The sequence below is a fragment of the Melanotaenia boesemani genome, chromosome 11 (assembly GCF_017639745.1).
Source record: "Melanotaenia boesemani isolate fMelBoe1 chromosome 11, fMelBoe1.pri, whole genome shotgun sequence".
Taxonomy (NCBI): domain Eukaryota; kingdom Metazoa; phylum Chordata; class Actinopteri; order Atheriniformes; family Melanotaeniidae; genus Melanotaenia; species Melanotaenia boesemani.
Window position 1 is genome coordinate 23,063,229 of NC_055692.1, and position 129,924 is coordinate 23,193,152.

The 129,924-nt window shown below is 38.2% G+C and overlaps 9 protein-coding genes across 13 annotated transcripts; 5 read left to right on the forward strand and 4 right to left on the reverse strand.

Moving 5' to 3' along the window:
• Nucleotides 1–9,849: 9,849 nt before the first annotated feature.
• Nucleotides 9,850–38,337, reverse strand: cemip2 (cell migration inducing hyaluronidase 2). The gene is made up of 24 exons (XM_041999321.1): nt 38,015–38,337; nt 35,193–35,545; nt 34,912–35,052; nt 34,221–34,788; nt 31,139–31,308; nt 30,285–30,476; nt 27,680–27,846; nt 25,573–25,785; nt 21,970–22,175; nt 21,096–21,165; nt 20,310–20,438; nt 19,177–19,265; nt 17,955–18,086; nt 16,577–16,612; nt 16,135–16,290; nt 14,728–14,905; nt 13,213–13,428; nt 12,914–13,125; nt 12,559–12,741; nt 12,242–12,461; nt 12,041–12,142; nt 11,779–11,924; nt 11,552–11,658; nt 9,850–11,450 (listed from the first exon to the last, which is right to left on the reverse strand). The coding sequence occupies exons 2-24, from the start codon at nt 35,524–35,526 to the stop codon at nt 11,251–11,253; spliced, it is 4,167 nt and encodes a 1,388-aa protein (XP_041855255.1). The 5' UTR covers nt 35,527–35,545; nt 38,015–38,337; the 3' UTR covers nt 9,850–11,250.
• A 1,647-nt stretch (nt 38,338–39,984) lies between these two features.
• On the reverse strand, nt 39,985–55,580 carry abhd17b (abhydrolase domain containing 17B, depalmitoylase). Of its 3 annotated transcripts, none has more exons than XM_041999987.1 (4): nt 55,118–55,580; nt 52,790–53,266; nt 42,771–42,950; nt 39,985–42,401 (listed from the first exon to the last, which is right to left on the reverse strand). In XM_041999987.1, the coding sequence occupies exons 2-4, from the start codon at nt 53,254–53,256 to the stop codon at nt 42,182–42,184; spliced, it is 867 nt and encodes a 288-aa protein (XP_041855921.1). In that variant the 5' UTR covers nt 53,257–53,266; nt 55,118–55,580; the 3' UTR covers nt 39,985–42,181. The 3 variants fall into 3 exon arrangements, with proteins under 3 accessions (XP_041855921.1, XP_041855922.1, XP_041855920.1); XM_041999988.1 differs by having other exon boundaries at nt 55,040–55,580; XM_041999986.1 differs by lacking the exon at nt 55,118–55,580 and adding an exon at nt 54,256–55,016.
• A 350-nt stretch (nt 55,581–55,930) lies between these two features.
• c11h9orf85 (chromosome 11 C9orf85 homolog) lies at nt 55,931–58,812 on the forward strand. Its single transcript, XM_041998423.1, has 4 exons — nt 55,931–56,096; nt 56,460–56,566; nt 56,812–56,925; nt 58,478–58,812. The coding sequence occupies exons 1-4, from the start codon at nt 55,995–55,997 to the stop codon at nt 58,716–58,718; spliced, it is 564 nt and encodes a 187-aa protein (XP_041854357.1). The 5' UTR covers nt 55,931–55,994; the 3' UTR covers nt 58,719–58,812.
• A 1,417-nt stretch (nt 58,813–60,229) lies between these two features.
• gda (guanine deaminase) lies at nt 60,230–68,130 on the forward strand. The gene is made up of 14 exons (XM_041999868.1): nt 60,230–60,417; nt 61,195–61,283; nt 61,623–61,794; nt 61,975–62,062; nt 64,701–64,806; nt 65,324–65,351; nt 65,454–65,561; nt 65,737–65,844; nt 65,964–66,061; nt 66,325–66,392; nt 66,634–66,780; nt 67,322–67,440; nt 67,530–67,557; nt 67,649–68,130. Exons 1-14 carry the CDS (start codon nt 60,289–60,291, stop codon nt 67,723–67,725), a joined length of 1,365 nt encoding a protein of 454 aa, XP_041855802.1. The 5' UTR covers nt 60,230–60,288; the 3' UTR covers nt 67,726–68,130.
• A 5,771-nt stretch (nt 68,131–73,901) lies between these two features.
• Nucleotides 73,902–78,545, forward strand: si:ch211-214j8.12 (uncharacterized protein LOC100000539 homolog). 2 transcript variants are annotated; one of them, XM_041999811.1, is made up of 6 exons: nt 73,902–73,955; nt 74,587–74,873; nt 75,023–75,189; nt 75,641–76,854; nt 77,686–78,101; nt 78,148–78,545. In XM_041999811.1, the coding sequence occupies exons 2-5, from the start codon at nt 74,630–74,632 to the stop codon at nt 78,080–78,082; spliced, it is 2,022 nt and encodes a 673-aa protein (XP_041855745.1). In that variant the 5' UTR covers nt 73,902–73,955; nt 74,587–74,629; the 3' UTR covers nt 78,083–78,101; nt 78,148–78,545. The 2 variants fall into 2 exon arrangements, with proteins under 2 accessions (XP_041855745.1, XP_041855743.1); XM_041999809.1 differs by having other exon boundaries at nt 77,686–78,545.
• A 972-nt stretch (nt 78,546–79,517) lies between these two features.
• entpd4 (ectonucleoside triphosphate diphosphohydrolase 4) lies at nt 79,518–86,332 on the forward strand. Of its 2 annotated transcripts, none has more exons than XM_041999978.1 (13): nt 79,518–79,665; nt 80,020–80,133; nt 80,241–80,438; nt 80,511–80,716; nt 80,837–80,987; nt 81,075–81,178; nt 81,377–81,436; nt 82,467–82,621; nt 83,174–83,340; nt 83,450–83,774; nt 84,097–84,182; nt 84,269–84,430; nt 85,132–86,332. In XM_041999978.1, exons 2-13 carry the CDS (start codon nt 80,126–80,128, stop codon nt 85,364–85,366), a joined length of 1,857 nt encoding a protein of 618 aa, XP_041855912.1. In that variant the 5' UTR covers nt 79,518–79,665; nt 80,020–80,125; the 3' UTR covers nt 85,367–86,332. The 2 variants fall into 2 exon arrangements, with proteins under 2 accessions (XP_041855912.1, XP_041855913.1); XM_041999979.1 differs by having other exon boundaries at nt 82,467–82,597.
• Nucleotides 86,333–90,245: 3,913 nt separating this feature from the next.
• On the forward strand, nt 90,246–99,654 carry slc25a37 (solute carrier family 25 member 37). The gene is made up of 4 exons (XM_042000284.1): nt 90,246–90,562; nt 94,414–94,642; nt 94,984–95,040; nt 97,162–99,654. Exons 1-4 carry the CDS (start codon nt 90,368–90,370, stop codon nt 97,689–97,691), a joined length of 1,011 nt encoding a protein of 336 aa, XP_041856218.1. The 5' UTR covers nt 90,246–90,367; the 3' UTR covers nt 97,692–99,654.
• An 11,707-nt stretch (nt 99,655–111,361) lies between these two features.
• nkx3-1 (NK3 homeobox 1) lies at nt 111,362–112,568 on the reverse strand. Its single transcript, XM_041999873.1, has 2 exons — nt 112,310–112,568; nt 111,362–111,997 (listed from the first exon to the last, which is right to left on the reverse strand). Exons 1-2 carry the CDS (start codon nt 112,500–112,502, stop codon nt 111,600–111,602), a joined length of 591 nt encoding a protein of 196 aa, XP_041855807.1. The 5' UTR covers nt 112,503–112,568; the 3' UTR covers nt 111,362–111,599.
• A 7,970-nt stretch (nt 112,569–120,538) lies between these two features.
• On the reverse strand, nt 120,539–122,023 carry nkx2.7 (NK2 transcription factor related 7). Its single transcript, XM_041999555.1, has 2 exons — nt 121,768–122,023; nt 120,539–121,095 (listed from the first exon to the last, which is right to left on the reverse strand). The coding sequence occupies exons 1-2, from the start codon at nt 122,021–122,023 to the stop codon at nt 120,539–120,541; spliced, it is 813 nt and encodes a 270-aa protein (XP_041855489.1).
• Between the last annotated feature and the right edge of the window lie 7,901 nt (nt 122,024–129,924).

A 129,924-nucleotide genomic window follows, 5' to 3' on the forward strand; every position in this document is an offset into this window, starting at 1 on the left:
GATGTGATGCAGCAGGATAACAGGAAAACCTGCAGAGCAGTGGTTTCCAAGGACCAGAGCTGATGTCTCCTGCTGAAAAGGTGTTGACCACTTCGGATACAAGAATCAAGGCACCAACCCACCTGGATGCTTGTTTAGCTTTGGATAAATCAGGAACAAGCAGGATGGATGCTGAAGTGCCTCCACAGCATGTGGCAGCAGTGAAGCTGCCACATGCAGGATCTGGCTGAAAGCTGGCTGGTTGACAGTGTAGTTGTCAGCTAGCTAACTTTAGAACCATTTTCAGCAGAAATGAGGCCAGGGAGCTAAACATCACTGAGCAGTGTAAATGAGAATTTCATTACTACTGGAAAACCTACTTTCTTCTTGGAGAGTTATCAAGGCCAACCACAACCTAGTAAAATGACTCCTCAGCAGGATCAAACTTACAGTCACCCGCTGGCTGGAGACTTGCAGCCATGATGGCCATAGATGACTTACTCAAAAAGACTTGGGTCAGTTTTTGGTACAAATTTTTAACTTAAGGCCACGTCTCAACCACACCTCGCATCACCTCAGCACTATTTGTCTCATTCTCCGGACCACGACCTCCCTATCCCTGTCCTCATTGATCCTCCCTCTTCCATTATATTCTCCCTCCTTCCACATTCATTCATCCTTTCATTTTCTATCCTGTTTCTCACCCATCCATCCTTTTTCAACCCCCACCGATTCATTCAACCTTTCTCCCCCTATTAATTTGTCCTTCCTCTCCCTCCTTCATGTCCTCCTCTCACCTTCATTCTTCCATCATCATCTTCATTTTTCATTCTTTACCCCATCTTAACTTTTTCTTTACTTTGTCCCCATTCATATCATTAATTTGTTTCATGTTTTTAAATAGGGACCATCTGGGTGTTACTAAGTCGGCTTGGCTCATTGACATCCTGAGACGGAACCTCAGAGATTCTCCTCCTTTCACCCTTGAAACATTTGACACCCCAGAACCAACCGTAGCCAATCATAGCGTCATCTATACCTTTCACTGAACCAGGCATTGTCCTTGTGAATTAGGTGATAAGATTTCTTTGACACATGCTTTCTTAATTATGTTTGGTAGATTTTGGTGGAATGAAAAGTATCTTTCCTACCTTAATTTCTGTGCACAGTGGGGTCAGGACTCTTCTGGTGTGAGATTTTCTTGTCATTTTACTCTGGAAAAAAAGCAAAGGGGAAAATGTATGAAACTATCTGTTGTCCCTCAAAACATGAGCAAGAAATATGAGATTGCTTCAAAATCCCATCAGAAAGCGGCTCAGGGAGCTACCTCACATCAATCCAAATACTTGTATTTTCCTTGAAGGGGAGAAGACAGAAAAAAATGACTAAATACATTAAAATGTAACCTTTTTTTTTTGCAATGTGTGCATTTAAATTTGTGTAGGAGAAACACAAAATGAGAATTTTAATGAGAGAGAGCAGGTGTGAACGGCTGCAGCATTGTCACTCCTGCTTTCTTCACAAGATTTGGTCGTCAGTTTCTCTCAGCAAACCTCAGTCAGTCAGAGGGGAGCCAACTGCAACAGTTTCTGTTTAATACCCATCTGTATCTTCTTAGTTTATGTGATTTATTCAGCTGAGAGCACTGTACTCAGCCTGGCACAAAGCCACTCAACACAACTGAGCAAATCCATGAAGAAAATTTGTAATGTATTCAGGATCCTTTTTCTTTCCTTGAAACTAAACCCACTGGCTCATGTGATGAAAATTAGAAAACATAATTTCCAGTTTGCCTTCTTTTTTTCTTTTTTTCTAAATTAAAAAGAATCTTTTTCAGAATCTGCTGTAAAAAAAAAGAAAAAGTAAAAACATTTATTTCAAAAACAGTATGCAGGTGTCTGTGTTTACCCAACTGATCATTAGCTTGTGTCTTCTCTCATATCCGAACACTAATTATGTTTCCTCTCTGTGCGACAGAAAGGTTGGGGATGCATTTTTAAGCAGGGTGATGCCATCAATAATTCACATGCAGCATTCACTGACAATATGTGTGTGTTTCTGTTTGCCTGATTTTTTTAATTTGCCTTGTGTGTATAAGCACATTTACAGAAAATACACTGGTGGAAAATACACTGGCCAGAAGAGAAAGAAACTTAACAAATAAGCATTTCAGCCACAATATTGACTGGATGAGAAATCATTTATGAACATCCTTGAACGCAGGTGTGACAACAAGAATCAATAAACAAACCCAAAAAGGCACATGAGCCATGTTGTTTCTGCAGCTTTCTGCAATTCAGTTGGGAAAGTCTCAACAAGCTGTCAGGCTCTAACAGCAGATGAGCCAAAAGCAAACGCAGCCTCCTGTTGGGAAGTGTCACTAAAACTGTCCAAATTACAGCTGAAACTCCTACACATCTCCCAGGCTGTTTGATAACAGTGTAAATGACAGCCAGCAAGCCCATGATCCTCTCAATATGCTCACAAAATGATGCATTTGCAATTTTCGTGTGTTTTTACGTTTGTGTGGGTTTCAGTGAGTCACTCATGCTGACTTTCCATCTAAACCACTCTAACGAGGGACAGCTCATCTGTGTCTGAGGACAGATCAGCATGAGAAAAATCATCCAACACCTGAATCATGGAGAAAAGACCAAAGCGTGTGCGTGCTCACATAATACCCGGTTCCCACAGTAATGATGATTCTATGCTAATCCAGATCTAATCAAGTCGTGACCATATTTCCATCTATGTTGGAATTATAAAGGTAAAAGTCAAGTAAAAAGTAAGACAAAGGCTGAAGGGGTTGAAATGTGTAAAAAGAGAAAACTAAATATCACATACGACACATTGTCATTGGATTATATTGTTCTCACATAAATAAGCATATTTCTAGATTCATGCAAGTAAAAAGTTCACAGATGATCTGTTGTTTTGGGGGACAAAGAATACCCCAAAGGCTTATTGTGGACAAATGTCTAAATCCCAGTTTTACTAACAAGAAGTGCGCAATGAAGAATGATTTATACATGCAGAGCATATGGTTGCTTCAGTGTCCAACGACCAACAGATGGAGGGGTACAGCAAGAAAGAGAAAGAAGATAAACTATGATTTATTTACCACACTACCAGCCAAACACTTTTCAGCACTGAGCTGTTACTACGGATCATATAATGCAATTTTCATCATCACCCAATTAAAATTTATCACAACAGCAAACTTCAGCCAAATTCCCTCATTCCACCTTTTTTTTCTTTTTTTTTTTTTCTATCAAGTTGTGATTTTATCAAACTTCCCATGTTGCTTAAACTCAACACCATTCTCGGCCTTTTAATTTAATTTCTTATACTTATATAGCCCTAAATTCATCTCCAAGAGAGCATTCAAATTCGAAACAGTTGTTGTCTTACCACTCAGAGTTTCTGAAGCTCCTTTTCTGGATTGCTTCCTCCTGCCCTTTCTTCACTTTGAGTCTTGAACTTCTAAATTACCTTCTGACCGGAACAACCAGATGAGGAAGAGATCCAGATGAATGGAATAAAAGAGAAATGGCGGCTGTGATAAGATGGTTGGCTCTGGGAGTCAGAAGCCACAGGTGGGCAAGATGTCCCTCTGCTACTGGAGGCGTGTTGGAAGATAGGGCATGACGCAGCCCATGGATGTGTATGTGTGTGTCTGTGTGTGCGTATGAGAGACACTGTCAGTCTCTATTAAAACACACCTGCTGGTCCAATTAGAACTATGGGATGAGAATTTCAAGATCCAAGATCATCTTGTTACACTCCCAAAACCAGGCAAATATTTCCAAATACATTCACTGCACCTGTTACATACACCTAATGAACTTCCTTGACTGTGAAGTCAGAAAAAAAGATGATGATGAAGAGAAAGAGAAAGAGGCCCTTTTCTTGTGTTGCACTCTTTCTTTGGCAGCCACAATGATTGCAGAATTGTTGAAGTTGATGAAGCTCAAGCAGTCATATCCCTTTTCCTCCAATGATGCTGCTCGTCTGCTCTGTCTCATTGGTTATCAGTCTGTAGTTTGTTTCCTCTAATCAGCGATGCAGGAGAAGGAAAATCAGTGTGTCAGGAAACACCTTTTCTAGCAGGTCGGGTTTCTTTCTGGACCTGATGAGCTTCTGGTTGGTGCACGTCACCAACAAAAGCACCTGAGTCACATTTACTCTGGGGGACTGCTATGTGGGAGACTCAGTGTGTGTCACCACCAGTGGTCCAGACCCTTTGAGTCAGGTTGCTAGGTGAGGATGTCATTGTGCCCACCCCAAATCCCTTACACTACTAACTCACACACACTTAAAGGGAAGAGGGTTAATGATAATCAAGAAAAGTAAACAGCGGGTGGCTAACAAGTGCAAATTTAGTTCTGTGCTGTACTATGAATTAATTAAGAGATCACTAGGACGCCACAGCAACAGAGGGGAGGGGTTGCCCTGTGAGACAACAGTGAGGGGCCCCAGTTAAGCCAATGATCACTTTAGGGCCTTGAGATGCCTTTTTGTTGTCTGGAAACATAAGCATGACATAACATCTCTCTTGGTTCAGTGGTATCCATCTGTTCTCCTTTTATTTATCTAAATTATTTCACCTTATTTGTTTTTAGCCTATCCCTTTATCCCCTTGCCTCTACCTTTCACTTTGTCTCTTTTCTCATCATGGCCAGTCTGCATCAATGCAACTCTGACTTATAAGTCCAATTGTGGTCTGTCACATCAGGTTCAAACTAGTTCTGATCAGGACCTCATTCAATTCCGCACCGCTCCATCACAAAACCTTGCACACCTGCTGAATTTACACATACCCAAACATCACACACAAAAGATTCCTCAAGCTTTATGGTCTTGAATAAACAGATTGAGAGAAAAATGTGCTCTAACAAGATAAAGCTATTAAGAAAGGCTTAGCATTCCACACAACAGTTCCAGATAAGAGCGCACAATTAGTAATCAATTACCTAATGCAGAGTAACATTTAGTTTGCATGTACTATAAATCCTGCATACACAAATAAGAAGAGAGAGTAGTTGTGGAGAAAGAGCTGGATAAGTTGTAAAACTAACCTGATTTCTTTTCTTTTCATTGGTTGACATATTGATGAGGATTTTAACTTTGATGGAAAACAATGATTTTTTTAGTGACTGTTATAACAGTACAGGAAAAGCTAAGAAAAATACAAAGCACTTGAGAACACCGAGGACATTAATGATCAGATACCACCATTTCGTTTCCTTTTTCTTTTAAATATATCAAAACAAGTGCTATTGAACTTGTTGCATGCTGGGATTATGGAGCACTTGTTGACTATGATAATGTCTGGGTCACTGAGGGTGGAACATTTTTCTGCAGACTCCCTGATGGTTTCCTACAGAATTCTTAGGTAGTCAGTTCTAATGATATTCTTTACTTTGACAACTTAACCTGTCACACAAGCACTTAAAGAATTCCCATCGCCGTGCCCGACCCTGGGGATGGCATTCTTTGGCCCATGCATCCATGTGCAAACAACCCAATCTCCAACTCAGATCACAAAATAAATTACCTTTGTTCTTACTTAAGGAAAAACAAAAATGCAAGCTTCTAGTTTCCTGTGTTGGTGGAGTCCACTTTAGACAATCCCAATGGGGCACTGCCTCTTGAGTGTTTTGGAGTATCTGCTTTTAAGGAGTTGGCAACAGAACAGCTCAGATTAATCAAGATAACCTTGATGTGACGTTTGGACCTTGAGTGATATTTGGAAAAGATCATTTTAACAAGATCCTGAAAAAAAACTAAATTCAAACAGCTTGGCCTTTAGGGTAGTAATAGCTTGGCTTATCATTTAAAATATCAACAAAAAAGCTTAGGAGAGCTTGGCCTTAGGCAGTATCTGAGCTTCCAACAAGTACTAATCTATAACATCCCCTCAAAAAGTTCAGGAAATATCAAATTATGGTACTTGTCCAGCAACAGTCTAGAACTGAATGGAACTGAGAATCTGATGGAAAGAAAACCAACCACAGAAACCTAAAGATTGTTGGAGAATAAAAAGTGGTCTGCAGTCCCTGAAGAGAAATGTAAAACCCTGTATTTCTGTTATTGCAGATGAAAGACCTGAAATTGACACCTGAGAAGGGGTGTTGATAATTTAGGTTTTATATGTGTATTTCAATTGTTTGCATTATGCCCACAAAAGCTAACAGGCTAAACAGTAAGCATGTGTATCAGTGGAGCAATGTCATGTATCCATATTTGACCCTGGGGGGCTGGCAATAAGTTGGTTTTGTAGTAAGTGGGTGATCTATGGGTCATAGCTTAGAGCCAAAGACCTAATGTTTGAGTGGTCTTCCATAAACATTTTAATGACCATGTGAGAACAAATTTAGCCAATGAACAGCGGCTGCAAAACCTTTCAAAAACTCCTCTGCAATAACTTAAAACTGTAAGTCTGTTGAAAGAATCCTATTTAAGCCACAGGCTTCCACAATGTCCCTTCATAATGAAACAAAATTAAATCAAACATAAAAAAAAACAAAACTAAACAAATGAAGCTTTTTTTAATCTGTTACATACATCATCAAATCACCTGAGACCCACAGAGTGTAAGTTAGGCTTTAGAAGTCCCCTGCTGGGTTTTAGCTTTTCAACGTCACACAGCCCCAGATTTAATTCCCAACACATAGCCACGTATGAAATTAGTTAATGATTAAAGTACAGAATAAGCACTTCTGACAGTAAATAACTGCATCATAATCCTTTTTTTATTGAATTTCCGAGGGTGTGATTAGCCAGTATCGTGCTGTGTGGAAAGTGCACAACATATTCCTGAGTAATAGCTCTGACTAGTACAAGGCTGCTAAGTGTCATAGCCATACCTCTTCATCTGCAGGTAGATAAGGTTAATTCACTGTCTAATGGCCCAGGGAGCTGATGAACCATTTGATGTTAAAGGGTAATTGCCTATGTCTGAGTGGTGTTGTGTGTGTGTGGTGGAAGAACTATCATGCTCAGAAGCGTAGATATGCCACCATACTGCCAGAGAAGATTATGGACATCATTAAGATATTTTCTCTGTGACCTTAGAGGGACACATCCCATCTCTACACTGACAAATCAACAGTAGTTGTGGTCGATTTCTACATGGTTACAGAGACAACATGGCATATTCGGGGCCCTCCAGCAAACTTATAGATCATGCTACATCGCATAAGGCCCCTTAAAGCCACTTCTGTTTGTATAGCGGTGTATGAACCTGTCCTGACTTGTTACCGAGGCCGGACATACAATCAAAAGCTCCCACTGACCCCAGACCACATATCTTTGTGTGGCACTTTGCTGGAGTTACTGTGACATTAAGCAGACAGGAGATTTACATTACTCCTCAGGGCTGTCAGGATACAGGAGGAGGGGTTGTTATGGAAACAGACCCCTACATGGCTGTCAGACCTGTTTAATTATTCAGGACCACCATCACTGAACATCAGCAGGGCATCAACTGGAACCACTGAAAAGACTGAATGGTGAGATTGAGAAAATAAATAAAAAAAATCATATCATGAACCAAGTTTGGAAATCTGGCTAAACTCACCTTGAATATATTTTACTGTTTGGGAGATAAGTTCACTTCATGGATAATTTATTTCCATGCAAACGTGCACTCTAGCATCCAATAACCTAAAGCAGGCAGGAAGCAATTGTTTTAAAGTCAGCAGTCATGTCAGATTTTACTACAGGTGAATATCGATCAACATAGAACTTTAAGGTTTTATTACGTGCTGTACTGTTCGTGGTGTGCCTTTGCCAACAAATCTTAGATGCTCATGCTTTTCTCCTGTGATAGAAAGATCAGCTGGGTATCTGCATGTTTTTGCCAAACTTTAGAGCTAAAATAAAGCTGACGTTTATTTTAATAAATATAATGTGCAATAGCAATATGCAGAAGTTTCCAAGGAAGCTGAAAAACAGATTTATGGTTAACAGCCACAAACTAATTTGTAACTAGCTGTTGGAATAGCAGCAGCTAAACTTTCTAAAACCTTGCCCTCCGTTTCCTGTAGTTGGATTATATCACTGTTAAGCTTATATATTGATTATATAGTCTGTTATTGCATGTACATACAAGTGTATCTGCACACAAAAAATTATATGTAAGACTAATCTTGCTAAAATGGCCTGACTTGGCTAAAAATGGCTTTACGTGTTGGTATTATTAACTGTCAAGAATGAGTTTATGGAATCAGCTAGGTGGCGGGATGACGACAAACTCAAGATGGAAAAAACTGAAAGGGTTGCAAAGTTAAATCTAAAATATAACAAATCCAAACTGAACTAGGATATGACAACTGGGTAGAAAGGGAAGCCTGCCAGAAAGGCTATCACAACAAAATAATAACAGAAATTTTGACAGAGAACAAGCACAAACAAACATTTTCAGGTAAAGCAGCAGATTAAATGTGGTGACCTAATCAGAATAGGGAGCAGGTGGTTGAGACCAAGCAGGACTTGTAAAGGAAGAGTAGCTGGGAATATTACACAAAAAGAACAATGTAAAAAACATACACGGATATAATTAAGTTTGTTGAGAGATCATAAAAAATCCACTAGTAGCTGCTTAGTTTGGTTTTTTTTAAAAAGTAAAAGACTAAAGAAAAGGACAAAAAAAGTGTTACAGTTCAGAGTGTGTGTTGCCATAGTTATTACCCTTCTCATGAAAACAATATACAGTATAGTGCTAAAGGCTGCTGCCTACACAGGTCTCTGGCATATTTTTAGACTTGGCATTTGTCTAAATGTATTTGCAAGGTTCAAAAGCCTGGGTATTACATAATTAAAAACTTAGCTGCAAGGAATATTCAGTTCATCATAGCATCATAGGAACAAGATCAAAAGACACTAATATCAGCCCCCCCTTAGCCCTTATAATGCTTTTGTTATGATTGTAGCAGTCACAAGTCGGGTAGAAATATTCTCCGACCCTGAACTGATCATTTTATCTTAATGTTAAGGTTTAAATGTTTCCAAAGCAAACTAAAACACCAGTCTTTAGAGGCAGTGAGAAACAACTGGAAACAGACAGTCCAACTCCACCAGCCAGTGAGAATTTTTTCCCTTCCCATGGCAGATGTCTGGGTGTCAGAGAGCTCCTGTCATCATCATTTTGCCTGTAAACTGTACCACTCCAGCCTGTCCTCATTTACGAACTACCGAATGTGTGGGTGCACTCAGTGTTCGTGGTCAAATACACTCACTATCTGAGCCATGAGATGGGCTGTGCACTGACACTGTTGGGACTGCGCCATATTTCTTTACTCTGTACATTTTCATCTTTTTGTCACAGGTATACCCTGCTTTTCTGTGTATTTTAACTGTACACACACACAGATAGTTGACTATATTTAACATGTTGTAATGAATTCTATAATGTAGTTAAATTGTAGCTTTGTCCTCATATTATATTCCAGAGTGGGTGAAAAGAAAAAGATCAGAAAAATAGTGCATTCACTCAAAGTGGTTAAGGTGTTTACTGTAACTGAGGAATACATATACTGAACATAAAGTGTCTGTCTTTCCTAAAACGATGCACCATCCCTGTATCTTTGTTTCTGGTGCTAAACCAGATTCAGATGGTTCCAATGTTGAATATCTAAAAATAAATAACACATACACAGAAAAATTCAGGACATGGTTGACTAGTTTACTTTCCACCTATTTATTTCAGGAATGTCAAAACATGAAGAGCCCTTTGCACTTGAAAGAAGAGGCAATCCTTTCAACAGCTAATCTAGACAAAAAGATGCAATTTTATTAGAATACATAGTATTTATTTAACTGGCAATTTCATATCAAATTCAGAATTTTTCATGGTAAACGATTTTGTTTAGATCACAATTACTAATAACTGTGAAAAAGTACACACAGTAAATACAACACAGACTATCTGTTTTCCATTGGTTTACATCTTCAAAGTATCAACTAATCAGAAGGTAAGAGGTGGAAATATCACTAAATCTTCTGCTTTTGTTCCTTTTTAACAGTAGAGTGGTTAAAAGGCGACAAGCTTATTGTCATCCCTCCATCTCACATGAATTGTCTGTCATACCTACACAGTCATAAACAGATACTCAGTGCTCAGTGGGGGAGCCCTGCTCGCATCCATACACACATCAAAGATCATATAGTCTCAAAGTTAAGCTTTATATCTCTCAGCAGGTATACGATCTGTATGCATTTTCTGCACACTACTGCAGTTTGCATACATAAAAAGGCTTCTGGTTATTAAATCTCAACATACTGCGTTGGTAATAATGCACATAAACGGATAATAAATGAGGCAGACAACAGGTAAAACATTCAATTCTGTTTAAGAAAAAAAGGAAAAGTAAATTCTATTTGTGCTGCACATGTGGCCAGTCTGGAGGGACCGTCAGTATGAAAAGATAAATAATAATTGAAAGAAAAGATCCAGTAAGTCCATGTAGGAATCCATAAAAAAGGTGCTTAAAGTCTTTAGTTGTACAGCTGCACGATGATCAGAGGCTTTCCAAGAAAAGGTTTAGTTGTGACCGATGCTGAGCAGGAAAGAAAAACCTAAACGGTACTAACACATTTAATGGCATTTCTTCTGTTAGAAAAGCAAAAACAGCCTGATTAATCTAACTGCACATTATTCTAAATATCAGTACGAATATGGCTTATTTGGATTTGCTATTCTACGCACAAACACAGCCAACCCACTGGCTTTGATTACGTTTTTTTTCTTTTTTTTTTTTCTTTTGTGTACTACATAAATTTTTTGCCTTATTGCATTTGATTCTCAGATGTCAGTTTCATTTTCAGCTCTAATCAAATGTCTAATTTCAGAGAAAATGCAATTTATCTTCATAATTCCCTGCAGGTCTGTGTGTCTCTCAACCATTATGCTGTGTTTTCACAGTGAATTGTATTTATTCTCTTTTCATGTCCTGCATAATAAATAGTGATATTGGTAGAGCTGCTGTTCTTTAAAAAAAAACTTTAGCTGATAAGGCAAATTGCTGTAGCTCTAAAAAGAAAGTGCATTGACTTAATGGCCCAATGGCATACTAACACAAACACACACAAACAAAACACAAAAAATATTCATCCCACTCATAATAATACACCTTCTACCCATTAAAAATGGTACAAATCTCTGTCACAATTAATAAATTAAAGGTTCAGCAGTTCACATTCATCTGGCTGGGTGTTTGTGTATCTGTGCGCAAGAGTTGTTTTGGGTAGGCAAGTTGTTCACATTGGTTATTGAAGCCCTGTGGCTTTTTTCAAAAGCTCCAGGTCTTTGCGTGTTGGAGCTGCCGGTGGCAAACAACCATAACTCTCTAAACCCAAGGGCAAATAGCGCTCCTGCAGTCCCAGGATATCATCTGCCTGCCCGGCTTGTAGCAAAATCCACGGAGGGGGTGAAGAACCACCGAAGAACCCCCACAGAGCCAGACTCCCTGTAGTGAAAGGCAGGAATAAGAACGCGTGAGAAAAAAACAACTTTGAATAGAGTTACTTGAGAGGAAAAGACAGGAAAACTGCAGAGTATGTCACATACCTTTACTGTGCAGATCAGCAGTCTTGGCCACACCAAAGGAGACCAGATGTGGCGCTAGATCCACCAGGCCTTCTAGCTGACCTCGGGTTGCCATGAGCACTATCGACCTGGAAATATATGGCTTTGTATTTAAAGCAGGATTTTGCAAAAATGAAAGATTTCATACTTGTAACACAAATATAAAAGTATTGAATGTAAACACCACGATCAAACTTCTAGTGACTTACTGCTTTGAAATTTCAGCTTCTAGGTGCCGTTTCATTTTGGCATCCATTGTTGCAAATGAGGTTTTCTTGGTGACTTTTCCAGAACAGGCATCCACTGAGACCAGGAAAAACCCAGCCTGAGAGAAGGACATGGTCACCTCATTCACCTGGTGGGTGGCAGGAAATGATTAAGCTAACTAAACGAACACTGTTAAAAGCTTTACACTTGTAATCATATGAATAATAAAACATTTGGATGAGTTTTTCAGCCTAACATGCTTACAGTGATAAAGGAGATGTTATCTCCTCTTTGCTGCTCTTTAATGCTGAGAGACTTCACTTGTGTCTGGAGGTAGGAGGTCCATGGCTCATTGGAAATCACAAGCTGAGAGGGGGAAAAAAAACAAAACTCTCAATGATAAGCAGTGGTGGCTTGTGTTTTAAGTAAATAGGTGGTGGTCATCCTAAATGTTGTTCTTCAAACCTGTTGAGCCCCACAGTCTTTGCAGGGCTGTGTATTAAGAGCTGGCATTGGCACCACCGCTGTGGGAGTCTTGGAGTACTTGGGGTAGGCTTTAGCTGTACAGTTACACGTTTGTTTGGATAATGTTGTGGCCAAGACTTTCACCCTTTCGCAGCCTTTTATTGAACAATAGCTGTAACCGTCACGACCATGCCGGGCCCGAAGATAGAGCCACAACAAGCTGGAAATTATGGCAAAAGTGAAGCAGGTAGAGTAATAAACTTTACAAATTCATGCATTTGTGAGAACAATTAAAAACTGAGGATGTGTTTCCTCACCCAACAGTCTGGTCAAAAAAGTACTTCCTTTCCTCTGGTTTCTTCTCCAGCTGTGCAAGAGATGACACAGTGCCGTACTCTGTGATATTAGCAAAGGTGTTTTTCTGCCTATTGTTGATATCGGCCATGATCTGAAATGTTGTGTCTGATGGGTAACAGAGTCCCACCAGCACCCAGTCATCTCTGTGTGAGAGAAAGATGAGATGTTTGTCAGCTCAGAAGTTTCCCTGTGATCAAACTGACTGATGAACCTCATTTAATGTAGTGATGTTTGTAGGTGATATCACAGATATCCCACGACTTTATATATTTCTGGGTGCACACATAGCCACACATGATTATTATTTCTACTCACTTATCAAAGTTAATGAGAGAGAGGACAACCTCTCTGGGTGCAGGTCCATTCCAGTGCAGAGTATAGCTCTTGCTCATCATCAGGATAGGCTGATACTGCTGAGATGATGCCCCCTGGCTGTTAATCCCCCTCAGTACCAGTGGAGCACTAGGGTATTCATCTCTGCTGATGGACAAGCTGAGGTTCGGAGCTCCCCGTGTCTGGATGTATACCTGAACCAGAGGAGTATGACAAGATTAAGTTTCAGGGAGAGAAAAAAGACAGAGCAATAGTGTTGTATGCATCAAGATGTGCCGCACCTGAGAGTAGCGCCCACTGCAGGTCACTCCATTCCACTGGGGCAGTTGCACACAACCTGGATGTTGAATCAAGTAATTGTCTGCTCGGCCAGCATATGTGTCTCTGTAACCTGTTACTGACCCGTCCACATCATGAAATATGGAGTTCTTGTCACCGTCCAGGTCATTCTCCTCGAACCACTGTCCAGGACGACCAAAGAATGCTTGCAGAGCCACCTGAGAAGATCATTTGTGAGAGGTGTTGTAAATGCCTTCATTATCCCACTACTGTATGACATGCCAGTGTATTGTTGTAGGGTGTATTGGTGCAGCAGTAGTCCTAACTGACCAATAATTCCAGTAATAAGTGTAAGACATCTTGAAATAAACAAATATGAATTTCCCCAATATCTAAAAGGAATTACATTAGGAGACATCAGGAAAAGTTAGAAATGCTAATTTTAAACAATTGTAATTCTTACTTAATTCTAACTTAATTTTATACAGATTGCATGAACTCAAGATACTTCATGTTTTGGTCTCTCATTTGAATTGAATATGTAAATAAACCCTAATTTTGCCTTTCAGACCAGCAAAATGCAAAAAAAAAAACCCAGCTATTTAAGGCTAGAACTGAGGTCATTAAGGAAGAAAAAAAATTAGCAATCCCCAAATGAAATTATTCTTGTTATTATTGTTCCTCATATTAATAACAATATCAACAATAATAACATTATTATTATTATTATTATTGTTAATAATAATAACAATAATAATAATAATAACAACAACAACAATAATTCATTTCAAACAGGAGATAGTGATAATTAAAGTCAACTAAAGTCTGTTTTTTTAGTGCAATGATGAGCAGATGTCTAGGGTTTTTTGGTTTATTTTTTATTTTTTTTATTCTCTATTTGCAGTTTCCAGGTTGTTTCTGTGCAGCACAAAGCTAAGACATTACTTTGGGAAGTATCTATTGGGTGTTTAAAAGAGCGAACAAATGTATTGAAGGTGCGTAAAGAAACGTACTTCTGCAATATACCATGCCACCACATGAGGGCACCAGTGATTTACATTTGTTTCTCCAGAGACTACTGCCACAGGCCCAGGGTACATTACATACAAATTGTATAATAGAGAAGTACATTATGATACTTGCAGGGGGGAAGAACAATTTTAAGCTAGCAAAGAGGAGAAAGTTAATATTTGTGGCCCAAGTGGACGATACACTGGGTAAAAAAGGATAAAAACAGAAGAGTTAGTGCCACCTGGGATTACACTGAAAAAACCCCACTAGTTCCTGTAAACATGACTAAGCTACATTATGTCACGGACAAAATGGAATCAAACTTGTACACAATGTACAAGAAAACACTATGTGTGACACCCAGGCTGAGTTGCATGGCAACCCACAGTCAGTCTTAATATTACCACAATGTGTTGCATGCTACTTTGTATAAAACAAAAGTTACATAGAGCTGTTTAACATTCTTAGGGCATCTTGAAAGAAGTCAAACCCAGATGTTTACTCACAAATGGGTGAAAGCTGAGCTGGGACAGGTTGTTTTGTGGAGTTAGCTGCCACATGTTCTTCAAGCTGAATCCAACTGCACTAGTATTGCGCTCCGGTGTGGGGACGAATCCACGAAATGTACTCTGTGTAAGCCTCACTGGACCATCGTAGATTTGGAAACCTCGGATTGGAAATGTCCTAACATGAAGATGTAGAATGAATGGGTAATGATCAGCCAAGACAACCGGCAGCAATAAATTACTTTTTTTTTATGTTTTTAAAAATAAATGGAAAACTTCCATATAATCAAGTTAAAAATGAAACTGTTTCCAAATCCAAATGGTTTTAATAAAAATTAAGCTTGAGTTAATAATATCAATACTAATATAGATAAAACAAACATCAAGATAATTCTATTAGTAACTGGCTGTAGAGAAAAAACAATATATTAATATAATATTTTTCTAAACCTGTTGCTCTCAGAGGTATCTCTTTTTTGAGTTACAGTGCCATAAAGAGGATTACAAACATCTCATACGCTGTGCTTTCTAATTTAGTAAAACTGTTCCCTCTGGAGTAAAAATAACTTTCAGGACATTTAGTGGTAAACACCGTTACCCCAGACGAACCAACTAAGCCAGATGTCACCCTGTGGTCTGGAAGACTATAAAATGGTTGTAAAGTTGTTCTCAGTGGTCACAAACTGACACCTTTTAATAAAACAACAAAAAAAAAAGATATGTGCCATTTTATTGTTTGCATTTCTCTCCTCTTGTACACCAACATTTGTAATGCTGGAAAAGTAAAAGACAAACAGAGAGAGAGAGCTGACACGAGACCCTCAGAGGACATATAAGCCACACTGTAAGTCTGTTTACAGAGTGTGACTTGCTGTTATGACATGCAGAGCCTTGTAGACTGTTTGTAATGCGAGTGCAGCTAATAAAACTGACAGTGAGAAAACTATTTGACACATAATCTGGTCAAATCAAATATTGCTCTACTCTCTCTTAATGAGATTTTATTATTCTATCTAAAGATACAAAAAGGAACACAATGGTTTTATCCAGCTAAAACTTGGAACCAGAAACCAACTTGGTCTTTGAATACCTAACAAAATGCTACAAGAAGCATTTCCCTTCTAGGAAAACATCATAGATGACACCGCCACAGCTTTTTATAACCTAGATCTAAAATACCATGGAAACAAGATGAGACAGAGAGAACTTCTTTTCATAAGTTCATTCACAGTTTAAAACATCTGGAGAAGCCTCACTGGTCCGTCATTCCAACCTATCCAACTAGCCAACTCCCTTGCTTGCCCTCCTACAGTTTTTCCCTTCATATTATTCTGCGAAATCCATTACCTGCAATTCTTGAGACAAAAAAAAAAAAGACACTCCCATCTGCTCACACTTCACATTTACCTATTTCTAGGGAGGGTCCTCATCTTTCCATCAACCCCTCCGACTCCCCAGTATTTATTCTGCCCTCCGTTGGTTCCTCTGTTTTGGCTTTCACCCACAAACAAGGACTGTTTCACCTCCTGGCTGGCGCCTTCATCTTTAGGGTAGCTGCCATCACTGGAGAGCAAGAAAATAAGGCCATATAGAATGAAATTCAATTTAATTTAAACATGTAACACAATTAATGTTTTATTGGGGCTGACAGCAAGTAAAAGTAAAGAACAGTTTGCAACTTCAAAAAATGTAAAGTTTCTGTTCTATGCTCATTGGCTCTTCATCACAAATGGATTTTGGAAGCTCACCTTGTGGTAGCAGAAAAATAAATATGGCTGAAAAAAAGACAAAAAACCAAAACAAACCACTACTGGTTTAAAAAAAAGTGAATCTGAATCTGAATACATACCTGGCAAAAGACAGTCCCACTCCGTTATCTGCAAAGCTGCCAAAAATCAAATGCAAGTCTTATAAAAAGTCTGGCAATGAACACTATGACCTAAACATTTTTAATTTGAGAAACACCAAGTAGATTTTGCTTTTGTTCTAGCATTTAGCAAATAAATTTAAGACTTGTTACCAGTATAAAAAATAAAGTGGAACCCATGTTAATTCATTTAAAGCAACATAAATCACAAAATATTCAACTCAAATTGCAATTTTTTTTAAAGATGTGTGAAACAAGCCAATGATAAATTTAATGTTGAGACTAACGAATGAGGAAAAGAAAAGAATTATAAAGAGCAGATATGGTCATCATAACAATTTGTGGTGGGATTACATTAACAGACAGAGGCAGATAAACAGACAGACATATAGAAAGAATTCCTGGCCTTCTGGTCACTTAAAGGTCCCATATTATGCAAAATTCACTTTTTAATGGTTTTGGAACAGTCATACTGGTCCCCCCGCATGTGTAGGAGACCCGTAAGTGTGAAACTCTTTCAGGCGCTCTCTCTCCCCCCTGCTCCACCTCTAGGGAAGTAAGCGCTGAAATGAGCTTCTTTGAAAGCGTGTACGTTATGACGTCATAAGGGACAATAACCACTCCCCACAGAGCGATGGACCCGTCTACCGGCTCTCAAAGCCCGCCCTCTAAAAATCACCTAGCGCCCAGTGTTTTTCCCTCTTCGGCAACCCTCGTTAGCGGACATGGCTAAGTGACAGAAGCACTGTTCTGTTTGTGGCTGCATAAATGAACACGAAAACGTTTTTTTACTTCCATCCACTGAACCCACGAGGACTGAGTGGATTAATTTTATTTTTGGAGGAAATGTACCCAGAAAACTTCCAAAGGTTTTGCATGTCTGTGGCCAGCATTTCAAAGAGGACTGTTTCCACAACATGGGGGCATGGAAAGCAGGCTTCGCCAACCGTTTGAAGCTGAAGCCAGGTTCAATACCAACTGTCCGTGACACAGCTGGAGAGGTAAGAGCTGGCAGTTATTTTATCATTTCGGCCTTATTAGTCTGATAGCTTGAAAATATATTAACCTGTCAATCACCTCATGACGGGCGATGCGATGGGCGGAGCCAACAGCTGAGCTGCTCCACCAGGGTTCCGCCCACCATAAACGGCACATTTCTGAAGCTGCTAAAAAGAGGGAGGTGAAGAGAAGCCGCTGCACTCAAACTGAGGGTCGATTTGTCCATACCATGGCGGAAATATTTCATTTAGATATTAATGAATGGTCTCAGATTGGGAATAAAGTGTATAATATGGGACCTTTAAAGACAACAAGCTGGCTGCTCAGCTGACTGCAACAGAATCTCACTGAGCCGCCTCACCCCGAGTTCTGGATGATGATGTCTCCACCTCGTATCCACGCTCCCAAGTCATTGTTCTTGAAGGAAATCAGATTGTCGATGACTGCTGCCACCCGAGGAAGACTAGGGTCTGCATTCTGGTGTGGTCTGAATCTGAGAAAAAGCCCATTCATAATAGGATACATACTTCTACTGCTGCCCTTGTAACTGCTGATTATATATTAATTTCCTCCTTAAGTTTTATTTATCCGTACTACAGAGCCAAACCCATTTTCTACTCATTTCTTTACACATGTGGTCTTCATGTAGATCAGTAAGCAAAACAACAAGTAACACAGACACACTGATTATGTGATTTTACATGCAAGAGTCGATTCTTATTACCTCCCACACTGAGGCCTGAGAATAGCAAAGCAGGAAAGCACACAGCGTCATTAAAAGCAAAAAGGTTTGATCCACTGGTCAACCATCTGTCATAGTATTACATTTTAAATGTTGCATTTTGATTTGATGACTTGAATGCAATAAAATGATTTTTGCAGTCTTTACAAACAAACAGACCGAATCTTTTCTTTTTTTTGAGAGTAAAGGTGGCACTTGTGTTTGTTAGTGTTAAAAATAACTTGCCATGGACCACAGCTTGGCTCAGGGGAAAAAAATCTGACCTGAATTTGGAGATGGAATAAAGTTTATAAACCACATTCATTCTCTGAAACCTGTAAACATCTAATATCCTCATGCTGGAATTTGCAACAACCTCCTCATATATCAGGACACATTTTAACACTTAATACATTCCCTTCATACTTCTGCAGACATGTACACACTCAGAGTGCATGTTTGTGTGTGCAGCCAGTAGTCTCAGTGGACACAAGATTTTTTTCCATCTAGTTGAGGGCTGTATTTGGGTAGGGAGCTGCAGAGTGGAAACTATCTGTGAAGCCTTGTTTTCTCTGTCAACACAAACTTAACAGACCTTTCAGTAAAATGCAGCAACACACTATAAAGTCATCCACCTATCTATCCATGTCAATGGCCATGCCGCAGTACATATATGACAGGAAGCAATCAATAACCTTATTTGTGCACATTTATTAACACTGGCATTAAACAAATATATTAGTAAACCACATATACATCAATATTTACAAAGTGTAATTATATAACATGATGCATGTGATAACCTACCACAGACCATTTCAGAGTACAGTGCTATAGGCTGTTATTGCTCACATATACTCACCTGGCATTGTTATCCAAACAGAGGTATTCTCGGGGATCAGAAGCACTGGCGTTGGTAGTTTTCACTCCTTTATCAATAAATAGCCCTGCCTAGGAAGATAAATGCATGGTTACAATAACACATTAAGTTTTCCCTGAAACTATGGTTCAACTGTGATGATTTTTATTTGACTGACATAAACTTAGTCAGTATATTTTACAGAGCAGTACATGAAGCACTAATAAATTTAAACTGAATTACAGAGTTATGTAGCAAATATAGAATTAAGCTATAGAGGCTACGTGAATGTAATAGGAACAGATGTAAAAAGAATCTATGGGTAATCGATGACATATACTGTATGTATAGCTTTGCATATTTAGACTATGAACTAAACACTTAAAAAAAACTTAAAGGACAAATGTTATGTATCTGTGTGTGTCTTATGCATATGGAAATGTGTGCTGTGAGTTGGTATAGGCAAGGTTTAGTTTTTAACCTTGGGGCTCCTTCCTCTATGAGAGGCTGCTGCGGTCAGACTGGACAAAGAGCTCACAGTTCACCTGCCCAATTTCTGTCTTCACACAACAGAGCACCATTGTGGAAGCCATATATGCCTGTCTGTCTGTGTGTGTGTGCGTGTGTGTCTGCATGTCTATTTTTGGCAAGAACCAGGAGAGCACTGTTATAATTATTTCCATTTTTTTCTCCAAACAAATCATAACACTGCATTTCTCTTGTCTTCATGAAACATATAGACAGGGGATACTACACAGAGATCTGGGATAGCATGGTAAGCTATTTTGTGTGTGGGTGTTGTGAAATGCTCAAAGAATATTGATGTTTAATATGTTTAGTTCACTGAGTATGAATTTGTCTGTATTTCATGATTAGTTGCTGTTATAATTCTGCCGTGCATCACACCTCACTTTGTTTAGTTTCTAAGAGCAATGACTGTTTTATTTTGAAGTAGCAGGAAGTGACTGTCTTATAACGGAAGAAGAAAAAACGATTGAGTTAGACTAGATGTCGGTCAAGAATGGCGGGTTTGTTGTCCGTGTTGTTTGTTTGAAGTAAAAGTTTAAAGACATCTGCACTGCCTGATTTATGAAGCTCCAGCTACGCATGAGAGAGATTAGCAATGCTAATGATACCTTAAAGTTGGAGTGCACACGATTGTTGTAAAATATTCCAAGCGGAGTTAACTCTGCCTTGGTTTCTGGCACCAGCCCACGAGACTCCCCAGTGGAAGAGCTGTGGAACACAAACCATATGCCAGCATCCTGGAAAAGGAAGGAAGAGTTAAGAAATGGGGATTAAAAGTTTCTGCTCATAGGCAGGAATTTCATTATCTTTGATTATAAACAATCAGTGCATAGGTAGTTGTAGATAAAATATCACAATCGCTGTACAGGCAGGATGTCTCTTCTGTTGGTCAAGTCCCATAGGAAGTATAGACTACAGTAGATATAAGGGCCCAGGTTTGCAGGTCCTCAGTTATACAGAGACAACCCCCTCCAAAAAGAAAAAAAAAAAAAAAAATCACATCAAATACCCCCTTCTGATAAATATACTGCATAAACCCTGGCTGAGGACCACCACACTGTTTGTGCCAAAATGAAAAATGAAGGATCTTCTTTTTCTGTTTTCATATATTACGATCTCAATATGTTTGTCGACCTCTCTGTCAAACACTAAAGCCTGATAAGTCTCATTTTATTGGTGGATCACTTTGTTACAAGCAAGAAAATCTTTTCAATTTCCATCATGTAAAGTTCAAGAACAGTAAAGCCTACAGATTGCTTTCACTTAAACAACATTTAATATTTAACTATGGGCTTTTCTTTTTGGTGATTCACTTTCAAGTTTTTTTCTTCTTCTAAACCGTTTGCAAGAAGTTATTCTGAAACTGTTTTCTTACATAAATCTGACTTTACTACCTGCGAGCCTGCAGCTGCATTGCTGATGAGGTTGTTGTTGGGGTTGGCGATCCAGAATGTTGAGACTGCCCTGGAAAACACCCCCACCACACACGCACACACACACACAAAGACATAATAACATATACATAAAATTATAATAAAAGAAACATTAACTTGGCTTATGAAACACTGACTCGTAAGCAGAAAGAAAGAGATCAAATCATTTTATAATCTTTCTAAACTCTGTCAGTGATTCACATTCTCCAAAATCAACACTAGACAGGGGCAGCTCTGCCAAGACTCACAACACACACACGCACACACACACAAATTCCTACAGACAGACCTAGCTGCTTCCGCACAGAGGCACTTTTCTTGTACCTTTGACATTAAAAAAAAACATCCCATAGAGAGAGCTTGTTATTGCTTTGGATAAAATCATCCTGCCTTTATCTCCCTCACACAGCATTACTAAGTGCAGGATCTCTCTCACATAGATGTGTACCATCTGTTTTCTCTCAAGTCATGTCTGCACCATCTCACCGGGTTTCTCACAGGGGCTCATGAGTCAAAGATTTATTATGACACTGATATACTTTTAAAAGTGGAAAAAACAACATTTCCCTGCTTGAGTATCAAGTTGTGTGCTTAACAGTGCTTGACTAAAGCAGACGGTCTTATTAAAAGCAGACTTATTTTACAAGGATAAGAAGAATGAACTCTATCTCTTTGTTGATATAAATGACAGCTCATTAGATAGTAAAAGCCATTCACATTTTAGATAAAGCCTGAAAATAACGAAATATTCTTTGCAATGCAGCAGAAACTTTAAATAGTTTATTCTGTCTCTGCTTGCATCGTTAACTATGATCACACAGTTACAATGTCTTACTTGCACTCTGTACTTGGTGAGGGAGTGTAACCCTTGAAGACTTTGTCTTTTATGGTGGTGCACAGAGTGTCATTGCGATCAGTCGGCAACAAAGTCCCAGGTCGAGTCACCAGGCCAAGGTTGTGGTAGAAAGTGTTTCGCTGTTCAATTCCATCCTCAAGGAAAAAACAGTGGCCCAGAGTGTCATAACCTATAGTGTTCTTCACCTGGGTCAAAGAAAGAAGACAATCATTAAAAGCACATAATGCACAAAAAGACTACAGCTGAGTTTTGCGCAGGAAAGGGGAATAAATACGGCTCTATGTTCTCTTACAGCATCATTTCTAAGGAAAAAATATTTCTCACCCAAATACACAAAAGAACTTGGTAAATAAGAAAGTTAAGGAACATCTGTTCCTTCACTTTGGAAACCATAAACACCCTAAAAGGAAAACTTGGTACACTGTGAGAACAAAATGCGTCTGCTTCTCTAAACACTAAATATTTCTGAGCAACTTTTCAAACAAGAAACATTTTTTTAATTTTAACCATACTGAAACAATAAAGAGACAGAGGGTATGAAATAAAAATTACTTCCTTGATATCCAAAGGGAAATAATAATGTTGTTTTGTTTTTTATAATACATTTGAAATTATTAATTTAGGTTTTTGTCCTGGAGGGTGATGGCTGTAGGCAGGAATGACCTCCTGTGGTCATTCAGTCTGCTGTATTCTCATTGTGTTGTGTAGAGGGTGTTGAGAATCATGCGTCATGTTCAGCAACTAGTGCAGCATTCTTCGCTAGATAATCAGCTCCAGGAGCTTCACAGTTGTCTACCTTAGTAGATTGCACTTTTCACTACAGACTTATAGAAGATATGCAACAACTTGGTGAAGACATTGAAGGACCTTAACTTCCTCAAGAGGTAGTCTGCCCTGTCTTTTCTTGTAGACAGAGTCAATGTTGCATTTCCAGACTGCAGATTTCTAGACTGTTTCCAGTTGAACTCCCAGGTCTTTGTAATCCTCCATCACCTCCAACTCTTATTCCAAGATGTATATAGTGTTCGGTTACCCCTGTTCTTCCTAAAATCCACAGTCATCTCTTTGGTTTTGTTCATGTTCACGAAGAAGAAATTGTTTCCACACCATCTCACAAAGTGTGTTACTGCCCCAGGCCTAGCCATCTTTGTTTAGATATTCAGAGCTTTGTGTGTGGTTACAAACAGGGCTGATTGGTATGCATGAAATCTGCACGGTAACTTTTTTTTTTTTTTTACTTATCTTGCTTTTAATCATTTTAATGTAATTTATTATTTTATTGTCTTTCCCCACACTGAAATTTTATTTCTTGCGTTTTATCTGTTTTATTTCCATTATTATTGCTTTCTGCACCCTGCTGAAATGTTTTATATAAAGCCCTTTGAATTGTCTTGTACATAAAATGTGCTATACAAATAAATTTGCCTTGCCATGTGTATTTCCCCATCTGCAATTGGCTGTCTATTTGGTTCTCTGTTTGCGATTGGCTCGGTTGACGACTGTCCAGCCGATTCCAGTGTGATCTCCACTATTTAACTGCCCGCTGACATTCATTTAGTGCAGCTGTGGTAAACAAACCCAGTTTGGCAATTGTGGTTTTGGCTTAACTGTGCTTTGGTTATTGTAAATGTGATGCTTGTGCTTGTAGATTTTGGATTTGGTTGTCTCCTGACTTGTGTTTTCAGACTTTATGAACCACATTGCAATGCTTTCAATGTTTTATGTAAAGCAGTTTGAATTGTCTTGTACATGAAATGTACAAATAAACTTGCCTTGTTTTTCATCTTTGTTTTTTAATTGAGCTTTGCCAATTGACAATTTACTTTACCAAGAACTTTACCATTTCTGGTCTTAATGTTGCCACTCCCTTGTCCTTAGCTGAGTTGAGGTCGTAACACAGTAATTGTCCAGTTCTTTGTACTCGGCTTCTGACATATCCTCGCAACTGCAGAGTCATCTGAGTATTTTTTGCTGATGATAGGACTCAGACTTGTATTAAAAGTCTGAGGTGTTTATCTTGTCATAATTCCAGGTGGTTTTGGAGGTATCCACCTGTATTTTCTGGAACGTCTGACTAACAGTGCAGGATAAATTGTGTTAAAAGAACTGGATAAACTAAAATATCATGATCCTCAGAATACTAACTCATTTGTCCAGATGACAGTAAAACCAGAATAACACATATAAACTCTTTGGATGGACAATATGGACCAAAGCTCGCACCTCAAGATCCTGGTGCCGGTCCTCGTTTTTACAGTGACATCCACAGAATGACACCATCTGTACTGAAATGCCTCCACCTTCAGTTTTTTCGCTCACTTTGATGTCTAAATCTACTCTACATGTACAGACACGAGTGCCTGGGATTTGTTCCTGCATCTTTGTGTTGCTACAACACATAATAATGCATTCTTCTCATTCTCCTTGTGTCCTTGCTAGCACTTAAAGCTAATTCATTTTGTTGGCTAACAACCTTACATTTTTCATCAGAATGTTTGGAAGAAATGGTTTAAATTTCCTTAGATTTTCTCTCTGCCCTACTCCTGTCCAGAGTTATTTTTGTTTCTACTTCAACTCGTGGGATTTGGTGTGTTATTTTGCTCATTGATTTGGTTTTGGAAAGCTAAATCCTCAATAATGACCCCACCGGTGAACAACTTCTCCATTGCCGTGGATACTCATCATAACAGATAAATATAAGGAGAAATTCCTCTCAGAACAGAATCCACCCCAGAGAGAAAAAAAATCTTTAGATAATTAACGTAAAAATTGATTATCTTCCAAAAAAGGTAAAAAATGTATGAAGTTGACACAGTATGATCTGATACCAAATTGCTGACACCCAGTGGAACATTTTAGAATATGAAGTAATGAGGTAAAAAAAAAAAAAGTACACAATAAGTCAGTTGCATCAGGATAAACAGCAGGTTAATTTTCCTCTTTGAGGTTAATCGTGAGCCCTCATAACCCAGCTGACACATAGTGTGTATCTTTGTTCAAAACAAATTTAAGAATGAGATTCTGCATTTCAATTAGATTATTTACATGAAGAATAAGTAATAAAATAAATAAATGAAAAATACATACAGTCTATCATATAATAATAATAATAATAATAATAATAATAATACATTTTATTTGTTGGCGCCTTTCTTGACACTCAAGGTCACCTTACAGGATAAAACACAAGAGTAAAACAAATCAATAAATACATTCATAAATTAACGGATACATAAAACAATAATAAAAGCAGTGTGAAATATTACAGTGAGTATGCCAGTTTAAAACAGATGTGTTTTGAGTTTGGATGTTTTGAGTTTTGAGTATAGGCTGCATTCAGACACCTACTTTACTATTCACATACTAGAGTGCACATATGATCTTTTAGTCATATGGCTTCCTTACAAAAAACAAAACAAAACAAAAAAAACAAACAAACAAACAATGACAGAAGGTATCTGAGAAGCCAGATTAAAGACAAAAAAGAAGAAAACAAGCCACTGTTTTGACAGTCAGCATCACACTGGCTCAATACTAACAGCGCATCAATATGTGATTTTTTTACACAGACACTTTACTCACCAGAAGGCCGTTCGTTGCATGGATGGTGAGACAGCGGGAGAAGGAGTGGTGAATGGAAAGTCCGTCCACAAAAGTTGGTTCCCAGTAACCTCCCCTCTGGTCAACATCCCCACACATGTGAAAGTGGATAGGGTAGCGACCTTTTTCACCTTGTTGACCCATGTTCTTTAACTCCACATAGGATAGATGAACTGATGAGAAGTTACCAAAGATCTGTGTTGGAAGGGAGGGAGAAAGTCAGTTGGCTGACAGAAAAAAAAGAAATTAAAAGGTAGTTAATGAAAAGACTTTCTGACTCTGAAGGTCGAGAGGTTCTGGCTAGATATAAGTGAACTCGCCTGGACACACTGCTTGGGCTCTTGAGGATCAGGTGCCCTGATGAGAGGTGCCAAGCAGGTGTGGGCATATTAATTGGCTCGATGCCTGTACGTAGGGTTTCACTCCAGTGAACAATAGGGTAGCATACCTCCCCGTTCATTCTGACTGTTGTTTGTGTCTGCGTATCAGCAGTTCAGAGTACCCAACTTTTTGGAGTCCTTGTCCTGTTTTGAAACTACTAGGAACTAGGGGACTCCCCTTGTTCCCCTTGTTCTACAGGGGGGCCATTCATTCATAGGGTTTGTACCAACAACATTGAATCACACCTCTCAGCCTCGTTGTTATGTCTATTCAGGGGTCCTGGAGAGGAGGGTCGGCTGGATAGTTGAACCTCGGATTGAGGAGGAGCAGTGTGGTTTTTGCCCTGGCCGTGGAACAGTGGACCACTCCACCCCCTGTGCAGTGTTCTGGAGGGAGCATGGGAGCTGTGGGCGTCATCAGGCCGTGATCTCCAACTCTGACTTAAGTGATTAATATAGCCAGGTGTGAAGAGGTTGGGATGAAAATGAGCACCCAAATGCAAAACCACAGTCTTTAACCAGAAAAGGGTGGAGTGTCCTCTCCAGGTAAGGAATGAGATCCTTCCCAAATGGATTTCAAGTTACTTGGGGTCTTGTTCATGTATAAGGGAAGAATGGAGAGCAGTTATAAGGACTCTGCATCTATCTGTCATGGTGAAGACGGAGCTGAGCCAAAAGGTGAAGCTCTCAATTAACTGGTCGCTCTATATTCCTACCCCCATCTATGGTCACGAGCTGTCGGTAATCACCGAAAGAGCAAGATAGCGAATACAACCATCTGAAATCAGTTTCCTCCGAAAGGAGGCTGGGCCATCCTTTAAAGATAAGGTGAGAAGCTCAGTCATATGGGAGGTGCTCAGAGTAGAACCGGTGGTTCTCTGCATCGAGAGGAGGAGCCAGGTGAGGTGGCTCAGGCATCTGGTTAGGATGCCTCCCTGGGGAGGTTTCCCAGGCACTGGGAGGCGGTCCAGGGAAAGACCCAGGGCACACTGGAGGGACTATATTTCTGAACTGACCTGAGAACACCTCAAGATTCCTCCAGAAGAGCTGGAAGAAGTGGCTAAGGAGAGGGAAGTCCAGGCTTCTCTTATTAGGCAACTTCTCCCACATCCCAGCTTCTATAAGTGGTGGGTAATGGATGGATAAATGGATGGAAGTTAAAAGGTAAAGGTATCCAGCACTATTCTCTGCTCGGCACTTTGAACTATAGCTCCGTTGGCGCCATGTTACGTTGAGTCAAGGTTCTCACAGCCAATGACGCTAAACACATAAACTGATTAACACAGTAAACAAAAATCCAAATATGTCAGTGAAATTAAAGAAAGAAAATCTGTTCTACAAAGATCTCTAGGAGACCCTTTGTGAGCATGGATTTTCATAGGGTTTGGTTCCTGTTAAAAAGGTCCTTTTAGAAAACTAAAACTCACACAGCACACACTGACCAGCTACCTCACACTCTCTGTAACTTACACACCACACATACACACTAATTGTTTAGGCTACCACTGATGCCTCCCAAACTGAATTGGAAATATGAATAATCCCTTCATTTAGGGTAAGATATGAATATAGAATAAATGCGCACTTGAACTTTTCAATATGGAAACTGTCAAACAGATTGCTACAGACACAGTAAGACATAAGAAAATATACAAATAAAGTTCAGTCTAAACAAGGGGCTGTGCAATAAAAAAAAATCACACAAATACCTTAATGTGGCCTCCAAAAGTGTCGTGCCTGTAGAACTGGCACATGTTTCCGTAGCAAGAGTTTTCCATTTCTCCATAGATGAGAATGTTTCTAGACAAGAGCGCCACTTCAGCACGCATGTCGACTCCATCAATGATCTCCCCAATGTGGTTATAGAGAGGCTTCCCTAAGCAGAACAGACAGGCAGATTCTTGGTCAAAAGCTATGACATGAGAAAAGTAGACATATTTATTTTACTTTAATTTATTTGGTAACACTAAAACATTAAGCAAAACATTTGCCAAAAAAATCTATTTTTACTGAACAAAAGTAAACAAATTTGTAATCAAATTATTGTGCAACCTTTCTTGAGTGATACAAATTGTACTTAAACACAAATTTCAGCAGTATAATGTAAACTCAAGTATTGTCTTTGGGGGAGATTGAATAGTTTTGGCAAACACAAAGTATGCTTTGCAGCACACACACAATAAAAATGAACAAACAACCACACCTTAAAATCATAGACATGTAAAAGTAACCAAAGGCTTATTAAACATGAAATAAGCAGCTTTTAAACTATACAGAAAGTGTGTGAGCAAGTGTGCAGCTGCCAGTAATCGTGCTTAGTAGATGCACAACTGCTCAGCCTTTCCTCAATGCAGCAATAGAAAACTGAGCACATATAACACACCCTTTTCTCCAAGAAGGGAGTTGCCACTTGTTGACAAGAAAAGGAATGAGATCAGGAAACATGTCTGATACACAGAGTCATAGTATAAGAAAAGACAATTAATCTAAAAACTTAAAATCATTTTAGTTATAACATCAAGTGGCTACTTACATGCAAGTTAATAATGTCTGCTCAGGCTCTTCCAATAACCTTGCATCACCATAACGCTTTAGAAAGGAAATGAGATTCCCTTGGAACAAAGGATTGAAACCACAACATCTGTTTATTCACATTTCCTGGCTCTAAAAAAATTTTAGTTCTCCTCAGCCTCCTTTACTACATTTTTCACAAGGTTTATAACATTATGTCTGTTTTATCTTTTTTTCTTCTTCTGATTTGTAATACAATTCCTTTTGGGGGTATTTCAAATGGCAGTAGCTCACAAAAAAGTTCAAACCCTCAGAGAACAAACACTAACACTGCCAAAGCCACTTTTAGTTTTCATAAACCAAACCTACAGACAAATCCGGCGGCCGTTTTGTGTGTTGTGCCATCTTGCGGTGCCATCATTACTAAGGCCAGGACTAATTACCTTGCATCTGCTAGCATGAACAGCAGCATAAATATCTGGACTGACAATGCTAGATGACAGCCTTCAGTTAATGATATGGGTGTTATATGGAGATCTCAAAGTTAATTTGTTTTAATTTTAGTCAGGCATCAGTGCATTAATGTAAACTATGATTCATCTAATAGAAACTGATTTTAATAACTGACAATCCACATTGGAATATAAAATGCAAATCTTGTTATACCAAGTGATGAAGAAGTTGGTAAAAAATAGTTTTTAAATTTTTGCAAGGTTGTTAATTTTCTGTTGTGTCAGATATTTGGTATAGTTTTCTTATAACTAGTTTAGGCTGCAGTATGCAATCTGTTTGTGATACTGACTGAATGATTTTTGTTTTCTGATCACAACGTTGCCCTGATAAGAGCAAATTAATTTACATTTCACCATATCTCCCAAATTAGACATTTACTTAGCAACACCGCAGTCCCTTCTCTCGAAGTCTGTTAATAGCATAAACATTCCACGTTGTGTCACGTTCAGCTGGATGTCAACATGGATACATACAATTTAGTGTCAGACTGATGACTGTTCACCTAGATTTACTGTGTTTTGTTGTTGGGAATAAGATTAAGTGTTTCCTCAGCCATGACAGCATGTCAGTCCTCCTCTTCTCTCTGTATGTCCGGTGTTCTGCCCCGATGCGAACACAGTGCGATCAGTGGACAGGGTCAGCCACTGTACCCTCAATTTTTGACTGATATATGATATTTTACAACTTATTTAGTCGATTACCATTACCAATATTTTGCCCCCACACTTACTTGCTGAGATTACTTAATTTCTTCTGTTGTGGAATTAAAATGTCATGTTAGCCTGTTGGCAAATGCAGATGTAAAAAAAAAAGAAAAAGCTCAATGATGATGTAATATTCACACCTTGTGCAAACTAAGAAATATCTTTAACTTGCATTACGTAGAAGATGTCAAATTAAACCATGAAAACTTTTTTAAATAAAATAAGTACAATTTGTGCATCCTATCCTACTTAAAACAGATTTGGATTGTGTTCTCTCGGCGCTGTTATTATCTAATCGGTTAATTATATCAGTGGAATGGCCGAGACCGATATCGAGATTGCATCTCTCTATCTCTGTATATCTCTAGTCAGGGATCTCTGCTTTCACTTTTTACCATAAATAAAGTTTACTGCTGCAGTTCAAACAGCCATAAGCATAACAAATCATTCCAGATTGACATTGTTGTCCGATTCACCTCTGTTCTGCTTTGACATGCAGAAAAATGCCACCTCAACATTGGCGAAGGGTCTACTTCTGGTGTTTGCCCGGATTAGTCTATACACACAGTGCTGCCCTCTCTCTTACCTTGTATCCTGACTTGTCTGTTGGTACAGAAAGGGCAGGGTAACAGGGTAAATTCTTCAGCTTGATACATGGAGTAGTCTGTACTGGCAATGACAACTTTATCCCCAGGTTGCCAGGTCTGCTGAATGTCATCCTGCAGGTTTAGCACCACCTGATCTTCAGCGTCCACATGGAAACCCATGATGGGGTAGCCTATGGGGTTGGGTTGGAGAAAAGTATTTAATTTGCCATTTCCTGCTAAATAATTCAACCCCGCTCCCACACACAAGTCACCAATTTTAGTCTAGAACTACTACCGGTAAGTGCTTTTTCAGCGATAACCGTAAAGGTTGTTTTGTAGTTGTTTTGTAAGGTTGTTTTATGAACAACAAAGCCGGAAGGGTTCTAGGAAGTGTTTTATCCCAGCTTTTTATCAAGAAAGTGTTTCCACTCTCTTCAGTGTTAACTACACAACATTACAATTATTACCCACTTGCTCATAAAAGCTCAATGTTTAGATCTAAACGATCTGCTCTTATAAATGGTCTGGTTTTCATTTGTTATTATTTTTGTCTGAACATAACTTAGGAGAACAATTTGGGATATGAAACCAAAAAGGGGATATGCGTTCCATTGGCTTCTATTTCATAACTGCAGCAAAGCACTTTTTCACATGAAAAATGTGTGATCTAAATAATTCAATGACATCAGATATTATGAATCATTGCAAGAATTGTTGAGCCAGTTTGTCTGAGATGGTAAAGCTTTACACAATAGATCCACTCTCCAGAATGACAAAGAAAAGCCATCACAATATGTTTAACCAAATACAGCTTACAAGTTTTGAACTCATTTCGTCATAACATGTTTCTCACCATTGTTCCACTCGCTGTAGGCAGTGACTGAGAAGCCAACTCCGTTCACAGTGGTGAAGTTACGTCTTGCCACAGCTCTACCTCCGGTGTTTAGATTTTCATGTTCCTTCACATCTTCTGAGCATGATGCATTTCCACCGCCAACCACAGAGACCAATGCCCACGCCTGCCTTGAAAGACCAAAGAAATAAAAAGAGAAGTATGAAAGAGATGGAAAGAACAGGAAATCATAGGTATCCTTAGCCAGGCAATTATTTTTCTGAACTGGCTTATATGAACAATTATAAATTGGACTAATGTGGATTTATTGGATTAAAACTGGACTACGGGTTAGTAAACTCAAGGTCATTACTCACACACCAACATACAAGTTTTAAACATTTCAATCATAACATTGCTGTTTCATGTCAATAATTTTTTGATACACCGTATAGCATCAGTTATGTGTGACAGCTTAAGATCACCTTATTAAAACACTAAAAGATAATTATTACCTCTGTTCCACTAAGCAGCGTCAGAACCGGTGAGCCAGTAAAAGCTTAGGATGATTTATGTAGGATATCAAATTTACAGAATATCTTTATGATGGAAGATATTTCTGTTATTGAATATCACATTGCAACTATCATCAGCATGAAGATGTGTCAATTGGTAATCTAAAACTTTTACATCAAGACACAACAGATCAGAACAGATATTTATGCAACAGGTCTGAACAAGAGATTAAACAAGGTATAAGTGTGGCCAAGACAAACACCTGAAGCAGGGAAGGAAGTTAAAAACGATCAGACAAATGGCAATAAGAGCAAATCTGATATACAATTAAATTTAAAGGAACTTTAAATTCAGTTTGGGTGTCAATATGATTGGAATGAGAGTACATCAATTAAATAAAGATAGAAGGATCCTGAGAGTGTGGATGGGTAAAGGGATGGAGCATACTGCTGACAGCATATGATCTAAATCAAGCCATTTTAAGGCAGTTTAAGGCTGCTTAAGGATCTTCTTGTCATATCTTTTGCTTTTTAATCATAACTTTGGTATTGTTCAACATTAGACTAATGAGTCCAAGTAAGCCTAATTCCTTACACTGTTCATGAGCATAATATTTTAAAGGCCACTAACTTTATCAACACAAACTGACCATTGCTTTCTCACACAATTTAACAAGTTATATTAATCTAATATATCCATGTCTGTGTTGACAGTTCATTCAGGCTAGAGGAAAGTGATCTTAGCAGACATCTCATGTTTCCAGTAAGGCATTGCTTTTCCCATTCCAAGCACAGTAAACAACTCTCAAACTTAAACTCTCCAGCTCCACAAAAGCCGGTATAAGATTGATATGAAGCCAAAGCTCGTGGCAAATTCAAAATTCATTTCAAATTAGCAAATATTCCAAGATCCTGACATAATCACAATCTGAACATGTCCTTTTGTAAACCAAAGACTATTTGCAAGATAACTGTGCATCTAACTTATAAAGAGGATCCATCTGGAGATCCACTCTGCTCTATCATGCCAGCATTAATCATATCCTTGATGTGATCATCTTTAACAGCTTCATTGTTTGACATGAATAGCGGTATTAGTGTAAAGGCCAGAGGTGAATTCACTACAGACCAGCATGAAAGCATGTTTGTACGTGTGTGCATATGCAGCTAAGACACTAAGACTAAAAGACAGAGAGGTCATCAGCCACAAGGCAGGAGCCATCACGTTCAGGAAGGACAACTGCACCCATGGAAACCAACTTGTGGAACGCAGCAGTCAAAGGTTTGGAAATGCTCAGCAATTCAAACTGAATATAACAGTATATAACAGTGTGCACTCTTATATTCGTTGGACTTTATAAAGTGTGCAAGTTTTAAAGCACTGACATGACAGTGACATGAAGAATTAAAGATTTTCAGAAAGCAGCACATTGTGCTGGTCCTATAGTATGCAGCAGCAATGTTCCCTTCTACTTTATCACAATAACCATCATTAATCATTAGTCAAGACATTACCATCATGTTCAAACCAACTGGACCTTCCAAAAAAAATCTATCAATCATATATATATATATATATATATATATATATATATATATATATATATATAAATATATAAACAACTCCTATGAAATCTTGAATCCTATGAAATTAAATCTTTGAAAAGAAAAAGAAAACAGTTAAAATGATTTAAAGAAAGTGCAAGGCTTAACTTATATACTCACAAGTGCATGTGTCACTCATTTGAACTACTCTGGTGTGGATTTGAGGGGTATTTGTTTTAAAACCACTGCTTTGGCATCCACTCCCAGAGGTGAAAAGTGACACTGGAGAGTTTGGCATGCAGCGTTGCTTTAACCAACCTGAACACTGAACCAAGTCCAGTTGCAACACTTCTCTTTTTTAAATGCCTACTTTGCAGATACGTGTGTGAGTGACTAATAAAAGGTCTTAATGTCATGTTAAGTTTAACACCACGTTTTGTCCTTTGCGAGCTTTAGCAGTAAACCACGTGAGCAGGAGTTCAGCCTATAAAAAAAATTCTGTATCTGCCATTTTGACAGAATAAGCATGAAGGGCATAAAATCTCCTGAATTGCCAGATTTTACACAAATCCTGGAAACTCTGACCGTGGCCCCATTATCCTGTACGTGCTTCCTTTTCTGGTGGAGTGTGATATAGTTGAAAGCCATGGAAACAGGAAGCTAAATAACAAGGAAAGATTTAAGGAAACGCACTAAATGAAATAAAACATGAAAGAAGGTATTTTTCACAGGAAGGTAATCTTGGACCAAAATGCTGGTATTGTCAGTCCAAGTATTGAGGCTTCAAAGGCAAAAGTGTTTACTTAAAGTGTTAAACAAAAACACATTAACCTTTATTACCCTCAGGAGACCAAGAGTAAACAAAACACTCCTAAAGATTTAGCCAATCAACATGCTACAAGTAAGCATTACTGGTATATTCTGCAACACAGCTGAATAACAAAAGAAGCTTCAATATTCTCACACAGTTTAAGAGCAAATGTGCCTGCAAAGAAACTCAAGAAATCATCTGTGTGTATTGCTAATGAAGCAGCAGTGCTTACCTGTATCTTAGATGAAAGGCAAATCTGCTGCCCAGAACCTCCTTAAAGGCTTTCTTGGTATCATCTTGAAAACTTTTAACAGCTGAGTCTCCCACAGCCACTGTGACAATGCGGCCAGCTGGCAGGGAACGCAGAAGCTGGGTGAGCCGCTCGCTGTCATTATAGGATTCATGTGTGTCGTATCGCTCAGAGAACAGCACAGCAGCTGTATCCTGGTCCACCACACGTAGGTTGATGCCTCGGCTGAAGTTCTTCTGGAAGGCATATCCTCCTGAGGCCAGTCCGGATGCTGGGATGCTTTGAGTTAGCAGGGACCAGGAAACTTTCTCAGTACCATGTAGCTCTAATGTTCCACCACCCATAACACCAATGAACTTAGAGCCCAGATCTGGGATCTTAGGGACAGCCTTGTTGTCAGAACGACCCATAAGGGCAATGGTGGCAAGAGAACGATAACGACATTTGGGTGAGCCAATATGAAGGGCTCCACCTTCCTCTATGAGGATGTGATGTGTTCTTAAGGTTATGTTTTTGGAGCCATCAGAACTGTCTGCAAAAACTACCTGACCTGGAAGAAGTGAAAGGAAAACATGTTCATAAACTGAACTCTACCTGTTGAATAAAGTTGTAATAGTTGGTAACAGTGAATCTATATTATTTCTTATTAAATCATGCAGGTTGACGTGCCTACCTCCTGACTGGATGGTAAGTGAATGGAAGGTAGCAGAAGATTCTAATCTAAACACATGTCCATTCCCGACAACAACATCCTTGGCTGGTTGGTGACCTGGATTCCAGCTACTAAGTGATGGGTTGTGATCTGGACAATTTTCTGTGAACATACCCAGTTAATAATAATCAGAGAACCACATACTTGCAATCTGACAAGAATTAACATTTTTAAAAAAAGTACCGTCATGGTATACAGAAGGATGCATGTGCAGCAAGTCAACAAAATAATAATATACTAACCATCCAATATATATCCACTTGTGAGACTAAAAATTAGAATAAGTGTTAATAGGAAAGTCCCCAGTGACACACCACAGCAGATTAGAGAGTTCTTTCTCTGCTGAAAGCTTTGTGCAAGGTTCCTTTGTTGGCTCTCCTCTTGCAAGCTAAACGTGGTTTGTTGCTCCCTTGGTGAACCACGAGGTTTTAACGGTGGAGGTGGTGGTGCTTTGGCAGGTGGTGGTGAGCGAGCAGGAGCCACCCGCCCAGGAACGTAACCTGGACACCTCTGATGGTTGCCGTGAGACGGAGCCACAAAGACGGGGAAGCGGCTGGGGCCATCACTTGTCGGCATGGTATATATGTCTGCTTACCTGAAAGGAGAAAAATAGCAAAGATGCCTATAAACCAAAGTATAAACCAAGAAATGTACCCCCCCTCAGATAGCTTATACACCCATATCACATCCAAATTTCTATTAATACTAGCTATAAAATTGTTAGGATTTATTCATAAATTGAAATCAAAGTCTAAATATTAGTATTTCCTAGACAGACTTATTAACTTTAAGTGAAATGATGCTATAAGACCAGATGTTGGTAAAATAGCACAATAAAATGTTAAACAATTGAATGAAGATGTAATTATGGAAAATTTAAGACAAAGGAGGTCAAAACAGAGGGGGAAAAAAGACAAGAAGAGCCCATATGATGAGAGGAAAAACAGTAGGAGGTAAAGAAGCAAATGAGCGGATTTCAGGAAAAAAAAAAAAAACTCTATGACTAACTCAGTCCTGGACCGAGGTAAATATCACAGGAATGTGTTTGTTAAAAAGATTATCAATCAATGAATCTCCTTGGCTGGTTTGGTTTAAATTGAATGACATTGGCGGCTCTTGTTAACAAAAAGTTGTAAATAATAGATCACAACATTCCACGGACCAACAAAAACACAGCAAAACAGATGGCACCAATTAGACTGGGAAAGCAGGAGAGTGTTTTAGTTAAGCTCTGTACTCCCTTTATTTCACGTAAAAATGAGAAAGTATCACAAAGTAGCGCATAACCATGAACACACACAAAGTCATATTTCACCATAGAATAAATAAAATGACATATTTCTTAGAGACTTACATTACTTTAAACTAACCATAACATAATCTTAAACTAAATCATTGCTCTAAAACTATATTATTTAGTTGTGGGAGACCCACCTATTTGTTCCCAGAGGTGAGATGCATGTGACTGCACAATAATATGACTATGCAATAGTATTTCTGTGAAAATACGAGAAATACATCTGACTCACATAGATCAGACATGCATACGGACATGCACACAAACCCATAGCATGCAGGAAATGACATTCCATTAAAAAAAGAGGGCTTCATCTGCACTTTTCTTGGACAAATATAATGTCCAACATAAATTGTTACTGTGCATTTCATATAGCTTATACGCTTTCTTTAAGAGGCTACATGTTGGTTCCTGTCCAGGCTGACAGGTTGTCAGTTTATCACAGGGCATTCACACAGAGACATTGAGGCACTCCTATTTTCACAATTTAGAACCACCAATTAACATAAATGGCATGTACATCTGTAATCCCATGATGAAATTCAAGCCCTGGTAACCACTGTCTTGAATTCAAAGACACACAAATGTATTCCCTAGCCTACCCACAACAACACACACACACACCATGACCATTGTCTTAACAACCCAATTAGTCATCATTTAGCCAAGAGAAACAACAAACCTATTCAACTCCCAAACAAAGCAATCCACAATCAAGTTCTGCAAGACAAGAGCCCTGTCATTTATGTAGGCCACAAAATAAACTAGGCTTTAAGCTGCTGGTTTACCCACTTCATCTTGAATATTTAATTACAACGTCTCAAGAAACCATTTTTAATAGAGCATCTTAACTAGATGACAGCTTGTTTTAGATGCTCACTCTCTCATGCTGAATTGGGCATACTCAGCGGGAGCCATGTGATGCAAATGGATGATCCCCCAGGCAGCATCAGTCTCTCACTCCATCACAGGCTATGTTTTTATTCACATTCCTCACCATAAAAGGGGCCAAACTGCACCTGCTCCCTTGCAGCCCACTGTCCAGCCCAGTCATGAGGACGATTGAACACCTTAAAGCCACCCATAACTACACTAATCACAATGTTGTACTAGAGATCGGGTATACTGTACTTACTAAAAAGCCAAAGACTCCCTCCTTCACCCTCATATTTTGCTGATTTCAGAGCTTCTGAATATCTAACAGATGTGGAGGGAAAGATTGTAGTCAAAGCGGGACAGACCCTCACACATTCCTCAGCGTTAGAATCACCCTAAACTTTGGACGTGGACCCTGGGAGTGAAACAAACAACAAACCACGTGTTTCCTTCAGTAACTAAGTCAAAATTGTAAACAGAGCAATGCCAGTGATGCTACAACATTTACTACTAAGTAAGTGTAACTGGTTAGTCCACGTTGGGCAATAACTGTGAGAAATGGATGGATTTCATTATTCATGGAGATTTAGGGGCTTGTTTTTGGCTATATCAGGGTTTAAATTATCCCACTATTTTTTTAGCGATCAAAAAAAGGACGTTGTACTGTAGGAGAATAACTTGCCATTGACATGACACAAAAGAGGAAACTCACAGGAACGTGGTATTGGGCAGAGGGTAAATGTTGAAATAACTAACTTCACGGGACACGAAGCAACACGTTGAACGCAACTGTAAAGATTAGCTTAGACAGTCATCCGACTTTTTAACTAAATTATTAAGTCTTTTGAGAAGACTTTTCGAGAGAAAACAGACTTTAATACAAAGCCTCACCCGGTGAATCCTCTTCCACCCCCAACGTTTGCCGGACGGACACGGACACAAAGTAAACGGCCGGGCGAACGGTGAGATCTACCGTTGGTGAGGCTGTCCTGCTCCGCTCTCGCTCTGTCCATCCGCTCGCTGGCGAGCCAATAAAAACGGTAACCATGCGCTGGTGAGATGGTATAGTTAGTTCTCACACTGACTGCTGGTCGAGTTTACGCTTTACTCGTTCCTTTCTTATATACCCCTTCTTTCACATGTTTTTTTTTTTTTTTTTTTTTTTCTTCTTTTTTCTCCTGATAGGCTGCCCACCGTCCGTCGGTCAGCCTCCAGCCCCACCAAGAGAAAAGCAGGCGCGGCTTCGAAGAGAAAAGGAAGTGACGATGAGTTCATAGACTGTCGGAAATTATACATACTGTGAGTAAAGCCCAGGAAGAGCGCTCAAGTATCTTGCTGACAAGTGCACTAAACGCACTTTGATCAAACATTCTCCTTTATGCGACTTTACAGCTCTAATATTCTACTTGCATGGTTTAACCGAAACTCTCAGCAGTTTTAAATCAAGGTTAAAAACTTTTCTATTTGCTGCCAATTATCAAAACAACTGTTAGTACCTCACACTGGAACTTTAATGCTTGCATTTTTTGTTTTATTGAATTTCTTTTATTTGTTGTAAAGTTTGTTTTTAATGCATTTGTTGTTGCTTCCTGCACCCCACTGTAATGCTTTTAAAGTTTTATGTAAAGCACTTTGAATTGTCTTGTACATGAAATGTGCTATACAAATAAACTTGCCATGCCCAGTCTTTGTGTCTGCTTTAGGCTCACCATCCTGCCTGCAACAGCTAGCAGTACCTAGTAGCTAAAACTTTAACATTTATCTATAAAATGACATTTTGTGGACAATTAAGACATTTTCATTTAGTGAAGTGTTTAAGAATGTATTTCTGGGACTTTTATTTGAATAAGAATATGATTAAAAGAAATATATGTTTTATCTCTTTTACTCTTTACCCAAAGAAAAAAGAATATTGATGGAAGTACTAGCTGTATAGCTTGCATTTTAGCTTTAATTTCACCAAGGAATTGTTTTTGAGTTACTTTGATTCACAAATTTAAATTATTACCTGGTGTCAAAAGTTAATACTTTAAACTTGCAAGTAATAATTTACATTTCCAATATTCCACAATGTGAAGTTCTAAATGTCATTTAATACCTATCTGAAAGTCTCCTAGCCAATTTTTTTCTTGCATTACTTGGCCTAAAAACAACAATGGCTTTGATCGAAACGGTCGTCACAAGGCTTCTGTATAGACGGGCTTTCATATGGACCATCATGCCACCTACTGGTAGAAAGGAGAGCATGACACCTTATTAATAGAAAGGGAGAAAAAAAGAAAAAAAAACTAAAACTGCCATAACTCTAGCCATAATATTTGTATTTTTTGTTCATTTTTTTCTTATTTGGAAAGGACAGTAAAGATTAATGAACATTACATTTAAACAGTTTATGTAAACACCCTGGATTTTAGCCAAAGGCTTATTTCCATCAATTTTCCTTGGAAGGTGTTAGAAGCAGGGCTTAAGGTGTCGTACTTGAGCAGATGCAGCAGAATTTACCTTTTAACCTTAGTACCAAGTTACCATGTTTTCTTTTCATTAAAGATGGTTTTAAAGTACCATCTCTTCAGTTTGATCTGGAGTTAGAAGAATACCCTTTACATACCCACACCAGTCATATTTAATGTCAGATTATTATTATTTTTTACATTTTTTCCAACATTATAAAATATATTCATTTTGAAAACATTTTCCTGCCATTGCCCTGCAATTGACTGGCGACCTATCCAGAGTGCCTCTATACTGCTAATTGCTGGAGAGACTCCAGCTTCCCCATGACCCTGAATTGGAATAAGTCGTATAAATAAGGAGTGAATGAATATCATGCCATCAAAACAAAACTCCAATTACGAATTAGGTCATTTCTTAAATATCATTTTATTTTCACTGTTAGATTAAGACATACAAGTTCTTTCTTACTGAAATCTGCTATACAAAATAATATAACCAGAGATGACACTTCTCATGGTAGCCAGTACAAAAAGGATGTCTTTATTATGGTCTATCTAGGTATACTTGTTGTAAAATCAAGAGTTACAGGGAAAAAAAGAAGAAAAAAAAAAGTCAAACATGACAAAAGCTTGTGAGAGAAAATGAAACTATAAATATTCTTACTAAGCATTTTAAAAAGGTTTATAAAAAAAACTATTTATGACTTGGGATCATTTAAATAAACAAAAAAAAAGTATCTGACAAAAAAAAAAAAAAAAAAAACTTACCAGTCTAACAAGCCATCTCTCTTCCTTTCAACCACAACTAAACAGACCTGAAGGTTTACAGTAGCACCCATTGGTTTGGTGGTTAGTGATCACAAAATGACTCCACATACAGACACATGCTTGAGTTTGAAACAGGTGTAAAAAATGTCCATGAGGAATATTATTGATATTTAAGAAATTCATTGTTGGAAAAAACCATGTTCATGGCATGCAGCAGCACATGGAAATTTACTTTTCAGGGCACATACAGCAGCTACTGCTTTGTTTAGCCTCCCTCAGCATTAAAGGGCAAATAGTCATAACAATGGATTCAGAAATATCATGTTGACAAAGACAAAGTTGGGACAAAAAGAAAACATTTTGTCTGTGATGCTGAACCAGTAAGCTCATTGTCCCAGTGTGTGAGTCAGGAACCATGTCTGCAGAATTTATCTATGTATAAATATGCTGAAGGAAGAAAAAAATGTAACTTAAAATACCCCACTGTCATTTGTCTTAAATAGATTGCTTAATGGAAAAAGAAATAAACAAAATAAAATCTATACAAGCAGCGATTATGTTTGCCGCTCATCCTGATTGGCATTAGTGGTTTAAGTCTCAGAACATCGACAGCTTGATGCTGTCACAGTAATTGCTTTTAATCATACAAAAAGATACATCTAGAAAGATCCGATATGAGTAAATAAGGAAGATCTCTCATTACTACACACAGTTACTTTATATATTTAGACTCAAAGGCAGAACACCACCATCAAAAGTGGGCTTCGTAACTGTCACTACATCTACGTGAATACCTGTCATTTCCTAAAACCGTACACTCCAAAATGAAGTCCCCAGAATTTTCTAAAACACTGAGCTCATCAATTACAGCACGGCGATACTGGTATTACCGTGTGGATGTGTCAAAAGTGACAGCGTTATTAGCTACCAATCAACCCACACTTTACTGAGTGACAACATATAGACTCAGCCTTTCAGTCAGCTACTGACTGAACCCATTATATTCTTACATGTTTAACATTTAACTGTTCCACTTAAAACTAAACCAAGATGGAGACTTAAAAGAACTAAGAGATTTGGAATTTTTCAGGGTGTTATATGTAAAAGTACACTTTTTATGTGTGCGTTAGTCTCTGCAATATATTAAATCAAACATTTGGCAACACTGGCACAGCTAGGTAATATTTCAGTTTGTCTTGTACAGTTCTTTAGTGACAACTGATAAGTGCAAATATCACATATTAAAAAAACATAAAAACAGTAATCAAATGAAGAAAAAAAAAAAGAAAACAAACAAAAAAGAAAGCATGATGTATGCAGTGTGTTGGAACAAACCTGACCTCTGTCAAATGGGGTTAAGTTGGTTTAGAGCGCCTGTTTGGCATTTAAGCTGACTAATGTGTCATTTAGGACCATGGGACATATTCTCAAAAGGCAGCAAAACATATAGAAGAAAAGAGAAAACATTCACACATGGTTATTACTGCATGTACTCATTGTATGTTTCAGTACACTTGTCTACTTTCATACCCAAAATGTGCAATGTTCAACAAAAGATTATCTAAAAAGCAAAACAAAGTTTTAAGTTTTTCTAGGTTCACAGCTGCAAGGAGTGGAGTGGAGTGGACAGCACAGACAGCCCTGGTGCAAACTGGAGTGCCAAGGGGGAGAGGTGCCCGATAATGAGAAGTCAACCCTACACAGATGGCACTAATTCTCACTCGATTACTTAATGATAAAAAACAAAGGAAAGCTGTACCCCTTGTCCATTATTCAGCCTCTCCTGACAGCCAATGCTCTCTTCTCGTCTTCCCTCTCCCCCTTATTTCCTCTTCCTCTACAAGTTAACCAGCTCATGTGCAACAAACTGTTTGAGTCTTTCCAGGTACTGTCCATAGAGCTCCACGTCGTTGTGTCCAGCCCCTTCCACCCAGAGGGGCTCCACAGGGCGCTGGCAGCGTTCATACAGTGCCAGGCCATGGGAGAAGTCAATGACCTCATCCTCTGTGCCGTGGATCACAAGGACAGGTGACGTCACCTTGGAAATCTTGTCAATGCTGCAGAGTGAAAATAAATAAATAAATAACACGGGGACAAAAGAAAGCAAAAAGGAGATTAGACTGATCTGAGTTTTTATACTCATGTACAAAAAATAAAATAAAATAATAAATCGCCATCTGACCACCAGGGAGAGCTATTGAATTTCTCTCCTTCATGACTAAGAAAACCACTTTCTGAATTTAAGTCCACATGCATGGCTTATGTATCATTTTACTTAAAGCAAATTTTTATGCAGTTCTGTGTTTAAAAAAAAATGCAACTGTAATCATATTTCAACTCTGTAAGGAAGGTTGTGTGCCCTTCAGCGGAAGTTACACATTTAGCCTTGTTGTCATACATGCCATCTGTTTGTACAGTCCACTCACTTTGGAAAAGCATCAAAGCAGTAGGTCTTCTTGGTTTCAGGGAAAGCCACTCTCATGCCAGAGGTGAGTGGCGAGTGGAGGATGACTGCAGCACTCTCATAGCGAGAAGCCAGGTCCACAGATGGCACGGTGCCAATGCTCTGACCATACACAATCACGCTCTCTGGACGGATGCCATACCTATTAGAGGAGTGAAGAATATTAAAATATTGTTTTTTTGTTAAAAACAAACAGGATATTTACAGTGGTTGGTATACATATTTAAATATTGTGGGCTTTAGCAGAAATTGGCAGTCACCCAGTTCAGTCTTTAGTCATTATAAAAAGTTGATGTAATAACAGAAATAAAACAGAAACACTGATAGTGTGTAGACCTCTGCCAAACCATTGTAATTATTCTGCCAATGATTGTGGGCAAGAAGCTCTAATCTAAAATTTTCCCCATAGCAAAGAATCCTTTAAAAAAATTCCTGGATCGAGGCAGAGATCCGGATCACCTTCGAATCTGATCACTTGCTCTATTATTTAAAAAATTGAAATTTAATTTTATTGAATTGCTTTTTTTTTTACTCATTACTAAATTTGCTTAGGCTGTCATTTGCTCTCACACTGTCCTTTTCTTTCTTCCACATACTATTCCATAAGTAACACGCACCTGTGTGCTAAGACATATTTCATAATCAGCAGAAGCATCACACCACATGAATCCTAAAAGAAATCCAAGTGCTTAATAAATAGGAAATTATCAAGAATCAAGAAGATCCTAGCTGTCTTTTACTTAAGCACTGAGATTTATGATCATCATGACCTAGATGCCTGAGAATCTGCAGACATACTGCTTAATCGAGTACACAAAGTTGTAATGCAGTTGCGCAGTTCAATGAATGGGAATTTTTCAAAGCAGCTAAACAGATGACAGCTACTATAGTCTTGAGACTGAATTAAGAGACTGAAACAAGCACAAAGTAAAAGAGACACCAATGATGGATTTAGGGTAACAAATAAATTGAGAGTGGGGGAAAAAAAGAAGACATTCCTCAGCTGATTATAACTAACGTGACCGACTCAAGAAAGCAGTCAGCTGACAAGCAGAAACAGTCTGAGAACACTGCATCCCTGTCTCTACTGCTGCCATACTGAATAATGTAAAATTAACTGTCACAAACAGCACAACAAAAGCTTTGCTCAGCTCTATTATTAAAGTGTGGAACTCTAACATTATAGGCTTAACATTACAGCCTCTACCACTGCACTCCTATAATACACTGATAACACCAAAGTCTGGTAGCAGTGTAAAGCTCTGATGAATTATTATACTTGCAACCTTTGCATAGGAACAGACTGCAGTAAAGCAAGCTTGCAGCTTTAAAATGTTTAGAAGCTTTGAACACTCACATACTTGATGAAACAGGTAAAATGTACATGCTGTCATTTTGGTCTGCAGACGGTCGTTTACAGAAATATAGGAACAGTTTACCATTGGTGTGTCAGCTGGTGTTCAGAGTACAAATAGTGGTGAAAATACTAGTGCTGCATAGGAAAGAATTACTGCAGACCGAAGGGTGCAACACACTAACACTGATGGTTAGCCGACTGTAATGGACACAATTCATACTTGGACAGTCTGTCTCAATTAAGTAACACAATGCACTGCAGCTGCTTAAGGAATGTGAAAGACCGTGAGGACGACACAAAGCCTCTCCACAAAACTGTATATTATGCTGTTCTTTGTGGTGTTCGAATTCTAAAAATGCATCCAAAAGCAATTACATTAGTCTTTTAAAAAATAAATAAAAACAGTCGCACATACAGAATATACCTTAGTACAACTGGATTTGTGGAAAGGCGGTTTACCAAAATCACCAGAGAGTGCATGGAAGGAGGAGTCAGATGAGGTCCAGATCACCTCCAGCTCAGCCACATCATTGCTGATATAATGTCAAATATTTCTATATAGATGGATTAAACCCCTGCTGCAACGCCATTTAGAATTTTTAATAGTTTGTTTTGCAGGTTGCAGCTGACAATATATAGTTTCACAGACAGACAGACAGACAGACAGACAGACAGATAGATAAGGTGGGGTGCATGAACCAATAACAAGTGCAATAAAAACAAACTTTAAAAGAAATTAAATAACAAAGAAAAAGCTAATAAAGTAGATAAAATACAAGACAGAAAAGAAAAATATATTTGCAACCTATGTTCCCTTTTGAAGTTCCATAACAGTTCATTTAGCATAGTTGTAGTTTGTATTGTAATAAGTAGTTTTTTGTTTTGTTTTTTTTCCTCAATTTGGATTTAATGACTTTTGTGGTTATAAGATCATATAGATGAGGTTGTGCTGAGGGAAAAAAGAAAATCACTCACCAAACACCAAACATTTTTATGTGGTATTTAAAAGGCCAAAAAAAAAGTATTAAATGGCTCCAATAGGCTAGGCCCACTGAGGGTTCAATAAACAACCACTGCAGCAATGGCAGACAATTAAATTTGAAAGCATGAATACACAAATGGCAAAGGAGGTAAATTTGGTAGATGACCATTGTTGATTGATGATGTTGATTTAGGAAAATACAAGATATTCAACACTGACTTTATACACTTAGAAAGGTTAGAGTGAAAGGTAAGTGTAAGGCAGCCAAAATGTCAAACACAAACGGCCATTTACGGACCATTAAAAAGTGTTATTGACTTTATATTAACTTCATAACTGAGCTTTTTGCTAAAGATGTGAGCTGTTAACTTCAGAAGTTAATTAGATTTCTTGTCACCGCAGTCTGTTTACCATGAGGAATCTTCACATTAGTGTAGACTTTAAATAGAACTTATTCCGTTTACACACGGTCAACAGTCTTACCATATCAGACCACAAATCCAGAGCCAATCAAAAGACAGAAAAACCCCATGATGTCACAATGATGTTAAGTTTATGCAACATCAATAAAGATGGTAGACTGAAACCATTAGACACAGAGTAAGAGAATAGAGGGCAATAAATGAAGCAGGGCTGTTCCCAAACATTTTTTTTTGTTTACGTCATCACACTTAGCAACCAATGCTATAATCAGAAGCAGAACATCAAGCAAGAATGTGTCACTCAAGTACACAGACAAACACAATAAGTAAGCCAAGACTTGAATTTGTTACCTTTCAGCTCAAGTAGGGTGCCATCTTATATTTTGTTCACACTTGCAGCAAAGGCCACACAAACAGGAGGACAACTGCAGGACAGAGTTAAAGTTGCACTTGTGTTTACACCACATTTTTCCCCACTACATTTCTAACCCTATCTCTTGCTCACTCAAAACCAAAGAAACTTGGTTCTTTATGACTACCTTTTTACTACATACATATTTTCAGAGTCCTTAACATATGTACAGCATTTAAACAGATTAGTGCACCATCTGCACAGCAGCAGGGGGACTCTTCACTGAAATGTTCAATGATCTGTTGCGCAAACAACCTTTTAACTCAAGTCCTCCAAATGAAAACTCGCCTTCTATTTGTTCTCGAGAATAAGCAAATACTGATACACTCATATTATATAATACAGACCTATTTGAATGAAAGAATAAATAAATGAATAAGCAGCAATAAAACACTGGTCATCTTGCACTGTGCTCAGTCAGGTGAACGATCACAGTCCATCCAAATGACAACGCCGTTCTACATAGTGTTTCTGTACTAAACTAAACCACCATTTATTTCAGGTAGGAATAGAAAGCAACCGGTATTAACATACGGTTGCCAAGCTGCACGGGCAGGATTGAAGATTTCACCCCACTACTCAATATCTGACAAGATGTACAGTTGTTTGATTTGGATCAATAAGACGCTTGAGTTTTTCCTGTTTGTTTATATTGTGGGGACTGCCACAGTCTACAAGCTCATTGCAAATCGGTTGCTAAGCTACCACTCAATGTTGAACTAGGAGGCTTGACTGCTGGCACACCTCCATCTCAAAGGAAGACAAAAATGATACAGTGGCTTTTTGTATTGGTCTCACACACACAAATGTCCCTCCCTTTTTCCCTAAAAGAACAGGGGTAGTTTCAGTTCCGGTTTTGAGCAAACCTTTGGGTTTTGACAGCTACGAAATTGTCCCTTGGGCAGAAAAACTGGCTCCAGAGCAGGTTATTGTGACTTACCTACCCTACCTACCTACAAGATTAGTTAAAACAGCTGTAGTGTCGAGTCGAATTTGCCTAAGCAAAAGAGGATGAAATAAAAATTTTGTTTCTGCATGGAAATTTGACAGATAGGAAGTGGTCTTTCAACAGCTTAGTTCAGCGGTTCCCAATCAATTTTCCTTTGGGACTCCGTTCATGCAAATACGACAAAGCCATGGACACCTGCACCACCCCATGCTGAAACCACGCTTGGTTTTATGCTTTCAAAAGTGAGATTCTCACCACATAATGTATTCTGGTGGAGTCCTGTCTTTCAATAAAGGAAAAGCCAAATTAACAACGTACAGCCCTACTTTATTTTTAACAGGGACAATGTGTGGACAGTGATCACAATGGCCACGGGTACATGATGTTTTTAAATTCTCCTTTGTGTTTACATTGAAAAAGTCATTTCGAATTGAGGTTTACATGGAAAACACGTTTAATCGCCTTTATTCAATTCCTCTTGGATCAGGGGGTTGGGAAGAGTTCTGATTGGACAGGGGGCGAACATGACATATTTACGTCTACCGGAAGAAAACAACATACAATTCCTGCTCCTTTTTGGTTTGTCTACAACATGGAAGACCACATAATAAGAACCATTTTCGCTTTGACTGATTATAGTTTTGAAGAAGCAGCTCAACACTAGCACACTACTTCACTCTGGTCAGCTGAGGAGGAGAATGGAGGTAGAGCACCGTATGTCCGTCATTGCGACAGGACAACAGAACGAGCACACGCAGAATGACTGGAATTAATTTAAAGCGGAATGTACAGATACATGATTAAAGAGTTATTCAATCTGGATTTAAAATCAGAATAAACCAGCCTCTTATTTCGGATTTAAGTTTAACTCAGAATGGTCATTTTCATTTGGAGTTAGGTGTTCACAAAGATAAAGGGAAGTCATGTGAGAGTGACTGATTCATACAATAAGTGCATCATCGGACACTCCCTGCTCAGATGAAGGGAGTGCCTCAACTATTAAGACTGAATTACAAGAGGGGGTGTGGATTGTTGTTGCTTGCTTTGCAGTTGTGCTTAAAACCGTCAGTAGCAGCTTGTGTCATGTGACTGAGCAAACTGAAAGCAGCCAACAGGAATGTGTAAATACCCTAGGAACTAGTGTGTTGCCAAAAGCAAAAAAAAAAAAAAATACATCAAGCAGAGCGAGGTAATAAGACATGAGCTGATCTTGTTCAGCTATGAGTCTGATCAAACACTAGAGACACGAGGGATGTAGTCAGTCGATTAATGTGAAGCCATGCAGAGAGGCCTTTTGATGTAATAAACATAATCCAGTTGATTCATGTTCAGTGGGGTCAAAAGGCTGGTTTCTACCCTCTATCACATAGGCAGACAATTATAAAACTAGCATGGTCCTCAAACATTCAGACCAATAATAAATTACCAAAGACTTTATTTACATTGAGGCATTGAAGAAGTAGTGTTTCAACTGAGCATTATGACCCTGTTTCAGTCTTATGATATTAATACTTTCTGAAGTTCCAATACTAAAAAAATAAATAAATAAAATAAAAAACAAGCCACCATATCCATTCAGGAAAACTGCCACCCGTGTTTGGAAGAAAGGCATTTAAATCAGATGGACTTGTTATGGATTCCAAAGTGAATAGTCAGGAGAAGTTGGTATTTATACTCTTTACACTTGGCACTAACATTCAGTCTGTAATTGAAGCAACAGGCCTAGGTGTGTTAATGTGAGCAGATCCGTAGCTACCGCTGAGGACACAAAGGTCTGGACCTCGGTATTTTTCTGCTGTGTGGTAATTAAATGAATAAAATAAAAGCTTTTAAGCTATGTGGTGATTTAAGAAGACAAATTGCCACCGATGTGTGGATTGATACTGAAATATTGATTCTTCCCATACCAACTATTTATATTCTTGAACACAGTGGAAAGTCAACTATCAGGATAGGTAGAACTACTTCTGCCTGTCGTATGCAAAATAAGGCACAGCGTAGCGTTGCAGCAGTGTGCAGCTCACTCACTGATCAGTGATTCACCAGCCCAAAGTGCTGTCATGTATGGAGATATTTCAGCTTGGAACCATTCCACACATGACACGCTCCCGGTGCGGATTGACCCGCCACGGAAGTCGGAGCGAAATGGGCGGAATGCAGAGCACACACACCCGGTGTAAACTGGGGGTCAGGCTTCCCATTTTGTTTCAATTTGCTGTAATAAATATGGTTATGATATTAGTAAAATAAGTAAATGTTACAATTAAAAGCTGCATATGTTCAGCTTGAAGATATAAGCAGTATGAACAGTATGAGTAAAGACAGACAGATAAAAGGTGTTATGTCCCTGTGTTGTTCAAAACATGCAAATCTGATGGCCCTATTCCATTCAGTGTTTACTTCTAACCACAGAGAGATGTGTTTTACTATTCCAGATAAAGACAAACAAAGGAAGCTGTAAATAACTTTAAATGTTTTTCATACACTTTGGTAGGGTAGATGTGGGAGAAGACAGGGCATTCAGAGGTAAGTAGAGAGCAAAAGAGGACAGAACAGATGGGAAAAAAAAGAGACAGGACAGGAGAAAGGTAATGGTTTGTGTGAACCCTCATTTGCTTCCATTCGAAATAGATTTTGTGCTTCATTTTGGTCTTTTAAAATGTGTGGGCCATAATGGGTGGTGGACCTCAGCATTTCTAAAACTCTGGTTACGGCCCTGACTGAGGTATAAATCTACACAGAATGTACTAGTATCAAAATAGTCTTTGACGCAGATGAAAAATCTGTCTTTAAAAACCAATTCCAGGTTTTAATCCTAAAGTATAAAACTCTATATTAATTCAGTATTTCATGACCTGTCATGTTTTGTACCAAGTTACTGCATAAAAAAAAAAAAAAAAAAAAAAAAAGCAATAACCTCATTTAGTTCATCATTAGCGAGAGAGCTAGAGGTTAACTCAGTCTAACATGACTATTAACCATGAGACTATAACCATGGGACATGCAGTGTACACGCAGTTGTGGCTTTTTGAATTCCAACTTTTTGTTTCTGAAAGTCTCTTCTGATCTTCAAGAGGTTTCTTCCAAGAAATCAACAGTCATGTGATAAGAGTTGGAGGCTGTAGGCCCAATATTTGACCTGCTTCCAATGACATAGCGATCACAATCAAGTAAAAACAGAGGTGTTTTCATAAAAAAAAAAAATCACAACCCTGTCAAGTACAGTAACACCTGTGGGCAAAAGGCATCCTCATCTGATCCAAGTGTAAAAGTTCAGTGGGAGAAGGGGTGTAAGGCAACTATGGAGCTGGGTTTTTCACCTAATTGCTGCTATTCAGCTCACTAAGAAGCTACAAATTGTAGTTTATAAATACAGTTACAATAAAAATAAAAAACTCTTCCAATTAAATGATTTTTAAAGACTTCTTGTCTTTGATTAGAAAATATTGCACCTCTGCAGAGACTGCGGACCCAGAGAGCAGACAGCCAAAGTAGACGGTATAACATTTTTTTTTTTATCTCAACTGTTCAACTCTTTAATTGGAGAGCAGACTGTAGCAAGAATGAAAATATTTTAGGTGCAATAAAATAAGATGCTTTTTTTCTAAATTACTTTCTATGTGGCACAGGGCTGTTTTGTTCAGATTGAAATTAAAAGTATGATTCCTGGACTGTTATGATTGTCTGTGGCAAAGGAAAGACTCAGTAGGTCAAATATAAAAGATTGCTGGGAGGGTAGAAACAGTTCAAACACTACAGTCTTTAATATTCTTTTCCCTTTAAGTAGTAAGAAAAAGTGCAGAAAAAAAAGAAAAGTCATCACTGAAGCATAACAATGTGATTCACTGAATACACACATGCAAACACTAACCTAACCACCAGAAAAGCAGGTTCTTCTGTACAGCATTGGACCATTTCTTGTATGTACATCCTTCTTGATTGAATTTCCTGTTAAACTAGTGAGCGTCCTTATTTAAAGTCCCTTATTTGCGGAAGCTTTGTGATATTCTGGGAAAATGCTGCAAGAGACTCGCAGCACAAGACAGTAACTAACAGTAATCCTTTGTTGACGGAGGCTTTACCACAGTTATTCATTAGCACTTCCAAATCTCTGTGAGGCCAACACCTGTATTTACTACATAAAGAACATACACTCGGATCAGCAGTGAGAATAGGGAACACTTGTCCTGCTTTTTGTTACCCTGACTAGATGCTCCTTTTATCTATCATGCGAACAGACTTATAGGATGAACTGCCCCTCACATTCAGAGTGCAGAAACCAGAAGAGGTTTTTCTTTAAATTGAAAGATTAACCAACCTCCTCCTCCTCTGTTATCACAATATCCGCTTGTTAAAATTATCAACCAAATGACTGATAATTCAATTCAGCCTCAACCCAAAGATATGGGGCATAAAACCTACGCGTAGAAAACTAGATGAGCAGAAAACGAGAGAATCCAAGACAAAAAGCAGATGTCTTCAAACATGGGTCGAAGGAAGTGAACAACATGAGGTTAAGCAAACTAATGAATATAGTTTACATGTAGAAAAGTCTTATTGAGGGGAAAGGTCTTAAAATGACCAAGGTATCCAAATCTGCAGAGTTGGGAAACACAACATGAGATGATTAACAATCCCAGACTCAACATATACTGAAGCCTCAAGTGTCAGCTGCACTTCCTTCTGATTAAATGTCTTCCTCTCTAGAGATTTTCTACAAGTACAGACTAAATTTTAAGTTTTTTTTTTGTTTGTTTGTTTTAATACAATTCAAAGATTTGGCTCTTAAATTGGAAATGTTTACATATAACATTTCACATAACTTAGAATATTTTTTCCAAGTTTTCCCCACAGTCGTGAACATGTGCAAAATATGGCATTTTCACTCTGGAGTCAGGTCAATTTCAAACATCACACTTGCCCACTAATATTTGCCACAAAGTGAGCTATAAAGTTGGTTTTACAGTTTTATATATGATATCTAAAAAGTATAAATCAATCCTGTAAATATAAACTTTGTCAATAAATTAATGTTTTGTTTTTTTGTTGTTTTTTTAAGTGAAATCTCTTCTGGTTATAAAAATGTATAAGGAGGATGCATCAACAGAAAGCACATAATGAGCATACATTTCTAATTAGATTAGGCTAAATATCAGCCAATAAAGTGGTCTGTTAAAAAAGCAGCAGCAGAGCTCTTGTCCACGCCTACATACAACGGACCTGCATAATATCACAGAACCCACATTCCTTATTTATCGCCCACAGGAACATCTTGCTATCCTTACAAAACTATTCCTTGTCATTTCCACCCATGATTCCATCAGGTTCACTTTAGAAATCATCCCTCCACCCAGCTCATTCAGTACTCTTCATCTTCTTTCCCACACTGTTCAATCATCCCCCTCATGTCCCTCATGCCTTTCTTCTGACTTCGTCATGTGATTTATTTTTAGAGAGCTCAATTTGTCACTTTGAGATAACTGCATGTCTGCATTTGATATTCACAGCATTTCAGAAACAGCAAGGTCGACATTACTACTATTCAGTTTCATTCCTCACTTGGAAAGCTGTCAACGACAACATGAACTAATAAGGATTTTATCATAATGGGTAAATTTAGAGTATTTTTGTTGTGTTTAAATACCTGTTTTAAGTCACTTCACTTTTCACCCACAATATGGGCTGCATGGAAGTTACAAATCAGTCATTTTAACCATTTATTCACTTGGAAGAGCTTGATGGATTCCTTAAAAATTCTGAAGAATTGAGTGCTTACTCAAGCCTCATCTACATCACCATCTGGGTTTGTTTCAATAACAGCATAGATAGCTGATTTTAGTGATTTTCATCTCTCCTTACCGTGAGCGGAGTGCCTGCCAGGCAGCATCTACATCTGCATAAAGGTTCTTCTCTGAGGGTTTCCCAGAACTGGCCCCATAACCAGAGTAGTCGTAGGAGAAGACATTGCAGTTGATCCGTGAGCCTAGGCCAATGTAGAAGCTGCTCATCTGGCCCAGGTCCACCGCGTTCCCGTGAGAGAATAACAGAGTGTAGCGGGCATTTGGTGAACAACGGACAAACATGCAGGCAATGCGGTTTCCTCTTGCAGTACGTGTCATGAAACACTCAATGGCATCTTTCTCACGAGCCGAGTACTGCCAGTCAGCTCGCTCAGAGAGATGAAGGGTCCATCTGCTGCCACTCTCATCACACATGAGGCTGTAGGTCGGCTCTGGGGGCAGGAAGGCCAGCTTGGAGGCAATCTTGCTGGGGCACGGTGGACAGCAGAACAGGCAACAAAGCTCGCTGAGGGATAAGTGGTTCATCTTTAAATCACTGTCAGAGAGAGTTAAAAGCGGTCAAATTAGATTTAAGCAACTTTTGAACAAATTAAATGTGAGAACTATTTTTGAGAACAAAGACTGAATAAGATATGGCTAAAAAAAGAAAAAAAGAGACGCTTGACAGAGCATCCCCTGCAGATTAATCACAAGGAAAACACAAGAGGAAATCTGTGCCATAGAGCTTCTGAATGCTTTCCTGTCTACTGTAAACAACTGTCCTTGTTAAGCAGAAAAGAAAAATGGGGGTTTCCTGGACACAGGGCTGACACAAGCTGTTCTTTATTTTAAAAATAATTATATATATATATATATATATATATATATATATATATATATATATATATATATATATATATCAATTCTCCTCTCAGAAAAAAAAACTGAAGCCCTAACCCTGATTGAAGGCTTGCTCTGTATCTGCCTGAAGGCTACAAAATCACTCAAAGTGTGTATTTAAAAGGATTTTTGTGTTTGTTTCACCCTGTACCTCTACCTAAGGCTACCTTCTCTACTCCAGCTGCTTTTGAATTTCACTAACCAAAACTAGAAACATCAGCAATGCTTATTATGGACTTGCATAAGCTAATTGATGAAAATTTCATTTTACTACATGTGGTTTTTGAATAGGAAGCAATTGTATGAAAATGTCTGCTGTACCACAACTTTACAATGTGGAAACATAAGAGTATCACAGCTGTTCGACAAAGCATTTTTCAACACACTCTTTATAATGAAACTACCTAAAACTTAACATTCAAGTTATTTAAGCCTGATTTCAAGTCCTGATGTGAATTCTGGGTTATACTTTACTATTATACTACTATTGTGCAAATGCTTTGCTGTGTATTTCAACATAAAGAACTCTTAGCTGTGAACTCTAAGAATAAACTCCCTTGCACTGTACATCAGCTTTTTTAGTCCCAGTTCATTTACGGTTGCTTTTACAGGATTTGCAGGGCATCCAGCAGAAGAGTGTGTGACTTCTGTACAAATAAGAATGATGAACCTTGGCAATGTCTGGCAGCCATGTCCTCCACAAAGCTAAACTATTAAAAATATGAGGAAGAACAGATTTGCTGGTGAACTCTTAGAAGTCCACTTGTCAGAACTCACAATATTTTCCTAGTTGCACTCAACACATTTTTAGCCATTTTCATCCTTTCCTATTTGTCCATACTTGACCCATTTCATCGCTGTATTTCAATAAGCTTGTGATGGTCTTCTTTAAAATTGATCCTTTTTGTTAAGGGTTTAAATTAGCTACTGTCGATGGACCTCTCAGATAACTAACATCAAACCTAAAAATCACTTATTGGGTCTAAATTACGCACAGATGTTCCCACTCTACTTAACTGTCCGTTGAATCAGCCCATATAAACAACTAGCTGCACCAAAGACAATTTAAAGCGACTCTAAAGTCACTTGAAATAAATAAAAAATAAAGCAAGCCATTCAGACTGTGTGATGCCAGTTCAGCATCTTGTTGATACTGAGCATCCCAAAGGAGTGCGCTGTAGTGTGTTCCAATAGCCCAATATTTCTAAAATCATCCCAAACCTCGCGGAGATGAAGACAGGGTAGTTCACATTGAATGCTGGTGGATGTAGCAATGTGTTAATCGAGATTACAGCGAATTTGGTCTACAGGGAGTTAAACTTCCTTTGTGTATAACAAGAATTTCGTTTTTTTTAATGGACTAATTAGCCAACAACCCCCCCCCAAAAAAATGTGTTCTTTATTTAAATAAGAAATAAATCAACAATACCTGAACGAAGACTTTTTTTTTTAAAACACAAGTGACAATATTGGCAAACGTCAACACTTTCTAATGTTATCTCCTTACCAAGCCAACAAACTTATCTTCTTTTCGACGCCAGGAGATTGTAAATGCTATCCTCGTCCCCAGATTATCCTCGCCTCTGTGTTTTAGTCAGCGCCGTCACGAGTGTATTTCCCTCTAGTCACCACAGCTGAGTTACTATTAGCTTCGTCCTCCGGTCCAAACAACCTCCTTAACTGCCGTTTCCCTTTTCTTCCCCTTGGTTTCCTCAGCATATGGTCCTGAATGATAATAACATCGATTCACTCACAACGTTTAAGGCTATACAGCCCAGTGGCGACATAAGTATATGTAAGAGAGATTTAAAATTCTATAAATTCCTGTAAACACGACCGGGGGGATCGCCAAACAGTTCACAGCAGTATCACTTGGCTCCGAAACATCTCTGCTTTCGTTACGGATATCACTGGTCTTGTTATCTTGGCTTATGAGAAGAAAGAGGCGTTGGCTGACAGCTTTAAGGGCCAATTGCGAAGAGTTTTATGGAAATTTATGGGTGGCCCCTCATAATACTGCGGAGTGGTAGCGGGATGTCTTCAGTGACATCAGGTACAGCCAATCATAGACTACTATTGAAATGGATAGCCCAATCATTGTTGACGAAGGCGTTTCTCAAGGTCTTGTAGATGACGTAATTAAAAAAATTAATAATGTTAACATGTACATTTAAAATGTATTTACTTATTCTATTATAGACAGTAATAATAATAATAAAATATTTAATTTAATTTAATTCATTTCAAAAGCCCTGATTGAGTAATGGTTTTGTTTCGACCTCTGTGACGTTTCTGACGTACTTTTACTGTTTCCGGGTTAGTGTGCTGTCTCCCTCTTGGCATGGTTGTTGGTCTGTGAGTCCTCTTTGCTTATTACAAAAACAATGAGTTCTCAGAAAGGGAATATATCTCGATCGCGAGGCCAGAAGCATCAAAACCTCATTGCCTTCAAAAACGATAAGTACGGAGCGAGTGCTCAAGTGAAGGTGCGTGATAGTATCAGTCTTTTTATGTACCGTGTTTTGCTTTGGTGGGCAACGGGGAAAAGTGACTTTTAAAACTTATGTTAATTTGTATATTGTAATTAACGCGTGTTAAAATGTGAAAATGATCAATTTAACTTAACGATGAGATCCCTTTCTTTCTTTCTTTCTTACTTTCTTTCTTTCTTTCTTAAGTGCACTGTATACATATTTCCTTTAAAAGTTGCCCTTAAAAGTCCTGATATTGACTATTTCTTTTTAAAAATTTGACCTTAAAAGTTCTGGTTTTGACAAAGCTCTGGTTTTGACAAAGTTCTCTAGTGTTTTAGTATTCTGATGCCTCTGCTTATGTGATCTTACCTGTAGAAGGCAAACTCGAAGATCCACGATGGGCTTTGCCAACATTGTAAGGGTGTTCTTGAGTGGAAAGTCAAGTACAACAAATACAAGCCCCTAACACAGGCCAGAAAATGGTGGGTATACTTATTAATAATAATGATGATGATAATAATAATAATAAAGCAGACATCCCTTTCATTACAGAAAGAAATATAGAAGACTGCAGCTGCAAATTACTTTACACCTCTCCAGTAATCTGACACAACACTCAAACTAACAGTCTTTGCAGATGTGGTGCATTCTTGTTTGTGTACACCCAAGTGTTGTGATTCCAAAATTCATGACATTCATATATGTACTGTATGTTTTCCCTTTCCAGTGTCAAGTGCTCTCAAAAGACAGTGAAAGATGCATATCACATAATCTGTAAGCCCTGTTCACTTCAGCATGAGATCTGCTGCAAGTGTGGGAAGAAAGAGGACATTGTTATCCCGTAAGTGGAGAAGTCATTTTCTGTTTTGTCTTTACATAAATGACCACATTTTCTACATGCTGTTGAGCACTTGTATTTGTTACATTATGCTACCCACACTTACACAACAATCCCAAAAACAGTGCAAATAATTGTATGAAGACAACTTTTCTATTTCGCATTGCTGGTCAGCATATGCAAAGAAATCTTATTTCAGGGCTTCCATCTTGTGGACAAAAAGATACATTACAAGTGTCTAGAAACAATTCAACAGCATCCTAGCTCCACTCTGTATAACTTAATTTTTATCACCATCACAAATATTATTTTGTGCTCCCCGAAAGCCCTGGTGTAATTCGAGCCATGATGCTAACGGATGTTTAGAATAAACTAACCTTCACTTAGGTAAACCTCAGATGTCCAAGTGTCAGTGAATGCAGCACTACAGAAGTGCAAACTTTCAGGTTTAATTCAACGAGTCTAACAAAAATATCTGATGAAATGTTTAGGATTGATTTGGTTGAGTCTGGTAATTGACTTGGACATTGCAGAAAATTCTACTTCTTTACCTTAAAAACTCCTGGATAGCTTTTAATGTTTTGGGTCATTGTTCATTTGTGCCCGTGAAGCACTTTGCAATTAGCTTTGCTGCAACTGACTGATTCTGAGTAGAAAGTATATATCCTCAGAATTCATCCAGCTACTTCTGTCTACTGTCACATCATGAAAAAACATTAGTTACCCAGTGCCACTGGAAGCCATGTACGTTCATGCAATCAAACTGCCTCCATTATCTTTTACAGAAGATGTTCATGAGCTGTTCCAAGCTTTCTCCACACATTCTCCTTCCCATCATTCTGGTACAGATTAATCATAATCTGTCCAAAGAATGCTGCTTTTTGGCTAAGTATAATGTGGCCTTTCTATTTTTGAGGGCAGTTAATGGGTTGCCCTTTAAGTTGAACCCTCTTTATTTGCTCTCATGAAGTCTTCTCTTTATGGTAGACTTGGATGTTAATACACCTACTTCCTGGAGAATGATCTTCACTTGAGTGTACGTTGTGAAGTGGTTTTTCTTTACCATGGAGAAGAACCTGTGGTCACCTGTGACAGGTTCCTTTTGCCAGACCCAGTGGCGTCAGACTGGGAGTGTAAACCATAAACATATATATATTTATATACAAATGTCTGTGGGGTAAATGGTACTGTTTACCAAGGGCCAACTGTTGGATGGGGGCCCTTGAAAATCCTGGAATGAAAAATTTCTTTGTCATCCATTTACATTTCTAGTTAATTAATGTCATAAATAAAGCCAGTCTGGTTGCATTAAGGAGCAAAGAGAATAAATTTCGCTTTACTGACAGTGATGTTCTTTGAGGGCGCCATAACCCCTCTAAAATTGTTCTAAATGGATTGGTCCACAGCCTGCACTTTAAGGCCACATTGATTATATAACTATCTTGAATATGTTTTGGTAAACAGCTAAAAAAAACAAAATTTATTTCAGTGTCCAAGTACATATGGACCTTACTGTATAAGTTTGTCATTTCCCTTATTTTCCACCTCTGTGCAGCGTAAATTCAGACTTGGACAAGACAGAGCAAGAAGAAGATGAACAGAGGGAGAAAGGACGCAGACGAAGGAAGGAAGACCTGGATGATTTGGACAGTGATGAAGATGATTATGATGATGATGATTTTGCTGGCCTGGAGGATGAAGAAGATGAAGATTTTGATAGTGACTCAGAACCAAAAAAGGAGCAGAAGAAATCTGCCACACCCCCAGATATGTCTGTACTTTATGTTAAAGATTAATTTTTTTTCCCCTCATGTTTAAATTGTGTAGTTGATGTATGAAATTATGATTACTCACAGTTTAACTAATGAAAATAAACTACTGTTGCCAGTTTCATGCCGTTTCCAGACAGTTAAGTGTACAAAATATTTTATATGCTCAGTTATCAGTTTATTGCAGTGAATCGCATCATCATTGAAACTATGGTGCTGTAGGAAGATGTTTATTCAGCATATACTGTATATCAATCAAGTCTAACCCAAACTCCTTCATACTTATTTGTACTGATATTACAACTTTGTGCTGTGCAAGCTGTAGTCATTGTAGCCTTACCATTTCTAAAATAATCCAAATATTAGCTCCTTTTTCTCCACATTATTTCTAAATTACATAAATATGGTTGACATATTTATTCACAACTATAAAATGTCCGAGCTCTACTTGAGAAGGGAACTCAAAAATCTTTAAATAACATTTAGGTCTCTTTTTTTTATAGCTGACAGGATGATCTTGAGTCATTTTTGTGCATGCTGGTGTCATCAAAAAAGATCCATGTTGTCATCCATCATGTGACCTTGATTAATTTAAAGAACTTTTCTAACTGTACTTCCTTATCAAGACTTTGTGACAAATGCATGCATTAGTCATGAAGCTCAGGGGATATGTTCATTAGCCGACATCCCCTCACATGGCTTCCTCACCCATGACTGAAAGCTAAGCTTTTTTAATTTTAATCGGTTCTTCCACAGACAAAGGTTACGGAAATCAAAAGACAACGTTTGACCTGGAGTGACATCAGTGTAGGCCACATTTGCTGTAAGAATACTCAAGACATTTAGTCCTATGTAGCATATTTAGTTGTGAAGTTTACTTTTTGTTGTTTTTGTGGTGCTGTTTGTAGATCATAGATCATAGAGATGGGCCTGCTGCTGCCATCTTCATACATGATCTGGTTTGGTAAAGAGTATACTCTTTAAGGGCTAAATATAGACATCTGTCCTACACATTGAAATCTCTGATTTTAAATATCAACAAATATAATTTTAAGCCAGTTAAAGCACTCAAAGAGTTCACCATTTAAACCTCTATAAATATAGAAATTTACATCTAGTGCTGAACTAGGCTGCAAAACAGTATAAAATATATTTGACATTTAATGACATATTAAAATCTAGGTTAGTATACCTTATTTATTTTTATTTGTTTTTTCTTCTTTTTTGAGAAAATAAAATGCACCATATCATTGCATCCTTTTGAGAGTTTTCTAGTTCTCTACAGAGCACTGACGTCATTCCTCGGATAAAAAACTAGGCGGAGCGTAACAGATATCCATGCACAAATTTGTTATACGCATGCCAAACTCAAAGCTGGAAATGTGTTCATGTTCCGGGAATTGTTCTAAAAACATTTTTAAAGAGATGCGTGTCACGCACACGAGCACACACCCTGTATTCCTATTGGCTGCAGATTGTCTTGGCAGACAGGTGAAGGCGCGCCTCCTGGCGGGTGGTGCTGACCTGCCCGGGCATATAAGCCGCTCTATTGCAGCAGGTACCTCACCCTTTCAATTGAGACTGATCTGGTGGAATCATGGCAAACTCTGAGAGATGCAGAACTACAGTTGCGTCCGTCTACAGGGGAACATTTCTCCACTCGACCACAAAAACGGCGCTACAGATCTTGGAGGATGCTCTCCTGGGGGTGAATACTGAGGGAAAGGTTGGTGGAACTTTAAAGTATCTTAAAAAGAAAAAAAAAAACTAAGTTTGTGAATATTTCGAAGTCGTCTCACAGTGACTGGTAAGCAATATGTCTGTTTAAATTAAACGTCTTTTCTGACTGTATTTTTTTTTGTAAATATTACGCAAGATGTTAATTTCACTACTGATTGTTGTGTAAATTCCCTATTGTACAGTTAAAAGAAGCCGTTGCTGAGCGACTTTGACAACTTTGTTACTAAAACCTCAGACACAAAAGCCAGATTGACGTTAAAGCTTCCAAGTGAAAGTGAAATTGAAACGTTTAAACTCCTAAATATTAAGATATACTTGCAGTTAATGCTCATTGACTAGAACAGCCTTTTTCAAATAATGAGTAGTATTGGTTTTGAATTATAAATTTATTACCAGCATCTTAATGTTGCAGCTTAAGCTAATTTTGTTAGCTCTATATACATTGCTGGATATATTAATTAGCATGGTATAATTTAGCATTTAATTCAAATTTTATATTAATGGTTCTTAATCTGCAAAATAACAAAAGTTCAAAAACATTTACCTGTAAAATGTCAATAAGAAGTTAATAAGTTATGTAAAAGTTAATCAAAATTGTATTTAGGTAAAGTACTTGAGTAAATGTACTTAGTTATGTTCTACCTCTGATGCGTACATGTGTGTAATATTTGCTCTGAGAGTTTACTCTACAGTCCAAGCAAACACTTTCTGGTAATCGTGTTTTATACCATTAACTCTTCACTGATTTCTACTCTGTCATCAGATTGCTTTCGTTGGGGAAGGCTATGAGTTAGAAAAACTTTCTCAGACCTTTGGATTCAGCCCATCTGAGGTCATTCAGCTGGCACAACAGTAAGCATATAAATAAATGAATTACTCTTGCATGTAACACACTGGTGATATTTAAAGACTGAAGCACAAACAGGTATATAAGAAATTTATTGGATAATATATTTTTAAATCTCACACATAAAATATGTATATAAATATAAATGTAAATTTACAATGTAAATGTATATATATATATATATATATATATAGAGAGAGAGAGAGAGAGAGATAGATAGATAGATATGTGTGTATATGTATATGTGTGTGTGTGTGTGTGTGTGTGTGTGTGTGTGTGTGTGTGTGTATTATAGTTTTAATATGTATTTATTTAAACTAGTTTCATGTTTTGCTGCACTGCAGTGAGTTCTTTATGCCAGGAATGATAGACACCCACATCCACGCATCCCAGTACAGCTATGCTGGTACAGCCTTGGACATGCCTTTACTCCAGTGGCTTAACACCTACACCTTCCCTGTGGAGTCTCGCTTCAAAGACTTAGAGTTTGCCAAGAAGGTCTACACTCAAGTAGTGGTGAGTTTGCTTGCGTCTTAAAAAATATGTCCAACATCATCTGTACTGTTGTTTTATATTAGGTTGTGGTTTAGGAATTAGAGACATGTTGTTAAACTAGGCTTTGTGGCACTTTTTAAGTAAAGCACATTTGATACTGCAGAATGGGGTTAGTCCTGAAATTTGATGACTGATTTACAGAAAAGAACACTGAGAAATGGAACCACTACTGCATGCTACTTTGCCACCATTCACACAGATGCCTCACTTCTCTTGGGTCAGATTGCAAGTAAGAACACACACACAGAAAAACTTAGCAGAGCAGATTTACATGCATGCAATGTTAAAGTAAAAAAAAAAAAAAGCAAACAAATCTCAAACAAAGAGTCATGTCTTTTGTGAGAGAATAATTTCCTTTGTTGTTGACTTCTTTGTAACTTTGGAGACACTGGAAACAGAAGCTGTTTCAACACACTTACCAGTTTTTATGTGTAAAAACAAAGTATGCACATTAAGGGATGTTGAGGTTATGTGTGTGGGTTAAGTTTTTGTCACCGCTGAGTTGTGTGATAAAACAGTCACGGAAACTTTTACAAGAACCAAAATTAAGAAGTCTAGATGCCTTCATTCAAGCTTTTGGGTTCCCTTTAAGGTTCACATTAGACTGCCATAGTTGTGTGTTGCATAAAAAACAGCATCCCTTCATTATTCTGTCTGATCTGACATCTTTAAGTTGTAAAGTCATTTTTAGATTCAAAGCCACAGATCAAATTGTGATCCCATCTTTTGTTTGGCTGTGGTGAGGAATATGATAAGATACATTAATCCATCAGTTCAAGCACAACTATTTAAGTTTCTTTTACAGTGTTTACTCTCTGCTCAGCTGATATGTCTTTAAAATCAGAATGGCCCTTCACCTTTATGCCTTGTCCTTATCATTTCAGTGCCACATTGCATAATACAGAGCACATGCTCACATAAATGTGTAATGATGCAACCAAGGTGAATTGAACATCAGCTTTAGCAGCTTTACACAGTCATTTTATGTAAGTGAGGTCAATGATCCCTCAACTTTGTACTGTTCTGGTCCTTCTGTTTAACATAAGCATACATGTGAGTGCATACTCATGTTTCAGTACTTTGCACAGCATCTCACACTAATGCTTCATTTAATTTTATTTATTTTGAGTTGATTTGTTTAATTAAGTGTTTAACATTATGTATACAATATTCAGTTTACTTTCAAAGCCCATGCAAGAGTCTTGTAAGGACATCTGACCTAAATGCACATTTTCTGGCTTATTTACACAAAGTTCTTGGTCACAGCAGCATAAAGACTCCCTTCGACAATGTGCTGGTCATATACTCGTTACTATGCATACTTTTACAGCAGACACTGACTGGTTATGACTGGAAAAGCATTTTTGTTTGTCTCAGCTCTGTTAGGCATTCCAGTAAGGAATACCAATTGGTCAGTGTAGGCCATACCAGGGTTCAAGTACTGATTGCAGGGGTTTTGGATGGCATCACTTATACCTGTACTTTTGCTGTTATAATAATTAAACCTGCTGTGAAAAGCTCAGTTGTATCGCTTCTCAGGTTACTAGTGAATGGAGCCGAATGGGTAAAAGTTTGTTCAAATTGAACAAGGTTGGATAACAGGAGTATTTGAAAGCTTAACAAATGAATCATATCATGTGTGTGAGAGCATTTCCATGGCCATGGAAAAAATACAGCTGTGACTGGGGGACATGACAGGAAACACACTGACATAACTAACAACATTAAGACTGTTTTCCACTTTGCTGTCCCAGTGTCAGGCTTCGGTCTTATGCTTGCTGCAGGGCTTAGCCGTCATTGAAAAGCTTTGTGAGTTAAAAAGTTTATGAAATTGGTGCAATCAACCGGTACGCCCATAGGATACGTACGTTTTAACCACATACTTCTTCTTTTTCTTCTTCCTCTTCTTCTTCTTTTTCTTCTTCTTCTCCTTCTCCTCCTTCTTCTTCTTCTTCTTCTTCTTTTTCTTCTTCTTCTTCTTCTTAATAATAATAAAAATAATAATTAATGTAATTGTCATTGCTACTGCCTAGTTAATTATAATAATTATTATTACTATTTTTGCTAATAGACAATATTGATAATGTCATTACTATTTAATATTCATTCATTCATTCATTCATCCATTCATTCATTTTCTATGCCACTTAGTCCAACCAGTCCTGATCTCAGCAGTTAGCAGGTGAGAGGCAGGGTACACCCTGGACAGGTCGCCAGTCCATCACAGTAATGATTTATTTACAATTCATATTTATACTTACACATACTCAACTAAGTAATATGGATATGCATAATGTCAGTACTTTACCAGAGTCGATTTTAAATGATTTTTTTCTTTTATTTCTTTTACTTTTTTCTTCTATCCTCCTTTTATTTTGTTTTATGTTATTTATTTATTTATTCATTTTACTTTATCACATACACAGTGCATTGCAAATATTGTTACATTTTGCAATAAGAAAATGTTCTTGAAATCACAATGATGGTCATAGTTGTCATATGATGATGATGATGGTATGATTTCATCAGAGGTGTGTCCATGTTGACTGTTATGCTAAAAAAGCATATACTGTCCCCTTTTCTTTTCTGTGCAATAGTTTTTTTCTTTGTGCTTATAGAAGATCTTTATTGTTACAAAACCCAAAATGTGCTGCTAATGCACAGCTCAAAGTGCTTCTTATTTGTAGTCCTGTCTTTTCTTTTGTTGATTATCAACACCACCATATCATACATCATATGAGCACTCAGAGCAGACTAGCCCTTTCCCTTAAAGAAAGAATTCTGCATGCAGAACCATCTAGTTGATCCCCTAAATAAAATGATGAACCTTTTAAATGAACATAACTGAACATTTCTGATGGTTGCAGATGACTTTGGCCAGCGTGCACTGGTGGGCAAGGTGTGTATGGACAGAAACAACTCTGTGAAGCTTTACAAAGAAACCAGCCAGGAGTCTCAAGATGAAGCCTATCGGTAGGTGTCAGCTGTTTAAATGAGTACGGTTGTGGAAAAACAATCATTTTCATACTCACTATGAAATGTTTCATGAAATGAATAGGCTTTTTCAAATCATCATACAAAACAAATCTAAAGACTGAAAGGCACAGAAGCATGTGCCGACCCCATCCATACAGCATGTACAATGTATTTGATACTTTGGAAATCACACAACTGTAATGGTATATTTACAAGAAATTTTGTTTGAGTGAGACAGGCAGATTTAAAGCATCTTCCAAGGGAAGAAATCCCCTGAAAGAACATCGTTAGCTACAGTAGATTAACTCAGTGTGTGTTGGTCTCAGTGTGAGAGGAGGCTGTTTTTACTTTTAGAAGATTTTCTGTAGGGAATTAAATGTGCTTTCTAACTGAGGAACATATTAGTCTCAGAGACATCTACAGCCACTGTGCTAAGTTTGAACTGCAGGTGTAAAAATGTAGGGCATATAAATGTGGGTAGATTTATTAACAATAAATGTTTTGCTCTTCTAAGGTTCATCAAAGAGCTGTTGAACAGAAAGGTAAGATTGTGTGATGTAGTAAACACGTCAAATTAAAAATAAGTAAATAAATAAACCAGTGGTGAAAGACAAAACTGCTTCACATTGCTGTTCTTGTGACAGTATCCTTTAGTGAAGCCAGTGGTGACGCCCCGTTTTGCTCCATCCTGCACAGAAGCCCTCCTTACACAACTGGGAGCAATTGCTAAGAATAACAACCTGCACATTCAGGTGAGTTCACTATGGCAACCAAACCAGGAGACTGTTTCCACAGAGATCATTTTAATCTTGAACCCACAGGTTTTTTTTTAACAAATAGATACACACATGACAATATTATACAGCATCATATGGCATTCGTTGTCCAAAACGTCTCCTAAGTTCTCATTTTCTTCTTTTTTTCCAGAGTCATATCAGTGAAAACAATGAGGAGGTGGAGCTTGTAAAGGACCTGTTTCCTGGCTCAGAATCTTACACAGATGTTTATCACAAATGCAACCTGCTTACAAACAAGGTGAGAATGTGATCACATCCCTACCTGCACCCAGCCAAACATTTTTTGTGCAGAAATGTCAGAGCCAACATAAAAGCAGAGAAATGCTGATACTGTTTGTGATGTCGGCGATTCCACAGACAGTGATGGCCCATGGCTGCCACCTCAGTGATAAAGAGTTGGCTCTGTTCAGGGAGACAGGAGCCTCTTTGTCCCACTGCCCCAATTCCAACATTTCGTGAGTCTCTACTCATAAACTACTATAAATGGAACCCAATTCCTTTAAAACAAGTTCAATGACAAATTGCACAACACAGATGTGAAAATCAGTGCAGTACACTAAACCCTGACAGCTGAAATTAGAGCATAAAATTTATTTGAATGTAGTTCAGAAAAGAAGCAGAATACTTTTAATCCTGGATTTATTACTTGACCAGATATTATGAAATAAATTTTCTAGTTTCTTTTACCTCATTTTTTTTTTAATTTTGGTTCACCCAGGTTGTGCAGTGGTGTGTTAAATGTCCGCAATGTCCTGAATCACAAAGTGAAAGTGGGACTTGGAACAGGTGTGTACTCAAGTTTTACAGGTTATCTGGTTTTACAGTCATTTTAGTGTTAAAGAGTGATAGAGATATGCACGCAGGTCAAACCAGATGATAGTATTATAACAGTAGAAAACATTATTGATGAAAATCTGAAACTTTATTATAAACGTGCAAGTTTTTCCAGAATTACACATGCATACTGCATGTCAGTAAATGCTTATTATCATGCCCATTTACTTGTTTGCTTGTTGTGCTGCCTCAGATGTAGCAGGGGGCTACTCTTCTTCTGTACTTGATGCTGTAAGGAAAGCTATTGATGCATCCAAAGTCCTGACCATCCAGAACCCAGGACACAAAACTCTCTCCTTTGAGGAGGTTTTCAGGCTGGCCACACTGGGTGGCAGTCAAGGTAAGACATAAAAATCACTTATAAACAGCATTGTTAAGTCTCAGATACTTACAATGATCACCCGATGTGTTAGTAATGTGGTGCTTTTGGTGGGGTTTTTTTTTTCACATACCATAAACATATATTTTCTATGATACAGTAATAACTTGAAAGCAGAGTCTAATTATAGGTGCAGATACACTCTTCACACAGTTGGAAAACAATGGGATTCAACCACTCGGTGCTCTGGTCAAGCTCTTTATTCTAACAGGTTTTCAAGAAGAGCAGACGCTTTTGTTTTAATTGTTCCCTCTTTTTCTGAATATTGTAGACAGGCAAATGGATCTAATATGACATACAATGTCCTGCACTCTGAACATAATCTTTACCTCTTTTTATAAAACTAAAGAGCAGATATGTTCTTTTTAAAGTAGTTTTTTTTTCTTTACTGATTACAAATTCTTATCATTAACTATCTTATACTATATGAGTCACAAGAGTTTTTGTTTTGTTTTGTTTTGTTAGTTTTTTTTTTTTTTTACGATGTGTGTTGTGTTGGTAGCTCTGTCCCTGGACGATCAAACAGGAAACTTTGAAGTGGGCAAAGACTTTGATGCCCTGAGGGTTAATGTGGCTGCTCCTGGTGGACCCATCGACCTGATTCAGCATGAGGAACCAAAGGTTGGTCATTTGGTGTTTAGATACAAGCAGATCAAACTTAAGAATACTAGTTTTATTTCAATATTAATTCACAATCATTTAAATTTCAGATTCTTTTGGAAAAGTTTTTGAATCTAGGTGAGTGTCACTTTCTTTTCTGTTTTTATTTATTATTTATAAGAATTGTCTCTCAAGTGTGTCACTAAACATTTTTAATTTTCTTTGACAGGTGATGATCGTAACCTTGTGGAGGTGTTTGTTGCTGGGAGGAAGGTGGTGCCGTTCACAGAGCCAGGATCAGAGTAAATCGCTCAGTATCAGATGGACTGATTTTTTTTTTTTCTTTTTAAGGATAAGGAATAATAATGAATTTTAATAAGGTAATAAATATTTCAGACTTAGATGTAAAAAGATGCAAGTCAGTGGAGTTCATAGCAGCCTGAGGTCAGCTAAACTTTATTCAGGCTGCTCCTGTGGGCTTTTAATGGGGAAAGAAGGGACTTAGAAAGTGCTGTAAAATTTGCACTTTTCACCAAATTGTTGCTAACAGTTAACCAGATGCCTTTTTCTCGTACACCAACTTTAGCTAATAAATAAGGTACTTTTTTTACTGTCCTTTTTGTTCACATAAACATCTGTCTTTTTTACACCTACCTATTTAAAATAACAGATACAAATGCAGATTGCTATGGTCTTTATACTGTGGTAAAAGGAAAAAAACACATCTATATAGATACATTCAGTCACATGTTTATATTTAAATGTGACTATTATCCTTAAATATATGTAACATATAACGATACGACTTGGTGCTGCTCAGTGTGGAGAAGCTGCAGTGTTTTGATGATCCCATTTTCATGCTTGAGTTGCTGGAAAGTGCTTTGTGAGTCAATGTCTGGAAGTGACTTGAGTTTATAATCATAACTAATTAAAAATTTCACTGTACACTCCATCTAAATGCAGCAAATAAAGTATTTTAAACGGCCGGAGGCGCACGATGATACTATGTTTTAGTATTATCTTGCCAGCAGTTTTCTTTTTTTCTGTCCTTTTTTTGGTATTGTACAGTGTGAAGCAGATTGCAGAGTTAAAAGTAAATTTATTTAACAATTTATTTATAAAATAATTACCTGATTCACCTCAGAATTCATATTAAGGTTTGATTCAGTGAAAAGCAACCTTTGGTGCCTAATCAGGGAAATCAGTTTGTGATTCAAAGTTTTGTTGTCTTTGCAAGCTGTCTTTCAATGATTGTTGAATAAAAATTAAATGTATACCTGAAACAAGTTCTTTTTGTTTTGTTGCAGCATATTTATGTTTAAGTCCTCTTTGCATTCTTTGATCTTTTATTACACAATATTTAAATACAGATTTAATTTCTTTCATGCGCTGCAAAAAGAAAGAAAAAAAAGAAAAGAAAAAGAAAAAAAGTTCTTTGTTTTGAGAAAATAAGTTTTATTTATTTATTTATTTATTTATTATCCAAGAAAAAGATGGACTGCATGTAATTAAGCACATTTTGTATCAGAAAATTAATTTTATTTTATAAAAAATGCAGCTAACATTTTTTTCTCTCTTATTTGGGATATGATGTTTTACTTTGTAGATGTTGCCAAGAGGACAAGAGTAGTACCGATTCTGGGACTCTGAGCTCAGGATGGTGGAGAGTGTCTTTGTAACTGATCCATACAGAGTGAACTGGCTGACTGAGCCAAATCGAGAATAATTGTCTATGTTCCCTAAAGAGCATTGTGGACAGATATCCTTATTAGCCAGTCCCATTTTTAATGTTTTGCTTCGGGGTGATGTGAGTTCTGTGAATAACAATATTGTAAAAGCTGCAAGTTGGTGATGGTGGCTTGGAGTAGGTGTTTTTGCAGATTTGAGCCCAGAAATCAGTGATGGGTAGAGAACCAGATCATTTTGGTTGTTTGGGAGTAATATTCTATTCAAGCTGGAAATAAGTATGTATAATTTGGAAATGAGTATTTTGTGATTATTGATTTTGGTGAGTTCTTCAGCTAGATGAGGTTAGATGAGGTGCTTATAATGTGTAATTGTTAATGGGCTGATGTTTTGTTTTGTTTTTCTTAATTTTAGTTGTTGTTATTGAAGCCATTGGTTTCTCTCAACCCTGCAAAAGGGTGATTATTTGCAAATAAGTGGTGGAGATGTGTGATTCCCTTTTGTTCCCATGTGGAAAACAAATTGGTTTGTTTTATAACATGAAGGTTGGATTGTGCCATAGTGGGGGGAGCTTATTTGGTGCTAGTGATTATAGTTAGGGTTAGTCACTTAGTTTTCCACCAATCTGTCAGAGATGTTGAGATAGTAATGAGTTTACAGATGTATGATTTATTGCTTGACTGTGGGAGAAAATTGAGATGTGAAAGGATTTTGTTTAAACTCCAGTCAGAGGTATCTAGCTATTTCTTAACAAAATATCACAGCTAATTTTGAGCCAATACAAACCAATAACAAGCTATAAAAATGTTCTGCATTAAATCGTGTTGAAATAACAACATTACTTATTTTAAGAAGGGCACTTGTGCAACCTCTCAATTTAGACACCATTTATTTTCAGGCGTGATTAACTAATTTAATGACAGTAGCTTGGTTAATACAGTCTAGAAAAATTATACAAATGGCCATACTGAACAAAAGCTGCATGGCCCACAAAATACAGAACAGAATTAAAGCTGCAAGCAGCGTTGGAGGCCCTCGCACCTCTGGCGCCGCTTCGGCCTATTGCACCGCCCCATCAGCCGGCAACCTGCCTCCTGCAGCACGGCCGCTTTTCCCCACAGCCATATTCCCATTCTTCCAGAGCTTATCTCCATCAAGAGGTGATTTTCCTCATGAGAGGATCAACTTGCACCTCAGCCTGTCCAGTGATGACATCTAAAGCATTCATGACCTTGTTTCTTACAAACTGTGTGAAATTCCCAAAAACCGGAGCATGATTTCATCAAGAGGAAAATTCCACGTGGCCACTAAGTAGCACTGTAGTTGTTTTCATGTAGAACCATGTTCAGGTTGGAACTCTAATGAGAACAGGAAAATATCAGCTCAATTGCTCAACTGACAGCAGGGTTAGAGCCACTTCCTGTTTCATGGCGAATGATTTAACCATCACAGGAAGCCATTTTAATCACGAGGCTGTGAGAAGTCAGACATATTTTCAACCATGAGTTCATGAAGGATGACATTAATGAGTTTGAATTAGTTTTACAGAGGATAAAGGGTTAAAATGGTGGGACTTCCTATTCCAAGGGGGCGGGGCTATGGCGTTGACAACATCAGGAAATATAGAGGCTTTTTTGTTTGTCCTGGCATGTTATATAAATATGCCACATTTCATCAATGTCAGTCAAAGCAGTGGTTGGATCTGATAGATTAAATATTTATAGGGGGCGCTATAGAGCCAAGTTACCAGCATATGTCCTTTTAGTTCAGTTCTAGGCCTGACCAGTGTCTTCCCTGCTAAGTTTGGTGGAGATCAGGAGTACATTGGGTCAGTTAGAAGTACTTCCTATTTAATGGCTGTGGACGCCATTCGCCATGGTTTTGCTTGGCGAAGGAACTTGAGGGTTTTTTCTGTAGTATCATGAAAGGGTTTGACCTGATCTGAAGCACTTTTGAGTTTGTGAGATTCATTCCTAAAAAGAGGGACCCCGGTGTCTGACAAAGGCACTTCCTGTTTCAAGTGGGCGGGGCTTAGGCCAAGACCAGAAGTAGTAACATGTATCTGTTCAGGAGCAGACCCTGATTAATCACTGTAAGTGTCATATTGATTGGATGAAAATTGAGGGATTTATAATGATTAATGATGTCATGGCGTCTTATCCAAGCTTGTCATGGCACCACGGTGTCACCGTGCAGCGTTGAGCAATGCCCAGATGACAACATCTGGACATGTAGATGTAGTCGGCATGGAACTGAAGTGAAACATGGGCAGTTTGGCGGAGACTGAGTGTTGTATGTCAGAAATAATGAATTCCGTGCTTGATGGCGAAACATCAAAACTTGATGAGGCGCCGCAGCTGAACGCCACCTCCTATTAGAAAATTTTCAATAACTTTTAACCACACATGCCTCTGGAGTGTTCAGATTGAGTTTGAGGTAAATACGATAAAATCTGTAGGAGGAGTTCATTCAAATGCAAGGCAAAGAAACATGCAAAAATGACCCCAGAAATGACACTTTTTTCAAAATGGCCGACTTCCTGTTGAAGTTATCATATAGGTCCAAGAGGCTTTTTGGTACATCCTTCCAAGTTCTATCAATATACTGGATTTCAGCAATATCGCTCAATGTAGTGGGCAGATATGATCAATTAAATATTTGTAGGGGGCGCTATAGAGCCGTATTGCAATTTTTCCAGCATATGTCAATGTGGCTGAGGTCCTGGCCTGACCGCTGTCCTTCCTGTCAGGTTTGGTGGAGATCAGCAGTACAATGGGTCAGTTACAAGTACTTCCTGTTTGATGGCGTCGGACCACTATTCGCCATGGTTACGTTTGGCGAAGGAACTTGAGATTTTTATTGTGGTATCATGAAAGGGTTTGACCTGTTGTGAAGCACTTTCAAGTGTGTAAGTTTCATTCTTGAGGAGATGGACCCCGGCGTCTGAAAAAAAGCACTTCCTGTTGGAAGTGGGCGGGGCTTAGGGCTGGTCTGGAATTGGTTGTAGGGATATGTTCAGGGCTGGACCCTGATTAATCTCTGCAAGTCTGATGGGGATTGGACCAGAATTGAGGGATTTATACTGATTAATGATGTCATGGCATCTTATCGAAGTTCGCCATGACGCCACGGTCTCGCCCTGCAGCGTAGACCAATAGTTTTCACCAGATATCATCACCAACTTGTTTTCTGCTGTGTGACCCAGTTTGGACCTGGCTGTGTCCAAAACCTCAAATAAGTGACTCTCTGAGTAAAAACCATGACTTCCTGTTGCCAGGGGGCGTGGCCAATTCATAACCCAAATATTGACATGTAGATGTGTTCAGGATGGGACTGGCATCATACATGGCCATTTTGGTTCAGATATATTGTATTATGTGGAAGTTATATCACTTTCGTTTTTCATGGCGAGACGTCAAACTTTGAGACCCCGCCCCCTCCATGCCCTTTCTCCTATTAGAAAACTTTCAATAACTTTTAAAGACACATGCCTTCTGAACATCCTGAGCCATTTTGGTGGCGATATGATAAAATCTGTAGGAGGAGATAGATTTTGACAATGTCAGTAAAACACCAAAATGGCGACTTTGACCTCAAATGGCCGACTTCATGTTGGTTTTTCGGGCTTTGCTCCAAGAGGATTTTTTGTTCGCCCGAGCATTTCAAATGTATGTAGCGATTTTCATAAAGATTGATGACATGCAGTGGCGGGGCATCATAAATAGGTGGCGCTCTCGTTCAATTTTGCCCGAACAGTCCCGAGCACCCCAAAATACGTAAATTTACGCATTCCTTTGGGGGGGTACGCAAAATTAGGCGCGTTTTCACGCATGTTCAGGTCCCCTAAAATGCGATTTACTTTTAAGAAGAATAATAATAAGAAGAAGAAGGAAAAAACGGAGCAATTACAACAGGCCTTCGCACCGCCGTCGGTGCTCGGGCCTAATGACTCTTGACCTAATTTTATCACAATGTAGCAATGAATGTGGTTTGTGCAAGAGGATCAAGATAAACTATAACTGAGTAACGTATCTGGAAAAGTGATCCTTGAGAGATGTTTAATTCATCTGCGTTAACAAGGCTGATTGATTACAAAAATACTGAAAATGAGCATGCTTCAATGCTTTAATTTTTAAAGAGAATCAGTTGTTATTGTTTGAATTATTTCTGACACATTTCAGTGTCTTTTTTTTACTCATAATCACATAGTAAGGTGTTAAGAAATCAAGATTTTAAGTAAGTTTACCTTAAATAATGTTTTTCATTGTTTGTAGGTATTTTTCCTAAAAGATTTTCTGTTTTGAGGTCAATTTTAACTTTTCAGTGGCTAGAAATGTTTGCTAATTTACAACTGCATTTTTAAGAATTCATGTTAAGTGAAATTTTCTCACCTCGTTACCTCTTTTTTTTTTTTTTTTTTTTTTCAAATTCCTTGATACAAGATGACTGTTTTTGCACTGTGTTCATTAGCTGCCATCTACAACTATCCATCAGTTTTTGATTCATGGAAATAGCTACAAATGCCTACTGTCTCTTCTGGTTTTAGCCGGTCATGGGGCAGTATTGAGTCATATCAATTGATTTAATATTATTTAATTATCTGTTGTAATTAATCATGTCATTATGTGGGAGATTGGTTATCTGATGACAGGTGTTACGTTCTCCCTCTTTTTGTTGAATATTTGATTTGCATTTGCACCGCTAGGTGGCAGTAATGCAACAATTCATTGTCTGCCGGCAACAGCAGGAAGAAGAAGATGAAGCGGTGGTAGTAGTAATAGTAGAAGAAGAAGAAGAAGAACGAGAAGGAGGTGGAGGGAGGGGGGAAGCCGGAAGAAGGAAGAAGGAAGGTAGCTAAAACTTGTTGATGAAAATGCAAATAAAGCTAACAGATGAACAACATTCCTGTGGTGTCATGTGTAGATGAAACAAGCATTGTAACTATAATGACCAGGAAAAGTTATGTGTAACTTGAACGATACAGAATATGTAAAAGAAGAGATTAGTTCAATTTACAGCTGCTGGTTGGTTTCAAAGTTCAAGGCTAACTGACGTTATGAGCAGTGGATTTTAAAGAGGCACTAGTTAGGAGAAACTGAATGTAAAGATGAATATTCCTCACGGAGAATTATTAAAATTAATTATTTGAGTAGTCATACGCATGAAACAACCAATCGTTTTAAGAGTTACGACTTAGCATTAGTCGTCAGACGCTTAGAGAGAGAGAGAGAGAGAAGTTGATAGGAGAAGTAAGATGGAGTCTGGAAGTCAATCCGTTATCCTAGAGATCATGGTGGGGCGGTTATGAACATAAAACAAAAGTTTAAACCTAAAAGTTAGATTTGTATTTAAAAACAAACAGATATAATCGGTTATCATAGTAATCAAGCAAATTGATAATAGTCAAAAGAAAGCTAAATATCTGGTAAAGATGTTTTCTTTGGGTTCTGTCCTGTTAATAACCTGTTTATTACCACACAGATACAGTATCATCCTCAGCTCCTGAAGCAGCTGAACTCCAGCCATGCCACTGTTTCGGGGTTTGAATGAATGTGTCAGGAGAAAGGCTCAGAACAGAAGGCAGAGGAACCTGGAGTGGATGGGAAGCTGTCTGAGAACACACGATGAGGGCTCGGTTCTTTCATTGGCTCGGATGTGTCTGTTGAGCCTTGCCAATAACATGAAGGAAGTGTGGGTGAAAGACTATGCAGACAACTACCTGGACCATTATTCATTTAGATACATCATGGGGCCTTTCAACCCACTGCGTGAGTTTGTAAAGTTTAATTAACAGAAAACTACAGACTTTTCTTACTTACTTATTATGAGTGCATTCTATCACCTCTGTGTTTCTAAATAAGATAAGATTCATTAACCCCCTCTGTTGTCTCATCATTGTCTATAATTCTATCTTCAGCTGGTGAACTTGTGGAGGAGCTGACTTGTTTGCTGTGCACCACAAAACAGATGTCTCGGGCTGCTCTTCACCTTCTGCTGGTCCCCCAACTCCGACGCTTGTCTCTGGAAAGTTGTCCCACTTTAGTCACCCCAGCCCTCTGTGCCCATATCGCTGCCCGCTGTCAGGTAGGACAAAAATCAAGACTTCCATGACTATGTCCTGTGTTGTTTACATTGAATTACTAGTTTCTAAGAACAGAGTCAAACACTTATTTTTTATCAACATACCCCCTCTGTAAGAGGCAGAAAAAGAGATTTATAAAGGTAAGGACACCACTTGCATTCCTGTCGTCAATATGTTTGACAAAAATGGGCTATGTCCTTCCCATTTTAATCATCAAACAGGTTATATTTATGTCTATGGCCTAGATTTTCTCTGAAAATTCTCTGGCATGTGCTAACAATACATAAAGCGTTTCCACAAAACAAAGATTGTGTTGTGTTTTTGCTACATGTTAAATGCAAAGTCCAATGTCATCTCTAGATCGGACTGTATATGCAATCAAGATTGTAAAAGATGCTCTGTTCTCTTGATAGTTCATTTTCAGTGAATCTTTTAAGTTCCTTATTGTCTTAGGGTCTGTGGAGTCTGGACCTGTCTGGAGCCCAGCAGCTGCCTTCAAAGGTCCTCTGTGAAACCCTGCACAGTTTACCAGCTCTCCGTTCACTCTCCCTGGCTGGCATGCCTTGTAACAAGAGTGTAATCCAGACAGTTGTCCACTGTTGCCGTTTGTTGCAACATCTAGATGTATCCCGCTGTCATTTGCTTTCCCCTGCTGCACTCCTTCCTCTTGGTGGTGGGGCTTTCTGTTCATCTTCTGCTAGTCCTTCAGACTCATCTTCTCTTTACACCTCTTTTTCTCAACCCTTTGTTTCCTGTCCTGTCCTCCCCTCATCCTCTCCTCCATCACTGTCCCCTCTCCCCCTTCGGAATTTGCTAGCTCTGGATATTGGGTTTGGCGAACAGGAGGGAGATGCCGCAGCAGCAGCAGCCTACCTCCTTCTCTCCCTGCCTTGCCTGGAAAGAGTGGCCATTGAGGACCTAGCACATGCCTGCTATCTCATTGAGCACAGAGAGTTTGGCAAGGTAGATGAGTTTGCTGACAGGGAGGGAGTTCCCAGGCTGGAGGAGGTATGGAGGGAGAGACTGCACAGTCAGGGTAAGGACAATTCTAGGAAAAGAAGAAAAGTTGCATCAGTTGATGAAGAGAATGAGAGTGAAGATGACCAACGGATATTTTGGGAGGGTTATGGCTATGAGAGTGAGGAAGATGCAGTCACTGATGAAGGGCCATCTTGTTCTCATAACCTAAAGGGGGAGAAAAATGGGATTTTGTCACAGTCTGACTTTATCCTGCACCTGAGGGATGTCAAGGGTGTTACTTGTGACCACCTGGACAGTTTAGGCCGTTTATGTCCAGACGTTAACTCCATATCGTTAAACGCTGAATACACAGACAGCAGCAGAAGAATCCAGGGGTCGCTGTTGACTGCAGGCCTCCAAACCTGGACCGGCCAGCTACGGCGTCTCTCAGTACATTACCCCCATCAGTTGACGGCTCTCCTCCATGCCTTGGAAGTTGCAGGCTCCACCTTGACTTCTCTCACCCTGGAGGGGGTGAAAACCAGCCCCCACACCTCACTACTGTATGTCATCAAGGCTTGTCCCAGACTCAGAGAGCTGCTTATCTATGCTGAACCTCCTAAGTGGTCAAACGGTGAAGTTGAGGATGGTCAGCAGGATGATTGGAACCTCCCACAGCTGCCAAACCTCTGCTCTCTCACACTCAGGTAAGGCTGCTGTTAGAAGTACTAAATAGAAAAAGGAAGTTATCTTATTGAGGTATCTTTGATGCTGAATATGAACAACCCTGACATGAAGAAAATGTCTGTTTTTAGCGTGTAGGTTTTTATCTATCCTACTGTGTTTTACACGGCTGATATTGGATCTAATGTCACAATTAAGAAAATGAATTGATTATGTGGTGGTTATCAAACCAATTAATTTTCTTTTGAGGCAGCAATGCTCATTTTTTGCTTTAATCTTTGTTCATCTCTTCACATCTTTCAGGCAACCTGCTGCTCTTAATAAAATGTCAGATGATAAGCGAAAGCTCACAAGTTTAAGATTTTATCAAGCTGGCCAATACAAAGAAAGCAGAGTTGCCAGATACATTTTATATCAGAATTACAGCCTCTGATTTGTTGATTTCTGTTCAGTAGTTTGTCTTGATGCAGAAGTACACACCTCCCATCTGTAGCATAAAACAAAACAATAGCAGGTAGTGAGGTGACATTTAAAATTAGTTTGAGTTCAGTGTAAGAAATAAACAAATGCACCTCTCCATCAGTTTTAAATAAAAGCAAAAGTTCTTTAGCTCATGTCTTACACTGAAATATACATTTTCATTTGACTTTGTGAAATTATTAAACATTTAAGTGTAATATAAGCATACTTTCAGGTTATATCTGTGTTATAATGTTAGTCTGGGATGTTTTCTTTTACACCCCAATACGGCTTGCAGAGGAATCTTGTAACAAGTCAGTGATAAACTGAATTTACCATGACCATTGATTACTATAATCCTCCATCTTTTTTTTGTGTCTCCCAAATGTCTGAAGTTTCTCCCATGAGTACAGCCAAAGAAGACCTGTCATGTCCTTGATGTCCTTGATGAATGTGCTGGAGTGTCTACTGAATGGTTCTCCTCTTCTGGAGAAGCTGTCACTGGTCTCCCTGCCATGCCCCCTGAACTGTGTTTTGCAGGACACGCTGCAAAGAGTTGATCTGAACATGCATCGTTTGGCAAATTCCTCTGGCTTACCCCCAATGCCACTTGGACAGGTACAGCACATTGACCTGCAGCGAACAGATGTACAGATAAAAACTGTGAGAAGTATATTGCAGCAGTGTACAAAGCTCAAGTTTATGGATTTGAGTTACTGCTGGCAAATCCATAAAAATGAGTGGTTGGATTGCAAGAGGCTCAGTAAAGCCCAGGTAGTCTGGGTGGAGTGATCACATGGCACGTTTCTAATAAAGGAGCCCATACTGACAGATGAACAGACAGTGTTTTTCATTATTCAAATAAAATACCTTCCATTTTTATGCTGTCAAATGCTTTACTATTGCTGACTCGTTGACTACAGCCCTGATTTGTATTTGTATTTTTCTAACGGACATGGATCTATATTTTTGCCCTGCAACAATGCAATATGTCAATACTTGTCTTTTATTTAAACATGTAGGACGTTTTTGTAAACTACATGTTTATCTCTTTTACGTAATTTAAAAGCAAACATGCAATTTCTGTGTAAACAAGCCTATTGTAAGCTATGGGTCATTTAAAATGAATTACAACTGTTACTCATTTGATCTTTTTATTTAAAAACATGATAGGACAGAACACATGGTTTGGCACCTTATTCAATCTTATTTTAGTAGTTTGCTATAAAAGAGGGCTACAAAATTGATCTTTCTTTAAAAAAAAAGCACAATAAAGAGAATAATGTAGGTATGACCTGATTTGCAATGTATAGCATTGGTTTACAGTTACAACTAATGGTTTACACAATTTACTGTGATCCAGAAATATTCAGAGAAACTCATTTATAAGTGGTAAGCCAATTTTGACTATAACCGTATATATAGTAATGCAGGAAAATAGAATATTTCCACTTAGAAGAAATGATTGAAGCCAGTGAAGCATTAACAAAAATGGCTGACATTAAACTGCATTCTCCTATTCAGCACCTTGGGAATGGAATAAAATACAGAAAGAGCTTAAACTAGAAACACTTATGTCCATAAATGAATTTAAAGCTTCCAAGATGAATGTGGTGATGGAGATGTGCTTGTTTTTCTTGTAATGTTTGATGTAATTGTTTTATGACTGTAGTGGTTGTTTTATTATGAAAATGTAATTCGTTATAATATGTATGCAGCATTTACTCTGTGGTTTGGCTGCTACCTTGGCCAGGTCTCTCTTGAAAAAGAGATTTTGAATCTCAAAGGAACCTCCTGGTTAAATAAAGGTTAAAAAAAAGAAGAAGAAAATGTAGAATTATTCAAATGTAAGCGTGTGTTGTCAATGAGCCCTATTGACCACTCCAGCCAGTGGATGGCAGTAATGAAACGTATTCCTAGTTGCAGCATTGCATGAAGTGGAAAAGAAGAAGATGGATTGATTATTTCAGGCAGTTTATTTTATCCATGCTGACCGTCCGATGTTAAACTAACACCTTGTGATAACTACGTCGTTATTACATATTGTTTCATTTTCCAGTAATGTAATTAAAACACACACACACATATATATATATATATATATATATATATAGAGAGAGAGAGAGAGAGAGAGAGAGAGAGAGAGAGAGAGAAGAAGAAGAAGAAGAAGAAGAAGAAGAAGCCGAACAACAGGTTTGGCAACTCATCCGGGATACGCAAATATCAGAATCGAACACACCGTAAACTCAATACCACGTCACGCAGCGGAGCCGTGTCTTGTATCACTCGTTTTGTGTCAGTTAGCCAGCGGAGACCAACTGGCTACTCAGAGATGTTTCATTTTCCCGGACAAGCTGGATTTTATCTGCTTGTTTGTAAGTAAGAATAAACTTTAGGCTACGAAAACAGAACATCACTATTATGAAAGTAAATAATGTGTATTATATCGGTTTCGGGGTTTTAGCTTGCTCTAAACACGGTAGTTACGATGTCGAGACATCTGAAAAAAACAAACGTGGTAGTGAAATTGTTCCATGCTAAATGTTATTTAAAATGTTTCCTTGTCGTCCTTCTAAACTAATAACTTGTATTTTCAGTTCGTAAGTGTACGTCGGCATGTCTTACAGAAATGAGAACATGTGTATGCACTTGTTAGAGCACTCAGGCCTTTCCGGCGCTCACCAGATGTTTGCAATTCGTAACTTATAACTTACATTTCCCATTTTAAGGTCATGATGATAAATGAGCAGAAGAGGACGAAGCAGCGGAATGGGCCCACTCTCTCTCCATCAACTGCCTGACTTAAAAACCAATAAGTAGAGGAAAATTTGTATCATGGGAAGGTAGGTTTAATGTAATTTGCCTTAACGCAGTTTCATTAAGATATCCTTGTATCTTTGGCAATCTGGCATACCTTGCTGAGGTTCTCTATCCTTTAATTTGTTGACAGGATCAACTTTTCGTGCCTTTTCCCGGCCTCATGGCATTTCAGCCTGTCATGCCAAGTTCTTCCTCGGCTTCTGATACCTTCCTTTAGACAGCTGCTCTTCATTGGTTTGGTGATCTGCCTCATAGGAATACTCTACCTGCTGTTTGTTGGGGGAAAAGGACATGCCAGCTGGATCAATAAGGAAAACCACTTCCACAGGTAACATCTACAGCTGCAGATATCCTGTTGGTAATATTCGGTTACTAAAGAATATCACCTGTCAATTTAAAGGCACCTGGCAAGGGTCACTGATGTGGATGTGATGGATACAAGCAACCCCAACCTGAACTATGGTTTGGTAGTGGACTGTGGCAGCAGTGGCTCCAGGGTATTTGTGTATTGCTGGCCACAACACAACGGTAATCCACATGAACTGCTAGACATCCGGCAAATGCGAGATCAACACCGTAAGCCAGTGGTTATGAAGATCAAACCTGGTAAGATGCTCAGTGCTTAGTCTTTTAATCCATTCAATCATTGTTTATAGGAATGTGAGCTAGCATTTTCATTATTTACATGCAAAGTAATATTTTGGTCTTCATGCACTTTCCTTTTAGGTATTTCTGAGTTGGCTAAAACACCTGAGAGAGCCAGTGATTATATATACCCACTTCTTAGCTTTGCAGCTCAACACATCCCCAAAAATAAGCACCAGGAAACACCCTTATACATCCTTTGCACAGCTGGAATGAGAATCCTGCCAGAGAGGTAAAGATAGGCCTGATGATCATAAACTCAATTTCATTTCAAGAAAAGTTACTAGAATTACTAGAATTTGTATTTGTTTAACCTCAGTCAACAAGAAGCACTCCTTGAGGATCTACGCACAGATATTCCAGTCCACTTCAACTTCCTCTTCTCTGATTCCCATGTGGAGGTGATTTCTGGAAAACAAGAAGGTAAATAAGTTGAACATCTAGTGAAGCTGTGCTTCATGGTCAGCATCTCGGCTCAAACCCATTTAAAACTATGTAAATCCATATGTTTGATTTAAATTAGGAGTGTGTGTGGAATTTCTCATTGTATATGTAGACCTGTTTAAATTGAAAAACTTTACTCAAAAGTTTTTGTAATAAACATTTGGCCATTGTTTTTAGGTGTTTATGCGTGGATTGGAATAAACTTTGTCCTTGGAAGGTTTAACCATGTGCACAATGGTAAGTACTCGCAACTCTTGAAGTGGTTCTTTGTTTTGCTACATGTTGACTAAAGGCTGTTATATACTCTGCGAGAAGAGAGAACTTTTTTCTTGTTTTCGAGGTAACAAGAACAAAACAATGTCATTTTGTTCTCACGGACGTGTTTGGGGACATCTTGGGGCTTGTTCTCGATGCATCAGCTCAGCAGAACTTTCTTCTTGTGAAGCTCCGAGAAGTGTTGTGTGATTGGTCGGACATTTGAGGTGGGTGTGGTTACCAGAGAAAACAATAAAGCGGAAAGTTGTGGCTTCTGCATTTCCCCTGATGTGAAGCTGAATGGATAGACCAATATGAACTTTTTTCTTGTTCTTGCAGCCTCAAGAACAAGAACAAAGTTTTTGCTTCTTGTGGACGATGTAACAAGTTTTAAATGTAAAGAGACTTAAGCTTGTTACATAATCTGCAAGAAGTTTGTTCTTGTTCTTGAGGCCGCACTAACAAAAAAAATGTTCATATTGGTCCAGTCATTTCATACTCCACGAGAAGCGTTGTCTGTGACGGGGCAGGGATAACTGCAGGGTGATGTCTGTGTTTTATGTGTTACAGGGTGGGGTTGTTCAGGTGGTGATGTCCATGTCTTTAAAGGCCACATGTGTTGTATACATTTTCATACTTTCTCACTACCTCGATCAGCTGTTCATTAAAACCATCCGTTCAGCCTCGCATCAGGGGAAATGCGGAAGCCACAACTTTCTGCTTCATTCTTCTCCGTGTTCACAACACCCACCTCAAATGTCTGACCAATCACACAATACTTCTCAGAGTCTCTTGAGAAAAGTTCTGATCGGCTGATGCGTCGAGAGAAATCCGCAAGATGCCCCCAATCATGTCAGCGAGAGTAAAATGACGTCTTTTTGTTCTGGTGGCCTCAAGACCAAGAAAAACGTTCTCGCTTCTGGCGGAGTATGTAATCAGCTTTAAGTCTTGAAGAGCAAGACCCCAGTAACGCAGCCTAACACAGCCAGTTCTCTGCTGTTAATCTTACAAGATGGGGAACCTGTTGTGGAGGTACATGTTCCAGGCAGTGATCAACAGGAAGCACTGATGAGGAAAAGGACTGCTGGTGTCCTGGATATGGGCGGTGTCTCCACACAGATTGCATACGAAGTGCCCAAAACTGTAAGCTTTGCCTCTCCACAGCAGGTTATTATCCACAACCAATTCTGTTTTTGTGCCGTCTTTGTTTTTTGTCACTCACACTGTGTTCTTCTTCCTCCTTCCAACTTCTGTCATTCCCTGGTTAAACCTCTATGCACCATTTTTTTCCTGTGGAGAGGATCTGCTCTCCATTCATCACTATTGAAGGCATACTGTAAGCCTGCTGCATGAACCTGTGGCAGGATTTAATTTTGGGAGCATAAACTAATTTATGTAGATACCACCACATGCAGTAGATGTTAATGTGAACATTTCCGTTTGTGTTGTAGTGATTTACCATGTGTGCAGTAGCAGGCTTGCATAATTGTTCTGGCTTTTCTTTATACAGCATGTTATTCAGATATACAATAACTCATTTTCTAGATATAATTTGGACTCCATCATAATACATATGAAAGTATTTCACTTTTTAATTATTTATACATATTCAACCAGCTGTAAAAATTCATGTTTGTGTGAGTGTTAAACCTATAAATTTGCACCAGTACAATTTCAGGGTGACACAATTTCCGTGGCTGATTTGTGTTTATTTCACAGGAGGAAATTGCCAAGAACTTACTGGCCGAGTTCAACTTAGGGTGTGACGCGCATCGCACTGAGCATGTTTATCGTGTTTATGTGTCCACCTTCCTGGGTTTTGGGGGAAATGCAGCACGCCAAAGATATGAGGAAAGCCTCATAAGAGATACTGCTGTTCGAAACAAGTGAGCTCCGTGGCCTGATGCTTCAACTTGTATTGAAATTTACTAAAGTTTCTGAACACTGATTTTGCAGTACTGCCAGTATAAACACTATATTTGGTGATGTATTCAGGCTTTTAGGTCAGCACATTGGAGAAACGGCAGAGTCTCCCCTTCTGGATCCCTGTCTTCCCCCTGACCTGCAGGATGAGATCGGACCACCTACGCAGAGGCTCATCCTGCGAGGCACAGGAGACTTTGAACAGTGCAGACAAATTCTCCAGCCATTCCTCAACCGTACCAATGACACCCAAACCTCCCTCAGTGGCATCTACCAGCCAGCAATTGACTACAGCAATAGCCAGTTTTATGGTTTTTCAGAGTTCTACTACTGCACAGAGGATGTGCTGCGCATGGGAGGGGATTATAATGCTTCCAGATATGCTCAGGCTGCCAAGGTAAATGCTACACAGAATAATCACGCCTACTCTCAGGTAGCATTTTCAAATAAACTAAACAAGTTATCAGTAAATAATTTAGTTTGCCATCACATCACCACTGTCTATTTGCAGTTTTTTTTGTAGTAAAATGACTTGAAGTTTAAACTAGTTAAGGAATGTATAAAAAAAGATGGTCTGCAATTAGCCTTTGAATCGTGTTTAGTATAATCTTGCTGCAGGTTTACTGGTATAGTTACTGGAAGGAACAGTGGGTTAATCTGCTGATAACTGATATCTTAGTACAAGAAACTGTCATAACGTTGTGTTCAAATATTTACAGGGCTATTGTGCCACCCAGTGGAAGACACTGAAGGAACGTTTTGATTCTGGCTTGTATGCCTCGCATGCAGATCTTCACAGACTAAAGTAAGTTTTATAGAACTGTCTGTGATGCCCAGCTAAATGCTTGATCACAACAATGTTCATTAATGGCTTTATGTGTATGTCAACAGGTACCAGTGTTTTAAATCAGCGTGGATGTATGAAGTGCTGCATGCAGGTTTCTCTTTCCCAACAAATTATAAAAACCTGAAGACTGCCCTTTTGGTCTATGATAAGGAGGTCCAATGGACTCTTGGAGCTATACTTTATAGAACACGGTTTCTACCTTTGAGGTGAGATGGATTTTTTTCCCCCACATATGCCCTCCTCCTAGTCAGAACCAGTGAAAAGAATCTAGTATAACCAGTTTTTTCCATTAAATGTGGAGAAAGGATCAGTTACTCTACAAAGCTGCCTATAGAAACAGAAGTCTTTCTTCACACCGAAGAGCGGAATAAGTTCTAAAGTTTGGCTGCTAACAGGCATAGCGCTAAGGATTAAAGAGACCTCAGCTCTATTAAAGCTGAGGAATGTCACAAATGAGATGGACTCGAGAAATGAAACGGAACAACAGAAGTAAGAGGTTGTTCAGCCTATTTAAACAAAACTCTTGTAATTTACTGATTTTGTAAATTACAGAGAGAATACATTTCAGTTTGAAAACTAGGCTGTTCCCTCTGCAGTAGGGTTCTATTGGTGCATACAGGCTGAGAGCAAAACCAGAAATAGTTAAAAATAAATAAATAAAAATGGTTCAGATACAGAAATGATCAGGTTTGAGGACAATGACACAATGCTCGGATAAAGACTGAAGAAATTTAAATAAGATTTCAAAAACCCAGTAAAACAAACAAAAAGGATTCTTCTTAGGTCATCTGCTAAATCCAACTTATTTAGGTCTTAACTAGTCATGAGATGAGCTTCCTTTTTCCATTGACTTGGTGTTCGTGTTCAAAACTGATCTGTGGGTTGTTTTTGTTTTGGCCTCTTTCAGGGATATCCAGCAGGAGAGTCTGAAAGGAGCACACTCTAACTGGCGGCACAGCTTTTCCTTTGTCAACAATCACTATTTATTCCTGGCGTGTTTCTTCATCGTTCTGCTTTCCATTATACTGTACTTACTGCGACTCCGCCGCATTCATCGGCGTGCAGTGCAGCTCTACACACCCTCCTCTGCCCCTTGGTTGGAAGAAGGCCTTGGCTCACCAACACTTCCCATCAACCTCTGAACATTGTACATTCTGGAAGACATTTCTGGCTTTCCTAAACTAGCTTTCACTCCTCCTCTATGAGCGGTCGTCTCTTTCCTCTGTGAGTCTTTAAAGGTCGCGTCCCACAGTGTGCTAAATGATGGCATTAGAATTTGGGAAAAAAATAAGAAAAATCTCTAACAAGTGTTGAGACTTATGTTAAAATAGTTGCTTAAATTATTTTTTCTAGTTTTCAAAAGTCTTTTTTTTCATAATTTTGCCTGCTGCCTGTGTTGTCTAATGGCAGCTGCTTCTAAGTGTCCTTTTTATTTCTAAATATAAACACCATGGTACTTATTTCTCTGGTTAATCCATACCCAAATAAAGACAGTTGGTACTTTGAATTTCACAGTTAAATACCATACTGATATTTAATTCAGTTTGCCTTTGTACTTTTTTTTTTTTTTTTTTTACATGTGTAATAACATATTTAGCTGTTTTTAAATAAGCAACACTGTTTCTACAGAAACCTCAAATGCAATATGATGTATACTTAGTGGAAGAAGCACTTTGCAATGCAGTTGAACTGCATGTTCCAGCTGGAATGTTGTTATTTTTGTTTTGTGTGTGTACCTTTTCACAGATGTTCTGCATATTTATGTTCCAAGAAGAAGGAAAAAAAAGTCTTGACATGTTACCCCAGTGCAATACAAGTCTTGTCACTGTTAGGAAATTCTCCAAAACTCATCTGGCATTTTTATATGAGAACTGATCTCTCTAAGGCTCTCCTGAAATACTTTTGAGTTGTGTGACAATTAAGTTAGAAACTTGTTCAGGTACTTAAGTTAAGCTTCATTTTCAGAAGCGGTCATATCACTGCTGTGAGGTGATTGTAAATTAAAGCATGTGCCCTGTTATTTAAAACATCTATTGAAATATTTTCACATGTGGATGTGAAATAACTGTTGTAACACTGCAATACAGTAATAAAGGTTTTATGGGATATGCCCGTTTGATTTTTTTTTATTTTTTTTAAGGACATTATTCACCTCAAAACATGTATTTTTTTTTTTAGTAATGGGACAATGCTGCTAAACTAAGACAAATGACTTTTTCTTTTAGCAGTGAATTACAGAATAGACAGCAAATATGCAGCAACTTTATTAGTCACGCCTGCCATATTGGTTGTTAAGACAAATAGTTAATCAGCCAAACAGAGTGCAACAACTTAGTGCATTTAGGCATGGCCAAGATGGTTTAAACAGAGTATCAGAATGGGGAAGAAAGTCAAAACTTTAGAACCCTCAAAATTGGCTGAATTTCTGCACAAATATGTGTGACAACATGATCATATTTCTTTCTGCTAAGAAAAAGTCCCAACTGAAGAAATAACATAATAGATTTGGTCAGTTAAATGATCCAATACTACAAAATAGAATTTCTCCAGGCTAGAAAATATTAAAAACCACCTCTTGAAGGTTTGGAATCCACCAATCCAGTCAGATTATGTAAAAGTGAAAGAAATTCAATATCCTCTGTCACACTGTTAGTATACAATAATTCTAATCAGGAGAATGCTGAACAACCGTGGTGCTTTGCAGAGCAGCAAGGAGAAAGCTGCTGGAAATCACTGCCTGATAGCAGTTTTCTAAAGATCACATGAAATAAAATGTTTTGTGAGTTGTAGTTGTTTTAGTGAGAAGTGTTCAAGGCAGAAAAGAGGACATTGTATTCCAGTTGTAGAGCTTTAATTCCATTTGTGTAACATTAACAGCTGTAGTATGACAATTTGGGCCTATTTTACTCTATTTATGCCAGCACGGCTTGGTATTAAAGGTTGAACCATGAATTCTTCATTATGCTAAAAGAAAATGTGGCGTGCAGTAAGACAACAACCTTTACCAGTTGTTCTACCAAAGAATGATATAAGAAGAATGAAGTTGATCATCTTAGTAAAAGGACATGAAATGAGAAGTTTATGTGAGGAAAACCCACCAACTTCCCAAATTTGAAGCTGCTGTTAATGCTGCACACACCAGGTAACAGGAACAAGGGCTTACTTCTGCCACTCATGAATATTCATTTTTGGAAAATATATAACCTTCTAAAATGAGAATTATATTTTTGTTGTTTGTTCAAGTGGGTTCGTTTTACCCACATTTTTGTTTGTCTTGTGTTAAAATAATAATAAAAACATAAAAAATAATACATTTTTAATTTCATATTGAAACCTATAGTCCCTCTCATTTAAAACGCGTTGTTAACAACTCTCATATTTCCCTGTTGTACTTCTAATTCAGCTATTTTTCATCACCATTGATTTGTCTTAAAGGTCCCATATTATGCAAAATTCACTTTTTAATGGTTTTGGAACAGTCATACTGGTCCCCCCGCATGTGTAGGAGACCCGTAAGTGTGAAACTCTTTCAGGCGCTCTCTCTCCCCCCTGCTCCACCTCTAGGGAAGTAAGCGCTGAATTGAGCGAGTTTGAAAGCGTGTACGTTATGACGTCATAAGGGACAATAACCACTCCCCACAGAGCGACGGACCCGCTTACCGGCTCTCAAAGCCCGCCCTCTAAAAATCACCTAGCGCCCAGTGTTTATCCCTCTTCGGCAACCCTCGTTAGCGGACATGGCTAAGCGACAGAAGCACTGTTCTGTTTGTGGCTGCATAAATGAACATGAAAACGTTTTTTTACTTCCATCCACTGAACCCACGAGGACTGAGTGGATTAATTTTATTTTTGGAGGAAATGTACCCGGAAAACTTCCAAAGGTTTTGCATGTCTGTGGCCAGCATTTCAAAGAGGACTGTTTCCACAACATGGGGGCATGGAAAGCAGGCTTCGCCAACCGTTTGAAGCTGAAGCCAGGTTCAATACCAACTGTCCGTGACACAGCTGGCAGGTAAGAGCTGGCAGTTATTTTATCGTTTCGGCCTTATTAGTCTGATAGCTTGAAAATATATTAGCACTGTTGTAAATGTAGCCAAGTCACTGTTTCTACTGTTTGTATCCGGTGCCATTGTGCATCAGATTCATGAGTGTAGCTAGCTGTGTTCTCCGTGCGTCACGGTTTGGGTCGGTAATGGGGGCTTCAGGAATGGGTTCCGGTGTTCCGGCGTTTGTTTATCCTTCACTACGCTGTAATCAGCGTCTAGTTACCGCTAAGGCCTAACCTGTCAATCACCTCATGACGGGCGATGCGATGGGCGGAGCCAACAGCTGAGCTGCTCCACCAGGGTTCCGCCCACCATAAACGGCACATTTCTGAAGCTGCTAAAAAGAGGGAGGTGAGGAGAAGCCGCTGCACTCAAACTGAGGGTCGATTTGTCCATACCATGGCGGAAATATTTCATTTAGATATTAATGAATGGTCTCAGATTGGGAATAAAGTGTATAATATGGGACCTTTAAGAATAGATTTGTCTATAAAAAAAAACAGTGGGGAACAGTACACCTTTGTTATGTTTTAGGGTAAAATAAAGCCACAGGAGTAACAATAATGTCTATATAATAATAGTAGATCATATGGTATATCAAATACCAAAATAAAAAGTATGATCACAGACATTCCTGCAGCTCTGACACTAAGCATGTAAATATCAGCTGTAATAACATTGTGGCCCTTTAAGATGCCAGGCTCCTTTGATGCTGAGTCATAGATACGTCACAGTGCTTTCCCAACACTGACAGTGACTTTGCAGTCTGCTTGTGTGCTTTTGTTTCAGTGGTTGGAAGCACAGGACAGTTAATCAAGTCAGACTTGTTTTTGAAATGCCAATATTTATATTTATTTCTTTTAACCATATTTTTCTTTTTGTTTCAACCCTGGTTCTCTGGCCAGCAGTCATTTCAAAAGGTTGAAAGGAACTAATGTTCAGATCTTTCTCTGTGGAGTAAAGAGGAGGATGGATTGACAGAGGCCCAGTGAATCTTCTGTATATTTATTTGATCAAATAATTTCCTTAACACAAATTGTGATCCAGGTGAATATCACAGTGAAACTAAAACTTCTGACTTGCAACATAAGATGGGAAGGCGTGGCCCACAAAATCCTAAATAATTAAAAGTGAAAGCTGCAGGGAACTGGAACTAAGCATTGATGTGCCATATCTCTGTGATAAGAGACTTCTACTCTTACTTCAGGCTATTTCATATGACTGTTCACATGACTTGCAGTAGGAATGATGCTTGGAGATCAAAAGGTTTATACTTGGTTTGCAAAAGAAGGTTTTGTTTTTTGTAAGCTTAACGAATACTGAAAATTTAACTATTTGTTTTATTAACTATTTGTTTTATTAGAGTAAAATGTAGTACTTTTTGTTTCCCTAGATATAATATTAATAAGGTTACACTAAATTAATTAACAGTGATACCTAAAATATCATATATTGGCTTTTGTACATGCTATGAAACATTTGTATACTATGAACATTTCAGCTTTTTATATGACTCTGGATCAAGCCTATTACACCAGTGCTCATGAAAGTTAATTTTTTAGGTTTCTCATTACTTTTGAGTTCAAATCTTAAGAACATAGTTTATAACAACAGATAGACCATAATCATCTGTTCTGCCTTATCATAGTTTTGGCTAAACAGCTAAAATATTTTAAATTTTCTCTAGTTTAGAAACCACATGTTATAGATATGTCATTTTACTTAAGAAAGCTCCTTACTTTCTCTATAATATCAATGAACAGATGATGCCTGATAGGGAGGCCACACCTGCTTATCTATTCAAACAGGACAGGGCGACACTTTTGTCAAGCCCATTCAAAACTCACGGATGCACAATTTTTTACAACAGTGGAGCTGTGAGGCGTAAGAGGAATCTAGTATGGGAACTTTTCATTGGCTGCTTCTTCGGTAACTGCAATCTGTTTGGCTATATTCACACAAGCCACGCCTCTGAATGAAACGTAACACGGGCGCTGGAACTCCACTAAGTAGTGATGATGTTGTGGTTATCCATGCCGCCGATACATCTCTGAGTGTTATCTTGTACAGAAGACCGCCTGTGAGAGTTCACCACGTATGGAGTTGAACTCGGGTCGTGCGGTGGCAACGCTGGAAATGTCGCAGATCAAAAGTAAAGACGATGAGGATCCTAATAGTGACGATGACTACGAGAGCTTGCCACCTCATGTCTCTGTAACGACCCACATGACAGCAGGAGCTGTGGCAGGCATACTGGAGCACACGGTGATGTATCCCGTGGACTCTGTTAAGGTAACGCACTCAGAGGCAGCTTAGCAGTTGTTTACATCTGTTGGTTTCTGTGGACCGTTCACTAACTAGCCTCAAATCACCGCTAACTAAACAGCGCGCTATTGGTTGCTAACAAACGTTAGCTATGAAATCTTCAGACAGCCCGTTCTTAGTTAGCCTCGATGTTAGCTCATATGAACACGACAGCGTCTTTGCTTCAGACTTATCAAACTAGTTAAACATCCTAACAAAATAAACCAAATTAATGATACAGTTTTTAAGCAAAACAGGCACCTTTGACTGATTGTTTAGTTTGTCTTGTCAAAACTAGTAACTTTGCTAACTTCACAAGCTCATTTAACGCTTGTACAACTTAATATATGCGACTCATTAAGACCTTATCGACTTTTCAACTGTGGGCGCATTTTTCCCCTCGCTCATATGTTTTTACGTTTACACGCATAAGGTCAAGTATAAGAATGGGTTACGATAGATGTCAAACTGCCTTTTAACTGAAAACCACACTCATTTCCCAAGATGATTTTTTCCTCATTCTCAAATGACAGATAAAAACCTCATTACTATGGTGCTAAACTTGGTACTGAGTACATATTTGTGGCCACAAACAGTGACGTTTACTAAAAAGTAGGATTTCCCCTCATTCTTGTTGGACTTCAAGTATTATTTTAAGAGTCCAGGACTAGAAGACCAAAGCAACACATTTCCCTAAACTGTCTCAATCCCTTTGGGATCACTTAATCTATTGAGATAGTCAACCCAAATTTCCCCGAGGGCTCTCCGAAGGGATTAATAAAGTATTTCTATTCTATTCTATTTCTATTCTTTTGTCATGTTAGCATCAAACCACACACTAAAGTCATGAGCAAAGTCATTACAGATTACATGTAATGAATGAGTGTGTGGTACTATGTGTTTGTTTGAGAGTGACCATTTTAGCAACATTTGATCTGAAATTATAATGAGCTGATTAATTATTTAGTCAAAAAGACTAAACTGATTAATCACTGGATAGTCAGTGGGTCACTGCTGTCACTTTTTAATCAAATACGACCCATCTCAACTACAAAGACTTAAGTGCTTTGTTTTTCCATAACTGTAAAATGGATTTTGTGTAGCAAGACCTGAGTACAGACAAAAGAAGACATTGCAATGAGTATACATTTTTTATTAGTTTGCCATTTTTATGGATCAGTGAATATTTTTTGTGTTATGTAGTCGCTGTTATTCACAGTGTAAACCTGACGACCAGATTTTAATTTATTTACTAGAGGCTCTTTCTTTCCTTCAAATGTCATTTCGTCTTAAATATTTTGAAAGTAGAAAAAATAATGATCATTTTGAGGGAATTTGGGGTAGTGATGGTAAACAGGAGTGGAACTGTTTGGATTACATTATTTTTTTTTTCTTTTTAGTATTTTTTTTATGTCTTTGTATAAAAACTAACTATGAAATGTAAATACTAAATGAGAGTTATAGACTAACATTGGTATTCATTGAGAACCTCCAATCGTTGCAGTGTGCCTATACAGTGCTGATAATAATTTATAGGAAGCCAAAAATTCAGATATAAATGTACCTAAATTGATTAGACTGGTATGCGGTATATAATTTCTAATATAGAATGATATTGGGGTCTTGTACTCTAACATTGGACCAAGTTCCCAGACCAAGGAGCCCTTCTATATTTTTCACTCATGCAGTTTTGTGGTTCAAGTTTGTTGGTGAGTGAATGTAAAGAAGCAAAAGAAAATTTCTGGCTCATTTTGAGTTAGTTAAAAATTGGCTTGTGTCTACAAAGTAAATGGCAAACTGTGGGTTTCATTTTGCACTTTGCTCCTGCAATCCCCTCTTTCTTCTGCCCAGCCATTGTTCTCTAACAATGTAGCGTTGTTTTGATAATTGGGCATGCTTTTCTGCCCCTAGCAATAATCTTGATGTAGTGCAGACATATTAATTAATATAATATAACAAGAAAATAGTTTTGTCGGCTTTGCTTTAGTGTCATAGTATTGACATTAACCCATAGACCTTTATTACCCAAACCACTGTGGCAATTTCCTCTTGAGGTTTCCAAATTTTCACAAGCACCATCCACCCGTACATTACGTGCCTGTTCAGACTGTCATGTACATGTCTGGAATTAACCTAGTTTTTTCGAGTTATATTATCCAAGCTGGAAAACTAAATTATTGTTACCATTTATTCTGTTTTCTCTATCACATGCAGTACAGAAAGCTAGTGTGTCTAAGCAATCAAAGTACATTGCACTTACTCAAATCCGTAAACTTTGAGATGAAGTAATGATGATTTCGTGTCTCACAACAAGCTTGAGATAGGTATAGCAGAAGTTGTGTTTCTGATCAGACATGTTTATTTTGAATGTCAGATTTCAATGGAAAGTGGTAACAATCCACTTTCTGTTTGTCTCAGTCTCTCAATAAAAAGCAAGACAGATCATGAAGTCAGGGAGTAGCCTATGTTAATGGTAGGAGGGGTATCTTATCAATGTTGTGCACATGTGGAATCGGCCTCATGCAGTAGAGGGTGTGTATATTCAATTACTCCTTTGTGGGATTGATTACTAAACAGTCATAGCAACAGAACTGATAAAGTTGGAATGATAAGACACAATCTGTAGTAATGGTTTGAATGGCTACACTAGTCAAGGCTTCTTATTTTTTATTGCCTCAGTTGATTGTAGTAGTGATGTATAAACCATGCATACCACATATACACTGCCTTAAGCTTTGCTTTTAGATTCAGCTGTAGAAAATTTGACTTTGACTTTATTTAAATTAATTGCTAAAAACTTTATTATAATTAATCTTGCGTGCTTCTTCTAAACTATTCCCGAGTTGTTTTCTCCCTGCTTGTTCTAAATTTTTTAACAAATCCTTACCAGAACCCAACAACCACACTTTGTTAAAGATGATACCAAAATCAGTATAAATATGATAATAATCTATTGGAAAATTAACATTTAACAGCTGAAAGATGAAGGTGTATTTTGTGGTTATTGTGGGATTTTTTACCATCAGATCCCATTTTAAACGAACAGATTATTTTTCTCAACATTTTATCTGGGTTTAGTTAAGAAAGAAATATGCACCAGGTACTCATAAAGATACTGTTAAAAATAGACTCAAGTCATTGGATACTTGTGGTGCTGTTTAGCTTAAACAGTGTATCCACAACAAATTGATATTATCGCTGCAGCCAGGTCTGTCCAGGCTTAATGTATTCCCACCTCATGGGAAAAGACTAAAAAAATGTCTATGTCAATGTGTCTGTTCGATGTAAAGCAGAGTAACTTCTGGACATAAATGCAGGCAAATAAGCTTGAAGCATAAACCATACCATACTTTTGTGTGCCCCATTTTCCCAAATCTATGTTATCGGAAGTGTAATTGATATTTTTTTGTCAAACCCAAGGAAGGAAACACAGGCTAACATGCTGACCAAGATAGACATGGCCTATCTCCCTAGCCAGCCCCAGATCTCCACACAAATAAAAACATGCTTTGTGTTATCCAGATAACTTGGCATGGTGGAGTTAAACAAAGGGCTGCCACAGCCTCCACACCAGCCTGGAAGAGACACACATCAATCAGACAGAATCTCACAAAGGCCAGGAACACTGAGTGTTAGATCAAAGTGACAGCATTACATTATGGCGAGAAATCATGATTTGAACTTACGGATCACTTTAAAGCCGTGCAGTTGCTGTCATGCACTAAATGTGAGACCACAAATGGATGCACTAACTATTATACAACCTATTTAAATAGGAACAATATTAAGTGATGCTTAAGACTAAATGCTATTTATTTATTTGTTTTTTTGTTTTTCAGACAAGGATGCAGAGCCTGCAGCCAGACCCTAATGCACAATACAAAAGTGTGTATGAAGCCCTGAAAAGGATTGTCAAGACAGAGGGGGTCTTCAGACCTCTGAGGGGCCTCAACATCACCATGATGGGAGCAGGGCCAGCTCATGCTCTCTACTTTGCCTGTTATGAACGGGTGAAGCGTTCTCTTAGTGACATCATTCAGAGTGGAGGCAACAGCCACATAGCCAATGGTACGAACTTCCATGTCTCAGCACAAATCTCTTGAATGTCATACCAGCTATTTTTACAGTAGACCAAGCAACACAGTGTGGAGGAGTGTAGTTGGGATAGTTCAGATCCTGTTTACAAAGCTATGACAAGTGTGTCCCAGATATGAAAAATCCTGTCTGGGATATGCAATTGTAAACTTGTGGGGTTTTTTTTTCCTCTTTTTTTTTCTTTTCATCCTTAGACAGGAAGAGGTTGTTAATTCCACACAATCTCTCCTAAATGTCTGTCCCATATTTGTGAGAAATTACATTATTAAAATGACTATGAGCTCTGTCAACAAGCTCTGTTCATGTTGTAACAGGTGTGGCGGGAAGTATAGCTACAGTTCTCCATGATGCAGTCATGAATCCAGCTGAAGGTAAGAAAAAAATCTTTATGGTTCTTCCATTTGCACTAAAATTTAACTTTGATGAGACAGTAGGTGCGTTTTCTATTACCCCTAGAATTGTGCAAAAACTAAATATCGTAATAAGAAAACAGTAATGGAAACACCTACATTTAAAAAAAACCTCAAATATCGTTAAAAAGTTTTTACGCTTTCATATAGGGCTGCAACTAATGACTATTCTGATAGTCGATTAGTCACCGACTATTAAATCGACCAATCGGATTATGTATCTCATGATTATTATATATGGATCTTATTTCACTTTCAGCTTTGAAATCTTGCATGAGGTTGTTAAGTAAGTCCGACGTGCCTCCTCTTTAAATGTTCGAGCATTGCAGACGTACTTCCGTGGTACACAAGGTCCGCTTTACAAATCTCACATGTATTTAATTTATTTTGTAAGTTTAACGTGAAGTTATCCCAGACTTTTAACGTTCTCTGCCGTGGTTTTCCTCCCTGGTCCGCCACCATATTTTTCCCCTGGCGGACTTTATTGCGCATGTGCAACTCTCAGCAGAGATAAAAAACAGAAGACGATGTCTCACTCTATATTTTTTCCCCCTCTTTGCGCATGTGCATTGTGCAACTCTCAGCAGAGATAGGATTAGAAGATGATGTCTCACTCTCTAGTTTTTTTTTTTTTTGCCGACAATAGTCAACGGCTAAATTCGTTGTCGACTATTTTTATTGTCGACTATTGTCGACAACGTCGACTAATCGTTTCAGCCCTACTCTCATATGGTGCTTTTTCAGACGTGTCGATATAAAAGTATATCGCAAAAGTGTAATGGAAACAATTTTTTCGCATTTACACGTCCCCGGATGTGACGTAAAGGGTCACGTGACCAGTTCATTTCAAATAAAGACGGCACGGTATGAGTAGACACAGGAAGAGACGAAAATCTTTTTACAAACAATTAAAGAAAAAATTTAACTGCCATCCTTGATAGCAAACAACATCAAAATGCAAAAGTTTTACAAATAATTCGAAATCTTCTTCCTCCTCAAAGTGGAGTCTCATGGGGCAAGGTTTTACGAGAATAATGGTTAATGCGCTAAACACCATTCAATAGAAACACCTGCAAATCGCAATTGCTCTTTGTTGAAATTTTAAAAATATTGCTGTTGTTTTGTGAAACAGTGTAATGGAAACGCAGATAGTTTTCAATGAAAGTGAGTCCTTTTTTTCTTTAAAAAAAAAAAAAGAGAAATATGTTATTTCTCTCTCTCTTGAAGAACTGTAAACAAACACATTTAGAAAACTTTATTTCAAGTAGAGGCACCAAAGCAGAACAAATCTAAATAAAGCAATCATTGATACCCAAGTTAGAAAGTTGGTTAAAATAAAAGAAAAAATAAAAGAAAAAAAATTGAGCACTTATCTAATTTCCAATTAGCCTAATTACACGAAGATGGTTATAATGTGGCCTGAGAGCTTTCGAACTTTCGTACTTTTGGACCTGTGTGGTGTGTTTGTTTGCACGTCGTCCTTGCAGAGGCATGTCCTGACTGAAGTATTACAACCTCTTTTTTTTTTCCAAAAATGGGAAAAAATACAGGAAGATTTATGACAAGCTCAAAAATCTGTGGTAATCAGGACTTACTGCATGCGCTTTGGAAACCCTGTTCAGAGCTGAAACAGCTGCGCTCCAAAAGTGACACCACGGTCCGAGCACTACTTCCACTACTAAAGCATCATGTCCAGAATCTCCTGTAATTAGAAGTACAATGACTTTTTAACAGCAAATCCAAACAGTTGGTTTTTACTTACAAACAGTACACTACTGCTTGATATAGAAGGAATACAGTTTTGAATGAGCAACATAATATCGAGTTATTCGAGCTTTAAATGATCCATTCAGTGGTGTCTTCTTTTCTGATTTATAAGGTATAAACATTTGTCATTAACAAACTGATACTACTACTAATGAGTGCATCTGAATAGTGGTCATTTATTCTTGTTGACCAGATAAAGCATGCAAAATGTAAGTTACTGCACAGCTGAAACCATCAGCAGCTGCTTGCTCCAAATTGCAGCCATTTTGGAAAATCAACCAGAATTCAATAAGTTTTGTTCTTTTATTTCCTCAGTGATAAAGCAAAGGATGCAAATGTACAACTCTCCATATCGAGGACTTTTGGACTGCGTTCGAACAATAACGCACACTGAAGGTGTTGGAGCCTTCTACCGCAGCTACAGCACACAACTGACCATGAACATCCCCTTCCAGGCTGTTCACTTCATCACGTATGAACTCATGCAGGAGCAGATAAACCCCCACAGGCATTACAACCCCAGCAGCCACATAGTGTCAGGAGCAGCAGCGGGAGCCGTTTCTGCTGCAGTAACCACTCCGCTTGACGTTTGTAAAACACTGCTCAACACACAAGAGAATGTAGCGCTGAACTCCATGAACATCAGCGGACACTTAACAGGAATGGCCAACGCCTTCAGGACAGTGTACCGGCTCGGTGGTCTGCCAGCCTTTTTCAAAGGGGTCCAAGCTCGGGTCATATACCAGATGCCTTCAACTGCCATTGCTTGGTCAGTGTATGAGTTCTTCAAATACTTCCTAACAAAGCAGCAGCTAGAACAAGAGGCGGGATCTGGGCCCCTGTAATGGAAAATTTGTTGGAGCTACACATATCGTGCCAGAAAGAGAACTTTAGCCTAGAAGTGTGTGTGAGTCACAGTGGTTTAACAAGCACTGATGAGGAAATAGCACGGGTCTGTGTGTTGTAAGGAAATCAGAGCGGAGGTGTGGCAGAGAATGGCACTCCTCACAGTTCATTTATTATCCAGTTCTCTGTGTATTTTTAAGCTTTCGCACGACCATGTTATCCAACAGAGATGGCCAGACTAGTTTCTTTCTCTTCCTCCATTGCATCAACCACAACTCTTTTCCGAGCTCTTTGTCTACACGTTGTGGCCACATGATGAAGTTATCGCAAACAATGTTTATATTTCTAAATATTGTAACTGCAGATGGGACAGTTGTGTTTATCAAGTGCCTCATAAATATCAACACTGTCTTTCCTTTTTTATATTTTACTCTTCTGTTCTTGACATAGGAAATATTTGTATATGAGTCTTTACAAATCAAAATCTTGACATGATTAACTTAGCGCTATCTCCCTCTTTTAAAAATATTATCTTTACACCTTTGATCTGGCTTCACCCAGCAGTAATTAATGTTTTGTGTGCATTTAGTACTGAATACCACTTTTTGTTTTTCCTTTTGAGGGACCCTCTTCTCTCTAAATGAAGATGTGTCGACCGTAACGGTCCAGTTATTTGCCTTGTTAAAGTGCAGCTCCTGAATCACGCACAAACTTTAGCTGTTGCAGAACAAAGGCAACTAGCTTATTTGCATCCATGACATCAACAAAACTGATATTGACATTTTCCTGGGAAAATGTCTTTATGCTGGGCCAAATGTGGACCAGACAAGGCTGTTACTTGAGTGTCTCAACCTTCTTGTGCTTATTTTTTCTGTGATACCTTTGTGTGGGCCATTTTGTTTTTGTATCACATACCTTAAATGCTTTATATTTTATTAAAAGAAATACATAATATATGTTTAATCAATACATATAAAACAGATTGTGATTCAAATCTTAACATCACTAATGTTATCTAAATTGAGCAATAATGCTGTGAACATCTTAGGCCAGTCGAAACTTGATCAAATCAAATATTTTTTTCCCTCTCCTCCTGTTGGAGTTACACATTTCCTGTGTGCTTTCTGCTTTTTCCAGCGTATTGTGTATTTTTGATCCAAAAGACAGGACATATTGCCAGATACTGATGTTATCCAGAAAGCAGTCAGATTTATTTGTTTTTAATTATATAGGGTTATTTTTTCCTCTTTCTCTGAAGGTTTATAGGATTCCAGTGGTCTCACAAACTTCACAGATTTCTTGTGCTTGTTTAGTTTATATCAATACACCAAAGAAGTGCATTTCATCCTATGTGTTCTTACTGGTAATCTCTATAACTCTTATGAGCCTGCCTGCTGTGAACTCTATTAATCTATTTTTTCCATACACTTTTTGACCCAAAGTAGTGTTAACTAGGTAAAAATAAAACTTGAATTACTTTAGAATTTCTTCACCTTTTTATAGGTTTACATTTTCTACACTTGGTTGAAGCTGAAGCCTCTCAAAGGGGAAATGATACGTTTCATGAATGTTTTACAGTCTTTTCTGTTTGGTAGGCGAATTACATCACAAACATTTTTTTTTAAATTAACTTCTGATTAGTTTTTATGGTCTAAACAAACTCATACATGTTGATTTTAAATGCAATATGTCTTCATATGGAGGTCATCTTGAATATAAAAGCAGCTTAATTATCATATATTCACAGGGCTGTTTTGTTGTAATCAGTCATATTGTAATCAGTAATATAATCATGAAGAACATTAAAACACTGCCAGTTTTTTGCATTACATTTGCTGTTAACACTATGCATTCTTTTCTGGTAGTAAATCATAACATTGTGTCATATCAGCATCACAGACATTAAAGTAATGTCTTGCATCAAATTTAGTGTGCAGTGGAGAAAAAAGGTTTTCTACGTGGGAAAAATTCCATAATGTAAATATGTTGATGCTATTTATGCAAAGTTAAATAAATGGGGGGGGATATGTGCTGAGGGCCATCTCTGAAACCAATAATGTTTGGAAGTTTGACAATAAATGATTGTGAAAATGCTGCTACAGTATGTAACACTGGAGCTTAAATAAAATGGAGACGAGGAATGTTGTGTGTTTGTGTTTTGTTTCAGGGTTAAATGAGTATTTGTTTTGATAGTCTGTTCTGAATTTTACAGATGGGAAAAATGTACTTTTAGCATCAAAATACACTCACCAAAAGGTTTACAAGTCAATGGAGTTTTGATTTAAAATGATCTTTGAACTATGACTATATAATCTGCCTGAGAAACAAAACTTAGACATGTTCAGTTTAATTCTGCTTTTATTTAAAAAAAAATCAGTGACTTTCAAATTGTTCTCAATAAATAAATAAAAAATTTAAAACACTGTCTTTATACTTAAATGCTGGGAGTTGAGGAAAGTAATCAATGTGTAAGGTAACCATTCTTTTTAGATAGACCTGTTTCCAGCAGGAGCCACATGTCTCCACCAGATGGCAGTATAATATCTATAATAACTGGTGGAGGCAGAAGCGATTTGAAAACGACTGTTACTGGTTTGATCTACCGCCAAAAAATGGGTATTATTCACCCTCAGAACTCATGACATTTTGCTATGTTTTCATTATTTATTTTACACAACATTAAGAAACTGTGTGTGAAAAGCAAGTGCACACTTGCTGTTACCATAGGAAATAAGTGTGGAAACTACTGCTGATCACATGCACTTTTGAGAAGAAGAGGTTTTGGGACATTGCTAGTCTGGTCTATTCAGGTGTGTTAACACAATCCCAAGAAATAAAGACACCAGCAGTCTTACGGAAGCAGTCGTTGCTGCCCATCAGTCTGGGAAGGATTATAAGACCAGTGACAATTCTGTCTCCATCAATCTACAAAAAATATTCAAAAGGCAACAAACATTCAACACAGATGCCAATCTTCCCAGAAGTAGATGTCCCATCACAAAAGTCAGACTATATACTGGACTATATACAGGTTATACCGACTGTAAGGCATGGTGGTAGAGGGGTGATGAAAGTAAGAGACACTGACAACATCGTATACCAAGCAATTACTTCAAGTTATTGCTGCTAAACATGGTTCTAATGTGTAAGCCACTGAATCATGGGGATATCTTTTGCATGCATTACACCAGTGTGTTTCAAGGTAAGGTAATAGCCATAAGTAGAATGGACATAAGTTTATGACAATGTCAGGTAGAGCTTTTGACTGTAGCAGAAGAAAAATCACACAAATATTTTAGTTTTCTTTCTTTTAGCTGGATTAATCTCAAGTTTTGTAGATAAAATATATGTATATAATAATAATAATAATAATAATAATAATAATAATGGATTCATGTAGTGCTTTTTAAGGTACCCAAAGTGTTCTGCATTGTCTCCATTATTCATTCACAGCACACTGACACATTGGTGTTGGTAGGATACATGTTTCTAGCCACAGCTGCCTACTTCTATCAGTTGTGCCTCCAAAAATGACTGTGACTTGAAAGTTATGCAGAGTTCAATAAATTCACATTTATTAGCATGTTGATTTTTTTTCAGCTCCACCAGTCCAGAAACATATCATAAATTCAAGACACTTATTTAATTCAATTCAATTCAGCTTTATTTGTATAGCACCAATTCACAACAACATAGTGTCAGGGCACTTTACATACAATCAATTTGAGCCAATCCACTGTCATCCAATCAGTTCTCCTACAAATAATTCATAATATAATTAATAATAATAAATAATAGCCTAGTTAAGAAAACCAACAGACTTCATTGAAACTACACTTTATTTCAATCCCCCATCCTGAGTATGTACAGGGTGACAGTAGAAAGGAAAAAACTCCCTTTTAACAGGAAGGAAAAACCTCTGGTAGAACCCGACTCAGGGAGGAAAGCCATCTGCCTCGACCGGTTTGGGTGGAGAGGACAGGAAAGATAGAACTACAGGCACTACAACTTTTAGCCAGGAAGACCTGCTGAGAGAGGAGAAATATGTTAATGATGCCAGTACTGTCACATGTTTATACATGGAAGATAATGAGCAGAAATAAAAAAAAGGAAGTGTTCAATGCAGCGTGACACTTACCTCAGGAGTCCAAGACTATGGTAGTATAACAAAGGGATGCCTACCAGTAAGATATATTAAAAAGGAGTTTTAAGCCTAATCTTAAAGGTGGTGAGAGCGTCTGCCTCCCGAACCCAGCTGGAAGCTGGTTCAATAAGAAAGGGCCTGGTAGCCTTCATGTGAAAACCTGTGCACATAAAGTGTAATAGGTTACATATAAAAAAGAAAAAAGTCAGTGTGGATTTTTTTTTTTTTTTCTGTTCTGATCTTTTTTTTTCTTTTTTACAAAGATGCAAACAGTGTGGAGCTTTTTGTTCCAATGCAACATGTCGCAGGACACGTACACTTATGCTGTAACACTGAAGTGTTTAGTTTTTGCCCTCTTGCATGAGCAGGTTGTTTATCTGAAGCACAAAACGAATGCCCCTGGTCTATGTATTCAGTCCTTGTCATGCTTTTCTCTAATCATTATCATCTGCAGTAAACTAACTTACCACTTTATATCTTTATCTCAAAGATAACACTGGAAAATTACCTTTCTCTCTCAGTCTGCATGTCTCACCCACGTTTCTTTCTATTTCTTTTACACACATAAACACTGTTTGCAGCAGCACAATCAATGTTATCCATCGGATAAGTAAGATGCTGTGTGGTGTATCTGCTGATGGAAGAAGAAAGGCAGCTGCTCTGCTGGGTCCGTAACATGAGGGATCCAGTTACACGATCTGAGGAAGTTTTTCCAGCTTTCCCATGAGAAGATCATGGCTGTTTTAAACTTCCTTATCAACTCCAACAAATTTGTCAGACAGTCACGGCATATTGGAGCACTGACAATGGATGTCTTTGTGGTCAGGGTTGCTTTTCTACTCATCTGTTTGGAAGATCTGCTTGTTTTTTTTTTAGCATCATTGGCCACCTTGAAGAAAAGGACAATGGTTCTACAACCGCTCTGATCACAGTGTATTTCTGTCAGAACACAAAAACGAACCAGGAAAAGCTAACACTCAAAAACTAGCTGCTGGGTGTCAAGACTTTTTAAAAATCTTTTTTACAAGAAAATTCTTCATTCAAATATAAAAAAAGGCAGCAGTGTTGTGAGATCCGCCTCACTGCTCTTCGTCATTTACCCTTCTAATCTAGTTAATCCAGGTTGTGCACAGACAGCTTTACGGACACTCCCTTAAACTGAAGATTGAACAAGATGGAAACCGACAAGCAGATGTTGTTTTAAGTCTTCTGTGTTTAGGAATCAATGTACCATGTCGCTTTGAGCCTGCGGAAGTACAGGTATGACAATGGCAAGTACAATAAAAACAGTTCTCCTAACCTTCAGCTTCATCCTTCCACAAGCTCCCTTATCTGATGAGCTTGTTCATATACAGCCTGAGAGACACCGAGAGATACAGTCAGGTTTTCAGTGCCGTCATAACAGATGCTATCTGCCCTCTTCATGTCTAATTACCTGTTTATGCTGAGGGCTTAGTGAATAGTTCAGCCTCTGCCAGTGTTGATAAGAACTCACTTCAGTTTTAGGAAATCGATAAATGTCGAGAATCATGTTCGATTAAGCTTCACATGTGTGAGACATGTTACAGTATGTTTTTCATGAATATTTTATTAGGTTTTAAAAGACATTAAAAAAATTAACACATGACAGCAGCAAATCGTGAACATATCACATAACTGTACAAATCACATAAAAGGTCTCATAAAGAGAAAGAGAGAGAATAGTAATAAAAATATTAAATTAAGTCAAATAAAAAATGGAATAAGCGTTAGGCTATGTGGATACTTCTCTAATAGTTAAAAGATTAGAAATCACACATGGAATAGAGGCAATACATCCAAATCACTGAAACTCCTTTTAGGGAGATAGAGAAGTGCCATGTTACAGTATGTTTAACACTGTGTGTTTTATGAGCTGACGATGTAATGTCCTCTAACTGACTTTGCTAACATCAGTTTTTAAACTTACACTTAAAAACAAGAATAAGAAATATTATAATATGATCATTCTTTGTCACTTGTTGCCCAGGTTTCTGTGAGGGCAGGTACTTCATAAAGGCAGACAGATTAGTGGCATGAGAGCCCTCAAATCTCCCTCTATCAATTCCATCAGCCCTCTGCTCACACTTTGGTTATGTTACAAACATGCCCTTCTTAAATATGTAAAGCCCTAAATCATCTACAGTATGCCATCTTATCAGCCCTGTTAGTGACTGTACTCATCCAAGCTTGGCCAGGCTTCTCAAAACTGCACTCATTTCTGATGCTGCATTGCACGCACAGTACCAGTCAAAGGTTTGGACACACTTCCCCATCTTTGGTGTTAAGAAATTCTCCCATAAATGTCCATGCTGGAATCCTCCTCCTCCTTGTTTGTTCTTTAAAAGTTTAAAATAAAATTTTTTTCAGTATACTTACGCAGCTCATATCATAGCTTCATGTTGAAATGCACTTTTACTGTAACAACAATGGAATGTTTTTCATGAATACCTTGTAGGATCAGGTACTTTAAGAACTATACTTTAACTTTCATCATGCTCTGTGTTGTCCTTTCTCTTTGCCCGGTTGAGGCTCAGAACTCTGTGCTAGGTTCTGTTTAAACAGATGCGTTATTTGGATTCTTAAAGGCGATACGTAGCAACGACACCCAGTGTTTAATATCGGTACTGCAGTCCAAATAAAAAGCAACAGAGAACGGGGGCCAAGAGGAAGAGGACTGAGAGGAAGAACAAGACAACAGAGAGATATGGGGCAAAGTGCAGGTCGAAGTGGGGGTTCGGCTATCAGAGGAAGAAGGCAGGGGAGAGGAGGTAGAGGACTGGTCAGAGATGCTGAGGAGAAGAGAGGAATCCAGGACCTCCAAAATGAGAGAAGGGTTCAGACAGAGATTTGTGATCTTTAGAAACCTTGTGCTGTATACATAAATAAATGACTGCAGCACTTTTCTAACAGACAAGATTTTCAAGTCCATGTGATTTAGAAAACTGAAATATAGATGAGCACACATCAGCGCTGATGGGATTTTTTTTTCAAGATATATTATTTTTTCTTTTAAAATACAATTCAAACCTAATATGATTGATCTCTTATCTGTTTTCCCAGAGATTCATTCAACAGGTGAGTGAGGTTGACCTTCGAGCAGTGGCTGTTTTTGATGCCATGATGACACTGCAATACCAGCACATGGACTCACCATCTGTTGCACCTTGGTGTAGTTGTGGAAATTGCTGGGAGAAATGCAGTGGCCAGGATCTGGGTTGACACGTAACACTTCTGTTGTTGTGTTTTGTTTTGTGGTCTTATGAAGATGCTGTACACACCTGGGTGTGTTGTTATAGTTTCACTGCCCACTAAAGGCCTGGCACATGCACTACATTTTTCTGGTCCTCTTTGCGTTTTCTCCTGCACGGACATAGTTTTCATTCCGCTGTTGTGTAAATGCATTTTTTTAAATGATTGCGGTTCAACAGGGCCTTAGAACTAGAACTGGACCGGTGCATTTTTATAGTTACCACAGCAGGTATAATTAATATTACATAAACAGTTATGCCACAAGTGTATAGTTTACATAAAAAATAATAACAGCTGTTGTTCACTTACCAGCACCTCTCCTGAACTGGCTTTGCTGAAGTTGGGGCAGGTACAGAGGGAAGCAGGCCAAACTTCCTGGGGTCATCAGGGCGGAGTGATCTTCACCTGGGCATCCCTCCACCCATCAGTCTGCCTGGGAATCCTGGCCTGTAAATCCAGAATAAACCCATATGTCTTCAGTGTCTTGAGTGTTTAGAGACCGAATCATCTGGAATTCTTTTTGTACAGTCTTCTGAATCTGAAATAAAGAAATTGGTTTTGCTTTCTTGTGTTTAACAAAAGATACACATCATTTGCATGATGTAACACCAAATTTGAATCACATCCTTGAATTACAAAGGGCAAAGATAATCTGACCATACAGTCATAAATTAGCATCAGTGAGCATAGCTTTGAAAGAAACTGAATAACCAAGATGTTGGATTCAACCTGTTTAAAAGGAATAGGAGGAATCAGCATAAGAAACTGTTCTGCAGTGGTTGTTAATGGCTCTTGTGATAGTTGTAGTCCAGAGCTACCAGCAGGGTTCTGGCCTAAAAAGCAGGTAAATGAACGGTGCTTACTGGCATACATCAGGAGGTTAAAAAGTTAAATCCTTTATTTCACAGGAAAAAAAAAGTTTACCCAAAGTTCAAGTACTTATAAACTTTATTATGCCACATTTTTCCCCAATAATGTTCTTCAGCACTTAATGTGCAGAAAGAACCTCTTAGCAGCCACTACTTTGTCCTATTATATTCCATGTCAGCATACCAGCAGCTCCCAAGCACCCACCTGTGTTCATCTATGACATGGTGACCAAGTCCTAGCCACAGTTCCCTGAAAAAACATGAATATGACACAAAAAATTTTCAAAAACACATTTGTGGGAAACTGGCAAATGTAGTCATACCAAACATCAGAGAGCTAGATATACATTTGACGAGTATACGTTAGCATATAGAAACTATACTGATTAATGAATACCACACAGCTCTTGTTTTTTTCCACTTCCAGTCTAAATGATGAAAAATTTAATGGTAGTTTCATAAGTTCAGGAGGCCAAACACACTTTTTACTTGACTAATTAGGCCCGAGCACCGAAGGCGGTGCGAAGGCCTATTGTAATGCAAGCGTTTATTATTATTTTTATTTCGCACAATGAATCGCATTTTTGGGGGCCTGAACATGCTCAAAAACTCACCAAATTTTGCCTACCCCCCCATTGGAATGCGAAAAATTTAATAATTTGGGGTGCTCGGGACTGTTCAGGCAAAACTGAACCAGAGCGCCACCTATTTGTGATGCCCCTCCATTGCAAGTTAGCAATCTTCATGAAACTTTGTACACATGTTCCACATGGTGGGGGGAACAAAAAAAGAAATTATAGTAAAGGTCTAAATAAAACAGGAAGTCGGCCGTTTTGGGTCAAAGTCGCCATTTTGGCGTTTTACTGACCTCGCATTTCAACGAACTCCTCCTAGAGATATTATCGTATTGACACCAAAATGGCTCAGCATGTTCAGAAGGCATGTGTGATCAAAAGTTATGCAAAACTCTCTCAAAGGAGTAACGGCGTACAGGGGGCGTGGCCTCAAAGTTTGATGTCTCGCCATGAAAGACGAAATTGAAATAACTCCCACATAAAACAACATTTCTGAACCAAAATGGCCACGTATGATAATAGTCCCATTCTCAACACAACTGCGTGGTCAATATTGGATTATGAATAGGCCACGCCCCCTGGCGACAGGAACTCATGTTTTTTACTGAAAGACCCACTTCTCTGACATTTTGAACACAACCGGGGTCAAACTGCATCAGACACCTGAAAACAAGTTGGGGATGATATCCGGTGAAAACTATTGCTCTAGGTTGCAGGGCGAGACCGTGGCGCCACGGCGAACTTCGATAAGACGCCATGACATCATAAATCAGTATAACTCCCTCATTCTTCACCCAATCACCATCAAACTCACAGGGCTTACTCATGGTCCAGTCCCGAACACACCCATATGACCACTTCCGGTCTAGCCCTAAGCCCCGCCCACTTTCAACAGGAAGTGCTTTTTTGCAGTTGTCGTGGTCCTTCTCCTCAGGCATGAACCCCAGACACTTGAAAGTGCTTCACAACAGGTCAAACCCTTTCATGATACTATAACAAAAATCTCAAGTTCCTTCGCCAAACGTAACCATGGCGAATATTGGTCCGAAGCCACCAAACAGGAAGTACTTGTAACTCACCCGGTGTACCATCGATCTCCACCAAACTCGGCAGGCAGGATCGTATTCAGAAGTGGAACTGAGCCAAATTGACATTTGCTGGAATAGTGACATAGTGGCTCTGTAGCGCCCTCTACAATATTTTGATCAACCAGCCCCGCCCAATACGTGGACCGACATGCATGAAATTAACAACATTGATTTATCATGCCAGGATGTACAAAATTGTCCATTACACATCTAGGCTAATTTCAACAGGAAGTCGGCCATTTCGAAAAAAGTGTCATTTTTAGGGTCATTTTTGCCTGTTTCTTGCCATTGCATTTGAACGAACTCCTCCTACAGACTTTATCGTATTTACCTCAAAATCACTCTGAAGCTTCCAGAGGCATGTGTGATCAAAAGTTATGCAAAACTTTCTCAAAGGAGAAAGGGCATGGCGGGGGCGTGGCCTCAAACTTTGATATCTCGCCATGAGAGACGAAACTGACATAACTTACATATAAAACAACCTATCTTGACCAAAATGGCCCCGTTTGATGTCATTTCCATGCTGACCACATCTCCATGTCCAGATGTTGTCACCTGGACATTGCTCAACGCTGCATGGCCAGACGGTGGCGTCATGACAAACTTGGATAAAACGCCATGACATCATTAATCAGTATAAATCCCTCAATTTTCATCCAATCACCATCACACTCACAGTAATTACTCAGGGTCTGTTCCTGAACAGATACATTGACCTACTTCTGGTCTTGGTCTAAGCCCCGCCCACTTTCAACAGGAAGTGTCTTTTTCAGACACTGGGGTCCCTCTCCTCAGGAATGAACTCCACACACTCAAAAGTGCTTCAGATCAGGTCAAACTCTTTCGTGATACTACCGAAAACAATCCTCAAGTTCCTTCCTCAAGCAAAACCATGGCGAATGGCGTTCATCGCCATGAAACAGGAAGTATTTGCAACTGACCCATAGTACTCCCGATCTCCACCAAACTCGGCAGGAAGGACATTGGTCAGGCCTGGAACTGATTTAAATAGACATATGCTGGTTATGTGGCTCTATAGCGCCCCCTATAATTATTTATTCTATCAGCTCCAACCACTGCTTTGACTGACATTCATGAAATGTGGCATATTTATATAACATGCCAGTACAAACCAAAAAGCCTCTTCATGTCCTGATGTTTTCAACGCCATAGCCCCGCCCCCTGGAAACAGGAAGTACCCCTTTTATCCCATTGAAAACCCTACACACCTACTCAAACTCATCAATATTATCCTTGATGAACACATGACTCACAATATAACAAACTGCTTACACCATCATGAATAACATGGCTGCCTGTGAGGTTTCTGTCCCTCGCCATCAAACAGGAAGTGGCTATAACTCTGGACTCGGTTGACCCAATGACATGATACTTGGCAGTTGTCATTAAAGTCCGAACCTCAACATGTTAGTACAAGATCAAACACTATAGCTCCACCTACTGGCCATGTTGATATCTGCAGATCTTAAAAGCATGATTTTGTTTGGATTTGTTTCACACTATTGGTCAGAACAAGGTCATGACCACTTCTGATGTCATTATTAGGCCCATTGATGTATGAGATGATGGTCAGAGAGAGACAATGACCACACGAGGCAGAAACATGGGGACGACTGAGCGTACGGCTGCCAGCCAGAGCGAGCTTGCTTGGGGAGGGAGGTTGCAGGCCGAGGGGGCGGTGCAATAGGCCAGAGCGGCGCCAGAGGTGCGAGGGCCTTCATCGCTGCTTGCAGCTTTAATTCACCTTTACATTTGTTATTAGAAATGACTAGGCCACCAATTCTCAACTAATACAGCCCTGCAGTCACACAAAATAATTTAATCATGAGTGTTGAGCATTAATTTAGACTAAAATGCTTTGTAAATTAGGTGTAACTGTTCGGTAAATTTAAACAAAACTCTTTACCTGTCAAGGAGAAACTTTGCCAACTCTGCATCTTGAAACTGATTTGGTCTTTTAGACTTCTTTACCTTTGAAAGAGACTCCAGTATTGATCCTGGTTTTACTCTGCCTTTGGTTATTTAACTTTTTCGATGTAGCTTCTTAGGTCTTATTAAAAAAATTTCAAGTCCGCTTCTTTTACTAGCTTCCATAACTGCACTTTGCTGCTTTATGCCAACACAAAATACCAACACTGGGCTCTCCTGTCTGTTGTTTGGCAACCAAAGGAAGTCACAGATTTGGTCTGAAACCAGAAAGTAGTGATGGGCTATGCAGTGCACTGACGTTGTTCCGCTCCGTAGCAACTAGTGTGAAAGCAGAAAAACTGAGCGAAAACATTGTTGATGGAGAAGAAAGGTTGTTTAAAGGGAATCATCCCTCCATCTTGGGTGACAAATTGTGACAGATGGTTTTAATTTTTTTACAGTTCCTACTTATTTCACCTTTAAATAATCTTTTATTTACATAGAGGGATGGGCCTGGTTGTAACAGGTCAGATTCAGAACAATATTTCATTTTTAGCGTACAGCACAACATTAATAAATGTACATTCATGCCAGACAGCATTAGACCTTACTAAACCTGAAGGTTTAGCCCTGTGATGACAAAAGACGTTTGACTCTGGGTCTGGATGCTGGAAAGTTCATATAAAGGAGATTTTGTGATATGTGTGACAGTGTAGTTAAAGAAAACCACTGGCAGACACCTGCAGTAGACCAATACAATGCGTCCAAATTACAACTAAAAATGAGACTTGTTTTCTTAAAGTAGCACATGTATTTTTCTTTAACATGAAATGTACTGTAGTACCCATTCTGAAGAAAAAAGAGTACATACATTGTTAGTGTCTAAAGAGCTCACAGCACATGTCTTAGCAAACAGGCTCTGTTATACTCCAGCCTACTATCACCATTACATTAATGAGGCGGAGCCACATGATGGCTACAGTGCTTCATGCCTGAGTGTCACAAGTAAATCTGGCATGTCCTTATCACCTGGATGTCTGCCACTGCATAGTTTGTCAGTGATTTAAACCGAGATGCACTTAAACCAGCTTTGTATCTTTGATTCAGTTCCCAAATGTTTGACCATGTGAACTATGCATTTGTTTCTTCTGGGATGATTTCTGACACTGTCTTACTACTTTGCACTGATTCACCTTATAGTTTCCCTTTTTAGATTCTTTTCTGTCTTTCTATTGTTTTTTGACTAATAAATGCGAGCTGTCTTTAACTTTCAGTTTAAAACAAATTCCTCAACAGACTTACATCAGACCTTGTGTCTGGTTTCACACAGTTGATCTCGTAATGTCATCTTTAGAAAACTAAAGAGCTGTTTATCTTCATGTAATCAGATCAGTGGCTCTTTAAAGGAATCAGGTCTCATTCTTTTGCCCTCATTGACAACATCATGCCTATCTCAGTGCAGCCATCGAGTTCAACTTTATGCAGATAGCTCAGATGTTTCCAGTAGAACACCCAAAGTGTCAGAACAGTGTTGCTAGCTCATAAAGCTAACTACAGCTACATGCACGCAGGTAAGTTACGCTTGATATACTGTACAACTGAGGGGTTCCCTTCTTGGTTTACAATGATCTTTATTTTAGTTTTACGTGACTTAACTGTGTCATACTGCAAAATGTAATATGATGTTTCAGAAATGTTTGGTCTTTATCTTGTAGCCTGTAATTTTACACATAGAATTAAACAATTTTCTATTGCTAGTAATCCAGAAAGATGCAAATAATTTCTACACAGAGCTTCAAACAAAAGTAAACTGTATCAATAATAATTTATTAATGAATAAATCAACAATGCCGCAACTCCTTTCAGTGATGATTCACTGTGCAAACTCTTGTCATGCCCAAAAACATTCGATTTTTAGTTAACATGGTTTTCTTTTAGCAGAGACAGTCACTGAATTAATCTGTGGCATTTAATGGGTCAAACATAGAACATACAATTCAAGCACTAGTTCATTATAAATCATGGTTCATTTTTACCATAGCACTTGGCCCCAGGCACCACTGTAGTCCCATAGGTAGGGTCTGTATTGATAAGCTTTACAGAAGGAGGTAATTAGTGATGATCTGACCAATTCCTCTCTCAAGCCCAGTCCCTCTGCTTTGTACACATCCTTACAGAACTCTGATGTCTGCTGTTTTCGTTTGGTTTTGTACCGTCTGTTCTGAAACCAGATTTTCACCTGGGTCTCAGTCAGTCTTAAGGTGTTGGCCAGGTGAGCCCTCTCAGGGGCAGACAGGTATTTTTGGTGATTGAATTTCTTCTCCAGTTCAAGCACTTGGAGATGTGTAAATGCAGCCCTGGAGCGCTTCTGTTTCCCACTGGAGGAAAAGCTTGACTCTGAGGTGCTGGGACAGGATGTTTCCAGAGACTCTGTAAAATATAGGACAGGCAGGTCGTTATTCAGGTAATCTTTTGGTGTTATAGCGGGCACATTAATCCAGTAGTTAGTGGTTCATGGTCATTGTAAGGTAAACTACCACCATGAAAAATGGTATTCTCAGAAAAACTTATTTAGTATTTTTCCTCACAACGTATTGTAACAAAATTGCACAATAAAACAGTTTTAACTAAAAACATTCATTCCAAGTTTTACATCTAAACCATTACAAAGTAAAAAAATACATAAATTAATGGATCATCTGTGCCTTATATTCCTACTATTTCAGCCCAGCAAAAGCTCACCTGTCTGTACTCCAAATGATGAATCCTGTTGACAGAGTTGTGCCGACAGCTTTTCAGATTCTTCCCTCCACTGTGGATATTTTCCCTTCTTCTGTGAGCAGCATTTACCATTTAATCTTGTGCTGTCCTTACTGGAAAGGATGTCCTCAATGAGGAAAGACGTCACCGGTTTGACTGTGTCAGACATTTCCATCCAGTTACTGAGAAACTGGAGGTTCTCTCAGTGTCAAAAAGCTGCAGGATGGCTGAAGCAGTGTGTCTCCTCACACACTCACGAGGTCTGAATTTATAAAGTGCAGGGGAGGGTTTATCCAGACTCAACTGAAGGAGGAGGGCCTTGAGTTCCGAACTAACTTTGTTTTGGTTTGCCTCTTCAGATCAGCTTGATAGAAAACATCAGAAGAATTATTTTATTTTTTAAATGTTATGCTTGCTAATGACTTAAGTACATATTCTTTTTAAGGGAGAAAATGTTTTCAAAACCATTATTTATCCATTTTTGTGATTTTAGGCAAATTTTCATTCATACTGAACATGTTTTTTCCTGGCGGTAATTCTACTATTTATTACCATGTGATATATTAAATATACTATCATTTGTTTTTCTGCTTCTGGGTATCTCTTAGGGGACAGAGGACAAGTAGCACATTGTGTTGGACAGTATTTTGAGAAGTTTATAGCATAAATAGAAGCAAAATTTCTCAGAAACTGTATGTAACAAATATGTCACGTCGGGCTCTTATGGGTTAAGAAAGCAAGAATAATTCTGATGTTTATTAATTAGAAATATTTCACTGTGATACTTGCTTTCTAATTTACAATTAATATCTAAATCAATTTATTTTACATTATTTGAGCCACAGTCACCATTCCAGTAATGCCAACAATTACCAAGAGTTTAATTCCTATCTCTGTTTTTAAAGTTTTTACCAAGGTGTTTGTTTCTATCGCAATTTTAACTATATGTCTTTGTATATTATATACCACAAAGAATGAATAAAGTTTTTTCTATTGATACTGACTGTATTTTCACATATATGACAAACAGAGAAACCCAAAATCTCTTCTGTAAAAACCTTTGATCTGTTGACAAAAGTAGGCAACATCATCCAGTGATCAGATATCTGTTCAGAAAAGTACGCAAACATATTTATTCACAAAATGTCTAATTTACATATTCAAATGTGAAATTTCATAAAACCTATACTATAAAAATTAACTGTGTTAATTTAAGTAATGATCTGAGAAAGTTTCATGATATTTATAAAACAAACAACCTTTAACATCACACTAATCACATTTACATTATCTTGTTTGATTAAACTTCAGTTGTTTTCACTAAAAGCTCTAGAATTAAATTATTCTTAAAACTACAGGAAAATATTAATTTAAGTCAAAAGAAAAGGCTTTTTTCAGAAAGTTTTGATGTTGCTTTTGTTTTATAATTTACCATTACTTGGTGATTGGAAAAGTATATTTGATTTCATTTTAAACATTTAATTAAGTTTATGGTAATTTACTGTACAATTCACTACTTATTCCAAAAGCACTGTTAAAATAATTGCAATTTCACAACAAATCTTAGATTCTTTCTATGCTGCACGCTGGGTTCTTTGTAAAAGACAAAACTTCCTGCTCAAGGCACAAATATTAAGTGAGTATGTGGTGGCAGGGCAGTTAAATGGATTTATGTCTTAATCCTCACCCCTGCATCAGCTCAGTGCAGTGGCCTCAGGAAAACAACTTTGTCTGCAGTGGAACGGCAAAGGGGGGGTCAGAGTGGGTGGTCAAACCTCCAGGGACACTAATGTGTTGGACACATTTAGACCGGCACCTGAACTGACACACTCATTGTTCGGTAGCTGTTTATTTGTTGTTCTCTGTGGTCCGGCCTGACCTTTCTCCTGCTGCTGAGGTGCTTACTAGAGATGTCTGTGTTGCTCTGGGATTTCATGCTTCATTACTTAATGCACGAATGTGGGCATGATAAACATGACCCCCCTGTACACCCTCTGGTCTCACTGACTCCAACTTCCCTGCACCAACCATACGCCAGTTTGACAGTGTTGAGGTCTTGTGTCAATAAAAATACAACAATTAAGTTTAATTTTTTCATATTTGAAACACAAAATGCAAAGTCAGCTGTGTACAATATGATATAGCATGTATTTTATATAAACCAGTCAAACATTTGGACACACTTTCCCATAAAATGTAATAATACTGACTCCAATGCTGCATGTCCTATCTATCTGTTTTAAATCTCCCCAGGTTCCTTTTTACTGGTACCTGTTGTCTTGTCAACACAGTATTAAGATCATCAGTATGATATGTTTTACCCTGACCCAGTCTGCAACTGTCTGTCTGCTCAGGTATGCTAACCTCTAAGCACAGTAAGACTCTATCCTGTAGTCTAGACATAGTTTTTTCCTTCTCTCTTTTAAAAACCCTCATGTTTGTCATTTGGGTCACACTCCATTCAGCAAGAGTGACAAAATTTGAAGAAAAATGAAATTTTATCAACATTTTAAGTCCGTTTTCTCAAATACTAACTTACTTTGGCTGAATCAGAAATCCCATGCAGCCACTGTGATGACATTAGCATTAAGTCAGCAGTGAGAGTCGGCACCTTTGAGGTTTTGTTTAGGAGGAGGGGTTCATGTCTGAAATGGCTGTTTTAAACATCTACCAATACTGTCGTCCACTGTCTTTATTCAGTAACAATCCACATGATTGCTCTCTGTTGAAATCAGAGGCATTTCTTTTTTCCTTTTAATTTATTGTGTTGTTAGCATTCACTGTGTAGATATGTTGTTGCATAGTTGTGCACCAGACATGACATTACTGAGCCTCCGACCTTTTAGCCTAGGAAGGCATTTGTCTTCCACAGTACAATCTACGTGGTGACAATGTTTTCTTTGAGCCACTGAAAGTTGTTGTGCCATCAGTCTTCTGCTACTTCATTGTCTGTGATAACAAGTAGAGATTCTTTGTTGTAACTCAACAGTAGATTTTTCAGACTTCCGTCCTGGTATCTCCTCAGCATCAGGATGGTTTCATACTGTGTCCCACATAAAGTCAGCAGACTGAAAGTTCAATTCAAGCTTGGATCTGTTTGTGCTTCAATGTGGCTTGTAAACCAGTAAAACTTACAGTGGCTTATATGTTTTTTGTGTCAATTTAAGTGTCTTTCAGTTCTTTTTTGTGAGATATTCTCCTGTTTTGCCCTAAAAAAAGCATTTTGTGTGATTATGAGGCTACCCATATGCTGTTCATGTGAGGTTGTTCACAAGAGTTTGATGATTTTTAGATCAGGGAACCATGAGGGCTGTTAAAAAGCATTTAACTTGCATCAACTGGATTGGAGAAATCCCAATTTTGTGGAAGAGAGCAGCCTAGTCAAATGGAGAATTGTTTCCCGGTTGATGCAAAGATGCTTGGTTGAATTTTCTCCCTGTAAAACCCAACAAACCTACTTTTTAGACCCAGTTACCACATCACTTTCAAAAACATTTTATGGTTTCTTTGAGTATGAGTTTTTAAATATTGTAAACTGCTTCAGACTGGTGTTTTCCCATCTTCTGAAGAAGAATAATTTAGGAATTTTAGGAAAAACCACAGTACAGAGATACCCCTTTTAAAGATTGTTAATGACCTTGGGGCAATTTGGACACAGAAACTTTCAATTCTGGTTCTACTGGATCTAAATGCTGCCTTTGATACAGGTCACCAGATTTTATTAGACAGATTCAGAAGTCAGGTGGGCCTCTCAAGTACTGTTTGTAATTAGATTTACTCCTTTCTCACAGATTGATAGTTTTATGTAAGTATGAATACATGCTCCTCAAGGACCCATAAAATCCAGCGTGGGGCTTCCTAAGGGTCAGTTTTAGTCCCAATACTTTTTAATCTCAACATGTTGCCACTTGAGGATGTCAACAGGAAGCACGGTACTGATTTTCAAAGCTATGCTGATAATATGCAGCTTTACATCGCCATGTCTCCTGATGACCTGGAGCCAGTAAACGGCCTTTTGGCACTTTGTTTTTCTTTTTTGTTTTGTTTGTGTGTGTGTGTGTGTGTGTGTGTGTGTGTGCGTGCACGTATGTGATTGTGTGTGAAAGGTGAAAGAGACTACAATGAGCTGTGTGTTTTTAAACTGCTGTCATATACTTTGGTGTGTGAAGGCTTTTTAAATTGTGCTTTTAATATGCATAAATTGTTTTTAATATGAAAATCACTTTGTGTTGCTTTGTGCATGAAAAGTGCTTTATAAATAAAATTTGATTTGATTAGAAATAAAACTGAACCCTAACAAAACAATTTTTATTTAATAGCATCCATTATTCCCTCTCAGTGAAATGTTTCTCATGGCTATCTAGAATGTGATGCATGGTGGCAGTAAAACGTAGTTTTACTGTTTTCAGGACAATCACAGTCAAGTTAATGTTACAAGAAGACTTTTTTTATGCTGGTTCGGAGGCTGCATTGGTCAAGTGAGATCACTTGCTAATAAAATGGACGAGCTCGAGGTACTAACAAGTTCTCAAAAAAAAAAAAAAAAAAAAAAAAAAAAAATACAGGCAATGCATACTATGTGCTTTGGCTGCATGAACACACCCCGGACTAATGTGCTTGTATACTCCTATAAGACTGTAAAGGCAGACCGTGATGAGATATTCATCAGAAAGCTAAAGGGAAGTGGAATTGCAGTGCTTTTTAACCACTATTAAAGGAGAAGATCTGCACAAGGGACATTGAACTGTTAGCTGTGAGTTTTCAACCATATTATTTACCGAGAGAGTTTACCTGTGTTATTCTGGCAACGGTCTATATTATCCGGTTGCTAGGCTACAGACACAGAATCATAATGAATTCACTGCAATCTCTGGAGACTTCCCCAACATCTCCCTCTGCAACATTACCAATATTCCAACAGTTTATGACTACCTAATAAAGAGACAACAGTTTGTGTGCTTGAAAGGTTGAGTATCCGAAATTAGTGAGTAGTAGTAGTAGTCAGTAGCACTGGAGCACAACAAGGGACTGTACACTCACCATTTCTCCTCACACTGCACACCTATACTTCCAATACAACTCTTAGTCTTGTCATCTACAGAAATACTCAGATGACTCTGCAGTTGTAGAAGTTGTATCAATGATAGACAAAACAAAACAAAAGAGATGATTGTTGACTTCAGAAGGAACAGGTGTAAACAAAACACTGTCTGTATCCTGAGAGAAATACAAGTTTCTTGGAGTTTAAGCCTTCAGTTTCTGCACCAAGATGTAGCATATCTTCTATAAGTCTGTTATGGAAAGTGCAATCAGTTTTGCAGTCATCTGTTGGGGCAGCAGCATCAGAGCCAGAGAGTTAAAGACTTAAGAAGGCTGGTTCTATTTTGGGGATAACTCTGAAGCTGCTGGAGTGATTGTACAGAAAAGAATGCTGCACAAGCTGCTAAAAGTAATGGATGATTCTTCACATCCTCTACAAAACACGGTGAAGAAACAATAGTGTATTCAGTGTGAGGCTTTGTAAAGTCCATTGCAAAACAGAAAAGTACCAGAGATCATTCCTGTCAGCAGCCATTGCCCTCCAGAACAAAGCAATGTCTTCTTTTAATTTATTATTATTGTTTTTATTAAAAAAAAAAAAAAACTACAATGTTGTAATTTTCCTCTGGGATTAATTAAACTGAAGCACAAGCCTAAATCATGGTCAACCTACTGCCATGTTGTTGCTGCAAGATTAAAATCAGAGTACTGACAAAACTCTTACATTTAAATCATAAATGATAAATTAGTTAAATTAATAAATTAAATACCTTTCCTAATAATGACAATGCACAATATATAACCCCCATATAGAAGGCCAAAATCATGAATGAGATCTGAAATTCCTAGGGTTAGCACTGTGCTTTTTCACTGTTTTACAATCTAAAAATTGCACAAAACAAACAAATTACCCCAATATGTTTTTGTGGACTGGGACACAGAAGTTAACATAACACCTTCCAGTGGTTTGCATTTTTCATCAGTGAAAACTAAATATTAGCCACAGTGATGCTTCTCTTCCACAAGAGGGAGCTTTAAAGTCACTTAAGTTACTAAAGATCATTCACAGCAGCACATCCTGCAGCACCCAGCTGTTCACAAACAGATTAGTTTTGAAGGGGGAGATTATGAATCTACCACTGTTATGTGTCATCTTCATTCAGCTCATAACTTCAAAATCAAGCATTTTGTTTGTATTTTTTTAGCAGATGCAGAGTTTAAGATTAGCAGGAACCACTGGATTTATAAACCATCTCAGCAGTAATCATAAACACCAGATTATCATAGTGCTGTTTGAAGGCTTGTAGCCAAAAGCATATCTGACCATCTAGTGTTGGTTTGAATCACAGCATGACTTAAAACCTTTTTGAGTGAGCCATAATGGGTCTTTCACTGATGGCCAGGTTCACGTCATTCTCTAGTCAAATAGACCCTCATCACACAGTGTAATCAAGTCATTTAAAAAGGAAAAAAAAAAATCTCATTCATGTCTCCCCTCCCTTGTTTTCTGTTCTAAACACAGTCCTACTCAGATGTTTTCCTTCTTCTTTCTTCTTTTACTTTTTATTTTTTCCTTTCTAAATAAACGGACCCGGGGAATGGGGAAAGGGTGAGGGCATTATTTTCTATGGGATTTTTAAAATACTTCACATTATTTCAAATTTAATGTGCTGTTAACAACTGCACCAAATTTCTCTTTTAATCTGATAACATGGCTTTAGTAACAATAATGTTCAAGTTATTTTCTATCACATCAAAAAGTTTTGAGGACTCTTTTTAAGACTTGGGAGGGAAAAAGTATGAAAACTTAAATTTGTTTAGAAGAGATTTTTGTTGTCTTGACTGTTCTTTATTCTCCCACTGACTAACTTACCTCAGCTTTATTGTTGTCCCTTTATATGAAACTGCACAGTTCAAACCAGCTTCTCTTCCACCTGCCACAACAATAACAAACAGCATAAACGCATGTTTCAGTTTTTGATCTATTAATGTTTATAGCTGATAACAGACAGGTATGTTTATTTTAATTACTGAATCATTGATTCATTCATTCATTCATTCATTAGTAAATGAAACAGTTTCACTCATAACTGAATATTACTGCGTAAAACATTTTGAAACGTATCAAACATAATCGGTAGCATTTAAAAAAAAAATACGTGCTTGTCACCTCTCGCGCACGAACACATTATCTGATCAGTTGAGCTGTCTCCTCTCTGTCTGCAGCTTTATTCTTATCTGCGCAGAGATGCTCCTTCAGCTCTTCCCAAAACCTTTCCTCTCGTCTTTTGGCTCAGCGACATTAAAACAGACCCACAATTATCAATAAAGAAAGTGTTTTTTTTTTCCTCCCCTTTCAAATGCCAGTTGATAAACCCAAAGACGCTCGCGTGTGAACTCAGTGGGTCATCAGTGACTGACTGGTCCGACTGGAACTGCTTCCCTTCTGGTTGAAAGTCGGAAAAAGTTTAAGAGCCACTCTGTCTGCGGATTTGTTGACAAAGCAAAGCTCCGGGACTGGACAAGCTCTCCAGTCTTATCAGCGGGTTTGTGAATGGGACAATAATGAGCTCAGTTTGATAGAGTAGAGCTGTCAGGTCAGATGTCACTTCATCCATTAGCTTTTCGATGGCTGCCTTTGATAAACTGCGCGGCTCAATAACCGGTTTCTGATCAGGTATGTTGTTTTGAATTGAATCCCGAAGACGACTTCGTTGATGGAGCTGGGTGTAGTTTAACTATGTGAATTTCACGCGTGCTAAATATCAAAGGAATTTTCAACATTTAGAAAAGCGTATTTTATTTTCTCTGAAAGCAGTTTTCAGAATTGATTTAAAAGAGTCTTGTTTATAAAGCTCACAAGTTAGATGGAGAAAGGATTTATTTTATTTCATTTATATTGCAAATTCTTGCCATATTTTCTTGATATCAGTGTAAATAACAGAAACACTTGTAACCATTATTGATTTCCTTTGAATTTGAAATAAAATGAGTTGCTATTCAAGTTGTAAAATATGATGAATTGAAAAAAAAAAAAAAAAAACAATAATTAACAAATGTCTTTAAGAGTGTCATAATTTCACTTGTGTTCAAGTTCGATTTTTGGACAAAACTGACAACAAATTTCAAGCAAAACATACAGTTTACATTTGATGATGACCTTTTATTGAATCACCAGCCTCTAACGCCATGCAAAGAAGCCTGAAACTGTCCGAGGTCGAAAGGCCCCTCAGTGGTACTTGTTAAATCCACCAGGTTGCTGGACATCTGTGCAGTACTCATACTTGCTGGAGGTGAAACACTGTGATAACCACAACCGTACAAGCTGCTGTTTCCACACCCAAATATTGGATAGTGTCCAAATGAGACGTTGTAAGGTGCTGAATGGGAATTTGCGCTGCAGAGCTTCCCGTCCCTCACCAACACTGGTACCGCTACGCGCCTCGGTGCAGGTGGATAACCCGCCAGCTCCAGAGACTTGTCCTGCCTTTGACGCTTGCATTTGTACCTCCTGTTCTGGAACCAGATTTTGACCTGGGTAGAAGTAAGTTTGAGAATGTGGGCCAGCTGCTCCCTTTCCGGTGCAGACAGGTAGCGTTGCTGTCTGAAGCGCCTCTCCAGCTCGGACACCTGTGACTGAGAAAACAGGACCCGGGGCTTCCTGCGCAGCTTGGATCTGCTTTTGGTGTCACTGTCACAGTCAGGTAAACTGTCCACACTGCTTATATCTGCATATCAGAAAAATAAATAAATAAATTCGCATTAAAGATCATTGTAGCCAAAATATATAGAACAATTTATTTATTTATTGTAAAAATGAAGATGAATAACAAAGTTTTTGAGTGATAAACTAAAATTATTTTCAACCAATAAATGACACAATTTACTAGTAAGCGCTCATTAATGTCGGGATTAATATTACATAACATTAACTATATATACACACACACACATACATATATATATATGTATGTATGTATATATATATATTTATATATATATAGTCAATGTTATGTAATATTAATCCCGTTTAATATAGTAGGAATAGGGATAGTTTGTTTTTAACCTAAATCACTTTTAACCAGGCCTCACTTAAATTTAGTTTTTCGTAATGGATTGATTGGTGGGAAAAACCTAAACAAAAAACAACAAAATAACCAACTTTCATTTAAAATCCAGTTCCTTATAATAAAATTGATTGATCTATACTTTTGGAGACTTTAATTGGAATGTAACCGACTTTCCCCATTTATCAGGTGCATTAAGGTAAAACAAAATGGAGCAAAGTGAGATAAGAACATGTGAAGTTAGGCCGCGTGCCATTATTTTGTACTCAGGTTTTATTTAACCAAACCAACATAAGCGCCAATAGTGTAAAAGGCATGTCTGCATAATCTCACCTTTTTCATTCATGTCCTCTTCTGCTGCTGAGTTGTGAGCATCGAGCTTCTCCTGCGTCGCAGAGACGCACCGCTCAGACCGACAGTCGTACAGGTCGCTGTTTTGGGACGCAGTGCGCACACGCTGATGGTGATGCATTGGAACAACTTGATCAGTCATCAAGAAATAATTTTCATAATGGTAGTCCAGCCTCAAAATATCCTTCACAGAAAAAGGCGTTGAGGTGGTTGAACTGGGATGCATCCTCCTCACCATTAACCGCGACTTGCTGGAGCTGCTGCTGATGCTGCCGGACGGAACTCTTTACTGACTGATGAGTGTCGGAAGACTTAAATCATTCAAGGGTCCAGCAACTAATGAACAAGGAAGATTGATATCAGCCCCTGTCAGAAACACTGACAAGCACCCAGTGAGTTCTGCAGGATCCTTCTCATCTTACACACCTCTCATCTCATCCGCCCTCATGTCAGTGTGAAACGGTGTACTTAAGAGGTTTGATTAAGAAATAAACTTAGGTGGCATTTAATTGATGAGAAAGTACCTGCAGTCAAACACTTTGAAGATTATTGTCTTATTTGTTGTATTTTTAGGATCCACCCCCAACTGATAAATAGACAAGTTTTCCATGACAAAAAACTTTATTTCATTAACACCCACACCAGAGTAAAATAAAATCACTTAAAGTTTGCGGTTATAATTGTGCTGCAAACAAGTAAAAATATCCTAGAGGCCTAATAAAGAGGGTCGTTTTTTTTTTTTTTAGTGCACGCTTCTGGTGAGCCAATAAGCCATCTAATCAGCAAGCAGGTCCTCGGGGGTTGAGTGATCTCGGCTGATGTCGAACAGCTTTACCACCGACATTGTTTTCCAGCCATGTTATAAGCGTTTTCAGGCCACAACAAACAGTAACATTACACCTGATGTTGTGGAAGTGGAGAGGCAGCGGCGCCAGCCTGCAATGCTTGACTGAGGCCGAGACGCGCTTCCACACAGACAGGAACATGGACAGACACAACCTGTCCCACGGCAGCAGGAGATATATGGAGACACGGATTTTAGAGGCTCTTACTGAATTTGTTGAAAGGGTCCTTCATTAGTTTTGGACTAACTGAGTCATAACAGATGTAAACGTTCAAAGGCAACACTTGCAACAGAAGTTAAAATGAAGGAAGGAAGAACCAGAAACAGCCAAAACTGCTCTTTGGAAATTTATAATTGAATGGCATATTTTAAAAAACAAACAAATAAACAAAAAGAAAGAAAACAGACTTGATTTACAATAAGAAGCTTAAAGGGTTACTTCTAATTCCAGTTAATATAATCTGTTAGAATCATTAGGTCATGAATATTTATTCTTACTATTTTTTTCTGTATGGTTTCTGGTGAACAGAAGAACAACACAACATAAAAATATAGTCATTCGCCCTTAGTTGCTCTTTTGTGTTGTCATAAGAGACATAAGAGGCTGTTCAGAAGTGTCCTTCATCATCATCATCATCATCATCATCATCTTTTGCTGTTTTTGTGTTCCCTTAACCAAACCCATGCAATAATGATTAATGAGTACTTCATTATTACACTTCCAAAGTCTCCCTCCCCTCATCTTAACCAACAGATAGGTAAATAATTTATTAGTTCAACTGATATTGGGTACACTTTTTACACACAATCCATCATTTCATTGTATGTGTATGCAAATGTGTCTGTCTACATGACAGGAAGAACGTTATGGGAAAAATACATTTGAATATTTGCATTACAATATAAACCAGAATTATGACACAGAAACCACCAGTCCAAACTCACAAAAGCACATTAAAAGTAAATTAAATACCTTAAAAAATATATAAAAACAAGTTCCAGGTTGCTTTGACAGGTGTCGCCCTGAGTGAGCAGCTGACAAACTGTTTGTTGTGGTGCCTGATGGCCTGAGGACAAACCACTACTGTATGTCTATTTGCTGTATGTTTTATCTTGTATATGGCAAAGTATGCAGCATAAGACGTTGTATTATTTATAGTTTCAAGAAAAAAATCTTTTCTTGATTTTTGATTATACTATTTTGAATTAAGTCAATTTGATGCCCAGAAATTACCAGCTCCAACTCACTAAAGCAAAGAAATAAGCAAAATTATGTTTGATGAAGATGAAACACTGGAGTCTGCATCCAGTGTTAAGCAGCTTTCTGCCATGGGTCATTTTCCAGTTCTGGGAAACAGAGTTAAAATTCATGAATTTCTATAAATTCCCAATGCACCATTTAAGTACATTAAATACACACAAGAAAACAAGTTGCTTTGAGGAGGTGTCACCCTGAGTGAGCAGCTGCCAAACTATTTTGGCCTGATGGCCAGAGGACAAACAACTACTGTATGCCACTTAGCTTTATGTCTTAGTTGATATATAGTCAAATATGTAGCATAAGGCATTAATTTAATTTAATTTAATTTAATTTAATTTAATTTAATTTAATTTAATTTAATTTAATTTAATATTTTTTATTTTATGTGTTCAAAATCACCAGTTTCTTAAACTGTCGCACTCCTTCTCGCATACACAAAATACTATACTCTGCATTTCTTTTGCTTTTAATTTAATGATTCATTCACTACTAAGGTCATTGGTTAACATTATTAAGGTAAATCCTTGACTACTTTCAGGGAGTTACTGAGATAGTCGCAGCAGGAGGAGGACTGAGCATAAGACTAGGTGAATTGTGGCATGGCTCAGTAGGTAGAGTGGTCGTCCTGTAACCCAAGGGTTGCCGGTTCGATCCTAGTCGATTTTTCATTTTTACAATCGCTGGATTGAGTGTGTAGCACTCCAGATTTACAAGTAGAAGCGCAACTCCTTCCTCCTTTGTTATGCATATTTTTATGTTTCCTTCTGTATTTCTATAATGTAGAATTTTTTTCATTTTAATTTTTTTTTACACTTAAATAATTCTATTTTAAAGGACAATAAAGAACAATGCTCTGTTTGCTCTGTGATTGTAAAGGATGAATTATAGTTGCAGAAGTACGAAATGGCTTTCTATTGCCTGTTTCTAAAACAGTGAGATGAAATTGTTTGTTAACCCAAGGTTAAACAGAACCTTAAAACTTGATGCAATGCTCAACTTTTCAACAAAGACATTCTGTGAGGCAAGCTTACAAACCAAGAAACCTGAACTTCAAAAGCACATGTGTTTGACACCCCGGGCTTCTCAGTGTGTCCAGTTTGATGGGTTAATTACTTAATCACTGCAGCAGAGTTCCTTGAACCCTCCAAGCAAAATCTCTCTCCAACTTTCTGCCACTGTTGCTTTAAATCATCAAAGCCATTCCCGTTGATTCCACCACAAATATCCTCACTGTAACATAAGAAGTAAAGTTTACCACAAATACCCCTCATTCATCATACAGAAAAATAGGAGGCTGATAGCAATTGTAAGAGAAGACAGAGTCAACTTACACAGAGTGAAACCAAACCCAGTCCTCCTTTGGCCGATATGCAACTAAAGATCCTCATCAAAATCTTATGTGACAGTAGTGTTTCTATTCAGAATGAGACTTTTCAGTTTTGAGTGTGTGTTAGTCAATAGTCATGAGATATGGCAGCATTTTCTTACATTCGCCAGTGCATGCATTGTGGTTTACACAGAAACTTTCAGAAACTTAAATATATTACTTCAAGTAGAAGTGGTAACAAATGTGCCCCAGAATGATAAGCATCTCTGTCACTATCCTTTATTCTAGAGGCGTATACATTTCTGAGAAATCATAAATTAATTTGATCTACAAGAACCACTATACAGAAGGCAAAGACGGGCTCTGAAGGTGGGCTTACAACTCCTAATAAACTACTTTAATGACTATGTCATAAAAAAAAATCAAACAAACAAACAAACAAACATGGCACCTTTTGTTTTGGAGAGAAATGAATGTGAATTTGTTCTGAAATATGTGCTATAAGCAATATTGTCATTGTCAGTTTTAGGACATGTAATCTTATATAAAGGACATTATCAATTACCAGCCATGTAATCCTATAATTTGCTTACAATGGAGAACTAAATCAAAGGACTTTGGTGAACATTGTCCACCAAATGAGATAATATATGTGTCATTTTTGCTCACAATAGAACCAAAATTCTTTTGTACAGCAGGATGACGGTCCAGTGTCCTGTATATTTCATAAATGAAAAGTAATTTGAGTCAAAAGTTTTTGACGATTGAGACTTTTCTGAAATTGACAGTGTGAGTCCCTCATATATGATTCAATGACCTTTGCAAGGTGCAGACACTTAACTAGAAGAATGGTTGAATATTTCAGACAAACTGAAAATAAATGGTTCCCTGGATTTAACTTTTAAGTATAGTCTACATATTTCTGACAGTGATGAGGTTTGTGGAGCAACACTGGAACCAGTGACAAGAACAGATTTAATAAAGCGATCAGGAAAGTTGACTGTGAGTGTCTGCAGACTGGTCTTGACTCTCTACCGTTTAATTCTGCTTCTTTTATACACCACTGCACCTTATTTTTATACAGTTTCACTCTAATTGCTCTGTACTTACATCTTAAATCCCATATTTTTCATATTTTTTATATTTTTATATTTGTAAATTGAATATTGTATATACTGCCGGTGAGGGTTGGACTGCGCCAAGGCTGCCCTTTGTCACCGATTCTGTTCATAACCTTTATGGACAGAATTTCTAGCCGCAGCCGAGGTGTTGAAGGGATCCAGTTCGGTGGCCTCAGCATTGTGTCTCTTCTCTTTACTGATGATGTGGTTCTGTTAGCTTCATCGGGCCGTGATCTTCAGCTCTCACTGGAACAATTCGCAGCCGAGTGTGAAGCGGCTGGGAGGTGTGAAGCACCTCCAAGTCCGAGACCATGGTCCTCAGCCGGAAAAGGGTGGAGTGCTCTCTCCAGGTCTGCAATAGGGTCCTGCCCCAAGTGGAGGAGTTCACGTATCTTGGGGTCTTGTTCACAAGTGAGGGAAGGATGGAGCGGGAGATCGACAGGTGGATCGGTGCATCGGTCTTTCGTGGTGAAGAAGGAGCTGAGCCAAAAGGCAAAGCTCTCGATTTACTGGTTGATCTACGTTCCTACATTTGATTCTGATTTTGATTCTAATTTGTGGAGGACCAACTTAGAACTGCAATTCTAGCCTCTTAGTTTACAACCAACTTCTTTTGTTTTTGGATTGTTGCATTTCTGGAACAAGAAACCCTGTTTTAGTTGTTTAGTTTCATCCACTTTGTGAAACATTTTCAGCACCACTGGCAGCAACAAAGTCTAAGTCGGGATTTTACAAATCAGTCCCACAGTCTTACAGCAAAATGTCTCACTAGTTTGCCTTTGAACGCATATAAGAATTGAAAAGAGTTAACAAAAAGTAAGAACATAATAAGTAATAAAAATATGTGGAAAAAAATGTGACCTCGCCATGTCCATGGTCCTGTCATCTGTACACAATGTTCATGGCACTATTGTGCCTTGATGATTCCTGGGTTGTTCCTGGCGATCCCAGCTAGTTTCTTTTAGTTTCCTTGCAGCTGAAGGAGATAGATTAGAGCTTCCTCAAGACCGTGTGAAAGCAGCTGTACCACCTGTGTACTTACATACAATGATCTTATAAAAAAAAATCTAAGACCTGTGACGTGCTCATTTTACTGTCGGTTGATTGAATGAGTTCTATCAAATGAACCAGCTGTTGCCTGCTGCAGCTAAACATGATTATCAGGAAGTGAACTTTTTTTGCACCACTATATTATCCTATGTGTGTGTGTGTGTGTGCATTTTTTATTCTACCTAACAAAAACAGCAAGTGAATATATTTGTCAATTTTAGCTATAACTTTTACCTCCATGATCATTAAACATGAAATTCTTGATCATTTTAATGTTTATTGTTATTAATTAATACTCCATTAAATTAAATTGGAAAACTATTTCTGCATGTAACCCATATAAAAGCGCCTGCTAAATGACTGTATAATATAATATAATATAATATAATATAATATAATATAATATAATATAATATAATATAATATAATATAATATAATATAATATAATAGAATAGAATACTGTAGCATCTGGGAAGCATTTGGATGTGAATGGACCTTCCTCCAGGGTCCAGAATGGTTCACACTGGTTGCAAGTCCTTGGGACTTCAACATAGGGTCTCCAGACCCAAGTCCAGCTCTCTAATCACTCCCCCAGTAGTTTTACCTCGACCAGCTACCATACTCTTTTAAAACCTCTTTCAAGATCAAATCCATCCATCCATCTTTGTCATTTAGGGTTGTGGTGGGGCTGACCCTATCCCACCTGCCATCAGTTGAGAGGTGGACCAGACTGTAAATGGGTAACATAACATTTCTTCAGACTCTTCATACAGCATTATATTTCCTTCCATTTCATATAAGTGCTATTAATTAATGAATAGAGAGGGATGGTGTATGTATGTGAACATATTTAAGTCATAATTTCCTCTGAATAAATACATCTCAAAACATTATCATTTAAATCTTCCCTAAACTTAATGATTTCCAGCTTAAAAAGTATACACTTTTTATACAGAATAACAGATGATGAACTATAAGATAAACAACAAACACAGTGACTCTTTAAATAAGTATTTAATTCTAATATGAGGCCATACTATATCTTTGTGAAAGCATAGATTAAAGAGAAGGATGTTTTTGGATGTGCTCTTTTGTATGAGATTACAGCTTTATGTACGCTTTAGACTGAAATAGATGTAATCCATTTTCAGCCACTAGATGTCTCTACCACACTGTTTTAGTTTCAAAGAGGTTTTTATCTAAATTCTATTATCCCTAAGTAAGAATTAGTTTATTACTTTGCTGTTGAATTTAAACCTTTTGCAGGAGTTTCCACTCAGACTGACACTAAGTGGAAGGCAAAAGCAGTGTGTTCATCTTGTCAATTGATTTTTCCTTCAGAAAAGAGTGAACTGAACTAGAGTTGAAAGCTATCTCTTGAGGATTCTGCATGTAAGTTTCAAAACTGTGGCTCAGTCTTGTGTAGGCGTGTTTCTTGTGTACTCTTAGCATTTTCTCCAGGTCTTTCACAAAGCCAAGAATGCAGCTGGAATCAAGGATAACCATAAACTGTCTGTGTAGAGCATGGATTCATAGTGGTTATTATGTATTTTCCATTGTGCTCAGTGGAGCTGGTAAATAGTCAGGTGCAATAAGAGAAGGAAACATCTGAGAGCACTCAAAAGCATTCCAGCTGCACTAGTGAAGTGACTGAATATGATGCTCATTTGGTTTCATCAGTTTAATTGGCAAAGGCAGACTTTAGCTGAATGAGTTACTTTGAGAAAATGGATCATGACAAATGCAGAAAACCTATCCCATGTTCTTTTTAAACTGCATGTATGTATACATACAACTGAATCAAATGAAACTATATTTCATTTGATTCTAAGAAAAATGCTTTTAAGAGATATACTTTGGCAGGAATGGAAAATGTCTGTTTCATCTTTGTCCTTTGCCACTCCAGCTCTTCCTTCAGTAAAATTTGATCTAATTTTCTTTCCCATCCTTGGGTATTTCCCCACAGAAATGAAGGGATAGTGATTGCTGGGTAAGATTGGAGTGGATGTAATCTTCCACTGCTCTCAGTCTTACTCCATTTCACTGCACATCTAATTTGTCACAGTGCTGATGAATATGCCACAAGTTTCATGGGAAAGAGAAGGACATAATGAATATAAAACACACTGGGAGAGGGGAGAAGCAATCGCCGTACCGCACTAACCACAACGCATTGTTCATTTGCCCCATTAAATTGCTGACACTGTGCATGCACTATGGACTACATTGCTTTCCTTGTTGCCTGCCTGCATATTGGAAGCTCGAGCTATATGAGCATTTATGATCTCTGACTTCAGGGTCACTATTTTTGCCCAAAGACAGAATGCAGCACTCAGTAATGCCTTGGAAATAAGTGTACTTTCTGGAGGCCTGTTTGTAAGAACTGCATGCAGTGATTACTAATACTTACAAGCACAGCATATAGATGTAATTTATGTATTACTATGTTTACTATGTTGCAGAAAGTTGATTATCTTGACAAAAAGAGCTTCCCATAACCTCACATCTCATGGCTAAAAAATAAAATAAAATAAA

Bases quoted from the DNA above. Each gene is read 5' to 3' on its own strand.
- cemip2 (XM_041999321.1), bottom strand. From the start codon at position 35,526: ATGCCGACAAGTGATGGCCCCAGCCGCTTCCCCGTCTTTGTGGCTCCG. The intron at 27,847-30,284 runs GTAAGAGAGAGG...TGTTCTGCTTAG, and splicing joins CAGACAAGTCAGGATACAAG to GGAAGCCTCTCTATAACCAC. The intron at 16,613-17,954 runs GTGAGGCGGCTC...GATTTTTGGCAG, and splicing joins ATCATCATCCAGAACTCGGG to CTTTGCAGATAACGGAGTGG.
- abhd17b (XM_041999986.1), bottom strand. From the start codon at position 54,302: ATGGCTGCCAGACATTGCCAAGGTTCATCATTCTTATTTGTACAGAA. The intron at 53,267-54,255 runs GTCACACACTCT...TCTCTCTGACAG, and splicing joins TCATTCTTATTTGTACAGAA to TGATTTAAAGATGAACCACT. The intron at 42,402-42,770 runs GTGAGTGGACTG...TTCACTCTGCAG, and splicing joins TGCTTTGATGCTTTTCCAAA to CATTGACAAGATTTCCAAGG.
- c11h9orf85 (XM_041998423.1), top strand. From the start codon at position 55,995: ATGAGTTCTCAGAAAGGGAATATATCTCGATCGCGAGGCCAGAAGCAT. The intron at 56,567-56,811 runs GTGGGTATACTT...TTCCCTTTCCAG, and splicing joins CTAACACAGGCCAGAAAATG to TGTCAAGTGCTCTCAAAAGA. The intron at 56,926-58,477 runs GTAAGTGGAGAA...ACCTCTGTGCAG, and splicing joins AAAGAGGACATTGTTATCCC to CGTAAATTCAGACTTGGACA.
- gda (XM_041999868.1), top strand. From the start codon at position 60,289: ATGGCAAACTCTGAGAGATGCAGAACTACAGTTGCGTCCGTCTACAGG. The intron at 60,418-61,194 runs GTTGGTGGAACT...CTCTGTCATCAG, and splicing joins GGGTGAATACTGAGGGAAAG to ATTGCTTTCGTTGGGGAAGG. The intron at 66,062-66,324 runs GTGAGTCTCTAC...TGGTTCACCCAG, and splicing joins TGCCCCAATTCCAACATTTC to GTTGTGCAGTGGTGTGTTAA.
- si:ch211-214j8.12 (XM_041999809.1), top strand. From the start codon at position 74,630: ATGCCACTGTTTCGGGGTTTGAATGAATGTGTCAGGAGAAAGGCTCAG. The intron at 75,190-75,640 runs GTAGGACAAAAA...TTATTGTCTTAG, and splicing joins ATATCGCTGCCCGCTGTCAG to GGTCTGTGGAGTCTGGACCT. The intron at 76,855-77,685 runs GTAAGGCTGCTG...AAATGTCTGAAG, and splicing joins CTCTGCTCTCTCACACTCAG to TTTCTCCCATGAGTACAGCC.
- entpd4 (XM_041999978.1), top strand. The intron at 81,437-82,466 runs GTAAGTACTCGC...TAATCTTACAAG, and splicing joins GTTTAACCATGTGCACAATG to ATGGGGAACCTGTTGTGGAG. The intron at 83,341-83,449 runs GTGAGCTCCGTG...TGATGTATTCAG, and splicing joins GATACTGCTGTTCGAAACAA to GCTTTTAGGTCAGCACATTG.
- slc25a37 (XM_042000284.1), top strand. From the start codon at position 90,368: ATGGAGTTGAACTCGGGTCGTGCGGTGGCAACGCTGGAAATGTCGCAG. The intron at 90,563-94,413 runs GTAACGCACTCA...TTTGTTTTTCAG, and splicing joins ATCCCGTGGACTCTGTTAAG to ACAAGGATGCAGAGCCTGCA. The intron at 94,643-94,983 runs GTACGAACTTCC...ATGTTGTAACAG, and splicing joins CAACAGCCACATAGCCAATG to GTGTGGCGGGAAGTATAGCT.
- nkx3-1 (XM_041999873.1), bottom strand. From the start codon at position 112,502: ATGGAAATGTCTGACACAGTCAAACCGGTGACGTCTTTCCTCATTGAG. The intron at 111,998-112,309 runs GTGAGCTTTTGC...TATATTTTACAG, and splicing joins ATCATTTGGAGTACAGACAG to AGTCTCTGGAAACATCCTGT.
- nkx2.7 (XM_041999555.1), bottom strand. From the start codon at position 122,023: ATGGTGAGGAGGATGCATCCCAGTTCAACCACCTCAACGCCTTTTTCT. The intron at 121,096-121,767 runs GTGAGATTATGC...TCTGATATGCAG, and splicing joins AGAGGACATGAATGAAAAAG to ATATAAGCAGTGTGGACAGT.